The sequence below is a fragment of the Uloborus diversus genome, chromosome 6 (assembly GCF_026930045.1).
Source record: "Uloborus diversus isolate 005 chromosome 6, Udiv.v.3.1, whole genome shotgun sequence".
Lineage (NCBI taxonomy): Eukaryota > Metazoa > Arthropoda > Arachnida > Araneae > Uloboridae > Uloborus > Uloborus diversus.
The window spans coordinates 59,585,469-59,695,745 of NC_072736.1; the positions used below are offsets into that span (position 1 = coordinate 59,585,469).

At 33.3% G+C, this 110,277-nt stretch overlaps 2 protein-coding genes across 2 annotated transcripts; one reads left to right on the top strand and one right to left on the bottom strand.

The window, feature by feature from the left end:
- Positions 1-3,516: 3,516 nt before the first annotated feature.
- LOC129224508 (protein GUCD1-like) lies at positions 3,517-42,995 on the bottom strand. The gene is made up of 9 exons (XM_054858970.1): positions 42,948-42,995; positions 35,098-35,251; positions 34,333-34,401; positions 29,774-29,873; positions 16,488-16,579; positions 9,614-9,719; positions 6,176-6,224; positions 5,000-5,074; positions 3,517-3,934 (listed from the first exon to the last, which is right to left on the bottom strand). The coding sequence occupies exons 2-9, from the start codon at positions 35,208-35,210 to the stop codon at positions 3,843-3,845; spliced, it is 696 nt and encodes a 231-aa protein (XP_054714945.1). The 5' UTR covers positions 35,211-35,251; positions 42,948-42,995; the 3' UTR covers positions 3,517-3,842.
- A 342-nt stretch (positions 42,996-43,337) lies between these two features.
- LOC129224094 (ubiquilin-4-like) lies at positions 43,338-98,907 on the top strand. The gene is made up of 14 exons (XM_054858499.1): positions 43,338-43,454; positions 44,815-44,917; positions 54,634-54,683; positions 58,287-58,325; positions 60,432-60,545; positions 60,653-60,778; positions 64,007-64,135; positions 67,606-67,735; positions 70,470-70,717; positions 78,775-78,858; positions 80,301-80,416; positions 94,075-94,258; positions 96,911-97,007; positions 98,590-98,907. Exons 1-14 carry the CDS (start codon positions 43,353-43,355, stop codon positions 98,664-98,666), a joined length of 1,599 nt encoding a protein of 532 aa, XP_054714474.1. The 5' UTR covers positions 43,338-43,352; the 3' UTR covers positions 98,667-98,907.
- Positions 98,908-110,277: the final 11,370 nt, after the last annotated feature.

Consider the following 110,277-nt stretch of genomic DNA (forward strand, 5'->3'; position numbering starts at 1 on the left):
TTTCAAAAGTAAAAATGTACCTTATAATCCTTTGTTTGATATTTTTAATTCCCCTAAGGAACAAATGGAACCCGAGCCAGAGGCAAATTTGTCGGAAGTGCTAATTCCCCAAAACTATAATCAATGCTTGAAAACCCCAGAAATAAAACATTGGCAAGAAGCCATGTCAGAAGAAATGAAAGTGATTCAAGAAAGGGGGGTGTGGCAGTTAGTTCCCCAGCCAGTTGGTAAACCAGTACTTGGTAATAAGTGGGTCTATGACTTGAAGAGAAATGCTAAAGGGGAAATTGCCAGGTTTAAAAGCAGATTGGTTGCGATGGGAAACAGGCAGGTGGCAGGAGAATCGTATTCTCAGGTTTTCTCCCCAGTTATCAATTTCTCCCTGATCAGAATGTTTTTCTCAATTCTGGTGATATTCCTGGGTTGGAGCCATTTTCAATTAGACGTAAAAAACGCATATCTTTATGCTGATTTGCATGAAGAAATCTATATGCGACAACCACAGGGTTTTGTAATCCCGGGAAAAGAAGACTGGGTATGCCGTCTAAAGAAATCGCTATATGGTCTCCATCAATCGGGGAGAAATTGGTACCTGGAAATTGATAGGGTTCTCCAAGGTCTGAATTTTTTGAAATTTAAATGTAGTAACTGTGTTTATACAAGAAACAGAAATGTGTTTTTATTGATGTATGTAGATGATATAATAATTTTTGGAAAAAATGAAATCATAATTCAGGAAACAATTCAGGATTTATCAAAACATTACGATATTAAAGAATTAGGGAGAACTAAAAAATTATTGGGGGTAGAATTTGAAGAAATCAATGGGGGAATTTTCATACACCAAAATTCTTACATTAAGACAGTTTGTGAAAATTTTGAAAAGTATCAATACCCATACTCGACCCTCCCAATAGCGAAAGGTACAATTTTGTCTTTAGGTGATTGTCCAAAAACGGACCAAGAAATAAAAGAAATGGAGAAAGTACCTTATCGCAATTTATTGGGATGTTTGTCCTATATAGCAGGGAAAACTAGACCGGATATTGCCTATACAGTTAATCTATTATCTCAATTTCAAGCAAATCCGGGTAAAAGACATTGGCAGTGTTTATTAAGACTTTTAGGTTATTTAAAATATACAAATTATTATAAATTAAGTCTATCTGCAATAAATGAAATTAAAATCAATGGTTTTTCTGACTCAGACTATGCTGCAAATAGGGACGATAGGATTTCGATGGGGGGAATTATTATTTACATTGAAAAAGTACCTATTATCTGGCGAACATTTAAACAAAAGTGTGTTTCATTGTCCACCATGGAAGCTGAGTATATCTCTTTGACAGAAGCAGCAAAAGAAGTGGTGTGGTTAAAAAGGATTTTAGAAGAAACATCACATTTTGAAATAGCTGGATATAAATTTACCGGGTCTGTAATTAATTGTGACAATATAGCTGCAATAGAATTTTCAAATTCTCCTATAGAAAATTCCAGAACAAAGCATATTGATGTCAGATATCATTTTTTGAGAAACTTAGTAGAGGAGAATACATTTGAATTAAAATATGTGAAAAGCGCAGAAAATCCTGCGGATACGTTTACCAAGCCTCTGACTCGGGGTACATTGAAAAAAATGTGCAAACTCATTTTTGGTAATTATGAAAATGTAAAAGTTTAATATTCAAGTGTGTAAATTTTTCAATGTTTCTCAAAAGTGTTTAAAATTTTTTTTAATTGTTGTTTGAAATATGTCAGTTTTCATGTCGTTTTGAAGTGTATCGTGCTGTGTAACCGAGAAGGGGGGAATTTGTTAGCATAAAATATTATTTTATTTTATTTTTTTATTCTCGGTCCACAGCCGATAATTTAAAGAAAATAATTTAAAGTTAAGTGTACCTACTTTACGCTCAGTCTGGTAAAAGTAGAACCTGTCAACTAGTTGGTGCTAACACTTCAATCGACGATTCCCCCACGCCATAATTAATGGCGACTGTTTACTGAAACCATCGGAGATTGCATGTCTCGATGTGTCGATTCAGAAAAGTTGAGTTGTCACCTGATCGACTCGAATTAATTCCACTCGTTGACCGCACGTGCTATGGAGAGGAGTACGAATATTCGCGGCAGTGGAATATGCAAATGAGTGATGGTCGAAGTAGAAGTTAGTGTGGTGACGTCATCGAGGCATGGAATCTCATTGGTTGATAAAACATATATATTGTGGCGAGTGGCAGCAAGCGATCACTCTCGTCTTCTCTTCTCTCAACGATCCCCAGTTGTTGTGTTTGATCGTGAAGCCTAGTCCGGCTCACGTGTGGGGGTTTTTTTTCCCCGCGATGCTAGCGGGGTTTTTTTTGGTATGTGATATTTAATCTTCCAAGTCCTGGAATTAGTGAGTCCAGGTGAAGAACCAGTTGTGTTGTGTCCGGCCAATTAAAATGTCGGGGAAGTGTGTTCCACGTGTCTACCTGTGATGCTCACCGATCTACGAATTGTGTAATGTTGCCTGTTCAGTATGGACATTCCTGAAGTGTGATTCGGCGGACCTTTTGTGAGTCTTCAAGCTGATCCTTCGGAGTGGCAAGCGATTGCATCGACATTTTGGTGACATTTTTCTTTATTTTCTGGAACCACTTTTGTTATGATATTTTGGGGGTGTATTTTATGGGGATGTTATTCTAGTCATATTTAATAAATGTATTTTTCTGAAACATGTTTTTTGCTTGTCTCCAACTTGACATTACACGGCCAGTTAATGTTGGCTTAGTTTAAATATCTTAACTTTTGGATTTTAACCTTAACCTAAATTAATGCCAACATACGGTACTTGATTTCAGAAAAATGGCAGTAACTTTTTAGAAATCTTATTAAAAGTTAAACTCTTCAGGATCATGCCAAAAAACTTGATTTGACAATATATATCAGTTAAAACATTTTCTTTAACTTACACCCATTCTACCACCTTAACACCATTAATCTTTTCTCTACTTATGATGATGCAAATGCTGCCCCAATGACATTCCTTTATTGCTGCTGTATGGATTGTGTAAATTGTACATCCAACGGAGATCTTTCTCCAACACAATAGCTTTATTGGGACATATTTTGTGCAGTGATTAATATATTAAACATTAATACATTCTAATAGAGAGCTGAAAGACTAAATATCAGATATAAAGAAAAGTTTAAGCACATACAATCAGGAAAATAATCATAAATAAATATAATCTTTGTTTAACTGGAAATACAAATGTTCATAAGCTGATTTGTCAGTTAATCTTTAACTTGATTATTTAAAAGAAGATTAGATTTTTTGATTCATACATAATTTAAATTAAATTTTCTGCATAACATTAAAAATATATTAACTACTAATGTTTTCTAGAAAACATTAGATAGCAATCATTCTTAAGATCTAGGAAATACATCAGTCATAAGAATAAATAAATAAAAAGGTAAACATTCTCAATAACCACCAAACTTTTTCGTCTGATTATAAATGGATCAGACTTCAGAAATCGCAAGATGAAACATGAAAAATTGCTTTGAAGCACCACTTAATATTTATCAAGAAGAAAAGAAAAATGGCTAGGACGTTCCATTTTTCTGGATTTATAGTAACTTTTAACAATATAGACACAAAAGTGTATTGCTCTAAAAGAAAATCTTCAAAACATTACTTTTTTCATAAATAATACTTTAAGTTAAATTTTCATTTCGTTACCATAGACACCCTTTTGTTTCTCAACTTTATTCTTAGGAGAAAGAGCTGGGCACAGCAATCCAGATGCATTAAATACACTAGTCAATGTTGAGATTTAATTATTCAAATGCAGTCATCAACATCGCAGAAATACAAATAGTACATCTTCATCTGTTCCAAAACTCTTCCTAGCCAATTCAAAAGAATCATATGGCATCTGACACACTTCTATAAAAGAAAATTAACAATTTATTTCAGTTAAAAAATATTTAAAGTCAATCTATAAAATGTATCTTAACATCAATGACTTCATCAGTATTTTAAGAATACAAGCAACCTTTATACTGAAAGTGTCACGCATGGAAAAGGTGGGGTCTGTTAGGGTGGTTCAAAAAAACTTTTTTTTTCAGCTAGAGTCCAGGACACCCCTTATTTATTTTAGACTTACTAATAGTATGATGCTGTAAAAGTTTTAGCTTCTTACTCAAACTTTTAGAGGGTGCTCAATGACGCCTCAATTTAACATTAGCCGTAGCATGGATAATGTCACAAATTTAGAAACATTTAATTTCCTCAGCTGTTTTTTTTTTTTTTTTTTTGAAAAAATTATTTTGTTTCAATGTATATGCATATTACTCGTGTATATTAAAATATGTAGCATTGTTTTGTCAGTTCAATGCATTTTTTAACCCCCTCCCCATACTTATGAAGTTTGAGGGAGGGGGGTTGAGCACCCTCTTTTGTTAAAATCAGAAGCTAAAATTCTTCTTAATATCCAGAAGTCTAAAAATATTGAGGGGTGTCCTGTTATCTAGGAGAAACTTTTTTTTACATGTTCACTATGTTTAAATAAAAGTTATTCTGATTAAACCTCTTGTAGTTGCATAAAACTTCTTAAAACTTCACAATATGGATTATGTATGAAGTTAATATGCATTTTAAAAACATTCTTGTCCACATTTTCTGAGGATGGTATTGACAGAAAAGTATTTATTTCCCTCATCTTATTATTTTCAAAATTTTCATTTTAAAATATTAATTAAATCAATTTCATTTAATGACTTTTTTGCTTTTAAAGATATTTTTTATAAAGTATTAAGAATTCTTTCCGGCTCTTTTTAAAAAAGGGGAAATTTAAACTCCCCAGAAACAAATAGGTTCAACTCTCATAAAAGAAGTTTTAGGGACTTAAAAGTCAGACCACCAAGCAGTCATTGCAGTTACAAAAAAATAATTTGCAGACAAATTTGGTAAAATATTTCCAATACATGAACAGTGTAAAGGAGTACATACTGTTAAAAACAGAAGGATTCCTGTACAGCACTTTGGTCTCTCGCTTGTCATAGCCACAGAGAACTATGTAATGTCCTAAAATAGTTTAATAACACTATTAACACAACATTTATGCAACAAATTAGAAAACAAGTTTTGTTTTTATTATTTTTTTAACCAGGAATCCCATGTTATTATTTAATGTAATAGCAGCTACACTTCCTACTAGTGGTAAACATTAAATTATTATTTTGTATTTAAAATGTCTATATCTAGTCATTTGTACATTTATTATTTTCATTTTCTATAATTATTTCCAAAATGAATGCATCTTTATGAACAGTCCTATTGCATGCCCAGTTAAGATGAGTTAAAAATTTATTTGTAGAAGATGCATGAAAATTTAATGACACATGCATCGCTGCACAGACAATAGAAGAAAAATATAAACACATTTTGTAAACAGAATATTGCAACTGATTAAAAGTGGTTCTTTTAAAGTCTTACATAGGGATTTTAAGACAAACTTCTTTTTTTTTTCTTTAACGGAGAAAATACTTACAAAGCCTGAAATTTTTACTTTCATAACTATATAGTGTTATGCAAAGTAATCATTGCCTTCAACTTGTTCAAATAAAACCCCAGAGTTAAATGTTGTACAGTGTATAGGTTTTATCATTACTTTAAAATGGTGCTAGGATACTAGTGAAAATCTTTACTAATAATAAAGCAAAAAGTCTCTCTGTCTGGATGTCAGGAGGATGTTTGGATGTCTAGATCTCTGTGACCCGCATACCGCCTAGACCGTTCGGCCAATTTTCATGAAATTTGGCACAAAGTTAGTTTGTAGCATTGAGGTGTGCACCTTGAAGCGATTTTTCGAAAATTCGATGTGGTTCTTTTTCTATTCCAATTTTAAGAACAAAACTATTATAAGATGGACGAGTAAATTACGAAATTATCATAACGTGGAACCATAACATGAGCACAAGCCAATTGGCAAGATACGAAATTATCATAACATGGAACCATTATATGGGTAAAATTGGCGAGAAAATTCACCATACATTATTTGTAAATATACAGGCAAACCAAAAGCCCTTTTAATTTTTCTATTACGGGCAAAGCCGTGCGGGTACCACTAGTAAATAATAAATAAATAAATAAATGAGAAACATCATGTAATATCATACGCACCTTGGTAGGAAAAACTACTGTTACAGCAGCTAAGCATCTGCATCAGGCACTGTAAGAAATAATTTTTTCAAGCAATGAAATAAACATAAAAGCATACAGCAATCAATACGTCTAAAGTGTACTTAACCTTTACAATGAGCTCAATTATGTGAATGATTTTTCTGAAGACATTGTGATACTAGTCATGTAAGTGGATTTTTCTTGAAAACAAATAATATTTTATCAAAATCACAATATGAAAAATACTGAACTTTTAATGTGAATGAGCTTCTATAAAATGTCAAAATTCCTTCCTAACTTAATTCTCCAGCAAAATTTAGCAGTTATATGATGTTTTTAAAGACCTTCTCATGGACATTAAGAACTCGTAATGATTAGAACTAATGTACATACTTGCGTATAAGGCGAACTCGCATATAAATCGAGCCCTTACTTTCTGAAAAATTGGGAACATTTTGCCACTAATTTTGAATATAAAACGTTATAAAAAGGACGAAAATGAAATGCAATGAACCATTTTATGTTAAAAAAGGTCCGATTTTTATTTTTATTTTACTAAAGGGTTCACTTTTGCGATCCTGATTTTTGTAACGGATTCAATTTTGCTGTTACGATTTTTGTTATGCATTAATATCAATAAAATTTTGTGCTGTAGCCATATCACATTATTTTTGAAAAATGAGCAGTAATTCGAGACTATCAGGAAAATACGCAAATACGGCGATCCCCGTACTGTTTGCATAGTCAGCCGTTTATTGTAATTATTTAGTCTTTATTTCACAGTCAGACAGTGTGAAATTCTAGCAGAATACGTAAGTATTTGCTTCTTCAGCTTAAATAGGTAAGTCTAAAATTGGGATCAGGCCCGTGTCCAGGATTCCATAAAGGGAGGGGTTTTTGCAGGCCTGTCATTTCAAAATATTTTTTTTTTGGGGGGGGGGGGTGCAAAACATTTGTTTAATGGTCACAATGAGGGGCTTAGCGGTTCAGAGGGCAGGGGGGATGGTTCAAATCCGCAGAAGATTAGATTTTAAGTTATATACTACCTATTCTATTAATATATTTTATACACATCAGAACCTCATTTATCCAGCCCCTGTTTATCCGGATCAAATTTGTAGAAAAAATATATTTACGTAAATAATCATTTTAAATTATGATTTCAAGAAGGGAAGTTTAAATCGACAAATACTCGGTTTCATTTCGATCAAGCATACTATTCCTGCAAGGGACATACAATAAAGTATAGTACTAATTTAGCAAACAATATGATATACTTTGGATGTCAGCCCAATGCTGTTGCAGCTGAATTATAACTGATGAAGTAATTGAGAAAAAACGGTATGATATAGTTTTGTTAGAAAGCATTGTTTTTTGGTGCAATAAAAGATAAGTCTGCATATTTAAGAATATTATTGATTATTATCAGGATTTTTGTTTTTTAGGATTGGCTTTGGTCCCATCTAGTCCGGATAAATGAGGTTGTATTGTACATACATGTAAGGATTGCTATGAACCCCACCTCCCAGAAGGAAATTTCTGGTTGCGCAAGAAAACCTCAGTATTTATCCACTTTACTGCTTGTTTAGATTCCAACCTATTATCTGTTTAATGTGCAATATATTGCAACAAATACTGAGAAAATTTCACAAATTCTTTTATGACATGTTTTCAGGTTTTAATATTCTAAGATAATGCTTAGCAAACTAAATAGGAAGAGTTTCGATGCAGATGTAAATTACATAAACAAACCCAATTACTATGCATCTACAGAGCAGCAGCACTCATCGCTTTTTGTGACACGCCCCAGATCAAAACCCCTTATGAGAAGCAATATTAAACGTGTATTGACAGCTTATTCAACCATTCCTCCATCTCTGTTTTTCCAAAATATGATTTTAGTTGATTAAGAGAAGACAGTCGCAAGTTGCCAGGCAACTTCAAAGAGAATGCGTTTTTAAAAAGAGTTCTGTACACAAATTTTAACATTAAAGCTAATTGTTAAGCATGCACAATTCTTCATCTATTTTCTTATTTTTTCCCCAATGGGAGGGGTTTAACCCCTAAAACCCTCCCCTTGTACACGGCTCTGATTGGGATAATGTTCACGTTTTCGAGTGTTTTTTTCCCAAGTTCCAGGAGAATTTGCAGAAATTCATATAAGTTGACCTTCTAATTTTCAGTCTCATTTTTTGCACTAAATTTATCGATTTATATGCAAGTACAGTGAAGCACCGATTATACATTTCTCTTTTATACGTTTTTATCAATTATACGTTTTTAAAATTGGTCCCAGCAAAGTCGAATACACATTAACCTATACCTAATATACGTTTTTTCGTTTGTACGCTTTTTTCATACAGTCCCTTCAGAAACGTATAAACGATACTTCACTGTATATACAGTACATCATTTAAAATTCATATGCATGCAATAATATCACGCAAACAGAAAGTGATGTAACATGGTTAGATTCAGATTTAGATGCATGATGTGTGGAAGATGACGATGTACGAATTGATGTTAGTACTTTTTCGGTGCATGTTTTGTCCATATAATTAAGCATTTTTGTGTGAACATGGCCTCATCTTTGATTCCCAAGAACAGCTCTAGACAACCAAGGCCACAGTAATGAATAAGGCAGCAAAAATGGGCAAATCTCTCTAATCCAGAGATTTTCAAGCACTGGTTCAACAGACCGGTACCAATCAGTGGAAAAACTAATTTTCTTAATGAGTAATAAATGTTTCAAAAATTTTCAATCCTAAAATGTGTGCATTTTATTTTTTTATTTCTACCTCAAATCATAAAATATATGTGTGTGTGTGTGTGTGTATATATATATATATCTAATTTGAATTCTGACACTTTGAATTCAAATTATGTTTTTCTCAATCACGAGTTGCGACAGGACCCTACTCATTGGAGGCTATTGTTTCTAGAAACGGTTCATGTCCTCCCATGCCTGCCCCTCCTCCTGGGCGGTTACGTGTGTGTATGTGTGAAGGATTTGTTTGTGTGCAGTCGCTTGTGTATGCAGGACATGGACGCCATTGCCTAGGAGGAAGGGATTCTGGGGGACAGTGCTGCTACTGGAGGCTAGGACCAGAGGAGCAGCTCCGTCCTCCGGTGGACGGCAGTGCTGCAGAGGCCCCTGGTCCATTCTGAAAAAGGAACCGGACATCAAGGACGGTCAAATGAAAGCAATAAACAAATGTGATTGCTCAAAAAATACCCCCAAATAAATCTGAATTTCTGAGTGATTAGTGGGATAATACTTGTGTTATTGTTTTTTCCATAATTCCCATTTTTTATTTATTTTATTATTTTTCGTATTAATACTATGAATTTAAAATTAAATACGTGTGTGTATGTGTGCTAATGAACAAGTAATTTGCCAACAAAAAATTATCAACAAAATGAAAAAAGGTAACAAACCTTTTTGGTGTGACAAGTGTCACAAAAGAGCAAATTGGCGTTCACAAGCACTATTGCTGGGTTACCGGATTCCAGGTGCAATAGGATTTCTTCTATATTCACTGACCTAAAATGAATTTCACGCAACATTTGAAAAACATTGTTGGTGTCTAATTATATACGTTGCACTGTATTATCTAATTTTTCAAACTCTTTCAATATCAGAACTACACCTTATAGTTTCACATTTTTGTGGTTAAAATGCAGTAAGAAATTCAGAACTGCAATAAGATGGATTGAGAGCAATATCCTATTTCCTCACAATAGTCCAACTATAGCCCAGTATAGAAATTATGAATGCTTTTTTATACGTAAAACTCAACCTATATGCATGCATACAAATACTGCCCCCCCCCCCTCCCGCCCACAGGTAATACAAAAACTGCTGCTACTTCTAGCAGGGATTTGGAGCTTAATCTAAATAACTCAGAATAATCACTTTAGATTAACTAACTCTAGAAACTCAAAACTGAACAGAATAAAAATTTAAAGGAATATTTATAAAATATTCTTTAAAACACCAGAGCCTAATGCCAGACACATGCAGGAGGAAGTTCTGGTGCAAGTATCCAATACCTGTAGCCATTACTCATCCAGAACCACCCAGTGATTAACTAAAGGATGTCACAAACATCTCAGTAACATTGCCTCCACTTAAAATAAACATCTATAATGACTTTATGATAAAGTATTTTATGAAGGAAATTTAAATATTTTATTAAAAATTCGCCTAGCTTAAACATTTTCCAGTCTTCAAAATTAATGCTTAGAATTTCAATAAAACAATCACAATTCTTTTAATCAGTATTCTTTTGTTTGGGGATCAGTATTGTCAATACAGGGGTAGATAGCTTTAAGAGGGCCATTGATTTTCATTGGGGACTAATAAATTGACTTGGACCAGCCTAGCTGGGCTCAGAGCCTGTTGCTGTTCGTTACATTTGTATTTGCATTAATTGTTCTATTAAGGACCGAAAATTGGATCTTCAGAGTCTTCTGAAGATATTCCAGAAAGATTTGAGTTCTCAAAGTCATTTTAAATATGAAATTATGATGGCACAAGCTTCAAATTAACAGAAGAGTAGTTCATAATTTCTACAACTTCAGAAGAAAGAGCAGACGTTTTTTGAATAAATTCAACAAGTATTTAACACTAGATGTCCATTTTTATGAAATTTATTTATTATTACAGCAAGTGCTTATGAGTAGGGTGATCAGCCAGTAATCGATCACTGGAGAACGAAAATGAACAATACAAGAATAAAAGAGTAGGTATTATTCATGAGTGCTATAATTTCTAGCATCCAAGGGAGTGCTCTGTTACGATTTCTAATTGAAACAGTTTTGATTGGAGGTTAAGAAGGTACAATTACAAAGTCATCTAGAAAATTCCGTTATGACTCCATCAATACAATTTCATTATACAGTAAGAAATTATACAAGTATGGATTTACTTACGAGCACATATATGTACATGCTTATATAGATATAAGAGTATTTCAAATATAGAGAAAGTGACAAATACAGAAACTCAAATATAAGTTGCATAAACAATAACACCTACCAAGGACCTAAGTGACTTTTGGCAAAAATATAGGAGAATTTCTCTGCAAATACAGTAAGGATAAAAAATACAGATTAGTAGTAGATGCTGCATCACAAGCCATGAATTTTCTATCACAAAACTTCAATTTAGTCAATGCTAATTATCATTTGAGACACGTTAAAAATTTGAAAAAGAGCATAATTTAAAGTGCATAATTAAAAGTCGCAAAATTTTTAGTAGTTGGTTTGCTTCCCAGGTATGGAGTGCATAGGAGCTGGCTAAATCAACGTGCGAGGTGTATGAACTTGCTACTGAAGTCAATTTGCGAAAAGCGCAGTATCAGGTTCATTGATGTATGGAGTCATTGTAAACGGGATTGGATTGCTAGGGATGGCCTGCATCTGAGCTCTACAGGGGTCAAAATTTTTAGTGGATTAATTTTAGGGGCTTCGGAGTCAAAAAATTAAGTTGGAATGGGGGGCATGGTTCAAGCATCAGGTATCGAGAGAATGAAATTTTTTTGGGTATTGCTAGAGATGGAAATAAAGTGACGAACAAGAGTAGTAATGTTAACAATTGTAATTTAGGAAATTTCAGGGTGTTAAATAAAAGCAACTTAGGCATGCTTAAAGTTTTCTATACCAATGCTCGCAGTATTAGGAACAAGATGGATGAATTGAAAAGCATAGTTATGGATGAGAAGTTGGATGTTATTGGAATTACAGAGACATGGGCTACCGAATCTGATGCAGAGTTATTACATATTACTGGGTATAATTTGTTCAGACAGGATAGAGTAGGTAAAAGAGGTGGTGGGGTTTTATTTTATGTTAGAGACAATTTTATTTGCAATGAATTGGTCATAAATGATAAGCCTACTGATATTGCTATGGTTTGGCTGGAGTTGATGAGCAGTAAGGGCAAAAAGCTACGCTTTGGAAACATTTATAGGCCACCTAATTCAAACCAGGGACAAGATGAACAGATGTACCGTATTATTAGTGACATGTCCAGTAAGGGATCTGTTATCATAATGGGGGATTTCAATTTTCCGGGTATTGATTGGAATAATTTTTATCCTGGTAATGGCAAAGAAGAGGAATTTTTAAAAGTAATTGGTGACTGTTTCTTAGATCAAGTTCTAACTCAGAGAACTCGAGAGGAGGCCATTTTGGATCTAGTTTTTTGTGACATAGATAGTTTTGTTCAGGGGTTGAGTGTAGGGGAGCATATTGGAGATAGTGATCATAACAGCATTAGGTTCCGGGTTAAATTTGAAGTGTGCAAAGATGATAATTTTAGGTTTGTGCCCAATTTCAGAAACACCGATTTTGTTGCACTTAGGCAGAGCTTGAAAGAGGTTTTTTCGTCAGGGTTGGAAAATAGCGACGTAGATCAGCAGTGGACGGAATTTAAGGATAAACTTGCTAAAACCGTTGGGGACTATGTTCCATTTAGGAGAAAAGGTGTTAGTACCAAAATTTGGCCCATGTGGTTCTCCAGGGAGAGTAAAGAAGCTCTTAATTATAAGCAAGCCACTTTTCGTAAGTTTAAAGAAACTGGTCAGAGTGCGGAGAGGCTCCAGTATGGTAAGGGAAGGCGAAAGTTTAAGTATTTGGTACGGATTCAGAAAAGGGAATTGGAGCGCAGGCTGGCAGATGACATTGATGGGAACCCTAAGAGGTTTTTTGCTTACGCTAATTCTGGGAAAGCTCGAAACAGTCAAATTGGGCCTTTGGTTGATGAGTATGGAAATTTAATCCAAAACAATAGGGATATTGCAAATGTTCTAAATAACTTTTTTTCCAGTGTGTTTAACGATAACTGTATCTCAACAGTTGACACTAACAAGACACAAGCTATTATACAGCTTGAGGATTTTGTATTTTCCAGGGAGGAGGTTTTATTTCATTTGAAAAAGATTAAAGCAACTAAAGCTCCGGGACCAGATAATATTTATCCAAAAATTTCAGTTGAATGTGCAGAGGAATTAGTGGATGTTATTTTGAATATTTGCAATGCTTCTTATAACTCGGGGACGGTGCCAGAGGACTGGAAGCTGGCTAACATAATGCCACTCTTCAAGAAGGGGTCTAAAGGTATTGCTGGGAATTATAGACCTCTAAGTCTGACTTCAGTGATTTGTAAGATTTTCGAAACTTTGATCAAAATTAAGATCATGAAGTTCTTAGAGACTAATAGTCTGTTGACTAGTTTGCAGTATGGTTTCAGGAAAGGTAAATCCTGTACTACTAATTTATTGCATTTCTACGACAAGGTTACCTCAGCTTTAGATAACAAAAAATGTGTGGATGTTGTTTATATTGATTTTCAAAAAGCTTTTGACAAGGTACTGCATGTTGCTCTTCTCAGCAAGTTAGCTGACACAGGAATAGGAGGAAAAACTTTACTTTGGGTTAGAAATTGGTTTACTGGTAGGAAGCAAAGAGTAGTTGTGAGAGGAAATCATTCTAATTGGAGTGATGTTTTAAATGGGGTTCCTCAGGGATCAGTTTTAGGGCCTCTTTTGTTTATTATATTTATGAATGACATCAATGAAAATATTTCTGGAAGCATGAATTGTTTTGCTGACGATGTAAAAGTTATGGGGATTGTCGAAAATGAAGAACAAGTAAAACAGCTGCAAGAGGATTTAGATCATATTACTAAGTGGGCAGATAAATGGGGTATGGCAGTTAATGTAGGGAAATGTCAAGTGCTACACTTAGGTCATGGAAATAAGCGTATGAGATATCGTTTACAGGGTTCAGTCATAAATCAGGCAGAAAATGTTATGGATCTAGGTATCTTTATAAATCAGGACTTCAAGTTTAGTCAACAGTGCAGTATTGCTAGTAACAAAGCCAACAAAATGCTTGGGTTTATCAATAGATCTATTTCAAACAAATCTAAGAAAGTTCTTCTGCCTTTATATAGGAGTTTAGTAAGACCTCATTTGGAGTATGCTATTCAGTTTTGGTCGCCTTATCTGAAGAAAGATATTTTTGTATTGGAAAGGGTTCAAAGAAGGGTAACTAAATTGGTAAGGGGACTCTCAGAGTTATATTATGATACCAGACTTAATAGGCTTAACATGTATAGCCTGGAGCAAAGGAGAGTCAGAGGGGACATGATTCAGTTATTTAAATTTATCAAAATGAAAGATGTAAATGGGTTAAATTTTTGTGGGGAAAGCAGGACAAGGGGTCATTGTTTTAAGCTATTTAAATCTCAGGCTAACTTGGAAATCAGGAAAAACTACTACTTTAGCAGGGTCGTGGGCACTTGGAATAGCTTACCGGAAGAGGCGGTAATGAGCAAGGGAGTGGATAGCTTTAAGAGGGCCATTGATCTTCATTGGGGACTAATTAATTGACTAGGACCAGCCTAGCTGGGCCCAGAGCCTGTTGCTGGTCGTCACATTTGTATTTGTATTTGTATAAATTGGCTGAGAACAACTTTGTAAGTAGTTTAGTTTCCCTGCAAATCAGTAAGGAGTGGCAAGCAATATAATAAAATTTGCAGTTGTCTTTTAAAAGTATAATAAACTGTATAATTTTTAGAAATTTTGGAGAAAAAGATACTAAGAAAAAATTGCAAAAAGGAAACTACATTAATAGAGAAAAATGCATAAGAAAAGAATATGGTATTAAAAATACCAAATATTTCATTAATGCAGTCATTATTTACCTTTTTGGGGATGGGGACTGGAGGGGGGGGGGGAGTCAAAAATCTCATAAGTCCTTATCTGAATAAAAACTAACATATTAGGATTTCAAATAGTGTTAAAATTAAGGGCTCTATGTGGTTTGACCCCCCATATCTGTGGTAGTAAATCTGATCACTACTGCCCATTATTAAAGATTGACTTTGAAGCTTTTTTAGTGGGATGTAAAGGATTTATCTAATGCTGAAAATTTCCCTAACTAGATTTTAAACAAGCTCTTTTTATCCTTCAAAAGTCTTTGAATACTCTCTGAAAGAAAAAAATTAAATATTGTGCACCAAACCAACCATGCATACATTGCAATGTTGCGAACCTCAGAAAGGGAGCATCTGTGGTGATTTTGAAAAGCATTTTGAAATTTTGCAGAGAAGTTAGGTATTTTGCATAAAATTCAATAAAAGCCTAAAACTACTTATCTAAAATTGTTTTTGAGCTTTGATAATCATTTTAATCACTAGGATTAAAAAATAAAAAAAAAAAGCTTTAAATACTATGTCATGCTTGAAAATGCTTAGCCAGGAAATACGAAATAACTTTTTTGCAGAGTTGCACAGTTTTGCTATTTTTGTGGAGCAACTCTGCAAGATGCTGCGGAGCAGTTGGCAACTCTGTATGGCTGGAAGTTTTTTAAAAAATACATAAAGACTCAATGGAGAAATACTATTTAAATTAAGGGGGAAAAAACTTTTTTTTTTTCACATTATCAAACTAGTTTAAAAAAGAATACAACTTAGCAACAACAGATGACTGATAGTTAGCATCTTTCCAAACAAGTGACATTAATTCTTTTATTTTTAACTAGCTTTATTTTAATTCCCTTGAATATTATTATTTTTATTGATTTTTTTTATTTTATAAATATTTTTTCCAATGTTGAATCTGACAGTTTAAGAAATCTCTCAAAAATCTCATAATTTCTGATATGCCAAAAAAAAAAAAAAAAAGTTTAGCTCTCTTGATTTCACAATCCCGTTGGCTGATGAAGGGGAATAAGGTGGATAGATTATGCAAATAGCAGTACATTGGTTTTTGTAAATTCAAAATCCGTTTCAAATTACTGCTGAAATAAATTTCTGAATTAAGACTCAATTTAAAAGAAGTTATACAATTAAGCCTCCATTTAATATCCCTATTGGTTCTAAAATCATTTGGCACAATAGATTTGATGTTACATCAAGTTATGAATTTATATTCATACAGTTCACATTATGTGTCAAACAATAACTTGATTTCATCATTGGTGATGAATTAGCAATTTATTAATGCAAGAATATTTTGTTAATAAAATCTTTATGCACAAATAAAGTTTTAAACACCCTCCCCCCCACCGCAAAAAAAAAGAAGAAATAAAATATTTTGGATTTTTAAAACTATACTGATGTTTTCAAAAAAAAAAAAAACTTTTAAAAATGTATTTTGAAAGTTTTTCAGGGGAAGAATCTTTTACATCCATATTATGCCAAAAAATTATGAAGGCATACTTATACTACTTGACATTGAGTGGAAAGGTTACTCATTCGAGCAATAATAAAGAACTAGAGAGTCAAATGAAATTTTGTCACCTCTTCTCCACTTTTACTCCATTTACTGCAGCAGTAAGAAATTTCTCATTGATTCTATCAGCATCTTTTTTCAAAACTTGCTGATAAAAATCCTACAAGAGAAAAGGAAAAATAATATAAATCAAATGTAAAAAGAAAAAAAAAACAGCCACATGAAACATATATTGATCTAAAAGGAGGAACCAATAAAGAACAACTACAGAAACATCTCATTCCCTCTCTCTAAAGCTAAATTATTAACAAGGATTAAAGTGAAACAATGTTTTTCCCAAGGAAACAATGCATATTGGATGTTGTATAACTACACCAGGGGTGATAGTGGACTAAGAAAAATTTTCTGAAGACCCTCCCATAAAAATTCTTTAAATATACATAAAACAATCATTGGAAAAAATATTTTAAAAGTTTTCTTTCATAACAATTTTCAGTTTTAAAATGTGTTGTCAGCCCAAAATGTTTCGAAAAAGGCAACCCAAAACTTTTGGATTACTAACACCCTTGAATTACACATAAAAATATTTGTATAATTATATGGATGTATTTAATCCCACAAAACAGTTAGTAACCAATGTTTTAAGCTTATCAAAATGTCCAGCTTATCTTAAAATTAGCTAAAATTTCCACTTTAATATTGTTCTAGGCATTTTAGATCTTCAATGAGGATTGATACATTGAGTAAGACCAGTTCAATTGGGTTCAGAGCTTGTTGCTGAGCATCCCTTTTGGATTTGAATTTACAGTTGACTCTCTGTTTAACGACGGCTTTTCACGGTCCCAGATGGTTCACTGTAGTGTTAAAAGCATTCTATTTAAGGATGCTTTCTACTTAAGGACGAATTTTTGTGGTCCCTTGAAAGTCTTTAAACAGAGAGCCAACTGTATTTGCATAAAAGATAAAAACATTCATAGTACATCAATGCATTCACAGGCTTAGCTATAAAAAGCACTTTAAAAAAGAATACCTCTAGAGACACTGATTTCTCTCAGTCTGACAAGAAAAAAGAAGAAAAAAAAAACCCCTACAAAATTACATAATAAACTGCAAGAAAAATAACATCGATTACACAGAAAATAGAGGGCTGAATATCTTATTAAACACCAAAAATTAATATGCAGTACAGATGTCACACTGGTTTTTCAAATCAAAATATCAATGATGGTAGTACATCAAACCAAATAACACTGACGTCTTGAAATATCATACGCCTCCCCTTCCTTTTCTTAAAAAATGTATATAAATACTTAGTAAAAATGTTCTCATGGACAAGTTGGATTAATTTCATAGGGGCAATCTTTATAATTTTTTTGTGAAACATTGTCAAAATATTAAAAACAATAATTAAACATCTTTCACTTTCAAATTGAATAAAATGAATAAATAGCAAAAGTACAAAAACTTAAAGTGCAAAGTATATGCACTAGGGTGGAACGAAAAAAACAAAGTTTTTAATTTCGAATCGTAATAGTGCGGAAAAGTTGGGATTGGTGAAGACTTACAAAACAAAACAAAAATTTTTAAAATCGGATAATATCTTCCGATTCCGCAACGAGCCTGAATATTTGAAAAAATGGAAAATTTCGTGTTTTCTTAGTGATTTTTCAAAAATTTTGTTTTAATGTTTCTTTTTAAGGCTCTGAGACGGAAAAGTTACGATTGGTAAAGCCTTCAGAAATAAAAAAAACAAATTGAAATCGAATACTACCTTCTGATCCAGAAACAAGACTAAAAAATCGAAGAAGTTGAGAATTCCAGGTTTTTTTCCGAATTTTTAACATTTCTGGTTCAATGTGCTTTTTCAGGCTACAGAACGGAGAAGTTACGTTTAGTGAAGACTTCAAAGCAAAAAAAAAAATCTTTTTGAAATAAAACAATATTTTCCGATCGCGCAACGAACCTAAAAAAATGTAAACTTTAAGCTCTTTTTCAGCTTTTTTTTTTCTTTTAGTTTAACGATCCTCATAAGTTCGATATGAAATACTAATGAAAGAACGTTTGTTTATAAAATAAATGTGATATTTTAGTACTAGCCTGCCTGTGAAATTGTCCACATGGCCCTTTATTCTCGCGAGACGCATATTTGTTTATGCCGCTCAGTACAGTGTATGCATCTAATACGGCCCATTAGCGCTTCACGATCTTGAATTTATGAGCTTTTTAGTTGGTTTGTGTCTATAGGCATCTTACTTAAATGAATAAAGCAGTCGTGCTGGCATCAGTATTTCTCAATGTTTCTAATGTGCGTGTGATGTCTATTTGCTCTGTTTAACGTTTTTCAAACATGAATCCATCTTTGCAGAAAAGAATTACGAGAAAGTCCTTAAGAGCATTATTCTATTATCAAAGAACCTGATTCCGTTTATATTGGCCACGTGTCTCCAAACTCTGGATCAGCCAAAGACATAGTGAATAGCATTGTATTATATCTAAATGAACAAAGAATTTCACTGGATGGTTTAGCCATCGTAGGTTGCGATGGTACTAAAATCAATACTGGGTGGAAAAGTGGCGCGATTCGTTAATTTGAAATTTATACTGGACGACCATTGCAATGGGCTATTTGTTTATTACATTTCATTGAGTTTCCTTTTCGCAGTATTTTTCGGCATTTGTATGGTGTAACAACTGGCCCAAGTTCGTTTTCTGGATCAATAGGAGAACAACTCAGAGGTTGCAAAAAATTGCCGGTAATAGGTTTTCAAGCAATTGACTGTACAATTCCAGATGTAAACAGAAAGTGCTTGAGCAAGGATCAAAGATATCTTTCAGATATATCTCAAGCGATAAAGGGTGGCAATTGTCCAAATGATTTATCAAATCGTGACCCCGGCCCACTCTCACATTCCAGATGGCTCACTTGTGCAAATAGAGTTCTTAGACTGTACGTAAGTGTATCGATCCTGTCAGGAGAGTTAAAACACATAGTGACTTTTATTTTGCGATGTTACATGCCGGTCTGGTTTGAAATAAAGAACCGCAAAAATTTCACAGATGGTGCCATTCATGTTTACAGAACAATTCAAACCTGTCGATACTTACCTGACAATCTAAAACAAGTTGTTTACCCTGTCATTGAAAGAAACTCTTTATTTGCGCATCTTGAAAACTTATTGATGGCAGTGGTGTTTGATGAAAGGAGGCACATAAGAGAACCAGCGTTTAAAAGTGTGTTAAAAGCCAGAGTTTCTTTCTAAAGGCAAAAGCATTAGAAACTTTGTCATTCCATCTCTAAATTTCAAAGCAGAAGATTACACAGAAATTATTAATTGGAACACCACAAAGCTATCTTCTCCACCTTTTCTTCGAAACGGTCATAACAAAGACATTGAAAATTTTATTGTAACAGGCACTATACCCAACTGGGATATAAAACTATTCCCTTGCCATACGCAAGCTGTCAAAAGATGTGTGAAGTTAGTGACGGAGGCTTCACTCAAAGTGTGTGGATTTAAATCAAGAGATGGCTACATAAAAGCAACATTGAAATCCAGATCAACTATGCCTGAATTTTCCAAAAAAATCTGATTAAAAATTAGCTTCAACAAGAAACACTTAAAACAATAAAACTTGTATTCTGGATTGTAAATTTGGTAAATATTTTATAACTTTCTATTATTTGAAAATATTTCATTATTGTAAAGAATGGTATTTTTGCATGTTTAGAAGATACCTTAAAAGTCAAGAAATAAATTAATGTTTATGTGTAATATAGGGTTTTTTAAAAGGCTTTTCCCTGTAACACCGGGGGAAAAAACAGCAAGAACAATTTTATTTTTAATCACTAAGAAAAGATGAAATTCTCCCTTTTTTTTACTTTTCATTCTTGTTCCTGGTTCAGAAGGTATTATTCGATTTCAATATGTTTTTTTTTTAATTTCTGAAGGCTTCACCAATCGTAAATTTTCCGTCTTAGAGTATTAAAAAGAAACGTTGGAGCAAAATTTTTAAAAAATCGCTAAAAACATGAAATTTTCCATTTTTTTTCAAATTTTTAGGCTCGTTGCGGGATTGGAAGATTTTATCCGATTTTAAAAATTTTTGTTTTGTTTTATAAGTCTTCACCAATCGCAACTTTTCTGCACTATTACAATTCGAAAATAAAAACTTTGTTTTTATCGTTCCACCCTAATATGCACGCAATGATAAATATTTGTTTTGGTTTTAAATATGTAACACAAGTACATTAAAACTAACAAAGATGTTGTTGTTGTTGTCGTGTGCCAGCTAGGCTGGCAATTTGGGGTGCATTGTTTCACTTTTCCAACTGTACCATAATTTGGTGTGAAGTTCAACTTCTACAGTACCACATGCCATAAGGACCCATTTATAGGGTAGGCAACCAATCACAGCATAACAACACATTCACACAAAGAAAGGACAAGAGAGAGAGAAAGTACGTCCATGCCCGAGCCTGGATTCGAACCCGGACCTTCCTGTCGCAGTCAGAATTCTCTGACCACTAGACAAGGCAGCATTTAATGCATTCTCTTATTGGGGAAGACTATAATTATTTGCAAGTCCCAATACTTCCTAAATAGATTATAGGGAAAATAAACTTTTTAACTTTAAAAATTTTTTTTTTTTTTTTTTGGATTTGCTGAACAACTATACGCAACTCTTGCAAAAAACTTGCTTTATATTAGGATAGATGTTGCTAAGATTAATTCTTCCACCTAGCTTTCATTATTATTTATTTATTCAATTATTTCATTATCAATATTTAGTTATATTCATTCATTTTTAAAGTATTGAGCATTAGACAATAATTGAGCATAAGACAAATGTTAAACAACCTAAACTCAAAGATATCAAAGGTAAAACAAATGATGATAAATACATTAATAGTGTTCTCCCAGACATTTTTATAAAGGCATTGCGTCCTGCCCCTTTTCAGGCATTCCTCGAAGTGCCCTTAAAATTAATCAACACTTGATCAAAAAAGAAAATTTTCTTGCTCGAAAGATAAAAATTCATTTCAGCATGGCTTTGATAGGTAACTCTCTCATTCCCCTTCTCACTAGAATGGGTGTAGGAAGATTACACTACAAAACTTCGTACTTTTTTACCACAAAACTATTTTGAGAAAGTGCCCTATTATTTGAAGAAGTGCCTTTTTATCAGGCAGTACCATGCCTTGTTTTACATGTAGGAGAAACACTACAGCAGACCTGCCAACCTTGAAAAATGAAAAATCTTGCAATTTGCATGAGAAAATCCTGCAACTATTCCAACGAGTACTAAAAAATTGTGATCAATACATATTACAACAAAATTGCATTGAATACTAAGGAAACAAATTCTGTAATATTTACCGGAGTTAGTTTATTGAGACATCCCTAATAATTGAATACATTCCATTGATTGTTGTTCTTACTTTAATATATATTTTATTAACATCTTGATTAATAATAATTATTGTTATTCTAGAATAACATTTTATATACATATTTAAATAATTCTTTAATTTTTATTTGATGCATTTGCAGTGCATGATTTGTCTCTTCTCAAAAAATCAGAGTCAAATTTCTGATCACAGCAGTGACCCCTTGTATGTTGTGTTCAATTAAGAACGATGTGAACAAACATTCAGCTTGGATACCAGCATTGGAAGAGCTACTAGGTCAGGAAAAACTCAAAGTTTGATTATTTTCAACACTTTGTTTACTGTCCAGTTGTTTTTTCGTGCGGATATGAGAAATAACATCTCCTTTTCCTTTATGGGCTATGGAAAAATTACAACAGCACAGAGAGCAAAACACTAAGTGTTGACCTTTCCTTGATTCTATAATGAATGGATGATCAACACTGTAAGACATGTTAAAGATATAATTATATTTTCTTCTAGACATTGTCAAGTTCCACCAACATTCAAAACTTTTCCGAAACTTTCTTAACATCCATTGCCTACGCACTCCGCAGTCTGCAGTAGCTAATGTAAGCAAAGTAACAAGCGCGCGCGAACACGTTATTTGGCACGATGCCAATCATCTCAAACCATCCTGCTGAGTGAAAAGATTTGTTGGGGTCGCCAGCAACGGGGAACAGCGTTGAGTTTGGTGCCGCCACAGAGCGATCTAAGACGTCAGGTTGAATAGCAGTCGTTAGAAGGGTGAACCAATTGCAGACTTGCGGTAGCTAAAGGAGGGTCGCTCTCCACAAGGGAAGATAATTCGAATCTGTACATGTTCTTTTGATTACCGACGGAAAAATTAGAGGAATTCTGGAAAACAATCACAAAAATCCGGTAACCCAGAAGACGCAGCAAAAATCCGGCATTACCGGGCTAAATCCGGAAAGTTGGCAAGTCTGCTACAGTAACAGGGTGGCGACAGGAACTGTGAAAAAAAGTTCCCTGACTTTTCCCTGATTAAGTTCACCAAATTTCCCTGATTTACGTTACCAATAATAATGGATTTCTTTCCTTGCTCTACTTGAAATCCATTGTATTTTTACATAAAATACAGTATTTTAAACGTTTTAAGTTGTGTAAAGTTGTTAAACTAAAGATATATTTTTAAAAGATGCTACTTTTTTAATAAAATGGTAAAAAAAGACATTTTTTTGGGGGGGAGGGGGAACCTACAAAACAGTATATTAAATTTTTATACAATGGAAAGATTATAGAAAATTTAAAAAAAAAATACTTTACTTCCAGAAACCACTTAGCATAAGAATTTTAAAAAACTATTAAAATTACTCTTAAAAATATGTGTGTATTTATGATAGAACTAAAAAGTAATTGAAATTATTTTGAACTAAGTTTTCAAACAGTATAATTATTGTTGCAAGAATAACAAGTAATAGTGAAAGAATAGAAGTAATGTAGTTATTCTTATATAACTAATTGACATATTTATGCAAAACAGATGAAACCATTTGACATCCATTTATAGGGAGCTTTTCTCTAATCAAGAACATAGGTTTTAATGAATGAATACAGCATTTTAACAATAAAAAAATTAAGATATTTACTTAAGTACACAAGCTAATTCTATTTCAAATGATTTCAGTATGTAACGAAAAAAATCTTAGATTGCTTTTTGTAACAAACAACTTTGTAATGCAAGGGAAAAAAAGCAATTAGTTAATATCAAAATATATAAAAGAAGAATACAACTTGGTTATAAAATTAAAAAATTACTTAAGTCTGAAGAAAAGAAAACCTTTATAAACTGCGGTGACAACAAATAGAATAACGGCAAAAAAACAAAGTTTTTTTTAATTAAAAGTTCAATTTTAGCAATTAAATTAAAAGAAGAAGTAATAACTTTTGAGCTTTTATAGTATTAATTCAAAAGTTCATCCTCTGGTTAATAAGTAAGATTCAATACTTTGACGTTGAGGAAAAAAGATGAACAAATATGCGGCAGTGTATAATCGCACCTTATTAATTTTACTTTTTTTTTAACTGATAATTGGCAGAAAATGCTTAGGGAATTAGATAACTCAATTTTGTAAAGCAAAAAAAAATTTTTTTACTTCATAAAATTAATTTTCCCTGATTTTTTGTTATTTTTTCAAAATTCCCTGATATTTTCCTGATTTTTCCCTGATTAATAAAGTTCCCTGACTTTTCCCTGATCTCCCTGATCTGTCGCCACCCTGAGTAACATTGCATTAAAAAATATGTCACACCATTACCCTTGTTTATTTCCCAATCAGTAGTCTGGCACGTTAAACAGCATTTCAAATTCAAGGCATGACTGTATGATTTTATGGAGAAATTTTGAAGCAACATATAGTTTCAGATGCATAATTTATAAATTTGTTACTCAAATAACAACTGCAACCAATTATTTTGATTGAGTTTAGTTACATGGTTCTTTGAATAATAAGAGCAGTTTTTAGAAAGGGATTTTAAAAAAGTAAATGTAAAAAATAATCAAGTTTTTTAATCAGGGTTCGCCGATATATATCAGTTGATATATATCATGATATATATCACAATATATATCAGATATTTATTTAGAAAATGAAATGATATTTTGATATTTTCAATATTTATTTTTTCAACCACGGTATTTTCAATATAAAAATTATATTAATCATAGTAATATCGTTCATTTATTTTTGAAAATATCCAAAAAGTTATGTACTATATTTTAAAGATGTATTAATACATCAGTAATATAACGAAGTAATATAGTAATCCTTTTTTATTTTGTTTTCATAAAATTATTAGTAATGTAACTATTTAAACTCCGATTAAAAGTGCTTAATTTAAATACAGTAAAACCCCTCCAAACGGACACCCCTCAAAAGCGGACACCCCTCTTATGCGGACAATTCTTAATTCCCCAGTTCCAATGCAAATAACATTATTAAACCCCTGTTCTGCGGACACTTCTCTATTGCGGACAAAAATTTTTGTCCCGTTAGTGTCCGCATTAGAGGGATTTTACTGTATTAAACATTGGTCAGAAAAAAAGAAAATGTCCTATGATTGTGCACCAACTAATATATATTTTTTATTTCTCAATCATATAATAACTGTGTAAAACTAGCTAACAGAAGAAAAATGAGTAAAACAGCTAATGCTAAATTAATTCCATTAAAATTGATTAAAATGTCAAATGAAATGTTATAGATATAAATAATAAAAGAAACCTTAATTTTAAGTCTACATATTGTAATAACAATATAAGAAAATAAAGAGTGTTTTGAAGATGCATTTACTATCTTGAAGACTTGAGTTTGAGCTGATTGAAAATATCGGATATATATCAAAATATTGGACAATTTCGAAAATATCATGATATTTTCGAATCCTGCATATAGTATTACCAATAAAAGTAACAACAAATATATTGGTAGCTCAGCCAGAGTGCCGGAAAACTTAATTTAAAAAGACTTGCCTAAATATTACCGAGCTTCAAAATTATTCCACAGCAGGGTTCGCCAATATATATCCTGATATATATCATGATATATACCCCATGTTTATTTTGAAAATATCATGATATTTTTATATTTTTGATATTTATTTTTTGAACTACGGTATTTTCAATGCAAAAAGTGTATTAATCATAGTAATTAGGACTTGACCGATGCATCGGCGCCGATGGTTCAACAATTTAGCCATCGGCATCGGCGGCCGATGCTAACTTGCAGAAAACATCGGCCCATCGGCCTTAAAAACATCGAAAAGCCGATGGAATTGGCCGATGTTTTTGAAAAAAAAAAAGACCTTTGTTTTACTTTTTAATACAAAGTAAAGGGAGTTGTTGTTTTCAAACAAAATTGTTTACTTAAATTTCAGTATGAATTTATATTTTAGTCACCCCTGAAAGAGTTTTTAATACTGCATTCAGGTACCAAACACGCTAATTATTGCGTTGTTTCTTGCGGCTGGATGCACGTATGTATCTCTCATAAGTCATAAGTAAAAAATGGTAAGCTGTAGAAGGCTAAATTTTCGCCTGTGGGAAGTGCGCACGTTCCAGTTGTGACCTTCCCTCTTTGTTTTCGATCAGATGTTCTAAAAAGCCTATTAACTGATTTTTTGTGGCTATTAATTACATATTTCAATGCAAAACTAATATAGCGTCTCAGACTGACGATCATTTGTTGATATATTACCGAATTGGAGACCGTGGAAACAAATATGAGATGGCGAAACCGGTTTGTTTCATTTTGTTCGATTCCCGTTGAACCGACGGTAATTTTTAATTTTTGGATGTTTGTAATATGAATCACAGTAATGCAGTCTTTTCTGTATCGCTTCGGCGGAGCTACAAGATTGGGGCCCGTCGAAATACATTTTGGGGCTGAATTTCTCTATCACAGAAGTTGTAAAACATTTATCAAAAGCATTGTTGTAACTCCTACGGTGCCCCTATGGTTATGGGGCCCTCGCGCAATTGCAACATTTGCTACATTTTAAATCCGCCACTGCACTTATCATTATTTTGAACTCTATTTTTTGCGACTATTTTTTGTATTTCCGAGAACACTTGCGAGCTCCTCCTCCCACTACCTCAATTTCTGAAATTAAACTAAAGTTGTACTTCTGAGTTGTTTAAAACCAACACTATTCATAAAATTAGAGATTTTTTTTTCAAGTTTTATCTATTGTTTAGGAAAAGTTTAGAGCATTAATTAGAAATTGATTAAAGACGTTTTGAATTGTGACATAATTCGGAAAACAAAGATTTTGAATTTTTCTTCGGAAGCGCTGAAGTAGATTCAGAAACTCTTCCGAGGAGTTGGTGGTAGCGCTTCTGTACTAAAAAAATTAAGCCGAAGTTGGGACCGAAGTTTAACATTGTGAGTTACTCCAAAATTAGAAGGTGACCCCCTAATCCGCCCTCGTCGTTTCAAGCATTTCTTAAATATTTAGCGATTACTTATTTTGGTCAAGAAATGTCATTTTGCGTATTTTTTTATACTTGTTTCACCTATATTTTGTAATGCGGCACCTTTTTTTGCATCATTAATAGCGATCGATTTTTTTTTCTGTTGTAACTATTTTTATGTATTTATATAAAATCAATGAATAAGTTATTTTCGTTTTCATCATATGTTTAATAATATGTTATAGAAAAGTTTCAAGGATTTTCTACTATGCAATTTTTTAAATTTCAGAAAATTATTGTTAAATTGAAAAATTTAATTTGAACGTGTTTGTAGTGCTCCATAAAAGATTAATCAATCAAATTGTTCAATATTACGTGTGCAAACATCAAATCAAGTAGTATGTATATGTATTCAGTTATTAACTTGGGGTAAATATTGAGTTTGTTTATTGTAGCTGCGTTTTAAGAATCTCATTCATTTCGTGGCTATTTCTTTTTTCCGCAAAATTTACGTCACTGTTATACATTTTATGAAAAATGCCAACTTTTCTATTCATAAATTTTAAATAAGTATAAAAATATTCCTATTACGATTTAATATTGTAATTTATCTGTTACCTTTTTTGTTTAACTTGATGATTAAAAAATGTCTACATTCAATCTTTCCATTTTAATAGCGTAATTTGTTGACGGTTTCATAGTTTTTTTTTTTTTTTTTTTTGAATGATTAAACAACATAATTTAATGCTTTTTAACTATGTTCAGTTTACCTAAATCCAAACATTATTAAAATATTACTGAAATCTTAGTTATATGTTCAATTTAAAAAAAATCAATTGGTTATTAAACAGTCTCTTTGTTTTTCCTCCATTTTTTTTTTTTTTTTGGCTGTTGTTTTTCGTCTTCCATCATACAGCAGTCAAAAAAAGGAGAAGCATAACTACACCCTATACAGATTGTACGTAGTACGATCCAAAAGTTCGAGGGATAAGCTGTATAAAACCTTACCCAGAATAGTTCACATTACCGAAGCACATCCACCTACAAAAGGTCATCTTGAGGGACTATGTACTTCTGCCAGTGTTCATATAACTTTTGGAAAAACTCCTGGAAGCCATTTTTCACTACCTTCTATGATGCAGCTTTATCTTCTCCTGACGGAAGAAAGCGGCGTCCATGCAAATGTTTTTTTTTGCTGGGAACAGGTAAAAGTCACACGGAGCTAAGTCCGACGAAAGCGATGTTTTTGGTTTGTCATATCAGAACATTGACCAATCGAACCGTGCATCCTCAACATGAAAGTCGCCTTCTTCCCCACGATGAAGTCAAAGCAGCAGCGAAAGAGCCCTTACAGGAGGTTGCGATAAATGTCTTCCAGGAGTCCTTCTAAAAGCTATACGAACGGTGGCAGAAGTGCATAGTCGTTCAAGGCGACTATTTTGTAGATGGATTCACGGTAAATTTTTATACAACTTGTCCTCGAACTTTTAGATTATACTACGTACGTACGAGTTTTCAACTTACTATTTCATAACATTTTTGAGTGACGTAAGTTTACGCGCATGAAAACATCCCAAGAGAATTTGCGATAATTTTAACTAAGGAGGCTTTCAAAATGGATATTTCCGTCATCTATATGTTCTTAGGTACATATGCATGTACATATGCGCAAAAAAAACTTGTGAAGTAATGATCGTAAAATAAAAATTTAGGTCAAAATCTGATTTTTTTTTTTGGGGAGGGGGGGACTATTACAATTCCTTATCCGTAGAAAGGAAGTAAAGTGAAATGAATCAATGATACTTTAAATCCCTGACAATTTTATCAATTTATTTCTGTTAGATTTTTTTTTTGCCATCGGCAATCGGCCATTTGGAGGAAAACAATCGGCCATCGGCCATCTTTGAACAATCGGCATCGGCCCATCGGCCAAAAAATGCCATCGGTCGAGCCCTAATAGTAATGCTGTTAATTTATTATGAAAAATAACTAAAATATTAAATACTATATTTTCACGATGCATTAATACATCATTAATATAACAAATTAATATAATATTTATTTTTTACTTGTTTTTATATTCATAAAATTATTAGTAATGTAACAATTTTAATTTATGAAAGTGGTTAATTAACACTGCTCAGAAAAAAAGAAAATGTCTTATGACAGTGCACTGACTAATACATATTATTTATTGTTGAATCATATGACTGCAAAAGAAACTAACAGAAGAAAAATGAGTAAAACAGCTAATGTTAAATTAACTCCATTAAAATTGATTATCAAATTTTAACTGAAATATTAGGTATTAAAAATGAAAGAAATCTTAATTTTAAGTCTACATATTGTAATTATAATATATGAAAATTAAGAGTGATTTGAGGATGTGCATTTACTATTTTGAAGAATTTAGTTTGTGCTAATTGAAAATATCGGATATATATCAAAATATCAGATGTTTTCGATATTTTCGAAAATACTATGATATTTTCGAACCCTGTTATCAACACAATTCCCAGACTTACATATGCAAATAAGAAAGCCTTTTTGAAGCTTATGTGCAATTGTAAATTCTTACAATGTAGTTGCACAAGATTCTTCACTAGTTTATGAGCACTGAAAGTGCAATTCCGTATTACGATTGAAGCAGAAGCACTGTATGGAACAATTCTGAAAGCACAAACACCAATTAGTCAGGTCATTGGAAGTAGAGGATAAGGAAGAATAAATTTGAAAGCAATATTTGTTTCTGTGCATGTGTTTTTGTCAATACTCTATGTATAAGTAACCATAAATCCTGAAGGACATGCATAAAGGCCCTGGAAGAATGGGATAGTATATTTAGAAACCAGATTTTTAAAATAAATGCTCTTACTGAGCTTATACGCATAACACTGAATCCCTGAACCCCGTTACATAAAATGAAACTTTCAGAAAAATGTGACGTATGACAGTGCAAGATGAATAAACATAAAATTATAAAATTTCTTCACCTCTTGAGAGTAGCCGGGGTTCACTCCTAAAGTAACAGTTGCATACATGTGTCTCACACCAAATTTATGCAGTAGGTAAGCTAGGTCGATGGTCCAAGTGCTGCATAAAAGTCAAAGAACCTGATTAGTAAGTCTTCAATTTTAAAAATGACTAATCATAAACTATAAGTTGCTCAATCCATCTGCATAAATTAAGCATTTTTACGCACATATTTGCACTTTATTCTCAGATTTTATTCTTTGTCTTTCAATTTTTACATTAATCGAATAAAGGGAACCATTATGCATTATAATATGAAGTGTCAACTTTCCAAAAAGTTTTCTTGTACTTAAAAAATGATTTGTACAGGTTGCGGGCCTGACCGTACAGTCACAACCTCAACACACACATTTATTTTTCAAGCACAAAATTTTTCATTACAAAGCTGATACAGTGGACTTGCGATTCAAATTACTTGAAATGGATACAACGGGAGTTTTTCGTTAGTAACATATTTCAGAACAGTTGCGATTTCCTCGTCCATAACGTGAGATTGTTCTGAAGCAATGTGAGGGGCTTCAGTATTGGTTTTGTTATTGGTTACAAAATATTATCTTTGTGAATGGACTTTTATCCATTTAGCTTACTAAAAGCGAAAGTTCCTGCCTCCCAAAGACTCCCCCCTCTGTCTAACCTTCCTTTTTTAGTGTGTACAAAAAAACCACTCCATATTTTCCAAACATTTTGATTTTCATTCTAAATGTGGAAGTAAATTCATAATATAATGGCACCTGAGTGTGGTGCATCCTAGAGCTACGAAAGATAAAGTTTCTTACAATTAAGGAAAAGGTAACGATCCTCAATAGGAGGTTTGATCACTAAGATGTGATAAGCACCAACCATCTTCTGAATTATTTAAATTATAATTATTATTATTCTATCTACCGTAAAAACAATTGTACAATAGTGCTGCATTTTATTATTATTATTATTATTATTACATACTGTACATACAGTATTGCACTTTTATGTCTGTCTCTCACCTATTGATCATTGGTTTTGTGCATCATAACACTACTTTAAGTTGAAAAATGCAGTTTTTTTTTTTTTTTTTTTTTGCAATACTGTACAAATTTAGTGATTGATGTAGGACACAGTAACATAAAGTTAAGGAATTGTTTGAGACAGTTTTTAGTGGTGTTTACAAGGTGTAAAATAAAAATGCATGTTTATCAAAACGTCGTACATATATCCTTTTTCATAAGGCGAAATTTGACCCACGTGAGATAGGAATGCATCCTTCATGCAAGTCAAGACTCCACTGTACTTTATGTTATTATTCATAATGGTTCCTCATATTCAAAGACATCACAATTAAAAGACAAAGTTTAAAATTCTGGGAATAAAGTGAAATATATGCTTAAAAATGTCATCTGCAAGTACATGCTTAAATCTGTGCAAATGAGTTAAGCAAACTACAAAATTAAAGAAAAGATGAATATGAAAAATTAACATTCAAGCAACCAAATTACCTTTTACTAACTAATATAATCATATGCTGGATTGCTCAATGTATACTATACTACTTTAATATATTTACAGCAAATCATCTTAAACGAGTCATTTGAAAGATCATCAAAAAGCGATTTATTAAGGACCAACACAAATTTATAATGCAATTTAGTTACCATTTGAAACACTGTTTTGAAAGAAAAATGTTTGTTTTTTAAAGAAAAAGTCTTCTGTTATCATTTGGTGTTATTTCATTTTAAATCTTAAGCAAAGAACCATGAGATGAACTCAGTTCTTGAAAGGCTTTTGTTCTAGCATAAATAGAGCAACCCAATTTTAAGAATGTGATGTCTCATGCCTTCATATCTTTTTGTATCTCTATTTATGCAACACTAACTGTAAGTCAGTAAGATTGCAAGGTTAATAATAAGTTACAAGACTGAGGTTATGCAAAACATAAAAGCATTATCTTATGAAAAATTTAGAGCTGAATCAGGATCAAATCAAAACAGTATATAAAACTGAAACCTCCTAATACAAGCACAGCATTACTGACATGTAATATATAAAACAAAAAGTCTGAATTTGGTTTCTGTGACAATACAAACATCTCTAGATTAACGAATAAATACCTTTGTGTTGAAGATTCAAAAAATCAGTAATCCAACGTCATAAAGCACAAAAATTGCAAAATATTGCAGACACGTGTTTCGGTGTTACAAGGAACACCTTTTTCAATGCAAAGAAGTGTGAGCTTCCGAATGAAAAGTCATCCAAGAAAGCTTTTCTCAGTTAGGTGGTCCGCCGAACGCGAAACCCCCAGGGTTTAATTTCCAAGCACACTCAACACTCATTTTATCGACCCACTGCAGGGATGAACGGTTGAGTCGACCATGCCAGACCCATAAATAGAACACGGGCCTGCGGGCGGGGGAGGGGGGAACAGGAAGCGCTACCACTCAGCCACGGGTCTTCACAGTGAGACAAAAGTAAATATTTGGAATACTACTTCCTTTCATTGAGAATTTAAGTAATCAGTAATGTTTATGCCCTACTAGAGGTCTTATTCCTGGCTGATTTGATGCTTTTTATTAACACCAAAGCAGTTTTAGAAACTTTTCGTACCCAAAAATTAGTAGTATTCTTCAGCATGCTCCCCCCCCCCCACTTTCCCTAAAATGGTCTATATCCGCCCCTGGTTTTTATACATGATGCTTTGTAAATTGAAAATAAAATCTGAACCACAGAAAATAAAAACAAACAAAACAAAACAAAAATTATTTTGAATTTTGACCTATTGAATTCAAATTATGTTTTTCGCGAACACAAGAGTGTGTGTGTATGTAGGCGTGTGTGTTTGTGTGTGTGTTGGGGGGGGGGTATGCATGTTTGTGTGTAGGGGGTATGTGTGTGTGCAGGCATGTGTGTTTGTGTCTGTGTGCAGGCATTAGTGTTGGTAGTTGTGTGTATGAGTGTTTGTGTGCGTGGGGGCGGGGTATGTGTATGTAGGCATATGTGTTTGTGTGCATGTATGTATGTGTAGGTGTCTGTATGTACGCGTGTGTGTATGTGTTTGTGTGTGTAGGTGTATGTGTGTGCATGTGTTTGTGTGTGTGTAGTTGTGTATGTATGCGTGTGTGTGTAGGATATGGATGCAACCTGGAGGCGGTTTTCGCTATAGGAGCAGCATCGTGAGGAGCCAGTCGACGGTGATGCTGCAGAGGGTGCTGGCGGGAAAATAAAATCATGGGACATCAAAACAGTCAAATGAAAGCAATAAGCAATCATGATTGCTCCAAAAAAAAAGGATATGAAACAGAACAGAAGGAAAAGACTTTTTTTAATAAAAACACTACACGTAATATTACACTCTTGAAAACATCACACATAACAGCCTGAAAGCAGAATATCACTAAATTTGAGACGTACGTCACAGAACAGATGCCTGAGCTGTAGAACATTTCTGTTCAAATGTGAGAGGAAATCTCAGACAAATTTTCTGCAGAAATTCTACACATTTCTGAGAAATTTTTGCAGAAAATCTGCAGAAACTGCAGATTTTTTGCAAATATCATCCAACTCAAGATAGAATTTTGCACAAATGTTGCTGATTTTTTTTAATTAGAAGATTATTTAAAAGTCTTAAAAATTAAAATAATTAGGCAGAAAGCTAGCGAAAAATGTTGAATTCGATAATGCATCGGCAGGAACTTTAGATATGCTTTAAACTTAAAAAAATCTGTATAATTTGTGAAAAATTCAACCTCGAGTTCAAAGATATTTGTAGAAAATTGGCAGTTTCTGCAGTTTTTTTTTGCAGAAATTTCGTTTCTAGATTTGAAAGATTCTAATTTTGCCTAGTAGTTTTGGTTCCATTTTTATTTACTTTTCCCCAATCGATCTTCATCCATTGCAGTTTCCGCCATAAACGTATGTTTTGGAAACATGTCAACATTGAAACTCGTCCATCGCCGAAAATTGCGTGTCTTGTTTGAGATTTCAATATTTTTGCATCCTGAAAATATTTCAATTATATAGAAAGTTTTGAAGTGTTTCATTGTATGCAACCATAACGCGACTCATTTTATTTAATACTTTAGTTTTTTTATTAACATTTTAATTGCTCCTTCATGGCATGCAAAAATAACTAAAAAAAAAACTGATTTAACACGTAGGTTCGGATTAAAAAATAAACTAACTTTGTTCTTTCTATGCATTTTAGAAAGTGTATAAAATGCTTTTGGAGAACCTCAATCGGTTTAGGTCCTACAGAAATGTACAGCAACAGTTAAGATTTAAAAACTGGGGGAAAAAAACCTCCTGTATGAAACGATTTTGATTTAGGGCTCCCGATTTCTGGAAAAGGTAACGCTGTTTGCTTTTGTACACAATGCTTGAAGTACTTGCAGAACAATATTCGTCAAATGATTTTACATTGCAGAACACAGTCAAGTATTCTGTTTTGAGGCTTAACAAGTTTTTCTACATTTGACTCACACTTTTGTTTAACAAAAACCAAAAATGATTAATACAAATGAAACTGTTTAACGTTTAAGGAAAATATTACCTTTTGTAAAATCCTTCCTCTCTGGAAATGGCATCTAAATTTTCTTTCATAAAAGATCTATCTTCATCTCTATTAAAAAGAAACATGATTGTTCTTAGAACAGAAAAATTTAGAACATGCAATTGAAGAATTTTTTACAATAAACAAGCATTTCATACTTTATAAAAAGAAAAAAACATCAAATCCTGCTTTTTACCCTATAATTATGTATTTTATGCAGGGCTTAACTTGAAATGGGAGCTGACAGCAGCTGAGCTCCAGCACTGCAGGCAATTTACTGTATTTTCCTACATATTATCCAGGTCGGCGTATAGCCCGTAGGTCTGTCTCTTCCTTGAAATATTTCTGGGTCTATCCTTGATCTATGATAAGGTACAGTAGGTCTTCTGAGGAATTTCATTATTACTGGTTGATATTCTCTTTGTTAAAGAATAAATTTATGACTTTTCACTTTTACTCCAGGGTCCCCGGTACCTACCACTATTTTGTGGTTCAACCAGTTGGATGGAACCCAGAAGACGGCTCTGATTTTTTGATCCAGACCATGAACCAAGATATTCATTCACCCACAGAGATATTGTCTCACTTGGAGGACTTTGTGACAACAAGTATATTTAATGTACCCCAGTCACTATTAATGAAAACGGAGGATCTTGGACCAGCTAGAATCAAACCCAGGACACTCTGGTTGTGACAAGTCGGATGCCCCACGGATCAGGCAACAACGGCCCAATAAATTTATGACTGTATAAACACAAGATTTACCTTAGTACCATCATGACGGCAGAGATGCCACAATCCCAGGAGAGGTGCTGCTGCACATGGACCAATGGGATCTCAATGATAGAAGTACCACTCTCGCGCCGACCACCACCCATTCTGACTTTTATGTCCTCTTTCCGTCATCCACAATAGTCAGCTGCAAAGTTAACAACTCTTTCAGTACCAAAATTTACAAAAAAAAAAAAAAAAAAAATACAGAAAAGTATTCAACATAGGCAAGAAATGAACTGCTGACTTAAAAAATATTTGTACTATGTATTTCATTTACAACAGGTTCTTGTACACACTGAAGAATCAACAAAATGCGGCATTACAATTTTATTCCCTAAAAGCTAGACAAATAAAAATCAAAGACATAGATTAGTTCTCAGCAGTGTTTTAAGCAAGAAATTCAGCAGTATTTATGCTTAAAACTGAAAAAAAATATGGAGAGTAGTATTCATTCATGATATTTTCTAAAGATTTATTTTATTACGCCTTGAAAATAAAGTTGTGATCCCAAAATTTTCAAAAGTTAAAAAGTAGCACAATACATCTCCAATAATGACCCAAGAGTTGTATAATAGGGGTTCCTAAACTTTTGCAAGTCGTGCCACCCTTTGAAGAATCAGAATTTTCTTATGGCACCAGGGGTGGCAAATAGGGGGAGCGAGAGGGGGCGGTTGCACCCCCAAATTTTTCACTAAGAATAATAAAAAAAATGGCTAAATTCAATTTAGATAACTTAGAAAATTATTTGCTTGCATTTTAAGAACAGAAAAAAACAGATGGAGAATAATTGTTTGCCTTAACTAAAGAAGTAATCTCTTCATATGGGTTAAATATTTCAAAATTGTGTATTCTATGTTATGCTGGTGCATCTTCTATGAGATGCCCGTACAGTGTTTAGACTGCGCAATTTTTACGCGTAAACTCCATGTCATTTTACATGAATTTTTATGCTCATATTATAACTTAATGTTTAGCTAATAAGTGTTCATTGATTCTTTGTACTAGAAACATATTTTAGCAACTCAATGCATTATATGCTTTCTTAGAAACTCTTTGTAAAGATATGTTCTTTATGAAAACATCCCACATCGAAAAATACTTTCATATCAACAAATATATTTTGAGGCTCTTTACTTGACAATCTCTAAGTGACACACGATGGTATTCAAAAGTTAAATCTACAAAAGCTCCATAGAAGAATTACTGGAAAACGACCTTTTCAATGATAGAAAATCTGATGTCATTTTAATATGTGTGACTTTGTTTGAATTATTGTCTACTTTATTTATACTACGGAGCGTTTTTTGATCAATGCTACACTCTATCACAAAAATTTCAATCCGCTAACCTTAATTCTTGGACTGACATTTGAAACTCTTAGTAATTTTCACACTAATGCATGCTTGAGCCCTTGAACAAAGTGTAAAACTTTGACAGAACTTTCCATAACAGTTTTTACTGTATGCCAATGTAGAAGAGGTAACAAAACCACATGAAGTTTTAGTCAAAATATTAAATCACTATTTTAAATAAAATGACCAATTCAGCTTCTCAAGAAATTGAGACAGGATTTGATGAGATATATTTATCATTGGTCTGTTCAATATTATGTAGATCGGTTATAGAAAGCGAAAAAAAAACATTACACTTACTTATAGTAAGTGAAATTTGAGGGAAGAAGAATTGTTTTGTGAATTGCTTCCATTGTTTTTTGACTATTTCAATCAGGTCAGTCATTTTATAGTAGATAACATTTGCGTCTCAACTTCAATATTGCTTTATTGTTCTTAACATTAAAATCATTTTATTATCCTTTCCTGTTATCGTACTGAGAAAATTCATGTTCAAAAAACTCGACCCACCAAACGAAATGCTGAAATGCCGCCCCTGTATGGCACCCCAGTCAACTCTCTCGGATGAGGGATCCCCAAGACGCAGATTGTGGCTCTGAAGTTTCACGGGGAAATTTGAAGAAATTTTAAGGGGGGGTAATTTTTATAACTTTTGAGAGGGTACACCATTGATCAAGGGGGATGGGAATCCTTGTTCTGAAATATAATGCATACATAACATACCGTAGACAATCATCATGTTTATAGCTTTATATGTTTCTATGGAAAAAATCAAAGTATGTAATAACAGGGTTACACTCGTCCAAGCCCGGATTTCCCAATAGGCCAACCTAGGCCCTGACCTAGGGGCACAAGCCGAAAAGGGCGCACTTCGCAGAGGGGGAAAAAATAAATAGCTAGCTGGGGGAATAAAAAGTGACGCGTTAGTATATGGAGAAACAAAATTTATCTAGAAAAGATTGCAACCAGCGCAATAGGCATAAAAACAGCAATTGAGGGTGGGGTGGGAATGGTGCTTGAGTCCAGGTCCTTTTCGATCAAGGAATATAATTTTCAATATCTTTGATTTGAACAATAATTTCTTTAAAATGCAGCTTTGACCAGAGGTGGATGGTCCAAGAAGGCGCCAACCTTAACTCCCAAAAGGCTCACAGGTTCGGGGGATGCAAAAAAAAAAAAAAAAAGCCCGAAATCGCACGGGATCCTGGGCAAAATCAAAAAGAAAAAAAAGCAAAGTTCCACAGGTTTGAGGGCGCCAAAAAATAAAAAGGAGTCTCACAGATTTGAGGGCGTGAAGAAAAAGAAGGAGCACAGGTTCGTCGGGCTGATGTGTCGGCGGCGGAATAGTTTGCCCCTGGCTTTGTTAAAGTAAAAAACTTATTAGAGGTAAATCACACACAGGAAAATTAGTAAAAATCATGATCCTGAAAATGATCAGTCATAAAATTTGTTACTGAAACTATTTTTCAGTTGATTCTTTAAATTGCGTCAGTAACTACGTGTTTTGCAATTAATAATTTCTTAATTCATATTTATTTATGACTGCCAATCACCGAAAGTTATTATTTGGGGGGAGGGGGGATTATCAATTTACCGAATGAATTTTTAAATCTTACCGAATGACAGAATACGAGCATGCACATCACATACTAACATCTAACGAAAAGAGAAATCAGAAATTAGGCATCTTTACAAACACATTATTATGTTTCGTCCGAATTTTCCGAACTGTCGGATATTTTTGTCAAATAAGGAGAGTTTGGATGTAACAGTGACCTCCCATGATCCCCCATCGGGGCGCCTCTGGCAATCATATCATCCGTTTTGCACAAAATTTTCACCATAGACTGCTTTAATTCTCCACACATACATGCATTGCATGACAGTTCCTAATAAATATTTTATTATACACTATTTTATGAATTTTTATTTCTAATTATATCGGCTATCGCAAAATTTGCTTCCATCATATCATTTTTGTGAATATATTTTTACTTAAAACATCATCACGAAGATCACAAAAAAAGTGGATAAAAATGCTTGGGACGCCCCAAAATTTGTTTTAAATAGATTAAAAATTAAAGTAGAGAAAAAGATACCAGCAGTTCTAAATCTTTTTAAGGTAAAAAAAAAATGAATGAAACACATAAGTGTATCAAGAAATTCAAGAGCCATGATATTTAAATTTAAACTAAAAGGAAAAAATTACATAAGATATCACTGCTAAAGATCACCTCAGTCCAAAGTGTCAAAAGTTTTTCTTCCGCAGCCAAAAACGTTTGTTTTTCAAACAGACAGGAATTTGAGGGAGAAATTTGAAAATTACATTATGGAGAAACTGAAACAGTTAAATATTTTAGGAAAAGAAAAGTGGAGGCGGGATGTTTTACAACATATTTTTAAAAATTAAAAAAGATTGCGAACAAAGCAAAATAAAGGGAAGGAGGCGTTTTCTGAGCAAAACCACATCTTTTTACTTTACCAAAGGTAGATTAAAATTGCATTTTTTATAACTTTAATTTCGTAAAAACTTCAAAGAAATTCCATTCACCCGCTTCCACTATTATTTTAAAAAATTATCTAAACTTTTTTTTTTTTTTTTAAAGAGCGTTCTTGCCAATCCTTGCCTTTTCCCAACACTTTGAAGATAGGGTTTCCAATTTCACGCCAAATTAAATCCCGTGGGATTTAGGGATTGTTGAGGGGGCCAATCCCGCGGGATTGATTTTCTTCTACAAAAAATTAAACTTTTATGACAATGAGAAAAAATTGCGCTTTTTAGGATGGACTGCTTTTATTACTTGAATTAGTAGTCTTCTTGAATTCCGTACAGCAATTGGGAAGTACTTCAAAGCCAGATCTTAATTAGCAATCATCGTTTGGCAAGCAAAAGTGCGCCACTCATATGGGATGGTGAAGGATTTTTACTCTAAAAATAATGTGCTTGATGAAAACACGTGCTGTGACTCCACTGCAATTGGTTTTACTAAATTAAAAGGAAGTAGCAAAGGGTCCAAAGAAATGTTTTGTACCGTAAAACAAAGTTTTTTTTTTTTAATTTCTAATGTCAGAAAAGGAAAATTTTTTTAATTCTTAATTTTAAAACTATTAAACAAGTGAAAATTTAAAGAAATACACAAAAAGCAATTCTATTTCTCATTAGCTACAAAGCATACTTGAAATTTAGACCCTTAATCAGGACTTCCTGCTCTCTTTCTCAATTCAATTCAGGACCGTCCAGGGTCAAGGCAGGCTCCTTGTCAGAGTTTGGTAGACTTGACCTTCTCGAACGGAGTGCACCAAAATTTAGGGACTCATCACAAATGACTTTTTCAGGTCCTCCCCCCATATTTTTACCGCTAGTTTTAAAAATATTGGGCCCCCTTCAGACTTGGGCCCAGGCGAACAGGTGTCCCTTCTCCCCCTTGCCCTCCACCCCCTAAAACTTTTATAAAACTTCCACTGCACCGATTTCGAGCTGGGGGTTTCCCCAAGGTCGGGCCCCTAGCTTCCTATTAGGCTAGTATCTGGTTACCAAGATGTGCCAAATTCAGCTCCTTGATACATTCTTAGAAAAAAATGCCAAAACCTAAATTCTCACGTTTTGTAGCATATTTTTCAAGATAAGTTTTTGTGATTAATATGTTCCATGTCTTTCCCTTTATTTAATACTGAATTCAGTATTTTGGAAGTTCTTTTGTTATTGCTTGTTTTTATCTTACTTCTACTGCATACTGATAATATCTTAAGAATGAGAAAAAAAAAATAACTTACACTACTCTATTTCATTTTCTGCATTACTTATGATTGAAAAAAAAAAATGCTTTTGACAAAAATTTGGTTGCATTTATTTTTAACTCAAAATGAGTGAGTCTCACAAAGTTATAATCATTTTATAAGACTGTGCAATCAACGTCTGAAAAGTACTAATAAAGTGCTTTAAATAATTTCAACTGTTCTAGAGTCTTTGGAAATTTTTTAAGTTTTTTAAATTCCTTGAGAAAATCTTCAATTTTGTCTCTTATCAAGCAAATAAAGTATGAATTGTCCAAATGGCCAGAATATTACTATTTCGTTCTTATTTTCTGAATCTCTACCCCATTTCTTTCAAACCATTTTGTACAATAAGATAAATAAATACCTTTGTGCTGAACAGTAATGTAAGACAAAGTTGTGCTTCTTCTAACGTTGTTCGTCTTACATTACATTTTGTACAATTTTTATACTGTAGGACATTTGGTGAAATTGGGGGGGGGGAGGGAGGGTTATGGAAGTAATCAAAAACAAAAACACTAAGAGCCGCTATGAGCAAATGACAATGTGCTTCTCTTTTTTCCTCTCTTGTTTTTCTCTATGTGGAGTAATGTCAAAGATTTGCCGAGCAAGCAATTTTTATTTTGATTGATCTTGATTTGCAAAAGAATGAATAACTTTTGAAAGACTTTTTTTGTCTATTTTTGTTCATATTTTAGTAGTCTCAATTACCCCAAATAAGGCCTCAAAATACAGATTTTTATATCTATTTTCAAAACATTTACCATTGGAGAAACCCCTGACCCCCCTTAAATTATCGATATTCTACATCCTACTTAAAGGGGATACTCTCCTGTTATCCTTACTACTACAAGGTAAATAAAAAAAAACAATAAGAAATTATAATAAAAATAACAAGTCCAACAGTGGAATCATTAAAAATCGAGACAAAAAACGTTCTATATTTTTATGCATGTTATGTGTGCCTATATGTATATACATATGTGTGTATGAGAGTGTGTTAGGGCAATGTCCGAATCCGGGCCCCTCCCGAAAAAATTTCTGGATACGGCCTTGGCATATAGTATAATAAGAGTCTAAGTTTAGAATGCTCAGGACCGTAAGCTTTCCGGATTTTTAGGAAAATTCAGATCATTTAATCCTGGCTCAAGAAGAAAAAAAAACAGCAAAAATTATCATACCTACTGTGCGATGTTAGGCATCTTTTCCCAATTTTGTTAATAGCAGTGATAAAATGATACAACAATATAGGTCACACATAGCAATTGTATACAAGTTTTATAATTATATGAGAGCAGCAAGCTCTCAACAAAAATTTCTCAGCGGGAGACAGTGTAAATTATATTAAGTATTTATTTGAACAGATTGATTAAATCACACAAGCCCAGTTAATGTCTTTCAATCACCATGAAGTTGTGAATAGTTTCTTTGATAATTTTTGGCCATAAGACTTTAAAAAGCATTTCAATACAGCAATGTTTCACCTTAGAATAAGCAAAGCGACTGTTTTGAACGGGAAAGAAGTTTTGAGGCATCCTGTCCTGTTGCTCCCGACTATGCTGAAATGTCCTATTTTTTTAAATACTGTAGGTACAAAACACTTGGACTGCTTCAACTAAAAGTCATTGGGAAGAGCTGTTTTAGTGTTTTCATACTAATAAATTAAATCATGCATAATTATTTATTATACTTTATGTTTGCTCCGCCTTTGCACGATATAAAGGCAAGAAATCTTGCCGAAAATTCGATTCTTATTCAAAACCAGCACTAAATGTCCTCAATTTGTTCCTTAAAAACATAATGTTACACCAATTCTTTTTTAAGGGTTCATCTCTGTTCTTTTCTCTGTAATAAGCTTGGAACTATTCATATGTGTCTTTTTCTAAATATTATTTCTATATATACTTGTAGGTGCGGAAAACGTTCAAGTGTCCCGTTTTGAAAAAATAAATAAGTGGCCAACTTAAGAAAAAGTTACTTTGACTGATGTTTAAACCATTTTTAGATCACTTGGGTCTATTTCTTATTATGAGCTGTTCCTCCTTTAGATTGTAAAATTTAAAACAAGCAGCAGTAGGCACACATCTACAAGCATAAACATACTAGTAGATTGATAAAAATATCCTATTTAAAATCACCAATAAAAATACAAAGGGAGAAATAAGAGGGGGGGGGGGGTTGAGGGAAGAGGCTGTCAAAATGAGTAAATCCCCTTGTTCGCACTCCTGAAAAAAAAGGATTTATTATTAAGACTTCTGCTAATAAAATAGCAGAAAGAGAATAGAGGATATATCGATCATTGGGAACTTAGCACGGTCGTCACATTTTAGGCGTGAATAATTTGTATTTGATAACCCTGTTTTGCATTATGATTACCCTATGCAAATAGATTTCCCCCTACTCTTTGTTTCTGCATGCAAAGGAAAAACATTGCTCGTGCAGACATTGTGTCATAATTTCACGCCAAAGGATCAGCAATTTCCCAAGTATCGAAATCTTTCCAAGAAAAAGTAGCATTTATTCCCCCCCCCCCCTTTTTTCTTTTTTCAACAGATCATCATAAAAACTTTAGACAATATTTTTCATTTCTTCTATGTTGGAAACGTATGTTGAGAAATTGAGAACTTTCAAATCGTAAATTTAAATTCCGTACTAACAATTCAGGAAAAAATTACAAGGTTTCCACGTTGTTAATATCATAAACAATACACATACTTTCACTGGAGAATACCAAAACCAAATTTCTCATAAAATCATATGTGCGTCTGTGCTAAGATATGCATTCTTCTTGTCGAAAAGTAGGCGGATCCGAAACGGTTTGGTCCAATGATGAGGGTGGGCTAAGATCATGTGAGCGCAGGAGAAGGGAGAGGGGGTAAAGATAGAGGAGTACAAGTTGTTTTACAAACTGAAAGTTAATATAATCAATTAAAAATACAAAAGCAATTACGCTTTCGATGAAAATTGAAAACTAAATGAGGAAAAGACTTAAATATTTATTTTCCACTTACTAACAGTTGGGCAAATTTGAAAGTGTTGTTAAGCCTTGTTTTTGCCAAGTATGCAAGTAAATGATTTACGTATCTGGCAGTACTGTACTAATATGTTGTGAATTTCTTCATGATGGCGGAAGAAGAAGTTGTCTCCAAAATTACTTTATTTGTAAAAACTGCAAAAGATAAAAAATCTATAGAAATCGAAGAAACTGCTTCCGTTAAAGAAGTAAGATTTCCGTCGATATTTGATTTCACATTAAATTTTTCTAGCAATAATTAGAGCAATTATTGTTTGAAGTTTTGGATGCATATTGCGTCAATAAGTAAATTTTTTTCCTTGTCACGAAAACATGTTTAGACCTCACAGTTTTGGCTTGAATTATTCATTCTATCTAAGCAACGTTTCAATATAACTGGTACCCACCTCAATTTCAGTATTATAAATTATCTGACATCAAATCTCATATTCTCCCAAGTTTCTTATCTTGAGCTTACTTACGGAAAATCAGTTCAAATTTTTAAGATTCTTTGGTTTTTCTTATAATTTGTCTTTTCTTCAAGCACAGTAGGATTTGATTCTGTTGGAAGAGTTAAATATTGTTCCTAACTAGACAGCAATTTCGACTTTTATTTAAATGAGGTTTTGGTACCGGATATCATAATCGTGACCATCAATGATCTAAATTCATTTCTTAAATTACCATCTATTTAAAATCAAGCAATACATTGCTTTTATCCATTAACCAAGCAGGTATTTAAGAATGAAAAGTCTCGATGGATTAAGTCTTAACCTATTCATAAACTTTTGATGCCTGTAAAGCTTGCTTAAAGCTAAGTTCTTCTGCCCTTATATAGAAGTCTGGTAAGACCTCATAAATGTAGTCTTAAGCAAAGAAGAGACTGAGGGGAGTTGTTTAAATTTATTAAAATGAAAGATGTTACTGGGCTGAAGCTTAGCACTGAAAACAGGACAAGGGGTCATTGTTTTAAACTATTTAAATCTCAGGCTAACATGGATATTAGGAAAAATTATTATTATAGCAGGGTAGTGGAACCTTGGAACAACTTACCGGAAGAGGTGGTAATGAGCACAGGAGTAGATAGTTTTAAGAGGGCCATTGATCTTCACTGTGGATTGTAAATTGACTAGGAACAGCCTCTGGACCCAGAGCCTGTTGCTGGTCGTCACTTTTGTATTTGTATTTGTATTTCTTCTACATCATTCCTTTATTTCTGCCGCACTGGTGATGGAGTACAGTACAGTGACGATTATTTGACTTTTTAAATGTGCAGATTTCTTATAAAAGAAATCTACACATAGGCTGAGCAAGTCACCAAGAGAAGCTTCAGCTTTTCCTTCATTCTCACCTGTATTGTTTATCTATTTATTATGGTTACACTTTCATAGAATTCTAATATTTGAGTCTTAAGACAATTTTTTAATATTTTTGTCACTCTCAAAAATTTGCCACTCTAGGGTACTTACTGTCTAAACTTCTATTGCCTATTGACAGAATTATTGTTTACAAGTTTTTTTTTTTTTTTGTTTTGCATGCTGCACTGTTTTAATGAGCTTTGTTTTTCAGCTAAAAGAAGAGGTGGCTAAACAGTTTGAGACTTCGGCCGAACAGGTCTGTCTTATCTTTGCTGGAAAGATTCTCAAGGATCATGAAGACATCAAAAGTCACAGTAAGTTGAATTTCAGTAAAATTAAACAGATCATTCTGAGAAAACACCTGATGGATTGAATGTTTTTTAACTTTAAATTGAAGTCTGTTTTACTGAACTTACATTTAAGACCATGTATCAAAAGGAACTTATGTGTCACATAATCCCTCCTTGGTGACTTGATTGTTTGTGCCAAAAAAAAAAAAAAAATTGCCAAATTAGGATTTAAAAACTTCTTTATGTTGTATAGACTCTGCTGGTTTCTCATTGCTTTTATCAACAACCATTGTGTTTCGTACATGTAATAAATAGCTGGGTTGGTCATTTTGCCAGCAGAATGGTATTTTTGCAAGAACAGTGGCAAAAACAAGTAAAATTTGCTGGATTTTTCAAATATGAAAAAGAAAAGAAAAAAAACAATAGGTATAATTTTGTTAATAATCGGTATGAAACTTCTTAGGTTTTTCAGAGATGAGATGTATCTGGCTTTTGCCGGAATTCCGGCTTTTTCTGTGGCTTTTAAAACTTTTCCTCCTTTTTCTGCCTCTTTCAGGCATTATTTTTCTCAAAAATCAGAAAAAATCAGATTTTTTAAAAAATTTCACTCTTGCCATTTCTTATTCTTTTCATTTTCCCCCCTTGAATCTTCATTTTCCGTGATATCTACCAAAAACGTATGTTTTGAATTCATGCCAACGACGTCACTTGCTGCGTTGAAAGTTGCATGCCTCGTTTGAGATTTTAATCGAAACTGATGTGATATACCCCACTCTTGGCGACTTTTTCCTGTTGGCGCCAAGAAAGCGTCGCCAAGAAAACGATGTACAACGACATATGTGATACATCGTTCTTAGCGATGCTTTTTTTAGCGCCAACAGGAAAAAATCAGATAAAAAAACATGATCAAAATACTTTAGAACACAATATATATAAAAACTACATAAAACCACAACAAAAAACATCACGAATATACGCTTCAAAAATACCAGAAACTAGAAAGTTTTTGTACACAAAGAACAATTACTAGAAAGTATTTAAAATGCTTAAATTGACAAATTACTATAACAGCTCACCAGTGTACTAATAGAAATAAAAGCTATTTTCCAACATGCATTTCATCGAACAAAAACTTTTCTCATACTCTGCTAAAAAAAGAGCAAAGCGATTCAAATTGCAATATTTAAAGTGGAAAACATCCCCAAAATCAATAACTATTTCAGCCAAAAAAGCGCTTAGTTATTAAAATTTTGATGTATGAAAAGTAGAAATAGCTCAACAGAACATCCTAAACGTAAACAATACAAAAATACTATACATTTATTTGCTATCCAGACATGCTTTCAAAATACCTATTATATTTTACATAAAATAACACCTTTATATTTTTATAAAATGCTGGAGTCAACTTATTTTCAGAAATTCAGTATCTAAAGGAGGCACGTTAATAGAATGTCTAAATATTTCGTGGCATCGATAAGAATTAACTTTTAGAACAAAATAACCGTACTATTTTTGTAAAACTAATTTACATACAGTAAAAGTCAAGTTAAAAACTACAAGAACCTCTCAAGGATTTGTAAAAACAAAGAATTTCAGAAGTGAGAGTTTTTTTTTAATTCTAAAATAAAGAACTTACCTTTTTATGGTATAAATCCTCACACTCAGTCTAAAACAATACATCATATGACAATGGCACGTTACAGATACACACCACGTTGGAGATAACTTTTAATTAACCTTCAAGTTTGAAGAAACTGGCATTTTCTAATGTTTTTACTTCAAAACATAGCTACTGAATTTAAACTAACACAAAATAAGCATTCCTGTAAGGTATATTGCACGAAACAACACCACGTATCTCTCCTGCGTGAAACCGAGTAAACAACCCAAGTAAACAAGTTTGAACAGATCTGTAAGATTGCCTTCAGGTTGCTAAACACAGGTTAGTTTCGCCAGGGATGCCATGCTTAAAAAATTATCGCCTCATTGGCGAGAAAAATATTTCAATTTTGTGCAAAAAATCGGATGTCGCCAAATGGGGGGTATATCACATCTGTACCTTTTAATCTTTTTGCATCCTGCAAGTATTTCACTTATTTTTAATGTTGGGTGGTTTTTTACTATATGCTACCTTATATCTGCTTATTTTATTCATCATTTCAATGATATTTTTACTTTAATTCATTTTAGAAAAAACTCATAAGTCAATCAAAAAGCGTGGCTTAGTAGAGCGGAGGCTGGTGTATACCCCCCTCCCTCCCCCGTGGGAATTCTCGACACATACATTTTTGTGTTTGTATTGACATATACTTTAAGGTTTTAGGTGTTTGCCACTTGAAAATTACAGCATATTCCTGAAAAAACACAAAAAAGTCATGAAAACTACTAAAAATGATTTTAAAAAAAACTGTTCGAAAACGGTTCGATTTTAAAAAGGGGTGAGAGCTTGATCAAGAAAAAGAACCACAGCAGTATTTCTGTTTAGTCCGATATTATTTTTTTTTTCTAGATCCGATAAGGAAAGGGAGTAAAAAAAAAACATAAACACAAACCAACATGAACAATAAACGAATCCAACGAAAAACGAAACAAAGCTAAATAAATATCCCCTCACATTGGTTATCGTGACGTCACATTCAAAGGATCACGTGACTTTCTGACGTCATATGAATTTATCCAATAGACATGCCAAATGTACTGGCGGAATAATAGGATTTAGCCGAAATTTCTGGGCATATGCACGATGGTGCATTACAAGACATGAACGTGCTAAGTATGTAGAGTTAGCACTTGAAAATGCAAGTATGCCTCAGTCATCAGATTACTCTCACCGTGACATGCAATCAAATGAAATGAAACGAAGTGACAAAAGTATTTCGAATATACTTGACGCTTTTGAACAATACGTTAATCCATTTGAAGTTGGAAAACCACGATAAGCTGTTTATCATCTGGAAGACCTGTCCCCGATTCCGTAGAAGAAAATTTGCTCAACGTTGATAATCTAGGGAAAGCTTCCTACAAAAGCTTTATACATGACAGATTTATTGTAAAGAATAAAAAATTTCATGTACCACTTAAGAGACAAAAGCTTCAAACTTTCAAAAGTATTCAAGAAACGATCACTGTTACTACTGCACAAAACAGATTATTAGAGATAAGAGCAGAAAGGAATATTTTTGCTCGAGTTTTACTTTTGTCACAAGAACGTGAAATTAACCTGGATAAGCTGATGTCATACCCATTAGGTCCAGTACTGTGGGCATTAGCCACTGTTGATGGATGTCCAACAAAAACTGAAAAGTCAAAACTACTCCACGCTTTGGAGGTCAAGGGTATAGTCGACGAATCTCCCAAGATTGAAGAATGTATATATATGTGATAGATGCCATGGCTTACTTTCAGGCCCTCACTAATATTCCAGAAACCTTTGGTGAAATTGCAGAGACTGTCTTGAGCCGCTTCCCCAAGTGCAGCAGGATAGATTTTGTAACAGATACTTACCAAGATGTTTCTATTAAAAACATTGAAAGACAAAGAAGGGGTTTTGGAGATACTTTTTTAATAAGAGGACCCAAAACTAAGATTCCACGGGATTGGAAAAAATTCCTTGCTAATGGCAAAAATAAAGAGCAACTGATCAACCTACTTCATAGTGAATGGGTTCAGGACAAACATGCCCACATATTACATGGGAGAAATCTTTATTTATCACATGGTTTACTAGCGAAGATGGGTTGACCATCAAATATAGTACACAAGAAGACCTATGCTCTTCACAAGAGGAAGCGGATACCAAAATAATACTACACTGTATCCAAGCTTCACAGTCTTGTCAAGATAACTCACCCATCAGAGTTAGATCCCCGGATACAGATGTTTTTATGTTGTTGGTAAGATATGCCAGCAACATTGAAAACATAGTTTTCTTTGATACAGGAACAGGTAACAAACGAAGGGTTATTAATGTCACCGCCATTTCTCATAACTTAGGTGCAGAAATGAGCTACGCTATGTTGAATGTGCATGCCCTGTCCGGTTGCGACACCACTAGTTCCTTTGTTCGTCACGGAAAGTTGTCTGTGAAATCGAAATTGGAAAAGTTTTCGAAATTTGTACCTATTCTTACATCAGTAGGAGCATCACCGACAATTACAGACATGTTACTGACAGGGTTGGAGGAATTTGTTTGTTGTTTGTACAACAGTAAGGAATATACAAATATAAACAAACTGCGGTTTGATTTATTCGCACAAAAGTTTTCTCCGAGAACTGCATTTTCTCTGTCCAACAATCAAGGTGTGGATTTAAGTCTACTGCCTCCATGCAAAACTTCATTAGAAAACCACATAAAACGTGTCAACTACCAATGTTACATATGGAATAACGCACATGTAGCTAAACCCTCCATCCCAACTCCAGTGGGACATGGATGGAAGTTGAAGAATGGTGAACTGAAGTTTGACTGGATTAAAGGAGATCCGTTGCCACCCGAACTGCTTGACGTTCCAGAGGGCTTTGAACCAAACGAATTTGAAGATGAAGATGAAGTACTAAACTTAGACGACATAATATATGAGGATGAAGAAAATAACAGTTAATTACAAATCATACTATAATGTTATAATTATGCTGCTAGTAGATCTAGGTATGTTTTTTTTTTTAAATTTTTTTCTTTTAAGAGTCATTTATTAGTCATTCTGAATAAATTTACAAAAATATGGTAATTATTGCATCTTTTTATAGTTTAAAATAATTAAATGAACAAAAAATTAAACTTTTTTGACTTTCGTTTTTTTTTTTTTTTCAATTTTCTTTATTTTTCTGAATATGCTGTAATTTAAAAAGGGCAAACGACTGAATTCTTAATCTGGTAGGTAATACCAACAAAAAAAAGTATAAGTCATAAATTCCCACCGGGGGGGGGGGGGGGCAGGGTTTCATATTGGTGGCTCATGGTCTATAGCACCCACAGTCTCGAATTTTATTGAAACTTGGCATGGTTACTTTTTTTTGTGTGTTTATGAAAGTGTAAAAAATATTTATGGTGAATCTCAAATGGTTTGGGCTTTACAGCCTATTAAAAGTTTTGAGACTTCATGATTAAAGGAGGCAGCTGCAAGTTGTTCTTTTGATTCCGAAATCGTATTAGCACGTTTTTAAAAACAAATTTTGGGTTCTAACGCAAGGAAAAAGATAACCAATCGTTTATACATATATATTTATTTTCAATTCTTACTATAAAAAGTATGTTCTACCACATAAAGAAATTTTAGATTTTTCTCTGTGTTGTAAATTTTTACTTTACAAACAGACCTAATTTTAAAATTTATGTTCTCACTCATTTAATACTATGAACTCAAAAGTTTTTAATGAAAAAATGTATTTTTCTCTAAAAATATGAAAAGTTGACTCTTGTGTGATGCAGCCAAGATTGATCTCGGGCTCCCCCAACCTTTTGTTAAGGACTCGGGGGTTAGAAATTGTTGCCCCTTTTTAAAAATTTAGATTTTTTTAGGAATAAAGCCTCTTGCAAGAAATGGTACAATGCAGCAAATTGTATAAAATTATTAATAATACTTAAATAATATATTAACTTTAATAATGTATTAAATACCTATTATCTTTAAAACTGGTAAATTAGCCATTTTTTGTTGAATTGCTGAATATCATGGCTTCCAGGTTCTATTTTGATGTGGTTTTGATATCATGCTTTTTAGGAAATTGTTTTGGATTTTTTACTTTTTGCTCTCTGACCACTCTCATCCCTATTTTCATTGAAATATTAATTGGTAATTGAATGAATTTAAAATAATACTCAAACAAACCTCAAAGTTTGGCTACAGATAACATTTGAAGCAGTGAGAAATGAAGGGATGAAAGTGGACGTTTAATAGTTATGAGAGAAACACATTTGAAGTTCAGATCCTGGGTAGACTTTTGTTGGATTTTTTTCTAAACTATGTTATACAGCAGCACTTACCAGGTCTAGCTCTTGCCCTAATATCGAGGAGAGGTCAGTGATGTTCCCATCAATTTTTCTGAGAGTATACTCTCACTAATCTGTTATGTACAACATGTATATGCGCTCATATACATAATATGTTTAAAAAAGTGTTTAAAACTATACGCCGAATATGGAGTATACCCTATGGCAGCAGTTCCCAACTTTTTCCCCCCTTGCGAACCCCCTGTGAAATGCAGAAGCTGGCAAGCCCCCTGTACAGTGAGTAATAATAAGTAACAAGCAAATAAAAAAAAAGAAGGAAAGCTATGCATATACAATGCAATTTGACAGAAGTGTATTTAGCTTGATATTATTCAATAGTTCGTTACAAAAATGAAAACATAGCAGCAAAATATATTGTAGAAGCACTAACATTTCTACAAATCAAAATCACATCTAAAACTTGAATGTAAAGCAAATTCAACAAAGACTACTGATTATTCTTTGTTGAACTATAACAGCACAGTCCCAATGACGGCTGTGGCCATGGTGAGACACTTTTGTGACCGTTGTATGCAGAACTAAACAGAGTACTCCATGTTAGGTCTTATCAAACTTCTATATGAAGACATTTGTTTGATATAGATCAGTTGATAAACCCAATAGTTGTAGAACAAAAGAGTTCAAAGTTTGACTCAAATATCTGACAGTTTCAGCATTTAATTTGTTTCTGTATTTATACTTTTATTAGTCACACTTAATTACAGTACACATGTCAGTTACAGAATTATTTTTAATAGCATTTTTTAGATAACTGTCTCATATTAACTATATGATCTTTTTTCTTGTAATAAAATTAGAAGGTTTCAAATTTATAATTTTTTGAAAAAGACTACGAGTTTAGCTGTTTGTTAGGGATATACTGCACATATTAATCATGTGACTGCGATTTCTAATAATCATACTACGATTTCAAGTTTGAGTGTTGAAAAAACTTTCTTGTCCTTAAGCTAAAAGTGTGGAATCAAAGGTGAAGTTATTTTTTTATTTTGTCTTTGAAAAATAATAGAAACGACTAGAATTAACTCTACATAAAAGGTAATTTTCGCTAACAGAAATATTTTTATGTCCACTTGTTATAGGAAACTCTTTCTGAAAGCATTTCATAAATTCATTTTTTACATACACTGCAAATCAAGTTGCATGCTTTGATTCCTTTATTTTTTTTTACTGCGTACCTCACACTAGGAATCTTCACCCAAGATTTTTTTTTTTAAGTACAAATATTTTTTCACATTTCCTGTAGTATTCTTGTGTTGCCAACCATTCCTTCTCTTTTTCATCAATAAAAATTCAAAAGAAATTGTAGCGTAGGAACTGTGAAAAATATTGCAATTCATAACAGCAAGATTGCACTTCTACGCATTTTTAGCACAAGCGATTTACCTTTCTGTCGCACTTTAATACTAAAGCAGGCATTTGCACATGCTTCATGTAAAGTTTTCATCAAGTCTAATTGAATTTTCTGATCAAAAGCTTCTGAGAAAACCAAAGCATTCATATGCTTTCATCTTCACGCGTTCAAAAGTTGAACTTCTTCCATATAGCTTCAATTCTGTAATGCTCGATGAAATGGCAAAAACCCTTGCCTTCTTGCAAAAGAGAAATAAATGAATGGTAAACAAAAATACTTGAATTAAAGTTCCGCCATTACAATATTTTCGCGAACCCCTTGAACACCTCACTAGAACCCTCAGGGGCTTGCAAACCACCAATTGGAAACTGATTCCCTTTGGGAACACCTGTGGGAGAGGTTCTCCTATCACTTGTACTGGTTGTCTCCAAAATTTAAATTTTGACACTTAAACATCCCTTTGCTTCTCACTGCCTCATTCAACACTAGCTTTTTGTAATGTTTGCAGTGTTAATTTTTAAAAAATTATGTGTTTTAATGTTAGGAATTAAATTGAATTTAGATAATATTTAACTCTTTTATATATATCTTTCAGTATTAAAGTTATATTTCAATGTGAAGAACATTTAATTACTCTTTCTTACTCAACCCTAATGGCACAGTTATAATAAGACGGGTTTGTGACTGTCGTGCGCCACAAGTGAAGTCACTAACAGGTGGCTGTACGTGCCGACGTCACAAAGGTACATAGCAGTGACAATGCCTAACTACCCAAGTGGGCATTACGAGGTCAAATAGTGATGGTTTCGAGACACAGCAGCACAGTCTCAATGACCGCAGTGGCCATGGTAAGACGCTTTTGTGACTGTTGTGTGCAGAACTAAACAGGGTACTCCAAATTAGGTCTTATTAAACTTCTATATCAAGACATTTTTTTGAAATAGAATCGGTTGATGAACCCAAGCATTCTGTTAGTTTTGTTACTTGCAATGCTGCACTGTTGACTAAACTAAGTTCTGATTTATTGAAATACCCAGATCAATAAAATTTGCCCGCTCTCCCCATGTAACAAAATCTTTAGGGCCCCTTCCTAGAGGCCAGCTGTGTATATTTGCAACATTAATAAGTCTTAGTGCTAGTTTTTTCCAATTTCTTGGGCCATTGGGCCCCTTAGGACAAGCCCCCGCACTACGGAGTCTGCGAGTACGTAGATCCGGGCCTGCTGAATAGTGGCTGACGCCTGTAAATAATAAGCTGTATGTTTATTTCCATGACCTAAATGTAGCATTTGATATTTCCCAACATTAACTGCTATTGCCACTTATCTGCCCACTTAGTAATAGGAATTATTTTTTCTTTGAGCTGTTTTACATTTCTTCATTTTGTACAACCCATTAACTGTCGAAACTTATAAGAAAAGTTAAAAATAATCCCTTTTCTAGATGTCTAATTTTTCCAGAACAATAGAACTTCTTTACTTCAAAAATTTATCAATGTCGTAAATATTCTTAATAGTTTTTAGACAAAATTTTCTTAAAATCTGCACAAATTATATCTTCGATAAGCCTGGTAAAAATAAAGCCAAATTTTAAAAATAATTTCGGCTTGTTGTAACTAAATAGAGAATTTTATTCGGATGAGGAACATGGAAGTTCTCAACAGAAAATAAACCAGTAACATTAAGTCATTAATGTCTAAGTAATAGAATCACATAAGTAGATAAAAATAGGCAAATGCTGGAGATGCAAATTTAATCAGTTTTTTAAATCCATGAAAACATCGGAACCGCCATTAATAGTTTTTAGGCTTAATGCATGAAAATTGGCAGGTTTGATTGATTAAAAAACCTATGTAACAAAATGCAACAATGGAGGGAAATCAAACTTTAAAAAGTTTCTTTTTCAGACATAAAATTGTTATATTTGCATTGCTGGTCTAGTTCAAGCATTCTACCCTATTCTGCTCTGCACCCCTGATATTTCATTGCCTGCCTTTTCCCTTCTAACTACTCAAATCAAACAAGCTTAATAATTTTTACGAGAAAAAAACTTATCTTGGTTGTGATACCTCAATGCCAACTCTTCGATTTTTCCAAGCCGGGACAAATCTTGAAACGGCTGCCCTGTCGACAGTTTTTATAAAGAGTTAAAAAGAAAAAAAACACACAGAAATGTGGTGAATTTGCCTCCCAGAACAGGGGCCCAAGTTTGCTACCCCCTTGATAAGGCATTGCAATTCTTAATTCACTTGGATCTCCTGGTGTCATTCATTACAACAGAAGTTGACTATTGAAAACATGTTTTATTGTTTGACTATGAATTTTGTTTCTATCAGTTGTTCAATACCTTAAAAATGGTAATTTTTCTTTCTTTTCAGATATTAAAAATGGGTTAACTATTCATTTAGTGATCAGGACTGGAAATAAGGTAAGTTATTGAAGTTCAAAGTTGATTGCATTACATACATTTTTAAAGGTGCAGATTGGGGGTTGCCACTCACCAATTGGCTACCAAAAAATTTAAATGGCAACCAAACATTTCTTTGCAGATTGTCAAATGGACCATCAAAAACGTGAGCAGAGTTATATGGGACTAAGACCCCTTGAAAGCTTATTAGCACCCTGAAAAAATGCAAACAAGTTTTAAAGCCTACTTTCTTCATTTGTATGTCTAGTAGTTCTTTTTTTTTTTCTTTTCTTTTTAATGAGGCTGCGGTAGAGGCGCTGCCTTTTGCTATCCCCCGGAATAGCATCCACTCTTTCACGTAGCACCACTATTGATGCTATGCCATATTACTAATAACAATCAAAAAACTTTTCTCTTGGCATTGAACATTCTAAGGGTTTTTCCTCCTCTATCATCAGGGGTCTGGCCAGAGGATATTTGGGTCCGTTAACGGACCCTTCACAAAAATCCGATCAACCAAAACGGACCTTTCACAAAATCCCGATCAAACAAAACGGACCTTTCACAAAATTCTGATAAACAAGATCGGATGTCAAATTGTTTATTGAAAGAGCAAATCTGAAAGCAAAATAATGCATAATTCTGTGTATAAACCGATAATTTTTGGAACCTTTTTTTAAGTCAAATTAGAGGGATCAGCTTATACAAAATCGGCTAATTTTGAAAAAAAAAAAAAAAAAAAAAAATCGGCACTCTTGGGATGCTCCTGTAAGCGATAAATAATTGCTACTGCCAAATAAATATAATGGTTGTTTGTTTTATCACAGCTAATTAGCAGCGGTGTTTTTGTTAACTTTTCTGAAAAGGCATTGGTAAGCACTTTTCTCTGCTCATGATTTAATAAACAATAATAATATATATCTGCGAAATGAACTTAGAACTACAAAGGGATAGTAAAGGTGAGGAAAAAATATGATTGCTTCAGATAGTGTTACCAACTTCAAAATTATCACCACTTAGCGTCTGGTGTTGAACCTTTATAATGACTTGATTAGAAAATATTCTCATCATTTTGCCAGCTTGTCAATATTTGCGTTTTTACGGTGCGGTGCGATGTTTAATTGTTATTTTGGGAGAAAATTATGTGGGTTTTGATTTTTCGATGCTAACACAAGGATGATTAACTTTAAGTAAACTCTTTTAATTATCTTTTTTTTTTCTTTAGATGTCTACATTTTGAAAAATGCAATCTTTTAACATCCGATATGAGAATCATATTTTGTTCTTTTTTCAAGCTAACTTAGCTTTATTAGGATTCAAATAAATGAAAAGTCTCTTTATTTCTGTTAGAACTCTCATTTCAAGTTTTTAAAGCAAAAATTCCATTTTCTGTTATGAGTCAAAAATTAAAATGCTAAGTAGATGGTTTATTTAATTTTATTTTTTGGGTCAACTGTGCCCACAGATATTAATGATATGTTTATCATAGGACTCTAAAATGCAATTTTAAAATAATTTTATCAAAAATATTTCTTTTACAAGCCGTTTTTATACTTTTGATGCCTTCACTTTGAGAATTGCGATCTCTTTGCATCCGCTATGGGAATCCGATTTTTCGAATTTTTAATGATTATTACGCTTTGTTAAGAGGTAAACAATTGAAATATCTTTTTATTTTTGTTTAAATCACAGAATTTATAAGTTTTAAACGAAATTCTGTGCTTTTTAAGAGTGTCTTGGGTCAAAAAGTTGAATGCTGAACCTTATTCTGAATTTTATTTATTTATATTTTTGTTACAATTATTTTAAGTGCTGTACAGAAATATATCTAGTATAATTTAACATAATGTAGAATGGTAGATAAATATTGATACTTGAAAGAGCGATGCCCCCCCCCCGCCAAATATTAGTAAAAAAAATGCAGAATGATTTTCTCGACGTAGAAGAGGAAAACACTCAACTTTAAGTTTAATTGATGCAGTTTGTACCATCTCTAAATTCTAAAATTTCGTTTTAACAAAAAGAAAAAAAAAAATTTTTTTTTTTGCAAAATTTTTTGATTTTTCACAAAATTAATTCACTTTTCACAAAATTATTTGATTTTTCACAAAAAACGGACCCTGTGAAAAATCCTGGACAGACCCCTGATCATACCAACCTAGTATTTGATCATTGTACGGAAAATCTTCCGATGATAGCCCTCCAAACCTCTTGCTTCCCCTAACACCATAAAACCTAGCCAACAGAGCATTATTAGCTCTTCAATTTTGAAAATAGTACTCTCCTCTTTCCCTGGAGTCGAAAGCGGAAAATTTCATTTTTTATGTTTCAATATAAAAAAGACTTTAGTGAACCTGCAATTAACATAAACTAAAAACAGCCTAACTTGCCTTTTTAAAACTTCAGTTTCAAAAAACTTTCAGTTTAGGTCCCGCAATGAGATAGAAAATAAAAGTTCCTTTCATACTAAGTTTTTTTTTTTTTAATTTAAAACAGTTGTAGACATTGTATGCAGTCTTAAAAATTTAGTTATAATTTAAAACTCAATTTTACAATTATCATAAGCATGGTTTCTGCTAGTCCATAAAACCTGAATACCAGTGACGTCGAGTTCGCTTAAGCAAATCAAGCTTGGGCACTCTAAAAATAAAGGTTCATTTTTCATTTGTACGCTCATTACTGGCAAAAACTATGAAAAGTTTTTCCTTATCTTGACTTTCACTAAAAATAAGTTTAAAAAACATTAGTTGCTGAAATTACAGTTTCCTGAGAAAAGGTATCCCTGGGCAAAGAAAGTGAAATCCACACTGTAGCTGTGCACGACAAGGAATGAAGGGGTGTTGCGTGACAGCACAGTATGCTGTCGCTCCTATCCAATGGTAAGAGAAGAGACTACTGTTGGTGCTTCTTCAGATTCGAAACCAAGTAAGCAGTTCCTCGCATGGGGAAGTAGGATTGCCAGACTGGCTTTTTTGAAATATGCTGGCTTGACAAAAATAGTCTTGTATTCTTGATATTTTTTTTTCTTTTTTTGTTTTTGAATTTCAAAAAATTTTAAACATTTTTTTTTTGATAAAAGATGAAGTTTTTTTGGACCAAGATTGGTTTTAAGTTCTTCATACTTTTTTTTAAAAAAAATTAGGTCTTTTTTAATTGTGCTTCAGCTTGCTGTTGTCATTTTGATGACGAATGTTTTTGTCTTCATATATTTTCGAACCCTGAATGTAAGTCTCTAAACCAAAATGCAAGATAGTATTAAAGGACGTTGGGGGACCAGGTACACTGGTTTCTGGTTTGAGGGGAGGTAGGAGGAGGGCGCTGCGACGATATAGCCCTCCTCCTGGATTCGCTACTGCACTCAAGTATTGATGCTACTCTAAAATGATACTATTTTTCTCTACGTTTTTTGATTTTTAAACTATGCAATGAAAAATTTTTAAATCTTGGGATAATGTCGCGACTCCCTAATAAAAGCTTTTGCGACCCCCGAGGGGGTTGCGACCCACAGATTGGGAACCCCTGGTTTATGAAAAGTGAAAACGTAGCCACTATATTTGCTCTTTTAACTTTTTTGCTATGCTGTGGTTATGAACATTAAAACCAATTTATTATTATTATTTTTAGCAACCGGAGTCAAGTTCTTCATCAACAGCACCACCTCCTGTAAGTGATGTTTCTTTGTTTGAAAGATTATCTTCTGTTGTTTCACTAAAAATGTTTTCGGGTTCATCTACACAGGGTAAAATGTGAAATTGTATTTTCTCCATGTTCTTCATCTTCATTTTCATTATCATCACTTGCTTTTGATTCAGTAACAAGTTCAATGATATTTTCGTCAGTTAGACATTGAAATCCTGATTCACATTCGTCGCTTTTAAGCCATCTTCAACATTTTCAGCGTCAACCGATTCAAAACCTTCGATTTCTTTAACTTCCTCAATGATGTTATCAATATTATCTTCGGCAATTGAAGATGATTCTTCATCCAATGACTCTTGTGGCAAGATTTTTCTCCAAGATCGTGCAAGGGTAACTGATTTTACCTTTGACCATGCAGCTGCTATACCATGCACTGCATCCAATAATGAGTACTGCTTCCAAAAGTCTGTAAGCGTTACAACTTCGTGGATCAAGTCTTTTAAAAGTTCAGCTCTGTACAGTCATTTCATTGACGCAATTACACCTTGATCCATGGGTTGTATTCAAGATGTAACATTTGAAGGGAGAAATTTACCGGTAATTAGCACGTCATCAGACTTCAGCAAACTTTCATCCGGATGTGATGGAGCATTATCTAAAAGCGGTACTGCTTTCAAAGGTAAACTTTTAGCTTTTAAATGCTTTTTAACTTCAGGAACAAAATGTTTGTGAAACCATTGCAGAAAAATACCTTTTGTCATCCACGCTCCTTTCTTATTGTAGTACATAACTGGCAAGGTTTTTTGTTCTGTACCTTTAAATGAACGGGGTTTCTTGGCCTTCCCAATCATTAGGAGTTTATATATATTCATTATAATATTCATTTTATGGTCACCTGAATCATTTCTACAGCACATGATGTTTACTCGCTCTTTAGATGACTTGTGACCTGGAGCTGATTTTTCTTCTTGTGGGGCAAGTGTTTTTGTTGGCAGCGTTGCTTGAGCATAGCGTTGCTCCATAGCGTTGCTTGAATCTCGTTAACCATCCTGAAGACGCATTAAAGTCCCCTTCTAATCCAAGTGCTTCATGAAACAATTTAGCTTTTTCTGTGCACATAGCACCAGAAATTGGAATTCCTTCCGCTCTCTTTTGGTTAAACCATTGTAGAATAGCGGAATCTAAATCTTTGTAGGCTGACGTTTTCATACTTTTTCATTTATAAAGTGCAGATTTATCATCATAATCGCTAGTGTAAGAAGAAAGTTTTTCTCTGTTTTTCATTGTATCGCGAATAGTTCGCACTCCAATGTCATAATCTTTTGCCAATTTGCTAGCGGATTCACAATTATCAAATTTTTTGATAGTTTCCAATTTTTGTTTCACATTTAAAACATTCCTCTTCCGTTTCACACCAGCCATGTTTACCAGAAAAGTCACACAGTGATCTGATGATAAATGTAGCTTACTGCTTAGTCAATTTTCAGAGACAGGTCACGTGACTTGCCTTCCGCGGGAACCGAAGACTCCCAAATAAAGCGGTTCATTTTCTTGGCATTGTGCCAGACCCAGTCTTTTAAAACTGGTCTAGCAGTACAAAGAAGACTGAAGAATAGACCAGGAGGAGGGGGGTTACACGTGACTGATGGCCTCTAATGGGCAATGCAACAATAGAGCACATGAGGGTAGGACACGTGTTCGATTTGACTTCTGTGCACGGATAGTAGGGTACGCTTCGTATTATCTTGATTTTAGCGCCTGAAAGAGCTTTAAAAAAGTGTGATTCCGAAATGAGACACGGATAATCCACAAACCGGATAAACCGCACACGGATAATCGGGAGTATACTGTATAATAAAAAGAATCATTGCTAAATATTATGTCAGGATGATTTTCTTTACTACATATATTGCTTGCTTTGCTTTAAATAATGGCTGATAATGTATGTTAATATGCAATTAGAAATGTTATAAGTTTTTCCATGCCAATTACATTCTAAATTATAGTATTGCCAGCCAAGGCTTTTTATTATTATTAATATCTGCCTCTGTGTATGTGTGTGTTCTTTTCCAAACTATTGGTATTGCTGATCAGAAGTTAAGTTTTCCTATTGTGTTTTTATCCTCCCAGACCAGCACTACCACCCCGCCTGGCCCTGGTGGGATTCCAGGATTTCTCGGAGGTCTCTCAGGACTGGGTGGTAGTCGGAACTTTATGGAAATGCAGCAGAATATACAGAGGGAAGTAAGTTTTATTTTGGTATTTTTTTAAGATCATTGCATTTAATTTGTTTGATGTATCAGACAACATTTTTAATGGGTTTTATTATTAAAAGTGAACCTGCTTTTCAGCTAATGGGCAACCCAGAGATGATGCGTCAGCTCTTTGACAGCCCCATCATCCAGACTCTTTTCTCTAATCCAGAGACCCTGAGGGACATGATTATGAATCATCCACAAATGCAGCAGATCATGGAGGTTAGTATTAGGGGAGACTAGGGATACTTGATCCAAGGGGATACATGATCCCACAGCCAAAAAGTACCAAAATCATCAAGTAGAGATTTGAAACCTGACAATTATATTAAAGCAAAACTGGTACATAAAAACTAGCAACATTTCGTTTTTTTCAGCCATTTTGTTTTAGCTCAAGAAATGAATTCTGAAGTTTATATTATCCTTTATATACAACTTTTTAAAAAAATACCGAAGTGTAATGTTCAAGTATAGACAGTCTTTAATAATTGAGACATATTTTTTAGTAAATTGCCACTGATTGTTAATAATAGAACAAATATGTTTGTAAAAATCGCATATTAGGGGTACTTGATCCCTTCGTTTAGAGGGATACATGATCCGAGGGAGCAAGTATCCCTATGGCAATCTAAACACAATGAAAACAATTTAACTGTTGTTTACTTAGTTGACATGAATTTTAAGCATTCAGACCCATGTTAACATAATAAAATTTATCATAGTATGAGTGATAGATTTAAACAATCACTGCAGTAAATATGCTAAACAATTAAAATATCAGTTTGCACTTGTAACCCACATATGCCTCACATATTAACATAAACGAACTCTACTGATGAATTATGTTCTGATCAGCCAAATGAGCTTAAACAAGTTGAAATAGTTGTCAAATCTTTGTTTGAATGAAAAAAAAAAAGGTTCTGCTACAGTTAGATTTACAACAAAAAAGTGAGTCGCCCATTGTGTAGACCCATTAACGGATAGAATGCAAAGTTGGATTTCTAGAGTTTGAAATAAATTTTCTAAAGCAAAAAAAGGTAATATGCTTCATCAGTTTTTTTTTTCCTTGAGAAATTGACTGAATGTTTTAAGCTGCACACATCCAGTTGGGTTGAGTAGAACAAGAAGTACAACAAAGGAATTGTTTGTATTTGACTTTTCAGGTTTTGAAAACATATGCTAGGCTTTCTTTTCTTTCTTATAAGTACACTGATACTTCCGCAGTTTTCTTCCCTCTTTTTTAAAACTGATGTAATTGACAAAACACTTAACTTTATTATTGCAAGAGAAGAAGCAAATAAGTTGATTTTTGTACTTTTCATTCTAGTTTTTTTATTTGTTGTAATTTTAGCTTCATTATACTACTTTAAAAAATTGTTAGTTTTATTTATTAAATATATTTTTCACAACTGTATTGGAGAATAAGTAACTGATCAAAAGCATAATTTCATTAAAGTTGTGTATATTATTTTTACAAATGTCTTAGTGGAATTTAATACTATGTTAATTTGTGTTCACATTATTATAATCTAATAAAGAAAATTAGAAATTGTGTGTTTTTTTAGAAACATTGTAGGAAACTAAAATTCATATATAAATTTCCGATCTGATGAAAAGTGTATGTATTTTCTCAATGGGATCAAGTATTCCCCATGAAGGGATCATGTTTCCCCTGATGTGGGGATACGTGATCCTTTTATGAAATTATTGAAAAAAAATATTTTACCAAAACTATTGGTTTGATTTCAACTTTAAAAAATACTTTGAGGTAGAGGAAAAAAATACCTTTTGTGTGTGTGTGCAGCAGAGAAAAAAATTGAAAACTAAAATAGGGTTCAAGTATCCCCAGTCTCCCTATGTGAAAGAAAAAAAAAATATTTGTGCAGATCATTATTGATTTCCTGAGAAAAGATGTAACTAAAAAAAAAATTTTTTTTCGCTCTTTTTTACCTTCACTTCATTCTTAAAATTCCATTTTTAGTGTTCCAGGATTAGTGTTTCTTGCAAATCCAGTGCTTGTCCATATCACAGTTAGAACCTGAGTACTAACGTCAGGTGCAGTAAAATAGGTCATCAAACAGTAATTTTACAATCACACTTTCATAGCGAAATAATACTGATGCAGCTAATGAATAAAATATCCTGGATATGCAAACAAATATTCCTTATAACATTTTGAGTGAAACATCTCAGTTGTGGTGAAATCACGGAAGTAATAGGACAGAAGTAACATTATAATTTGACTAGCATTTGACGACTACTTAGTTGTATTTCATCAAATTTGGAGCAGAAAATGGTGTGACAAACTAACTAACAAATGCAGATAAATGCACTGCAGCTTAACATTGTTGGTGTGCGGTATTGGACAAGTTCGTATCAAAACCAGTTGAAAGCAAGAGAAGCATGGATTGCTGTAATCAAGCATTGGCAAAGCAAGTTTTTTTTTTTTCCATGAAGCAATGTTTTTTGTAACAGTAAGAAATAAATTTGAACTGAAAACTGATGTCTAGCTCCCAGATGAGGTGCATTTAGTGGAAGTCTTAGTTTGCTTGTCCTCATTTCCTACGAATTCAGTATTTTTGACTCTTCTGCCGAAAGTAGGACCTTCACAATCCTAATCAACCAAACCAGAACTTTCAAATTATTTATTGAAAAGACAAATCTGGGGGAGGGGGACGATAATTTTTGGAATATTTTTTGAAGTTAAGTTAGGGTTAGCAGCTTATTTACGGACCTGCCAATTTTGCAAAATAAATATTGGCACATTTCTATGATGCTTGTGCGAGCAATAAAGCACTAGTGCTGGGAAATATAGTGCTTATTGTTGGTTTCTTTAAAAGGGAAATTAACAACTTAAGGAAGTTGTTTTGTTTTTATAATTTTGCTTGAGGTTTATCATAGCTCAATAAAAATGGCTGTTTTTATAGATTTCTCTGAAAATGCAATCAACTGTAGCTTGATGTTGCCACTTAAGGCCATAACACACTTGCCTCCCGAATACTTTGTTATATGTATAAATTTTAAATTATTTGATTTTTCACAAAATTACCTGATTTTTCACAAAATTGTCTAGTTTTTCACAACAAAAGAACCTTGTAAGAATCCTAGACAGAAAATAAGTTTTCTGAAATGCTGGAGATGAAAAGTTAGTCTAAGAAAAGATTCGTCCAAGACATATTCCAGGTATAGAAAAGATAAAAGGTTAGGAATAAGGAAACCCGCACAGAATCAATTTGTTATTATTATTATTCAAAGTTCAAATGTATTTTCATTAAAACATGCATGTATAAAGTATTGTTGAAACCTCTTTAAATCTGAACTCTTGACTTTCATGAACTTTCAGACCATCACTAATTTTGATGAGTTGACAAGGTTTTACTGTTCTTCTTCTCACTAAAAAGTAAATGAATTTCCTATAAATATTAAAAGGGTTGTGTTTTTTCATTGCAGAGGAACCCAGAAATCAGCCATATCTTCAATAATCCAGAATTGTTACGTCATACCATGGAGATCATGCGTAATCCGGCCATGTTGCAGGAGGTGATGCGGAACCAGGATAGAGCTCTTAGTAATATAGAGGTCTGCTCTCTTTTACGATGCTTACCTTTTACTTTTTCATGCATGATATAGTTAGGAGGCAGGTCCGGGATAATTTGTTAAAAAAGTTATCAAATGACTAACATGTATTTGGCATATAAAACATATATGCATGCAGGGCCGATCCTAGGGTGTCGGCCGCCCGTGTGCAAAGAACTAATGTGCCGCCCCTTAAGAGTAGCATATTTTGACTAATATTTGACGTCCATATAAATATTTCTTCAAATTTCTATATCAAGTTCTAATTTAAAAATGAAAAAAAAAAAAAAAACAAGAATGATGAACTCATGAAAAGGAAGAAAAGTTTTATAGTAAAAAACTCCTTAGGTGCAATTTATATCTTTGAAAAAAGTAATAGATACCAAAATTTACTGGTTGTAGAAATGCATTTTATAGTCTGTCTTCGGAGACATCAGAGAAAAGGAGGAGGGGGGAATCAGGGGAGGGGGGATTGCTCCCAGGGAAATTATTGAAATTAGCGTACGAAAAATAGTTTTAATAATCTTTGGTTGTGTTTGGTTGCAAGGAAAGAAAAAAGTCCGGTATATTCATGGTGCATGGAGAAATTTACGAAATTGACGTCAAATTTCTCAACTTTAGGAACTTTTTCGAGACTTCAGGGAAAAAGTAATTTTGGAGTTCTCTCCTAAAATTCTTTCAAAATTGAAATCAATTCGAAGCTATTTTTTGTGACCGCAGCTTAGGAAAGATTGGCGCTCTTCCAGAAAATTTTCCGAAACTGAAGTTTTAAACAAGCGGTTTTGGGTTATCTTTGTTGACATTGCTAGAGGGAGGGAGATTCAATCATCTATCGAAAGTTTTCGAAATTGAAGTTTAAAACGCAAATTTAGGCTGTCTTTGGTGACGTTAGGTGTCCTGTCTCCTCCAAGGTTTTTTAGAAAATTGTATTTTACGCATTGTTTGATAACGATGGGACAAAGAGCAGGCAGAGGTTCAGTGTGCCCTTACGAACTGTTTTTTTTTTTTTTTAAACTGAAGTCAATACGTCTTAATATAAAATTTTCATATTATGTATATAATCGTGTACACATTATGTGTAATGGATTAATAGGAGTATACCCTCAGAAAAAATGATGGGAGCATCACTGTTCCTTAGTACAGTAATCCCTCGTTATGTTGCCCTTGTCAGAAGACAACAAAAAAGCATGATATAACCGAGATTAAAAAAAGTAGCTGTTCAATTAAAGTACAAATTAATAGCATATACACCTACAAAAAAAACAAGTTTACCACATTAATAAGGAGACCTTATGGTCTCGGAAGTTCAAATCGGGATGAAATTCAGCAGATTAGTAGTAGCCCTTGAGAGTATCCACACAGTAAAGTAATAAAGCGAACTAGCTGTATTCCGAGAAAACAGCCTCCAAAGTTTTGCACGCAGCTTATATATACTAGTAGAGATTTCTCGCCAGCAGCAGCTCGGTGGCTATGTAGTCAGGGTACTGGATTCTCGTGCAATCCATCCCGAGCTCAATACCTCTTGAAGAATTCTTTTTTTTAATTAAAATGTACCACACTTGTTCAACCTTGCGACTTCTAATTTTATAGACACATAAAGAATCTAATATAGCACATACCAAATTGTGCATATCTTATTGAAAATTATAGAAAAATAAATACCCATGAAGACTGCATAAAAATACAATCAATAGTCCATCATCAACTGTCTCATCGCCAACTTTTAATAAAATCATTCGGTATGCCCGGTATACTTCCAAACTTTCGGACTAAAGAGATATTTTCATGAATATTAATGAAGTATGTTTTCCTACGAATCTTTGACAGAAAGGTTGCTCCTGTAAACGATCTTCCTTTATACATTGTGCAAGGTGTCAAAACAATTTTTTTCCCCATGTTTTTATGATAATTATCATTCTGATGTATGTATGAAATATATAATTGATAAATAAAAGCTATATTGTTAAATTTTATACATAAATTAACAAGTCCTACCCTAATTTTGTTGCCGTGGTAATTCAAAGTATAATTCATAAACAATTGAATTTATCTCTACACTCTCTGCTCTAAATACGTTACGTAATTAAAAATAAAGTGTTTTATTCAATGCAAATTTCAATTTGCGCTCTAACAGACGCTTTATAAATTTATATAAAAATCCTTCGAGAGATATCTAACCCGGGATTCTCTACTTTGAATTACCATGGCAACAAAATTAGGGTAGGACTTGTTAATTTATGTACAAAATTTAACAATATAGTTTTTATTTATCAATTATATATTTCATACATACGCCAGAGTGATAATTATCATAAAAACACGAGGAAAAAAAACGTTTTGACATCTTGCACAATGTATAAAGGAAGATTGTTTATTGAAGCAACCTTTCTGTAAAAGATTCGTAGGAAAACATACTTCATTAATGTTCATGAAAATATCTCTTTAGTCCGAAAGTTTGGAAGTATACCGGGCATACCAAATGATTTTATTAAAAGTTGGCAATGACAGTTGATGATGGACTATTGATTGTATTTTTATTCAGTCTTCACAGGTATTTATTTTTCTATTATTTTCAACAAGATACGCACAATTTGGTATGTGCTATATTAGATTCTTTATCTGTCTATAAAATGAGATGTCGCAAGGTTCAACAAGCGTGGTACATTTTGGTTAAAAAAAATAATTCTTCAAGAGGAATCAAGCCCAGGATGGACTGCACGGGAATCCAGTATGCTGACCACATAGCCACCGAGTTGCTACTGGCAAAAATCTCTACTGGTATATAAGCTGTGCATAAAACTTTAGAGACTGTTTTCTCGAAATGTACTGGCTAGTGCACTTTATTACTTTACTGTGTGGACATTCTTAAGGGGTACTACTAATCTGATGAATTTCATCCCTATCTGAATTTCCAAGACCGTAAGGTCTCCTTGTGATACGCTTTTCTCAATAAAAATAAAAGAAAATTAGCTTGCTAGTTGTTCTTTTCACATAAAGAAAATAGTTTAAAATAGTTCTATATTTTTATGATGGAATTCAAATAAAAAGTTGCAGCTTAAACTGCAATGAATTTAAAAATATGGAAAACATATCAGTTTTGATCCTTCATTTAAGAAAGAGATAATAATCTTTCAAAGGAATAATTTATTTTTACCTCAGAACTACATTTTTTTTAATATAATTTTTTGGGAGACAAAGACAAAATATCCAAATGAGCGATGTTATTGTTTACTTTTCATTTGTGTTTCCCTTTAAGATCTAATTAATAGATTAGTTTGTAAAATATTTTAAACAAAAAAAAAAAAAAACATATCAAAAAACTTTCATTTCGCCTTTTTGTTTTAAAGTGGATTATCAATATCTGAATTTCCGTCAGATTACCTCTTCTACTATTTGTTCTGTTTTAGAGTATTTTGATGCTATTCAAAGAAAAAATGAGATTAGATTATTTTACTTTTAATTTTTGTTTGCAGAGTGTACCCGGAGGTTACAATGCACTCAGGCGCATGTACACAGAACTCCAGGAGCCTATGTACAATGCAGCACAAGAACAATTTGGTGCAAACCCCTTTGCTTCACTGGTCACGGACGAAAATGTTGGAGGTGAGCCACAATGTTGTGTGTGAAGCTACAAGCACATGCATTTGCTTATGAATGAAAATGGATAATTTTTGTAATTTTTATCCCTTCACCCAATTTTATTGAAATAACAGGACTCAACAGATGTTGTTCTGTTCAAACTTTGTCAGTTGAAAAGTTGAAAAATTTCAGTAAACATTTAAGTGTTTGAACCATTTTGTTGAAAAAAAAATAAGTAGAAAGAAAATGTTTTAAGCTGCTTGGTGTCAGAATGCGTATATTTATAACAACTTGATTTATCTAAAGCCTACTGAGCAGTTGTTTTATTAACTATTTTTTTTGCGTACTTGAAAGATCTTCATAGATTGTATGGTTTGTTCCTTCATCCATACTCAAGGGATACAAATTATACTCAGATATTAAGCATAAAAAAACTAACTACCCATCTAGAACAAACGGGAAATCCTGCTGCAACGTCCCCCATATGAAAAAGAATAAAACAATCAAAATGATATCGTTTAAAAAAATGATAAAGGTAAAAACAGTTCCCTGAATAAGCGAAAATCACCCCCCCCCCTCCTCCCAATGTAAAATAAACCCTTTCTTACTCTAAAATGACTAAACACTCTTTAAAAACCAAAAACAATTCTTTGCAATTTAAAATATTTCACCAAATAAACAAAAAGTACAATAAATTACATTAATAGTAATAAACAAATAATCACGCAACTCCATTGTTTATAGCTAAAGTCGCCAAGCCACCACGTTCCTGTAATCCAGCCGATCATAAAGCGAAGCCTTCTCCGACCAATTAACGGTCCGGTCTTTTAAAAGAGAACTTTGAAATTCCGCTCTCTCGTTGAGCATTTGTCTCACTTACTATCTTTCCTTGCGTGCTTGAATGATCTTTATATATTACCTAATTTGTTCTTTCCACCAAAGATAGAAATCTTCCACTGCACTGATCTTGTGCATACATAACTACCCTATAGTAATTTATCTGTACGAAAATAAAATTTGTTCCATCTTTAAATTCTACCATCTTTTCCTTCAATAATGCACTGATTAGTTTGATAATCCTTAAAGTATTCTTGCCATTGGTACCAAAACTCAGATGGATTTGAACTCAGAAACAAATGTTATTAGGTACGGTACTTTCTGATCATTTGGTTAGGAAAACCTAAAGCACCGATCCGGTCACAAGGTTTAACTATGACGAACAATACACGTTTTGCTTGAACCTAGTGAAAGAAACCCGATTTCTTCCAGTAATTTATTTTAAAATATATTACGGGACTTAAAAATCGTTGCTTTCAAGAAATGAAGGCTTCACTCTCTCTATGTTTTATCTGTTCTCAATTAACATTATCACAGTTGGAAATTTTCCTCACAAAAATCAGAGCTGAATTGCTTTTTGTCCTTTGGTAAGGGGTTAAATATTTATTTTAATTCTCGCTCCACTGTAGGTTAAAATAAATATTAATCATCTGGGAGTTATAACCATCCAATGTTTAAATAAATAAATTAATTCACAAAAACATTTCCGATTCAATCCATCGTGCTTCTAAACCATTCTCACCACAACTTAATTATAGAAAAAAAATTTGATCAAAATTGGTCCAGCGGTTTAAAAGCCTTATGGTTACAAACATCCGCACAGAAGATATTAAGATAAGCACTGTTACATTTAATTAGAAGAAATATAGGTGAATGGTCAGATAGCTCTAGCAATTCTTATGTTCTGTAATAGTTGTGAAGTTTGAAAATCTGAAGCTTATTTAATGTTCCTAATCAATGTGTTTCTAAATATCAACTGTCATGCTTGTATTTTTTACTTTTTTACAAGAAGGCCAATCATTTACTGGATCAGGTGGAAGCAATCTTCCCCTTCCATTGATAACTTTTCTACATTTAGGATGCTACGTTTAAAAATAATTGAGCACACAAATATCAAATTATCTATGACTTTATTCCCCTAAAAACATAGACAGTTTCTAATTGTAAAAGTTTTGTGCATGTTTTCAAAGAAGTTCAACACTTTCTAGACTAAGTATTTATTATTTACTGAAACAACTTCACATGAAAAATGACAACTTCATTTTAGCTATTTGTGACACTAGCTACATCACTGTCATGATATTAGAGAAAGTTAATCTCCCTAATGATTGGGGGTTTCAAAACCCCTAATGTGCTTTTTCTGATTGATCGGAGCACCTTTTCAGAGCTCTTAGTTTAACACGATCTGAAAGTTGAACCTCCAAAAAAAAAAATTCCTCTTATCTGATGTGGGGAAATAATTTTTTCACTAGAAGTGATGTCAAAAGTCTTGTTCCATGCTCATATATAGGCATGCGCCCACTTCTGAGTGCAAACTACCTGCAGCATGGATACGTGACTCATTCCTAACTGTGAGATCCCCGATGCACAGAATGGAAAACCTCTATGCTACTTCGTTAAAACCAATACTTTATTTCTTTCTAGTCATATAAAATAGACTGCTCTGCTATGAAGACATTAAATATTTCTATTCTGTATGCTACATTCCTTAATTAACATTTTGAGCTAAGATGGTACTGCATTTGTGTCAGAAATGTTCCTTTCAGATGACAGGTTGAAAAAGTAGGCCCCTCTACACATCTTATTACTTTATTTGATCCTGATCCTTGTAACTTAAGTTGACATACTGCTGTCTGTAATCAATTAAATTATGTATATTGTAGTGAATGCATTCTAAGTGCTCATATGGTTTCTTTCTCAGATGGTTCTGGACAGCGAGGGACGGAGAACAGAGATCCACTGCCAAACCCCTGGTCAAGTGGTGGTGGTGGTGGTGGTGGCGGTACAGCTACTTCTCCAACTGCCAGTCCTGGTGTCCTTGGCAGTCCAGGAATGCAAAGCTTGTTCCGCCAACTGAGTGAGAATCCATCCCTCATGTCAAACGTAAATATGCCCCTCATGCAGAGCATGATGCAGAACTTTGCAGCCAACCCAGAGTTCACAAACAGGGTAAGAAAGATGCTTTTTTTTTTCTGTATTGTGACAGCAGACTGTTAATTTTGGTCGAAACTGATTTTGTGCCTTTCTGCCTAAAACAGTTATCATAAAACTTTTGCCGTTGAAAGCTGTACTGAATGAGTGGCGTATATGTGTGTTTTTGCAACATATTTGAGCTGAATCTCTACAATCTGTATTACATCAAAACATTTTCTTTAAATTGATGTGGGCACCAATGGTTCTCTTGAAGCAAAATCTCAACTAGGAAGATTGCATTACTCTTCCGTGTTTTTTTTTTTTTTTTTTTTTTTTTTTTCACAAGATTAGTTCAATACACAATAATCTCTTTCCCTAAAGTCAGGTTATAGTCACTCAAATGTGAACCGTTAAGATTTCCACCATGTGAAGTTTTAACAGAAACATGTGATGCTGTGTTTATAGGGAGGGCATAAGAAATATCTTAAAAAGAAAGAACTAAGAAATTTTATAAAAATAAATATTGGATTAAAACATTCAGAAAGGTAAGCATTTAAACTTGCATTTTGTTATCCTTTAGATCAGCTATTCTCATCTAGTAGTCCAGCGACCCCGCACCAGTTCACAGAAAAATTTGACCAGTCCCTAGGTATTTTTGATCACTCACGTGTAAAAATGTTACTTATCTAAAAAAAAAAGCATCATAAAAAAATAAATAATACCCTATACAATATTTTTTAACGTGGATTTTGTGATTAATTTTTGTACTTTTCTTTAATTTTCCAACAATGTTCATTACTTCTGTAAAATTATTGCAATAATTACTTATTTTATTCAGTAACAATTCCTTTAATAACAAGTAAAGTTTATTTGTGTATTTATTAATTCACTTATTAAGTTTTAAAAGCAGGAAAAAAAACCCTCAGTTTTTTGCTAAAGTTTTTCAGGAGTATTTAACATTCTTGTTGTAAGAATGTTTTTTTTTTTTTTTTTGAGCAATCATGATTGCTTATTGCTTTCATTTGACTGTTTTGGTGTTCCTGTGATTTTATTTTCCCACCAGCACCCTCTGCAGCATCACCATCGACCGGCTCCTCGATGCTGCTCCTATAGCGAAAACAGTCTCCAGGTTGCGTCCATATCCTACACACACGGGCATACATACACGCACGCACGTACACACACACACACACACACACAAACACATACATATATACACCTACACACATACACAAACATCTACACACAACTACACACCAATACGCAAACACAACGGAACAAAACATCCAAACAGCTGTAGCTACTGTTGATGTTAGCATGCTGAAACGGTCGTGGATGAAATTGGATTATCGTCTTGATCTTGTTCGTGCTACGAAAGGGTCTCATGTAGAAATTTCCTAAGGTAATAACTTAAGTTATTGGAAAAAACCTTTTTGAGTTATTCTATCTAATGTACTAATTAGTTTCGTTGTAACCCTATTGTTTCTTTTTCAATAAATTTTTGAAGTTGTATGGATCTTTCTCGGACACCCTGTATTTAAGTGCCTTGAAAACCTGAAAATGCCATTATTCAGATACTTTTACTTTACCCCACCCTCACCACCTTTCAACTTCTGGGGTGATCTATGATGTCTGTTGGCATAAATTAAAGTTAAGTTTAAAATCCAGAAGTTAAGATATTTAAACTAAGCCAACATTAACTGGCCGTGTAATGTCAAGTTGGAGACAAGCAAAAAACATGTTTCAGAAAAATACATTTATTAAATATGACTAGAATAACATCCCCATAAAATACACCCCCAAAATATCATAACAAAAGTGGTTCCAAAATATAAAGAAAAATGTCACCAAGATGTCGATGCAGTCACTTGCCACTCCGAAGGATCAGGTAGAAAACTCACATAAGGTCCGCCGAATCACACTTCAGGAATGTCCGAATGAAAAGCACCATTACACAATTCGTAGATCGGTGAACATCACAGGTAGACACATGGAACTCACATCCCCGACATTTTAATTGGCCGGACACAACACAACAGGTTCTTCACCTGGATTCACTAATTCCAGGACTTGGAATATTAAACATCACATACCACAAAACCCCCCGCTAGCATCGCGGGGAAAAACCCCCCTACACGTGAGCCGGACTAGGCTTCACGTTCAGAACCAACCACTGGGGATAGTCGAAAGAAGAAAAACGAGAGACGAGAGTGATCGCTTGCTGCCACTCGCCACAATATATATGTTTTATCAACCAATGAGATTCCATGCCTCGATGACGTCACCACACTAACTTCTACTTCGACCATCACTCATTTGCATATTCCACTACCGCGAATATTCGTACTCCTCTCCATAGCACGTGCGGTCAACAAGTGGAATTAATTCGAGTCGATCAGGTGACAACTCAACTTTTCTGAATCGACACATCGAGACATGCAATCTCCGATGGTTTCAGTAAACAGTCGCCATTAATTATGGCGTGGGGGGAATCGTCGATTGAAGTGTTAGCACCAACTAGTTGACAGGTTCTACTTTTACCAGACTGGGCTTAAAGTAGGTACACTTAACTTTAAATTATTTTCTTTAAATTATCGGCTGTGGACCGAGAATAAAAACTAAATAAAATAAAATAATATTTTATGCTAACAAATTCCCCCCTTCTCGGTTACACAGCACGATACACTTCAAAACGACATGAAAACTGACATATTTCAAACAACAATTAAAAAAAATTTTTTAAACACTTTTGAGAAACATTGAAAAAATTTACACATTTGAATATTAAACTTTTACATTTTCATAATTACCAAAAATGAGTTTGCACATTTTTTTCAATGTACCCCGAGTCAGAGGCTTGGTAAACGTATCTGCAGGATTTTCTGCGCTTTTCACATATTTTAATTCAAATGTATTTTCCTCTACTAAGTTTCTCAAAAAATGATATCTGACATCAATATGCTTTGTTCTGGAATTTTCTATAGGGGAATTTGAAAATTCTATTGCAGCTATATTGTCACAATTAATTACAGACCCGTTAAATTTATATCCAGATATTTCAAAATGTGATGTTTCTTCTAAAATTCTTTTTAACCACACCACCTCTTTTGCTGCTTCTGTCAAAGATATATACTCGGCTTCCATGGTGGACAATGAAACACACTTTTGTTTAAATGTTCGCCAGATAATAGGTACTTTGTCAATGTAAATAATAATTCCCCCCATCGAAATCCTATCGTCCCTATTTGCAGCATAGTCTGAGTCAGAAAAACCATTGACTTTAATTTCATTTATTGCAGATAGACTTAATTTATAATAATTTGTATATTTTAAATAACCTAAAAGTCTTAATAAACACTGCCAATGTCTTTTACCCGGATTTGCTTGAAATTGAGATAATAAATTAACTGTATATGCAATATCCGGTCTAGTTTTCCCTGCTATATAGGACAAACATCCCAATAAATTGCGATAAGGTACTTTCTCCATTTCTTTTATTTCTTGGTCCGTTTTTGGACAATCACCTAAAGACAAAATTGTACCTTTCGCTATTGGGAGGGTCGAGTATGGGTATTGAAACTTTTCAAAATTTTCACAAACTGTCTTAATATAAGAATTTTGGTGTATAAAAATTCCCCCATTGATTTCTTCAAATTCTACCCCCAATAATTTTTTAGTTCTCCCTAATTCTTTAATATCGTAATGTTTTGATAAATCCTGAATTGTTTCCTGAATTATGATTTCATTTTTTCCAAAAATTATTATATCATCTACATACTTCAATAAAAACACATTTCTGTTTCTTGTATAGACACAGTTACTACATTTAAATTTCAAAAAATTTAGACCTTGGAGAACCTTATCAATTTCCAGGTACCAATTTCTCCCCGATTGATGGAGACCATATAGCGATTTCTTTAGACGGCATACCCAGTCTTCTTTTCCCGGGATTACAAAACCCTGTGGTTGTCGCATATAGATTTCTTCATGCAAATCAGCATAAAGATATGCGTTTTTTACGTCTAATTGAAAATGGCTCCAACCCAGGAATATCACCAGAATTGAGAAAAACATTCTTATCAGGGAGAAATTGATAACTGGGGAGAAAACCTGAGAATACGATTCTCCTGCCACCTGCCTGTTTCCCATCGCAACCAATCTGCTTTTAAATCTGGCAATTTCCCCTTTAGCATTCCTCTTCAAGTCATAGACCCACTTATTACCAAGTACTGGTTTACCAACTGGCTGGGGAACTAACTGCCACACCCCCCTTTCTTGAATCACTTTCATTTCTTCTGACATGGCTTCTTGCCAATGTTTTACTTCTGGGGTTTTCAAGCATTGATTATAGTTTTGGGGAATTAGCACTTCTGACAAATTTGCCTCTGGCTCGGGTTCCATTTGTTCCTTAGGGGAATTAAAAATATCAAACAAAGGATTATAAGGCACATTTTTACTTTTGAAATCAAATAGTTCAGGATTGTAAACAATGTTATTCTTCTTACAATATTTTTCTACATCATTGGGTGACCTTAACCTGGTTTTATTTCCTTTTTCATAGTAGTAGATATCAGTACGGTCCCCTGTCTTTCTTTTTACTGCATCCCTCACCCATTCAATTTCCTCACAAGGGGTGGGAGCTTTTCTTTCATCTATCTCTTTATCTAAGATAACTTCACTAATAGATTTAATAAAAGAATAATCATCATCATTGTCTACATTCCCATTCAAGTTTGATTTCCCCCAAATTAAATTTTCCCTGAAGACCACATTAATAGTTTCAAAAATTTTCTTTAGCTCTGGGTCCCAAATCCTATACCCTTTTGCTTGGGTTGCGTAGCCCACCATTATGCCTTTCTTACTTCTCGAGTCAAATTTCTTTAGGTTTTGTTTTTGCATGCCTCTGTAGGCAATACATCCAAACCTTCGGAAATGCCTTACTGAAGGCTTGTTTCCCCAGAACAGCTCAAATGGGGTTTTCCCCCTTTCTTTTAGGACTGTTCTATTCCTGACATAATTAAAGCATAAGGCGGCTTCCGCCCAAAATTCTTCCTTTAGTCCAGAGTCTTTCAGCATTGCCCTAACCCCATTCATTAATGTCAAATTGTATCTTTCTACTACCCCGTTCTGTTCGGGAGTATAAGGGTTGGTTCTTTCTATGCTGATGCCTTCTTTAATTAAGTGGGTCTCAAAATTAGAATTTGTGAATTCCCTCCCATTATCAGACCTTATGGCCAAAATTTTCTTGTTGAGGGCTCTCTCTACATGCCTCTGGTATCTAAGGAAATATCCAAAAGCTTCATCTTTTGATTTTAGAAAGTAAATAGTGGACTTCCTTGAGAAATCATCAATTATGGAAAAAATATATCTTTTCCCCCCTAGTGACTCCACCGGAAATGGCCCTGCTAGATCCATGAAAAGGAGCTCAAGTTGTCTTTTAGACCTTATCCCTGGAGTGGGCTTAAATGAACACCTTCTTTTCTTTGCAATAATACAAGGCTCACAATCTGGCCGGTTTCTATTTTTTATATTAAGTCCTTTGACACAGTTCTTTTTTTCAGTTTCCAAGATACTGTCATAATTAATATGGCAAAACCGTTCATGCCACAACTCCAGGTCTAATCCTTTGACCTCGGTTACATTTACATTTGGTGGTGAGTCACTACTTTGATTACTTAAAAATGAAGTGGGTTTTACAAAATACAATTTATCAATTAAAAATGCAGAAAAAAGTTTGATACCATCATTATTAAAAATACATATTTTACCAGGATACCACCTTAATGAAAAACCAAGACTGTCTATCCTGGATCCGGAAAGCAAATTTCGTCTAAGCGTTGGAGCATAATAGACCTCATTCAATGTGATGGTTACTAGCTTACCATCTGTTTTAATTTCGAAAACAATTTTTCCTACCCCCTCGACTTGACTATTTACATTGCCCACAGCTACTTCCATTTTTGTATTTTTAACAGGCCTCAATTCACAAAACAAGTCCCTATCTTTACAGAAATGTGCCGTGGCACCTGTATCCAGTAAAAATACTGGTATTTCCTCCTTCAAGTTTGTGTTGTTGGCCTGCACTCCTGATATTTTACTGATGGTGCAAAACATTCCAGCCTTAGGGGGATTACTTTGTTTGACAAAATTACGATTACCTTTATTTTGATTAGTTGGTTTTCTGCTCCAACACCGAGCCGAAATATGCCCCTTTTTCCCACATGTGAAGCAAACTCTCGTTTCAAATTTATTTACATTTTCAACTTTCCGCCCAGTCTGGTGTTTATTTTGAACAGAAAAAGCATTAACACTTGAACTACTATTTCCAAAATTTTCATTTCCTAAAAATTTTAATCTCCCCTCTTCTGCTAAGAGTTCATCCTAAACATTTGAAAAGTTAAATTTACTTTCATCCCATCTATAAATATTTTGTACTATTCCCCTAAAATTTTGATCTAAACTACGTATTAGTTGAAATCCCTTTAATTTCTCATCCATTTTATAGCCATTCTCCTCCAACTGTCGGAGCAAACACTTCAATCGAGCCGCGAACATTCCAATAGTTTCTTTTTCATTAATTCTGCTAGAAAAAAACTCCTCCCACAATCCGGCAACACGGGCTAAAGACGGAGGTTCAAAATTCAATTTCAATGACGTCCATACAGCATATGGATCGTCTAAATCATCTATTAATTGTTTTAACTCATCCTCTATGTTGAGGTAAATAATCGCCACTGCTTGGCCCCTCCGTTTCTTTATTTCTGCTGAAATACCTTCTTCTAATTTTGTTTGGGTTAATTCCCATAAATCTCTTTCTATCAGTACCATTTTCATATTTTTCGACCATGTTGCCCAATTGCAGGAGTTAAGTTTCTTAATGTTTCGATAGTCCCTTTCCATTATTCTGAAAACTTTTGCAAATTTGTCTCCAACCAAAATGACATTCGACCGAGCTCTGCTACCACTTTGTTGGCATAAATTAAAGTTAAGTTTAAAATCCAGAAGTTAAGATATTTAAACTAAGCCAACATTAACTGGCCGTGTAATGTCAAGTTGGAGACAAGCAAAAAAACATGTTTCAGAAAAATACATTTATTAAATATGACTAGAATAACATCCCCATAAAATACACCCCCAAAATATCATAACAAAAGTGGTTCCAAAATATAAAGAAAAATGTCACCAAGATGTCGATGCAGTCACTTGCCACTCCGAAGGATCAGGTAGAAAACTCACATAAGGTCCGCCGAATCACACTTCAGGAATGTCCGAATGAAAAGCACCATTACACAATTCGTAGATCGGTGAACATCACAGGTAGACACATGGAACTCACATCCCCGACATTTTAATTGGCCGGACACAACACAACAGGTTCTTCACCTGGATTCACTAATTCCAGGACTTGGAATATTAAACATCACATACCACAAAACCCCCCGCTAGCATCGCGGGGAAAAACCCCCCTACACGTGAGCCGGACTAGGCTTCACGTTCAGAACCAACCACTGGGGATAGTCGAAAGAAGAAAAACGAGAGACGAGAGTGATCGCTTGCTGCCACTCGCCACAATATATATGTTTTATCAACCAATGAGATTCCATGCCTCGATGACGTCACCACACTAACTTCTACTTCGACCATCACTCATTTGCATATTCCACTACCGCGAATATTCGTACTCCTCTCCATAGCACGTGCGGTCAACAAGTGGAATTAATTCGAGTCGATCAGGTGACAACTCAACTTTTCTGAATCGACACATCGAGACATGCAATCTCCGATGGTTTCAGTAAACAGTCGCCATTAATTATGGCGTGGGGGGAATCGTCGATTGAAGTGTTAGCACCAACTAGTTGACAGGTTCTACTTTTACCAGACTGGGCTTAAAGTAGGTACACTTAACTTTAAATTATTTTCTTTAAATTATCGGCTGTGGACCGAGAATAAAAACTAAATAAAATAAAATAATATTTTATGCTAACAATGTCATTACATAGTTTTCTCATTTTATTTGATTATTCATAAATAGTGGGATCCTTGTTGAAAAAATGAGTTTTAGTCAGAGAGACTCAAGTTAAGTTTTCTTTCAGATGATTTCGATGAATCCTTTGCTTGCAGACAACCCGGCTCTCCAGCAACAGATCCGTAGCATGATGCCACAGATGATGTCCCAGGTAAGTTGTCGAAAGAAAAATGAAAATTTGCTTATTTTTTTAGAAATTATTTAATTTTATTTTTCTTCAGACCGAAAAATTGCCAATGTTTTTGTGGATTTACCTTTTTTATTTATTATTTATTTTTATTTTTTTATGAGAAGTGGAGATATAAGTTACATTATTTGGCAAGCATCAGAATTCTTGTTGGTCCCCAGTCCCCTGTGGAGAAAAAAAGATTTCTAAAACTGTTGGACAGGAAAATATTGTTCTTTTAAGTGTTCATGGGGAGAAGCTTTTCAACAAAATACTTCTGGGAAAATTGAAATGATAAAATATAATCAAGTATTGCCAACTTTTCTTTCTTTTTTCCAATGTTCTGGCTAAAAAACAAAATCTTCCAATTTTCTAATTTGCCAGAAAAGTTATTGATGATATTTATTCTATACCACACAATTTGTGTCTTTCAGTGATAGTAATAGTGCAATCAAAGGAGAAACAAATGTTAGTACTGCGAACCAATGCTAGAAATCTTGAAATATTCGCGGAACGCCATCATCCCTGTTTATCTTGACAGAGCTCAAAATAAGATTTTTAGAGAGTGACTGCTTGTAACTATTTTAACAAATTGAGTATCTTCAGATTAAAATAAATATATAATACTTGCATCTTAAATGGGGGGGGGGGGGGGTGCCCTGTTATTTCTGTTAGAGCATGTGTATGTTGAAATGCTCAATCTTTGCATCCTAAACTAAACAGAAACTGCAATTTTAACATTTAAAGCATATAGCAATAATTTCCTATTGCTGTTCTACATTATTTTCACTTAAATTTAGATTTTTTTTTTTTTTTTTTTTTTTTTTGTGAAAGTAAATTTACAAAATAGTGCTGAAACTTTCTTGTTTATTATCTTATGTAATCTGGGAACTAAGTTAAGTTTTTGTTATGTTTTCAAGTTTTTGTTGAGTTTTAATGGATTTAAAACTTTTTCCATTGCTAGCTATGAATTACTAGAAACATTAACTCACACCACCACACATTAACTCACACCATTAACTGTATATTTGTGCTCCGATAAAACATATTAATTCATCTAAGGAGGAAATAAGATGGTAATTACATTTAAAAAAATATTTCTTGAAGAGCTCTGTTTTGTTTCTAACATATGAATTCATGTTTGCAAGGCATAATTTCTTATTTGATTTAACTGAGAAAAATCATTAGCAAAAAAAAAGCAAAAGTAAAAGTTTTTTTTTTCAATAAATAGGCTTTGACATTTTATACTAGGTCTCTTTTGTAATTTCTGTATACATTAAATTTCAACAAAATTTGCCTTTTTAGTTTTAAAAAGTAGATTTGTTCTCGATGTAAAATGTATCCAACTATGGCAATACTTGGGTGGGATCCCTAAATACTGCCGTATCAATGCACATTCAATATTCTGGTGTGTTCTTTCCTTCCAGTTGCAAAATCCTGAATACCAGAACTTGTTCAGCAATCCGGCTGCCCTCCAGGCTATGATGCAGATCCAACAAGGTCTCTCACAGCTCCAGCAGGTGGCCCCCAATGTATTTACTGGGTAATTTTCTTTTTTTTCTCTATGTGTGTGTAAGTGTGTAGCAACTAGAGATGAAAGCAGTCGAAAAAAAAACTAAAATTTTGAGAAAAAAAAACTTTTTTTTTTCCAAAATGGTTTTTTTTTACTCCAGAAAAATTGGAAAAAAAAGGAACTTTTTCGACTTTTCATTAAGTTTTAATTGAAATTTTGGGCAAAAAGTAATTAGAAATTTTTCATACTTAAATTCTGATGCAATTTCTTCCCCCCACCCCTCCTTGTATGTTAAAATACTGTAACTTTGATAATGCAAGTTGTTGTATGATAATATAATTTGCATACAGTAGATCAAAAAACATTTAATACTTTTGGCAAATGAAATTAAACCAGTATCCTTGGTGAAAAATTTATTTTCCTTCTTCATGAAACAAACAAGCATAACTTTAATTACAGAACTATGTTTCTGCTGACTGTGCTAACCAAATGTACAGGGTGCGGCAAGAAAAAAACCCAGGCAAACTAGCAATTCTCCATGCAACTTTATTATAAATATATAAATAAACAAAACACAAAAAATAATAATTTGAGAAGACCTTTAGCAATCTATAAATTGGTTTCAAACTGGCCGCCTATTGAAGTAGTACAGAGGTGCAGCTGCTCATTGAAATGTTCATTCAAGGGCCACAAGTCCTTTAATCAATCCTATTCCCTATAAAGAAATTGCTTTAGAGAGACCAAACTTATGTGTAGTTTAGGGTAGACTTTTGACTCTAAAACAGGCCATACAGTGTAATAAATGGGATCAAGTAGAGTGTCCACTAGGGTGGTCACAAGGTACATGGGGTAAAGCTCAAAACTCGCGGTCGCCAGTCGCCAAATGCGACCAATTTTCAAATTTTGGCAACCATTATTTTCACTTCAGTCGCCAATATGGCTACCATTCGCCAATGCAACCTTCCCTGACCTGTCTTGACAAATGACCTTTCCCCAAATTCTTTTGTCCACTAAAAGTTCGGCTATCGGATCGCCGGGGATGAAGGAGGGAAGGGGGGGGGGGAGTATTGTCCAATTGTGGCTAATTGTGCTATGTGTTCTTGTTCTGAATAGAAAACAAAAATCGCAATCACGGCAAATTCGTTACAAAACTTCTATTTCGAAAACTCGGCTTTCTTTACACGCGATCGTAAAAATAGACAAATTTCATACACCAATTTCGTAAATTATGCTTTTTTGATCTTAAATTCATTTTCTCAACTTTATTTCTCCTTAACAAATGGCTATTTCTTCGTTTTGCGGTATTTTTAAACTACGCGTTTTCAAAATGGCGTCGCGTTGCTATTGTTCATTTTTACCAGTAAAGACGAAAATATCCTTTCCAAAATGAAAAGAATTGAAAAGAATTAATCTTGTACATTTGGTTTACATATGAATAAAAAAAATGGCGCCTTTGAGTCAAAATGCACCGAGACAAGGTAAAAACGATATCGCTAAAAAAAAAAAATTGCAAGATTTTTGATTTTTTGTTTTAATCATATTGTTTGTTTTTCCTTTTTTTTCTTTTTAAAATAAAAAACCTACTGGAGGAGAGGACATATCCGTTTATTTATTTTATTTCTCCTTAAAAAAGTTGTTATTTTTAAGTTTCGCGGAAATTTTCAAAATGGCGCCGCGTTGTAGATTGGCCATTTTCACCAGTTAGAAGAGGAAAATCTGTGTTCCAAAATAAATAACGAGAAGTACAATCGAGAAGTACAATCGTATTTATAAAACACATAAATAATTTTAAAAAAAAAATGGCACCCTTGCGTCTAGAGAAGGTGGAAAGAATACGGCTGAAACCCTTTTTTTCTTCTGCTGGATCTTTTATTTCATTTTTTGTTTTTTTTTTCGTTTTGTTTTATATTGTTTACCTTTCTTTTATTTATTCATTTTTTGACACTCAAGCTTCGATTTTTATAAAATTCTGCATGCATTTGTAAAAACAAAAAAATATTTTTGTAGAATCGCAAATGGTTTAGGTTTTACATTCTGTTCAAGTTTTTGGTATTTTGTTGTTTTCTTTATCAAGGAACTAACTGGTGTTTTAGTTGAAAGCTATGATGTTTCTAGAAGTTTTGAAAGCTGAAAAAAATTAAGAATAATAATAATCTTTTTTATTTATTTATTTTTTTATCGGGATGTGTTTTGCTTAAAGATAAATTAATGCAGATTATAATTTGCAAAAGATGTGTTAAATAATATCTGGGCAGGGGTGCCCGTTCCCCCCAAGTTCAATTCCCCCCCTCCAAAATTTTTCCTCAACCTTCTTTTCCTTTTTTGTTTTTAGCACGTTTTTTATTTTTTTTAGATATTTTTATTTACTTATTTATTTTTAATTATTATTTAATAAGAATCGTTCTTTGCTACGCCAATGACGTATACACACATACTAAATAAATAAATGGAATAAAATAAATTAAAAAATTTAAATTAAAATAAAATTTGGCTATCATTTTTTGAGATTTGGCTACCATTTTGTGAGGATCTGGTAGCCATTGGCTACCAATTCAAAATTTGAGTTTTGAGGTATAACATGGGGGAAAACTTTTTTAAACTAATCTTTTGCGGCACCCCCCTAAAATGTGCCAAAAGACTAGAAAATTAAGATTTGGAAAGTTTCAAGTCATTTCGATGATATTAACACGGGAGAGGAGCCACAAGGAGTCGAAAGTTACGAAAAATGGCAATTTTTAGCAAAAAAAAACGTAGTTTTTCATCTGTAAAACCAAAACTATTCACTCTAGAATCTTGGTTCTGGTCTCATTTTATAGGGAATTTTATTCTCTTTAAGTCTAATTTCATCTAAATTCTTGTAAAAATTGATTGAACATTATTCAGGATTTTTCAAGTCAGGTCCTTAAAATCGCGTAAAAAGAACAAATCATTATAATATAAATTGTATTGCTTCTTTTAGTTAATGGTTGTAACCCCCTTACAATGTTTAGCTATCAGAGCAAAAACAGCAATAGTATCAGAAATATATGCAGCGAAATCCTGTTACAACGAACAACGATACAACGAAATATCTGTTTCAACGGAAGAAATTTTCTGCTCCGATTTGATTTCCATTACGTTGCTTGAATTTCATTGCTACTAAAACCTCGTTACATTGAAGAAAATTTCTGGTAATTTGAAGTTCGTTGTAACAGAATTTCACTGTAATAGAGTTATGTCTCTAAACCTCAAAGCTAAAACAAACAACTGCATGTAAAACTTATGAAATTAGCTGTAGAGGCCATAAATACGGAACGTTGCTTTCCTCCTTGGTGGTCAGCGCTAAAAACTAGCTGAAAAATCCCAGACTTGTAAGGGTTTTCCACCCCCCAGAGAAATTAAAAATTAAGATTCCCAGGAAAGTGACCTGTGTTCTTAGACGAGAACTTGTTAGGGCTTTCGTTAAAATGACAGTCATTTTGTGGCTCCTTTCTGCAGTACAAACCTGCATTTTATGAATACAGTTATTACAGGAAAAGTTTTTGTATTTAGCATGTCGCTACCACATTTTAGAAGTTGGTTTGAAAGCAGTTTTGATTTGCAAAATAGGTACGTCCACTAGTCCTCAACCAGAAATTTTTCAAGAATTTCAGGATGAATGGTGTAGATAAGAGGCAATTCAAAGCAAGTATAGAAGATTAAAAACAAAATAAGCAATCCAGGTGAAATTTCAAGCTTTCTTTTTGAGAAATAAAAACAGTAGCAGCTTAGGGATGCCTATAAAAAGTTCATTCCAGTTTGCTAAACTTATATGATGGCCATATGAGACAGTGAGAAGCAAAGTGATGCAATTGGACTATTTCAAGTTTCGAGTAAAACGCTTTTAAATATCAGATCCTAGGTAGGCTTTCATTGAAATTTTTTTTCTAAATCATGCTATACAGCAGCACCTACCAGGGCTGCTAGTACAATATGTTGCCCCAAGACAGAAGAGAGATTCATCTACCATTTGTACTGGTTGTCTCCAAATTTTTAATTTTGCCACTTGCATCCCTTTGCTTCTCACTACCTCATATGACGTAGTGAGAAGCAAAGGGATGTAAGTGGACTTTTTAAAGTTTCCCATAAAATGCCTTTTAAAGTTCAGATCCTAGGTAGACTTTCGTTGCACTTTTTTTCTAAATCATGCTATATAACAGCCCCTACCAGAATTACTATTACCATCTCTTGCCCCTAATCAGAGGAGATGTTCCCCTATTATTTGTAATGATTATCTCAAAAATTTTAATTTTGTCAATCCCATTCCTTTGTTTTTCACTGCCTCATATACTCTTTAAAAATATATCTTCTCAGGGATTAACTTTCCTTAATTGATTTAAAGATAAAAGATGTTGAAGATATTTAGTTGTTTACCAACAATATTTATGGAAAAGTATAGTTTATTGTCTGCGATCCAGCTTTGGCCCCCAACCAATCTGCAGTTAGTAAAATCTTTCATTCAATATAAGAGTATTTATGAAGATGATGTAGGCATAAAACTACCTAAAATAATTAATCATTTGTGGTCCCTGAACTCAGAGAAGGTTGCATTTCCCCCTTTTTTTTTTTGGTGACTTTAGGAAGGAAAAAAAAGATCAAAACAAAGAAGGCTGCAAAATTAAAATCCAAAGTAGGAGATAATAAACATGATTGTGATGACAGGGATACAAAAGCACAGCTCAATCTGAAAGAAGCTTAGTTTATTGGACAAAGAAGTAGATTTTTTCATTTCTCCTCAAACTTTTTAAGAGATACAATTTTTTTACAGAGATTTGAAATGGATACAAAGCTTTTAAATTGTGATCTTGATAAATAGTGTGAAAACCAATATTATATTAAAGCTAAAAAAATAATAAACAGTTTAAGGGCTGTCAATGGCACAGCTGAAACTGGTGTAAAACTAATTTCTAACTAACGACAGTTTCTATTACAAGTTATGTCCGAATGCAGGCACATTTTTCCACATTCATCAAAATCTGTCGTATCGAAGCCATTACCACTTTAACTTCTCAATGAAAAGTAATAACATAATGATGTATAATTTAACAGTGTAAGCAATAAAATGCCTTAGATTTTTTTCTTTTCTTTTTTATAATTTTTTTAACACTGCTTTCTTTTCTGAACTGCTTAGTAATTTAATTTTAAATCAACAATTTGTTGCATTTAATTTTTAAAGTACCTCCAAATGAAGCCTTTTTAATGGATAAATTAAAATCAACAAAGAGCAAATAAATGTAATCGAATATTGTAATGCTTTTAGATTTTTGCATGAAAATTACTTATTGATGGTATTTTCCATGACCTGACCTGAAAAAATGCCTAGTCCCATTCTATAAATTTTATTTAAAAAATGGATGAGATAACTCATCACGAGAATAAAATTTCCTATAAAACAAGACCAGAACGAAATTTCTAGGATGAAAAGTTTCTGTTTTAAAGAAGAAAAACTACGATTTTTTGCTAAAAATCACTGTTTTTCGTAACTTTAGCCTCATTGCGGCACGTGTTAATATTATTGGATTGAGCTGAAACTTTGCAAATCATGGTTTCTAGTCCATTGGCACATTTTAGGGGGGTGCCGCCGAAGAAATTCGAAAATCAATTTTTTGTGACCACCCTAGTGTCCACTCTAAACATGATATCATTTTCAAAAAAAATGTACCTTGCACCACTCTTGTCTTTTTGGCTGTATGAACTGGTGTGGAGTCAAATTTAAGTGTTCAGTCTACATTGCTGTGCTGAAGTGCTGTTAGGTCCCCAGAAGTACAACAGCTTTTAAAATGTCCTTCTGGTGCACTTTTTGAATCATTTTATGGCCCTCTTGTACAAAAAACCCCAGATTTTTTGTTGTTTGTGCTGATTCCATCACAGACAAAGCCTGACTTCGGATTTTGGTGATGTTTAACATTTACTGAGGTGCTTGGAGTGTTTGCAGACTAAATCCTATTGTTCTGGGGGTTATGGGCTGGTTGAACTGTAAATCAGTGAAAGGTATCTCTTCTATAAGCGTAGACTTGCAGCCCGTCTCGAACGTTTCTGGCATTTTTGGAGTCACATGAATCCCTGAACTTTTTGGAACTCGTAAAACTTCTGTTTGAGCTGTTTTTGCCCTTAGTCGCACTTATCGGTCACAAATTCCTCATCTTACAAAAGACTTCTCTCGTGTGAACCCAAAGATTTCATTGAACTCACTTTTGGATGACCTGACGATTAACTGAAATGGTCACTTTCCGGACATTGACTATCATTTCCAAGCCACTTGAAGCGGCTTACCTCATCAAGTACTGTTTGCGGAGACACAACGAGCAAATGAATTGTCGTTTTACCTGGTTAAACAACTTTAAACAGTGGCAGCTCGTGGAAAGGGCCATAGGTGGGCCCGGGGCCCCTCACTTTTTTCAGAAGAATTTTATATATTTTTTTTAATTCCCCCCCTTTTTTTGTGTGTGTGCATGTGTGCTTGAAATTTAAAAAAAAAAAATAGTATTGTATATGCGGGGAAGGGAAAGGAGAGGTCAAAACATATTTTTTCCAAATTTACTTTGTTTCATTTTTCCCCTGAAATGTATATCCTAATATTCTCAACTTTTCCTTCAAGAAAGATCGGCGCGAAGTCGGCCGATCACTAACATAATACATTTATTTGTCAAAGAGCATTTTGCACCTTGAAACTTCTAAAAATGTATCTGAGAAACACAATAGGGCAGAAGAGATTTAATTCAAAATAAAAAAAAAATCTTTAAATTAAAAATTTTCAATAGTTACAGCTAATTGGTCAGTTAGTTACCCCCCCCCCCCCCCCCCCCATTCTATTTCTTTCCTTTTTTTTTTCAATTTCGTCTGAAAATAAGGGAGTCTCTCCTCCAATTCCCCCTCCCCCTCCCGCCAAAAACATTACGGAACATCTCAACTTTCATTTCTAGATCTTCAATTTCGTAAAAATTTCATGGGAAAACTCTGAATGCCTTGCAACATCACTTAAAATTTTGCATTCGAAAATTGTGTAAAATTGCACATTTGAAGCTTCAATTTCGAAAGATTGTTGTCCAGGGTTGCCAACCTTGGAGGAACAGTTTGAGGAGCATGTGTGGTAATTTTAAGGAGCAATTTGAAAATTTGCAGAGCAGTTCAGTATTTTGTATAAAAATCAATAAAAATAACTAAAACCGCTTATGTAAAAATGTTTTAAAGCTTTACTAATCATTTTAAGCACTATTATAAAAATAAACATATATAAAACAGCTTCAAACACTTTTTCAATCTTTGAGTATAAGCATCTTTAATTTCCTATATTTTTATTTTTGATATGATAATAGCTAAATATAAACTTGAAAACCTTTGGCTGGGAAGTGCGGAGCAAACTTATTTCTTTGTGGAGTTTCACCATTTTTGCGGAGCAGTTGGCAATCCTGTTGCTGTCCCTAATGATGTTACCAAATATGGTCCTACAATCGGGTATTTAAAACTTCATTTTCATGAAATATTCGGGCAAGGGCTCCGGAAACGCTTTTCTTTAATATCATCAAAAGATTTCTTTTTATCAAACGGCCAATTATAAAACAATTAAGTGGAATAGTCACTGAACCCATCCTCATAATATCATAGCATATTGTGCTTAAGTTTTTAGGAAAAATTTCCAGAGGAGAACTCCAGAACTCCTTCCTGCAAAAACCTTCGAAGTTCGTCTACAATTCCATTTTTGGAACTGTAATTTCAAAAAATTGGAGGGGGTGGGGAAGGATTGATATCTATTTATTTCTCCAAATAAGAAAAAAAAACACACAGTTCTTGGAGAGTCCCGGAGCTCCATTCCTTACCGTAAGGTCAATAAATAGGGCCTATAACTGTGTTTTAAGGCTTCAATTTCTACAAATTTCTGCGAAGTCCCCTGTACCGTTCTTTCCTCTAACATCACCAAAGACCGTCTAAAATTGTGTTTTTATATTTACAATTTTCAAAATTGAGAGATTTGATGAGCAAATTAAATCAATCAAAGTGATAGGATTCAGGGCATAAAACTGGTCAGTTCAAGTCAGTATTTTAAAAATTGGTCAGTATTAGTCAGTAATTACAGAATTTAGTCAGTAAAGTCAGTTATGTTTGGCAAATTTACTATATAATTAATTTTAAGATAATATTCACTGCCAATTTGTTTTCATTTTCTGATAAACTTTTAAAAATGCCAAAAAAGCAATCAATTGCTAATATAGCAATTCAATTTCGCCAACCTCATAGTCTGTTTTACTTGATAAAAATCTTTGCTATTATTTTATTGGATTTGGATGATCTAGTTTTATATAGAAAACCTAGCTCCCCCCCCCCCCCCCCCCCCCGCCCTTTAACTTTCATCGTAAGTTCTTGAAGTATAAGTGAACTTACACCCTGTCCTGAAAATTTAGACAAACTTAAAATACAGTAAAAATATGAATGGTTGGTTGAATTTCATATGTGTATACTAATAATAAACAGTATGTAAAGCACAAGATAAGGTTAATTTATTAGGAAAAACATCATGAGGGCTGCCCTCCTAGGAGGATTTTTTCAATGGTGTCATGGCACCATTGAAATTTTTAGGGAGGTTTGTTTTAAGGATTATTTTTCTCATTTTTTTGGTGGGGGTGGGGCTTTTTGGGAATCCCATAATTTTGACACTTTTTCTCATAGGCAATTGGTGCACAAAAAATGGGGGATCGGAAGTGAGGGGTGTAAGATAGTGGCCCCCTGAAGCCAGTTTTTTTTTTTTTTTTTGTTGCAAAATTAGTCTATATTTTTATAATACTATTAATATTATGCTAGCGTTTCCTTTACTGATTAAAACATAAAAGTAGAGAATGTGGCCTCAAAAATCAGGACTGATGGAAACTGTGAACTTCCCTCTTCCAATTCAAAGTTGCATTCTGAAGAATTAACATAAGAAAAGTCCATTTATTTGACAATTTGTAAATAGAAAATAAACTTTCTCAGCAATTAGCAAGTATTAGAGGACCATCTTATTCCAACACAGGATTTGCTAAGTAGTTCAAACTGTATTTCAGCAAGACAAAGCGCGTACTGATGCATCCAACTCAACAAATCTATAGTTCAACGTGAATAATATCAATCAGGGTTCATACCCTTTAGGCAGAAAAAAATTCAAGCACTTTTCAAGTACTTTTCAAGGTAAAAAATTTTGTTTTCAAGGCAATATCATAAATTTGTACTAAAAATATTGTATGCAGATTTCATTTACTACAAACACATAGAAATAAGGCAATAATACAAAAAAGTATAGGAAAGCAAAATTGCTTTTTCTACAACGAGAGACGCTTTGATGAAAGATCTACTGCGTTGAAAGTTTTTCTGAAAATGTTTGAAAAGTTTGGTCATAAAGAGAAGCAGATACCAAAAGGTTTAATTTTGAGGTTTTTCAAAGGTTGCAGCAGTCAGAGGTTTGTATATGTTCTAGAATCAGCAAATTAATACTTAAAAAAAAAAACCTTTCATAAGTGCTTTTAACTTTTAAGGGAAGAAACTAAAATACCCAAGTTCAATGGCATTGCCAGAGAGGAGTTTTTGAAGTCACTACCCCCCCCCCCCCCCGGGTTTCAACATTTATTTCCAATGTCTATACAGTGGTTTATTACAATATAAGGGCGGTTAGGACAAAAACACTACACAGAAAGTTATTTCAGTTTTCACTATTAAGTTCTAAAAATATTAGGTTTGCAAATCAATTATTCGTATGTATTTATTAGCTGTTCAGACAATAAGGCATTTCAACTGTCCTCGAGTAAATTTAAAAATTAGGAAGTAAGAAAAGTTTATGAAAGTCCACAGTCCAGTCTCTACACCTCAAAATATACAAAAGCAGCTTAAGCAGTGATAAATACTGTGAATGCAAACTTGAGCCTATTCAGCTTTCATTGATTAACTTGCAATAGACAATAAATGTGCAAGTTCAGATTTATAGAGCCATATTTCGAAATTGAAAAGATTCACAAGAAGTTGACATATATTATGACAAAAGTAGTTTTATTTTGGGAAAAAATGGGTTATTGTTGAAATTAGAATGTAAATTTAGAAAGGCAATAATATTCAGGTGATTTGTGAGTTCATAAAAAATTACCTGAAAGTTTCAAAGAGCAAAATGGGGCGAGGGGGGGGGGGGGGAAATAATTTTTAAAACTAAGACCCCTATTACTTGAATATACATATGTACAACAACAACTTTTGCTATGCATACAATTCATAAAATAGTTTATTAAGTCAAAATATTTTGCATAGAAATACCATGCCCAGTGCCTGTTGATAACCAGCAACAGGCACTGGGCCTAGCTAGGCTTGTACTGGTCAATTTATTAGATCCAAATGAAGATGAATGACCCTCCTTAAGCTATCTACCTTTTTGCTGATTAAAGCCTCTTTCGGTAAGCTCCAAGTACCCACAACCTTAATAAAGTAGTAATTTTGAACATTTGAGGAAAAGGGGAAAATTGGAGATATAGGGAGGTAAAAGCATAAAAACAAACACTACTGGATTTCAAGTGAATAATCATAACACAACCACCCCTGTTATACACCTTATTTATTTTAGCAGACATAAAAAAATGATGTACTTATAAATAAAATTATATAAATCAACTTTATATTTAAAATACAAACTTTAAGTTAATTTGTTAGGCGCTCAACTGCTGAAATTTAAATTTTTTAAAAAAAATCTGCTATGACCAAAAATTAGGTAAAGATAATCATTCAAAATTGCAAAAATAAATTAGCAAATAATTAAACAAGACCAAGGTAATAAATTCTTTAACTCTTTAGTTATTAAAATAAAAAATAAAATAAGCTAATCTGATGTAGCAGTGTCAAAATAACTACTTATTGCCAAAAATATAAAAATATTTACAAAATGCAAAAGGATTGAAATCTCAAACCAGGGAAGCAAATTTTCGCGAATTAAGTTTAATGTTGTCATGTTTCCCATAAAATAAACTTATATTTTACTGAAATTAAACATAAAATATGCTAATCTACGGTAGCAAATATGAAAATAACATCCGATTAGTGAATATATTTAAATATTTGCAAGATGCAAAAAGATTGAAATTTCAAACACGAGAAGCAATTTTTCGCAAAGTCCGAGTTCGTTCGACGTGGCACGTTTCCCATGAAATAAATTTATTTGTTTTTTTATTAAAATTAAACAAAAAATATACTAATCTAAGGTAGCATATGCGAAACTAACATTTGATTAGCCAAAATATTTAAATATTTGCAGGATGCAAAAAGATTGAAATTTCAAACACGAGCAATTTTCCGCAAAACCCGAGTAAGGTCAATGTTGTCATGGTTTCCAAATTAATTTCTTTGTTAATTAATGAAATTAAACAAAAAATAAACTAATCTAAGGTACCATATGTCAAAATATCTTTCGGTTGTAAAAAACATCAAAATATTTACAAGATGCAAAAGGATTGAAATCCCAAACACGGAAGCAATTTTTCGCGATGTTGCATACTGAACACATGTTCAGAAAATTGCATTGGTGAAATACTTTTTTAAAACTTCTAAGCACAATTCGTTGATTTTTGGGAGAATTTAAGCACTAAGAAACTTTTTCAAGGTTTTAAAACTCTTTCAAGGTTTTCAAGCACTTGAAAATGAACTTTTTTTTTTCAAGCACTTTTCAAGGTTTTTCAAGGGCGTACGAACCCTGTCAATATCATGGAATTGCCATCAGTTAGTCCAAACTTAAATCCAATGTTAAACATGTGGCAACATCGACAGATACAAGGGAGGGGCAATCGCCCCTCCCTTGAATTGTACCCTGCACCAGTAATTTCTCCGAATTGAGGTCCAAAAACGATAGGTCGGCCATCTTTGATATGACTTTAAGGAAAGGAATATGGTTCAAATCTCCCTCCCAGCAACTTTTCGGAAATAAAATTTCAAAAGGGTGATTTTAAAAGGTAAACTGAAGAAAACCAACGTAATTATTGCACAAATATTCAGATTATATATTTGAGCTATAATTAAGTTGGTTTTCTCTAGCTATTTCTCAGCGCAAGGTTTATTTCATGATCTTTAGTTATGTTTGGAGGCCTTCTGCCAGGCATTTTTCAAATTTTAAGTCTTGAAAGACGAAATTGTACATATCTCGGGTAGTGTTAGGGGAAAGAATGAGTTCTGTGACTTTTTCCTCTGGTAATTTTGCAAATCTAAAGTTCCAAAAGGTGCAATTTTAGTCGACCTTCAATGATGTTAGGAGGAGTGGGATCCGATACATTTCTTCGGTATTATGAAATTGAATTTAAAAAACGCAATTTTAAAATACACTCCTTTTTGTAAAAATTGCAACACCATGAAGGAAGCATCATAGTTGAATGAAATTTATTACACACTTGAGTGGTAATAGTACAAATAAATGATTACATTTTAAAATCAAACTAACAATAAAATGAGATAGAAATTAGTATTAGCATGAGATAGAAATTAGTATGAGATAGAAATTAGTAGCACCACGCGCTGCAATAAGAGCTGCTACACGACTCGGCATGGAGTGAAACAAAGTTTGAATATCTGCCTGCGGAAGAGTATTCCATATTGTTTGTATGCGCAATCAAAGTTCGTCTGTCAAAGCAACAGCACAAGGATCACGAGCGAGACGCCGCCGAACAAAATTCCACACATGTTCAATCGATGACATATCCAAGGGATATGTAGGCCAAGGAAAAGGCTGTACCTGCTGCGAATCAAGGTAGGATTTGACAGTCCTGGCGACATGTGGATAGGCATTATCCTGCTGGAATACAGCCCCTAGCAATATCTCTAACATTATCTCTTTTTAGCAAACTCTCTACTATGAATGTAAAGTCAAAGTAACTCTTTTTTGAGAATTCCAGCACCAGGGAATAGAAATCTGGTACAAGATATTGCTTTCAGTTAAATTGTCATTTTACCTTCATCCATCTGTTTTTAAATTTAATTTAGTTATTTTTTAAATTAAGAAATGAATGAGTTTAAATGCATTCAGCAGAACTTGTTCTTGACATCAGGATTTCTGGATGCTTGTGTTAAGATGCTTTTTTTTATTTGGCACAAAACAAAGGAAAAAAAATATATTAGCATTGAAACTAAATTGCTTACAAATTACTTATGCATGTTGCATATTTCAATGGTAAACTGGATATGTACTGGAATTTTGGATCACCAGATGCCCTGTATGTAGCCCTCCTCTCCTCTCCACTGTTTTATTCTATTAACTTTACAACTGCGTTTCTGTGTTAATATTACTTATTACATAAATGATCATGGTTCATAATGTAGCTGCATATTGGTTGGTCTCTCACCATTTACAGACCTAGGCCATTCCAAGGGGCTGGCTGTTTTTTTTTTTTTTTCATGTAACAATGCTATTGGCAATTAGCTATTACCACTTGAGAATTTTGATGCAGTGTTTCCCACGAGATGGACACACCTGGGTCTCTTATGTTGTGAATTGCATTAGAACTTTAATTTCGGCAAATGTTTCCATGCCAAATAAAAGGGGAACGTTAACAGGCCTCATATTCATAAGACAGTATTTGAATATTTTGGAATGCCTTTTGTCATGTTATTTCTTTAAAAATGCTTTTTTTTAATTTGAGTTGTGTCTTTGTGCTATAATTCCTAATTTTTTTCTTCGTCGCTAGACTTGGTGCTCCTACTACTACAACAGCATCATCAACTACAGCAACAGGTACCGCTACCACCACCACAACTTCTCCTACGACAACTACGTCACCCACGAGTGGATCTGGTACTAGAGGCTCAGATGCTTTCACCCAGCTCATGGCCAACATGCTCTCTACCATGGCTATTAGTGAACAGACACAGGTAAGGAAATCAGATACACACGGAAGTGCACATTATTTACTTGTCTACTTCTGGAATAATAGTGCCAACAGGACTGCTTTGAACTGTGCAAAAAAGTGGTCATATTGTTTTATACTTAGACTTTGTAGAGATGCAAGTAATGTTTTCAGAGAGTGAGGGTTGCTTCATATACGATCCTACATACCAGTGCTTCCAGTGCTATGCATACTGTGCATTTTTTGTGAGAAAATTTTGTATTGAAATAAATTTCTCAGAGTCTCATGAACATGATAATACAAAATTGAATACATAGACTTGACTTTTACCTCTTTTAGGAAGTTTTAGCAGTTTTCATGAATTTTATGGGAACATGTAATTTTGAACGAAGCGCAACATTTAAAAATAACAAGAAATATTTAGTTAATAGATCATAAAATTCATCAAAAGTAAAATAAAATCCTAGAAAAGGAATTGTACAGAAATAATAAACAAGCATCCAATTAATTGTCAACATCCTGACTCAACTCATTACCCACCTAAGAGTAAGTTTAACTACACTTTCAATGACCTATGTAAAACTTAATCAGTCGTATTTTTCTTATTTAATTTTTAGCAAAATATTAGGGTAATTTATCTAGTTCAGGTCAGCAGCTTGTATCTGCATATTAAATAACATGCTTGTGTAATCATTTTTCTTCAATAAAAATGTATAAGAACTTCATCCTTCATAATCAGCTAGCTTTTACCTGTGAATCTCTCGCATTAATGTAAATTAGGTTAATCAATCCAGGTTGTCAATTGATACAGGAAACATTAACGTAAAAACGATTAACTTCACTTAATTCTGGTTGATCAACACAAGTAGAGGTAAAGGACAAAAAATTAAAAAAAAAAGAAGAAGCTATAAGCATACTTGCCAACTCTACTGTTTTTAACGGGAGACGCCCTTTTTTTGCTTCCATCTCCCGATTTCCCTTTTTTTACCATTTTCTCCCGTTTTTGCAGTTTTTTCATAAATCAAGAAATTTCACTTTCTTCTCACTAGATGGCGCCCTGTTCTAGTATACCAATGTCCGAGAATAAGAATTTGTCCAATTAATAACTCATTTAGTAAATATTAATTTTTTGGAAGATTTCCACATTGTATGTTCAACGAAGCACGTGCTTTGCCGAAAATTACAGCAGTTTTCAATTCTTTTGCATCTTGAAAATATTTCAATTATTTTAAAAGTTTGAAGTTGTTTTAACATGTACTACCCTATACATACTTATTTCATTTTTACTATATATTGATTTTTTTTTGAGGGGGGAGGGGATTTTAGTAATTAAATTTTTGTAGCTATACTTTTTTTGGTAGAGACTGGGGGATGTATGAAACTTTAAGCAAATTCCTTTCTTATTTGGTTTTTCCTTTGCACTATATTTTTCTTGCTGCTACCAATTTGCTTACATCTGCAAAATATCCCCATTTCACTTTAAATTTAGTATTCATATTATTTAAAAGCATAATGTAATAATTCTGTTGTGAAGATATGTCGCTGGTGAATCATCTATATACCTCTAGTGGAATCTCCTGTGTTTATTCCTTCAGAGGTTGGCAAGTATGTATAAGTTAAATGTAGGAGTAGCAAAGTAGTTTGAGCAGGTTATCCCTAAATAAAGTTAACATTTCCCGTAAAAGTCCCGATCCCCATCAGATTGTGCCTATCTCTAAGCAGCCTATTTTGATTGTTGCATCATTCCCTGGCAGTTGAAGGAACCAAGATCATGTGTCGCATGTTCCTCCTGAGTAATAAGTAGAAATAAAGTCGAGAGAAATTGTCATTAGAATTAAGACAACAGTCTCAATACAGCATTGCCAGACCCTACAAACCCTCATTCGAATACAGTTCCTACAAAGTCCCATTAGAGTGGGAATAACAGCTCTTAAAAATTGCTATTAGAAGGAATTGTTCTTAATTACTTTAAATGATCCCATTTAAACTACCGATCAGTCTCGAAAAATTCCCATTTGAAAGAGGACAAATGTTTACTAAGTTGTTTATTTGGAAAAGAAAAACATTCCCTAAAATCCACACTATGATGATAAGGACCAGTGTCTAAAACTTCTTGTTACAATAATGTGGTAACAGTTTTTAAATAACGTCAACCTCCCTCTAAAAATCTTAGTCTAGAATAGTTCTGAAAATCTTCATCAGACAACGCCCCATGTTATGAAAAGCCCCCTTCCCCCTCCCCTTTAAAATTATAACAATATTCCCAATTGTTGCCATCAAAATAAGAATATTAGTTTCACAAGACCCTAATTAGCATCATTAATCCTTTAGCATACAAAAATTTTAAAAATTTATTGTTATCCGTCAGTTTATCTTGAGTCTCAGATATTCTCTCTTGGTAACTACAAGGTAATTTCTTTAGCAGAATCTTTTCGGTGAGCGAAACAGCTCTTAATTATTTTCTTAATAGTTTGTCTGCCTTTTGGAATCCAGAACTTTTGTCAGTGATGTAGCAACACCACAGTGTAAAATTTAGTATGGTTCACATTGTATAATTTTGTTTTTATATTTTGATGGAATAATTTGATTGATTTAAAGAGCAATATTGATGTATTGATAATGTTTGTCTTATCATACTATTTGTGTTGAATTACATATTTATGTATATCTTTAACAGCAGCAACAGCAACATCAACCTCCTGAGGAGCGCTATCGTTCTCAACTGGAGCAACTTGCCAGCATGGGATTTGTGAATAGAGAAGCTAATTTACAAGGTGAGTAGTTTGCTAGGCATAGTTTAACATCAACGTTTGTTTAAACTTGTTTATTATAAATTATGCTTAAGTATTTATAAAAAACAGCTAAATAAAGGTGACATTTATTTCAATCCTTTTTTACGTAATGTAATAATATCAGGGTTTTCTGCAGTCACTATTGCAAGAAATTACTTGTATTATGAAATGATCATTTTTTCTACTTTTTTTGATTAAATCTATCAAATATTTTTTGCAAGGTTTATAAATAATTTGCATTTTGTTTCTTCCATGGCAATAATTCCTCACCAAGCATGTGGCTGAACCAGCACTAAAATCCTTTTAAAAGAAAAAAAGCAATGGAATAAAATATAAATCAATGGTGTTGTCCTCACAAAAAGTTAGTGCCGGAGCAAGCATATCTTGCTCCGGCACTAACAAGTAACATAACTCAAGCCCTTGAATTTTTATTGAACAGGATATGCAAATAATATCTGTTTGTCTGGAAAGTCTTCCAAGTTTGAACATGATCAAAATTCCTGTAAAGCCATGATTATCCATGAAACCTAGTCAAAAATGATGGAAGTTGGCAGTCATGTCTTCTGGGCTTCAGACCTATTTCTGTAGGTTTCTTATTTTCCGAGAAAACCTGGCAATGTCAGTGAATTCATTTTGTCCGCAAAAAATCAGAGAAAAGTGAGGAAATTTCTCAAATTTGACCTTCAAACCTGGAAAACAGAGGAAATGACCTGGAAAATCATGCAGAGAAACATTTGTCGGAGAACACATCTGTTGGTATTGGCACAAGAATATCAGAAGAATGATAAGTATTCAATGTAAAACTTTAATGTTCAAAAGGGTTAAGCTAAAATCTGAAAAATGTACAAAGACTGTAGTTCGGGAAAAAAATTTGGAACTTTTATGTCTCAAATAAGTCTGATCTTCCAAATTTAAACATTGTTTTTTTTGGACTGAAGTTCTGAAGTTTAAGTGAGTATGTACAGTAATTATTTCAATGAAAGTTCATACCTCATTTTAATGTCCATTAAGACGAACGTGTTTTTACATCCACACTGTCAAATTTTCCGGCAGTGATGTATTTACGGTCCTTAACTATAAGTAAATGTAATACATTTTTATTTTAAAAAAAATCTTTGCAACATTTAATCCATTTAGGTTGCATTCTAATTTTCTTCAAAAAACAGCAAATAAGAACAATTTTACTATTAAATTGCGTAACTTCAGGTGCAACACATGCAGTGAAACTCTTTCATTTCTTTAATAAAAATTACTAACTGACCCATTTGAAACATTTGCACTTGTCAGCGGTAATTCAAATATCCAAATTTTTGTTTAAGAAATACATCTTATCTAAGTTTGGACTCAAGTTTTAAACATCTTCCTCTTTTATTAACGTATGTACTAACTTACATTGATTACATGCTAACCCGCTGTAAGATAGCACCTTCTCTCCACTTAAGGGGAAAATATTTCCTCACCGAGAACTACTTCTCAATGACCTTAGTTTAAAGTTATTATTGTCCATCCTTGTATGTAGCAAACGATTTTTTCTTGCCTCATGCTCTTTTTCTTCTTTCTTCAGCTTTAATTGTGACTTTTGGAGATGTGAACGCAGCAGTGGAAAGACTCTTGCAGTCTCATGAGTACAACCCAGCATAAAAAGAAGAAACCCTCGTCAGATATCATGATCATCCTCCCCGTTTCCGATGTCCGGAGTGATGTCATGTCGAACTCTCACTCTGGCAAATTTTCAGACTTGAATAATATTCTTACAAGAAAAATACAAAAAAAAATCCTATGTTATTTTTCTCCTTGCATATTGCTTTTTTCAGGGTGTCTGCAGGTCACGAAAGATTTAAATTGTATATAATTTCAATTAAATTTTGCATCTTAGAAATGATGAGGACTTTTGAATGAATTTGTTATGTTTCACTTTAGTTTTGTAAAATGTTTTAGTTTAAAAAGTTTTTCCCTCCCTCCCGAGAGAAAAAAACTTCAGATGGCATCAAAATTATTTTGTATAAGATTTTGAGGAGTTCCCTTTCTTGCTATTAAAAGTTTTGACTTTCTTATTATCCACCTTATCTCTTTTCTTTTGTCTGTTATCTTTTGCACAGTCCTGAAAAATCCTGGAAAATTAATTAAAGCCCTGTAAGCACCCCGTGTCTTGCTTCCATTTTCCTTTAGCTAGTGTCATAGTTACTTGCATTGTGAGGGTTCCCACAAGTCAAGCAAAAATAAAAAAAAAAAAAAAGTTTCTTGTTTAGGATGTTTTTATGAGGTAACATTTTGATATTGCACTACTTCACCAAATGGCAGTGTTTTAAAAATATTTATTTCTAAGTATCCAAAGATGCAAAGTTTTTTACCTTTCATTTATAAAAAATATTATCCGAGTCATTGCTTCTCAAAGATGATTTCAAAATATTTTGTCAGTGTTTTTTAGAATGAACCAGGGTTTAAGTTGAGTTCAAAAGTTCTTTAGCAAAAAAGCTAAAGCTGGAGAAAAAGCTTTAGCAAAATGCTAAAATGTCGAAAGGTTAAGGAATACATTTACATATCTTTCGAACTGTCTCAATGATTTTCATCTCCAGTTGGAACTGACAAAAATAAACACACAATAGTTTTTTTTTTTTTTAAATTTGAAATATATATATATAAAAAATTAGAATTGTACTTAGCATTGAAAGAACACAAGTTCAATTTTCAATATTGGTAGAAAATTTAATCATTCAATGAAATTGCTTGACATAAAGAAAGAAAATTTTGTGTGATCATGTTCTAATATTATTTGTTCGCCAGCTGAAAGAATCTATTAATATTCATACTGCACTTGTTAAATTCTTAATGTATTAGAACATGAGGTAGGGATTTTTTTGTCAAATTATGCAATGTCTTAATAGCTAAATCATATATTTGAATTTAATTATCTTGTTCATTTTTGATGCATATATTAACCCTAGCGTCAATAACCAAAATTTTCCCTTACTCTCAATAACCGGGTACCCATGTTGAATTTCAAAGATTTAGGGCAGGAAAATATTTGTTTTTCTGACACCTCTTCTATTTAATTGAAACGTTTTCTTCCACCCTCATCTTGGGAAATGTGTGTAGCTTCAACATTACACGCTAAAATGGTCCATTAGAAAAAAATGTTTTTCTCCAGTTTTTTTGTAATACTGGATGTATTAGGTCTAACGCTTTGGTATTTCATAGTGAATTCTTAGTATTTTATTTATTTATTTATACCAGTGATGTTCAACTTACGGCCCGCGGACCACATAGGGCCCACTGAATCGAAAAATATTATCTGTAATTTTTACCCTCACTGTCATTTGCTCAACCTTTGCTGTCATGCCGCCTAAATTCGTAGGTATACTCAAAAAAATAAAAGACATCATATATTCCAATTGAAATATTGTCTACATATCGAGAGATACGAAGTTCCTAATTCGGTATTACTAACAATGTAACAATATGTTTGTACATCAACAAAAAGTAAAAAAGTCGTGTAATATTGTTTTCCACTTCACATCATTACAAAAGCTACCCTGGAGAAACCAAAAGTCACAACTACTTTGTTTTAAAGCAAAACAAAATCTGATGTTGAGACGATTGATCAAATTTTTCGATAATTTTGATGCATTTAATCAGATGGTGATAAACAATGGGAACCTCTGAAATATAAAAATATATTAATCCATATTATGAGTATACTTAATTTCATTTAAAATCTTAATTATATCTGTCAATGTAATTGGAATAAACGTCAATAATACAAAAATTTGAGTTACGTCTAAGATCTGCAGTGTGACGGTATGTAATATGCAATGTTTTCAAGTGTTTATTAATTTTTATTTTTTTACAGCGTGAAAATTTTTTCGGGCATGGAAAGTGAGTTCAGTACTTTGGTTTTACGCAAAGAAAATAAGTAAAAAAAATGAACCTTTATCAAAAAAAAAAGAAAAAATCGTCATGAGGATGTTTTAGATTTTTTTGGGGGGTGGGGGGAGGGTACTCCCTTGAGTGTCTCAACTTGCTACAAATGTTCATGCTTTTGAACTATACACTTCTATAACCCTTCAGAAGAAGAATAATGGTAAATTCAATGCTGTTTTTCCTATCAAATATAAATAATTGCTATGTCTACCGAAAACAGAATAAAATTAGGGGACGCGCTATCAAAGGGGGAGGGGTGATGGGGAAAACAGTGGTCATGTTTTAATTCAAAGGCTCATTATACATGAGAATCATCAAAAATGTGTCAGAAGCATTTTGAAGGGGTATTTTTTGATGTGCAGTGTAATGGGTGCCCTGTTATTGAATATATGTATAAAAATTTAGATGCTAAAAGACTTCCCCCAAAAATTTTTCTGAATACACGGTTACAACTTTCTTTAGTTCACATTCATGTAAATAACAGGGATTAAAAACAATTTTACCAAGACCTAGTTAGAAAGGGTAAAAAATATGATAAAAGTCGCAAAAAGTTACTCGGGCACCTGGTCATTCACGCTAGGGTTAAGACAGGTTAAATTTTAGTAAGTGCACCCTCTTTTGAAATATGTCTTAAAATTTTATTTTGTCTGGTGGGAACCCCTGCACACAAAATAGTTGCTTCAACAATTAATAAATGTTCCTATTGATCATACTTCAAGTTAACAGTCAAGATATGGATATTTTTAATGATGAATCACATGATTTGGCATTTTGTGCTCACATAAATGCAGGAACTGCATCAGTGTTCAACTTTTGTGCAACTTCATAGAATTACAATGCTCATTCCCCTTCCCCCTCCTTTTTTTATGTCTCGGGTATGAATAAAGTTTGAAGTGTACGTGCTGATGTGTATATATGTGGTAATGAAAGTGTAATTTTTATAGAGAGTGTAGAAACTGAAAAATTCTTGTATTTGCGTTATTTATAGAAAAGTCAACCTTTCTATAAATAACTCTATAAATAATATATTTCTAATAAATAATATATTTCATTCTCACAGTATGAATTTTCATTATTTTTGGTTTTTACTTCAGTGCTGAAATAACAATTCGCTGTTTAAAAAGTATGTTTGTTTATCAACTGTCGAAATTTAAAATTTATTTACTGTTTGGTTCAACACTGTCATAAATAATTTCAACCATAAATCACCATAAATTAGATCAACAAATTTCGGTGGAGTATAACTGGAAGTTGAATAATATTTAGATATTCAGTCCAAAAAAATCTTAAATTGCTTCAATTACATTATTACAATTGGAGAGGTGCGGTTTTTATATTCCTGTTTTTGAAAACTTTCTTTTCTGTGAACATGAGTTATTGTAAAACATGAGTTTTTGCAAGTGAGATTTTAGCTAATAATTGCTTTTACTCTGAACTAATAGCAACAAAATTTGGCTGCTAAATAACTTGTGGCCTTATTACATTCATTATTTGACCAAATGTTCATCAAGAGCAAAACAATTCTTTCTCAGGGTTTGTATGCTCCTTCAAAAATCCTCCAATACTCCTTCATTCAGGAAATTTTTCTCAAGGGCCCTTCAAACTCCTTCATTTTGGTTTTAACTCCTTTTTTAGTTCAAGACTACATAATTTTCCTCTGTGACAGTGATTTAAAATACCTCAATTGACAATTTAACATCGCCACAAGGGCAAAAGTATAATTACATTTTTGACGTAGTAATTTCATATATTTATTTTTTTCATAAAGATATGATTTACAAATTGAGCGTAGAAGTCGTAAAAGTTGAAGGTGAAAATATTATTAGATGACTGAGACATTTCATAAGTGAAGTAAAACATGCTTAAATGGTGCTTGATTTTTTCAAGTTTTATGATTATTGCTTTTCTCTCACATTTAGCAGCAAAAATCAGTTTAATTATTATTTAAATATTTAAAAATACATAAGTAGATTTACTATATTAAGTGATTGTGTTAAAAAAACAATTGTGTAGTAAATCGCAGTTATGATATTGTAAAAAGGGTCATCCACATTCATAAGTGATGTCATGCCTTGAGGCAGAGACAGGTTCATTAAATTGTGACTAGAGGAAGAGACCAAAGAGTGACATTACATAGTTATTGTAACAATATGTTATAACATGTGACAAGAGGAGTAGTAAGGTGTAGGATGACACTTTGTGACAAAGGGGAAGGGGGTCAAATATCTTTACTAATAATAAAGTTGAAAGTCTGTGTCTCTGGATCTCTGTCTGTTGTACGCATAAAGCCTAGACCGTTTGGCTGATTTTCATGTAATTTGGCACAAAATGTGTTCATAACATACTGGTGAGCACTTCGAAGCGATTTTTCGAAAATTCGATTTTTTTTCTATTCCCATTTCAAGAGCATTTTATCAAGCTAATTATCTTCACGTGGGCAAGCAAATTACCATAATATGGATGAGCAAATTAACACAGAAAATTGGCGAGAAATTCATCAGCCATTTTTTGTTACTATACAGGCGAACCAAATAACCTTTTAATTTTCTACTGTGGGCAAAGCCGTGCTGGTACCACCAGGATGAATAAAAGAGCGACATCATTCAGGGACAGCTCATTAGTACTCCTTCAAAATCTCATTTTACTCCTTCATTTTATTTCTGAAATTGAGTACGAACCCTGTTTCTCTGATACTAGATTTTTTATTAGCAGCCATCTCTATCTCTTGATTATGTCAGGTTCCAACTAAATTTAAATACAGGTAAACCACCAAAATCCTGGCATTTTCCCCGATTTTAATTTAAAAATAAGATTACTGTGCATCTGTTTTCTATATTTTTCATATAAATTAGGCCTTTCCAAATTTTATATAGGGTTCGGAACGGATTCGGGTTGGAGAACTGGAATGACTCAAGGACGTTTTTACTGTCTTTTGATACATTATAACGACTGTGAACTAGCGCAATATGACTATATTAGACTTCTCAACATCAGACTGCTCCTGAGGAAACTTTTTTCCAAATCATGTAATAAACGACACCTCAATGACGAGTTGCTCCCTAGGTTTTCACTGGAGGGCATTGAAGATAAAAACAACTAGAGAAACTGAAACGTTATCCGAACCGCCGTCGAAAAAAGTACATCTCAACAGATCGTAATCAATGATGAAGAGGATGTGGATTTTTTTTTTTTTTTTTTTTGCTGTTTTTGTCTCAAACATTCAAAATATTTCCTTCCATAAAAGTGCCAAATTCCAGTTAATTTGTATTCAGGTTTATGCTTTTTTTTTCAACCGAGGGAAAAATGGAATAACTCTTAGATTCATTCTTTCTTCACGCAGTTAGTGGATGTGATATCACATCTTCCCATGTCTGGCTAAGAATAACAAAACTGACCGGTGTTTTTCAAACGAACTGGTATAAGGATGACCAGGCTACCATAGCTTTCCTTTCTGAAGTGAGTCCAGAATCTTTAGCTGAAGATGTAGAGATGGAGCTGGTTGCTCTGTATGGAAATGAGGCTTTCCTCGATATTCTGCGACAGTATTCAGTTCCACCTGTTCCTTTAAGCAGCATGTAATACAACTGTGAACCGTCTTTGTTAATCTTCAACCAAAAGAGTTGCTTCATTCCATCCGTATCGCAGGTACCGACAAGTTCACAAATGGTTGGCAGAGGAGAAGGATGCCTCAGTTTGGAGTTGGTCGAAGACCGACATCCAATTTTGAGATTCGTTTGTCACCAATCACTACATTAAACGATCCAGCCTGACCCGTCCTTTGCAGATTTTTCTCATTTTAGTGCAAGACGGGATATATGGGAGTACGCTGTTGTTGCAGAACTGATCTTAGCTGCTCAGCTTTGTGCAATCTGCCATTTTAAAAGACTGCCCACAAGAGCTTTGCTTTTAGTACTTTTTTCTTCGCAAAAATGTAAAAACATTTCTTCTCCAGCAATTAATAAGTTTTTAAAAATGTCAAATTTTAATAACTCTAATCTGTACTGAAATTGGTTTCTATGGGGAAAATATCCTGCTAAACCATGGGGAAAATATCTGGGTTCTCCCTTAAAATTTTGCATATGGGTACCCTTGACTGCCCACAACATCTTTGCCATTCTAATTGACAAAAATGAAAAAAAGAAAAATAATAAAATGAAAAAAAATCGACCTATTGTTCCTTTTTTCAGTTCCAGAGTACAATCAAGACATTAAGCGTAGTTAAATTTTAAGATACGTTTTAATGATGAAACTAACATGTAAATAGTTTCACCCTTTTGAAATCATTCTGTTTTTTTGTCTTTTGTTCATATCGATCTTATTGTAATGGGAAGTGTTTTGTACTGAAAATCTTTTGTTCAAAATCAAACTCGGTAGATAACTTACCAGTTGAAAAACGCGTTACCTGCATAGGACTCAACTATTGGCCTATATAATTTTTTTATAACCGCCATTTTTTGCCAGCACACATAACTTACATAAACACACGTTAGAGTCTCATTATATCATTCTTTGCTCCCTTTTTACTTCCTTTTCCAAAAAAGGAAGTATTGTATTCACGAAAAAAATTTCACTCAAAATTCGGCCTTAAATTCCATTTTTGCTCACCCCCGAATTAATGTTGAGGCCTTTTTTCAACCCGACCACACGCGGATAAGTACCTAAGAACGTATAAACACCCGAAATATCCATTTTGACATACCCCGAGTTAATTACGACAACTTTTTTTGTGACGTCCGTATGTATGTTGCATAACTCAAGAACAGTATGTCCTAGAAAGTTGAAATTTGGTACATACTCCTAGTGGGGTCTAGTTGTGCACCTTCCCTTTTGGTTGCATTCGGGTGTTTCTAAAGGGATCTTTTGCCTCTTTTTGGGGGGAAATCATTCTTAATTTCGATATAAACTGAAGTGGTGTTATAATTTGTCGAACACTTGGCGATATATCGGCAGTCTTTTGGTTGCCAAGTTTTGTCGCCAACTTGGCGATTTTTTTTAAAATCTGGTTTCAATTTGGCCATGTTGGTGATATATTTAGAGAGTAAACTATTGAATCACCTTAAAATTGCCAATAATGGGGAAATGACATTAAATTGGAGTAAACGGAAGTCATGTGATGCACACATCAGCTCATTTTAGAATAGGATCTTCCATAATGTTCTGAAAAGTGTTTTGTCTCATTTCTTCAAAAATCGAATTTTCTTATTGTTTATTTTGTGATTGTAAAAGAACTATTGAGTCTACAAACTTCGTTTTTGGCTTTAATGAAAGCCAATTAAATGTACTGTAACAGTATATACAGTTTTTTTTTCAATTAAAGTGGGCATTTGTGTCCATTATTGGCGTGGAATGTGATCGAAGCATTTTTTTATTTTTCGCCAAAAATGGCCAATTTTTGAAGTATGATATCTCCTAAATTATTGGTCGAACAGATCGCCACTTGAGCTTAAATTGCTTCACATTTAGTGTCATAAGTTGGAAAGTTTAGGAGTTTTAAAGAAAAAACTAAAAAAAGTCCATAATTTCCCAGGGCAGTTAACAAACTTTTGTTTCGGAGGGGGTTTTACCAAACACATTTTTTGTAACATTTATATGGTCAATCAAATTTGGTTTCCTCTGTATGCTATTGATTTTTGTAACAACAGATTATCTAAATAGAGGAAGAGAATGTTCTTACAAAATGTCATATTGTTACATGTTAAATGAATTTCTCAATAACTACCATAAAGTATCTTAAACACACAATGAGTTTGTACAATTTTTGAATCATACTAATTTTATTTCTCAAATAAAATTGAAAAAATAATAATAACAACAATATTATGTTTGTCACCAAAATATAAATAAATAAATAATGAAAAGCATTTCTTTAGATGAAAAATTTCGAAGGGGGTTTGAACCCTATAAACCACTCCCTTGCATACGGCCCTGTAATTTTCGCATTTTTTCATGAATTACGCAGTGAGCACAGTTTTTTGAAAACTGCAAACTTAAGATTTTCACTACGCTTACTGACCCAAACTACATATTAAAAAATCAGAACTACATCGCACTTTGCGATTTTAATGTTTAATATGACTGGATTAACGCTTATTACTTGAAGACTATAAGAGTCAAAAAAGGAGCAAACTGTCTGATCTAGTGCAAATGAAGGTTTCTTCCTTTACTGTATGTTGTTTATTTTACAAAGTCTGAATCACGCAAGAAGAACAATCAAGCTACGTAAAATAAATAGCATACAGGCAGGGTAATGGTCTCGGCGAATACTGCTGTAGATATTGATTTTCAATGTGTTGGTGTTAAGGGGAAAAAACACACACACAGAGAGATGTGCGGCAGTGTATAATCTGCACCTCATTAATTTTACTTTTTTAACAGATAATTCACAGATTACACGCAGAAAAATACAGTATAATCCTTTTTTTTTTAATTTCAAGCACTTACGCGTAAAAAGAAAAAAACTGAAAAAGGTAAAAAAGTGAGGGAGCCCAGGCCCCCTCCCATGAACCACCACTGATTAAAAAGCAATAATTTTAAAGAGTAATGATGAAATAATTTGCTTAAGATATCACACCTAAGTTTGTAATTTCTTAAGCAGAAAAAGTTTGTTCATTAGTATTTTAAAATATTTTTAATGACATATATGATGCGTCACATGGGGGAAAAATGGCAGTTTTCCATGGAATGGCTCCACAATATTTTTCCTCTTTTTTGACTTTGGTCTGTTTTTATCCATGTGTATAGAATATGTCTGAAAATGAAGAGATCAACTGAAATCCAAAACAAAATACAAAAAATACTTTCGTTTAATGTTCATGAACATTAATATTTCTTGTTCCAAAGCACTAAATATAAATGTATAAAAAATAATAAGTTTTAAAGAAGAGAGGTTTTTAATCACAGACGTTAATGAAATGTTCCATGGTACAAATCAAGAATAGCACTTTTAACTTGATTTATCCCAAAATTTAACAAAAATGTTGAACAAATCAGGATCAGTCAAACAGTCAGCTGACCCCTCTGTGGCATGAATTTTATTTTTACAATTATTAAGCGTCAATTTTTAGGTCCGAAAAAGTAGTGAATCAATATTAGCTCTTTTTTACTTGGTTCTGAAAGTTATTTCTTCTCAGCGTGTCATAATTCACAGGATTGAATGGGTTCCTTTTCTGGGCTATTGCTATTTTGAGTTCTTTGTTAATTTTCAAAAGAACAATATCAAGCCCTGGCAAAAAAAAGTGACAACTTAAAAGAAAAAATTAAAACAGTATGAAATCGGGGTTTTACTCAATAGCAGATTTAAGTGATTTTGTCTCAAATATTACAATAAGCTCACAAACATTATGATGTGATGTCCACTAGTAGCTTTTCTTGTTTAATTTAATAATGCATACATTTATTAATGATTTTTTTTTCTAAATTATAAAATTTTAATGATGTGTTACTATTGATTGCACCAGTTTTGTAAGCTATTTTTGTGTGAGTTTTGTGGTAAGAAAGTGCATTAAATTTCCATTTTAAATCAATAGTACATTTTTCCAAAATTTAGAGTTGAGTCACTTTCCTTGCCAGGATGCAATATATTCAAAGCTTACGGTAACATGTCCAGCTTGTTTGCCTAAAGAAATATGGCTTTTGATGAAGATTTGAGGGAATATGATTCATGGTACAGTTTACGCCATTGAAAAGTTTGGGGGAGGCATTGAAACTTGACCCCCCTTACAAACGTTTTTGGATCAACCCCTGATCAAGATAAGAACTGAAAATTCGGGTCATTTTCAGAACACTGCGCCATTGAAATTTTTAGGGGGGTTGATTTGAGGGGTTTTTTTTTTTGGAGGGGGGGGGGGCGCTCTGCGATATTTAGGGAGGTGGGTACCCCTGGTAAGAGAAAATAGAAAACCTAAAATGGTAGGGGAATCACAAATCTTTAAAATCCTGGAAAAGTTAGGGAATTCCTTTCAAATCCTTTGATCTGATGAGTGAAACATCGAGTGAGTTGCATTAAAATGCTTTCAGGGCTATCACTGGCGACTGAGAAAGCGATTTTTTTGAAGCAATGGCGACTATTTTAAAGGTTCCCACGGGTCCTTGAAACTGCTTTATTTCAGTGACCTGTTGCAAAGGGCTTTTTAAAGTGCTTAATTTTGAACAGAAATTCTTAATTATTTTGACAAGGTGCTTTATTTTTGAATTTGTTTTAGATAAATCCTTAAAAAATATATAATTCTGTTTGTTCTTTCTTCTCAATCATCTGTCTCTTTTTAATTTCAAAGCTCAATGTTTTATTTCGATTAATTTGAAAAATCAGTGAAGTACTAAGAAAAAATACCAGTCTTTGTTATGTTTTGAATTGATGTTTTCCCACAAAATTAATTTATATTAAAATATTTTATAAAGCATTCCCTGCCCTGTTTTTATCAGTTTGCTTTTCGAAACAGATAATAAATTTTCAATTGCTCAGGAAAAGGAAAACTACTGTTTTTGTTTGGTTGGACAGTTATTTCGAAATTGCACACTTACCAGCTTTTATACAGTAGCAGGACTGCCCAACTACTCCAAATTTTGTATAGTTTCTTTGAAATAATAGAAATTGCAAAAAAGTTAGTTTGCTTCTCATTTCCCCGACAAAATTCATTAAACGAACTATTTCAAGCAATCGCTGAAATACCACTGACTTCTGAAGTGATGTTTGGTCCCTTGCAATATTATAATTATTGATCTTTACTAATAATAAAGCTCAAAGTTTCTCGTCCGGATCTCTGTGACGCGCATAGCACCTAGACCGTTCCAATTTTTATGAAATTTGGCACAAAATCAGTTTGTAGCATGGGTGTGTGCACCTCGAAGCAATTTTTTGAAAATTCAATGTGGTTTTTTTTCTATTCCAATTTTAAGAACAAAATTATCATAAGATGGACGCGTAAATTACAAAATTATCATAACATGGAACCGTAACATGAACACAATCCAATTGAAGAGATACGAAATTATCATAACGTGGAACCGTAACATGGATACAAGCCAATTGGTGAAAAAATTCACCATACATTATTTGTAAATATACAGGCAAACCGAAAGACCTTTTAATTTTTCTATTACGGGCAAAGCCGTGCGGGTACCACTAGTAATAAAATAAAGCTTTAAAACTACAACTAACTTCAAAACTTTAATAAATTATTCAGTATTTTTATTATTTTTGTTACTTTAAATTTATTATGACAATATGTATGGATTTGGGAAATTAATCAAAATTGTTTACATTTAGAGTATGACTTGATTTTCAGACAAAATTTAAATGCTGAGCTGGAATCCTGCATTAGGCTTAGATTTT

Excerpts from the sequence above, each read along its gene's own strand:
- LOC129224094 (XM_054858499.1), top strand. The coding sequence starts at position 43,353 with ATGATGGCGGAAGAAGAAGTTGTCTCCAAAATTACTTTATTTGTAAAA. Across the intron at positions 70,718-78,774 it reads ACCCAGAGTTCACAAACAGG|ATGATTTCGATGAATCCTTT; the intron begins GTAAGAAAGATG and ends GTTTTCTTTCAG. Across the intron at positions 78,859-80,300 it reads TGCCACAGATGATGTCCCAG|TTGCAAAATCCTGAATACCA; the intron begins GTAAGTTGTCGA and ends CTTTCCTTCCAG.
- LOC129224508 (XM_054858970.1), bottom strand. The coding sequence starts at position 35,210 with ATGGGTGGTGGTCGGCGCGAGAGTGGTACTTCTATCATTGAGATCCCA. Across the intron at positions 29,874-34,332 it reads GAGGAAGGATTTTACAAAAG|CACTTGGACCATCGACCTAG; the intron begins GTAATATTTTCC and ends ACTTTTATGCAG. Across the intron at positions 9,720-16,487 it reads GGAGTAAAAGTGGAGAAGAG|GTCAGTGAATATAGAAGAAA; the intron begins GTGACAAAATTT and ends AATTCATTTTAG.